At 46.9% G+C, this 143,445-nt stretch overlaps 4 protein-coding genes across 7 annotated transcripts; 3 read left to right on the plus strand and 1 right to left on the minus strand.

Annotated features, from left to right (window-relative positions):
• Positions 1 to 18,097: 18,097 nt before the first annotated feature.
• Positions 18,098 to 23,615, plus strand: AVPR1B (arginine vasopressin receptor 1B). Its single transcript, XM_034769071.1, has 2 exons — positions 18,098 to 19,097; positions 23,271 to 23,615. The coding sequence occupies exons 1-2, from the start codon at positions 18,188 to 18,190 to the stop codon at positions 23,576 to 23,578; spliced, it is 1,218 nt and encodes a 405-aa protein (XP_034624962.1). The 5' UTR covers positions 18,098 to 18,187; the 3' UTR covers positions 23,579 to 23,615.
• A 10,103-nt stretch (positions 23,616 to 33,718) lies between these two features.
• RHEX (regulator of hemoglobinization and erythroid cell expansion) lies at positions 33,719 to 62,371 on the minus strand. Of its 2 annotated transcripts, XM_034767152.1 has the most exons (9): positions 61,979 to 62,371; positions 46,850 to 46,955; positions 45,284 to 45,448; positions 41,637 to 41,704; positions 41,080 to 41,148; positions 40,284 to 40,387; positions 38,079 to 38,192; positions 35,786 to 35,847; positions 33,719 to 34,476 (listed from the first exon to the last, which is right to left on the minus strand). In XM_034767152.1, exons 6-9 carry the CDS (start codon positions 40,384 to 40,386, stop codon positions 34,270 to 34,272), a joined length of 486 nt encoding a protein of 161 aa, XP_034623043.1. In that variant the 5' UTR covers position 40,387; positions 41,080 to 41,148; positions 41,637 to 41,704; positions 45,284 to 45,448; positions 46,850 to 46,955; positions 61,979 to 62,371; the 3' UTR covers positions 33,719 to 34,269. The 2 variants fall into 2 exon arrangements, with proteins under 2 accessions (XP_034623043.1, XP_034623042.1); XM_034767151.1 differs by lacking the exon at positions 41,637 to 41,704.
• A 4,883-nt stretch (positions 62,372 to 67,254) lies between these two features.
• Positions 67,255 to 77,934, plus strand: CTSE (cathepsin E). The gene is made up of 9 exons (XM_034768660.1): positions 67,255 to 67,341; positions 69,542 to 69,698; positions 70,601 to 70,718; positions 72,832 to 72,950; positions 73,747 to 73,946; positions 74,325 to 74,447; positions 75,816 to 75,957; positions 77,055 to 77,153; positions 77,683 to 77,934. Exons 1-9 carry the CDS (start codon positions 67,286 to 67,288, stop codon positions 77,845 to 77,847), a joined length of 1,179 nt encoding a protein of 392 aa, XP_034624551.1. The 5' UTR covers positions 67,255 to 67,285; the 3' UTR covers positions 77,848 to 77,934.
• An 8,127-nt stretch (positions 77,935 to 86,061) lies between these two features.
• Positions 86,062 to 100,534, plus strand: RAB7B (RAB7B, member RAS oncogene family). 3 transcript variants are annotated; one of them, XM_034767154.1, is made up of 7 exons: positions 86,062 to 86,329; positions 90,720 to 90,825; positions 93,481 to 93,542; positions 94,126 to 94,252; positions 95,196 to 95,411; positions 96,502 to 96,627; positions 98,458 to 100,534. In XM_034767154.1, exons 2-7 carry the CDS (start codon positions 90,808 to 90,810, stop codon positions 98,536 to 98,538), a joined length of 630 nt encoding a protein of 209 aa, XP_034623045.1. In that variant the 5' UTR covers positions 86,062 to 86,329; positions 90,720 to 90,807; the 3' UTR covers positions 98,539 to 100,534. The 3 variants fall into 3 exon arrangements, with proteins under 3 accessions (XP_034623045.1, XP_034623046.1, XP_034623047.1); XM_034767156.1 differs by having other exon boundaries at positions 86,302 to 86,329; positions 90,720 to 90,830; XM_034767155.1 differs by lacking the exon at positions 90,720 to 90,825.
• The last annotated feature ends 42,911 nt before the right edge of the window (positions 100,535 to 143,445 follow it).

A 143,445-nucleotide genomic window follows, 5' to 3' on the forward strand; every position in this document is an offset into this window, starting at 1 on the left:
CTTGTGGGCCAGGAACCCAGTACTGCATGCAGTACAAGAATGCAGGTGCTAGAATGTGCGGCATCCCGTACGGGGCTATGCCTTATCCTGCAGTGAGTTCCACGTAGGCAGCCCCTGCACACCTCCAATGGGGCTCTGCATGCTTCCGATTTCAGGACTGGAGCTCAAGTGTTGTTTGTACTGGTTTGATGCAATTTTCCTCACTAGTATTGCAGTACCACCTTGGAGACCTAGTCATGGAGCCGGACCTGTCTGTGCCAAGTACAAACAGAACGAAAAGATGGTCTCCTCTCAAAAAAACCTTACTTCATTCCCACTCAATACATGTCAAACAGGCCCAAAGCTGCTGCCTCAGTCTTATTGCTAAAGCCACCGACTTTCTCCATTATCTGCTGAGTTTAAGACAATACTAACTGTCCATCTGGCTGCTAATGCTTTTCACGCCAGAGCTAGCCCAGCACATATTTCTCGCTCCACCCCGGCAGGAAGAGACGAGACCAAAATGATTTCTTTCCAGTCTTGGAGTGTAATTTTTTTTTTATTGATCGTTAAATTGTAAATGCTCTGGCTGTGTCTGGTTTTAAATCCGAACGGTTCTAGCAGAGCAAGTGAGGAAAAGGGGAGAAAATGAGCTGTTTCATGGATACCAAAACCTCCCAGCGTCATGGGTGATGCAATGAAGAGGCCGTGTAAATAACAGCAAGAGCCTAAGATTGATAGACAAGTAATTTTCTATTTTCCGGATGCCAGTCTGTTCCATTTTTCCTCTGGCAGTTGCTTCTATTATGCAAAAAGTTTTCAAAATATCTGCATCAAGCTAAGCGCTGCCGTAGAACACAGAGAAGGGAAAAAAGTGATGGAGCTATTAGGCTGTAATAATGTCCTGGCGTCAGGTTTATTTTATTCCCCAGGGAAGTGCCTCAATACTATTTATGTGACCGTGGACAGTTATACAATCCCACTTATTGCTGGTTCAGCAGGAATACAAACAGGCCGAAGCCACACAACTGTAATTCAGCTCCTTGTTTTTCCTCCTACGTCACTTCCTCTTTTGCCACTGGCCCCGTTACCCTCTGTCCCATCACACAGGCTTCCAGCCATCCGACCCCACGTTCGTCCTCCCCTCGCCTCCAGGCAGCTTCTTCCTCTGTCACAACATAGAGCAAACCCGAGCCTCTTTAGCAGCACACTTCTCCACCTCCAGCCTCAGATATTACCACAGCCTCCCTGATACGTGTAACCCCCCTTTCTGTATCTCTAAAGCACTGATTTTCGCTCAGCCAGACCCTATCACTCCTTTCGAACCTCTCCGCCCACTCCCCTTTTCCTACTACCTTATCAGAGATAAGCCTCTTCTCTTTGCTCCACAAGTCTGCTCCTACCTCCAGGCCTCATCTCCTCTCTTATAGTCTCACCCTCTCCGTGGCAATAAAGCCTCAATGCCCTGTTCATTTCCTTCTCCAGCCCCATCTTCCTACCTTCCTCCATGCTGCACAGTACAAATGGGATGAGCTACAAGTTCCTGAGCATTAGGTCTTCACCCATTTAAACACCTCCATAAGACAATTCTTCCAGGAAGTCCACTAACACTAGCTCACGCCAGACACCTTCTTCAGCCTGATATTCCACTGCAGGAGAGGAGCTGATTTGATCTGCTTTAAAACAAAACAACAACAACAAAAAACCCTGTTAACTCTCTCCTCTGGCTTTCATCTCTCATCTTGTTTTCTAGGCTGTAGAGTGCAAAGGCAGGGACTGTCCTTAATGTGTGTCTTCCACAGCACATATTGCTCATGTTCAGTGGATAATATTCCACAAGAAGTGGACATTCTAGGCAGGGAGTGGCTGTCAGTGATGATCAGGGGACAACTATTCAGGAGAATTTCAGATTGGAGCTGGGGAAACAGGGACACAGATGGGCCCAGGTCAGCATCATAGCACTGAACATCCCCAAGCATTGGGGCCCTTGGTTCAGACCGGGTCTCTCTCTAAGGGACAGGTAAAGACTTCAAGAGAAAAGGCAGATCAATGTCCGGAGGAGCTGAGGGGTAAACTGAGATCCTGGGCTTGATTCTTTGTTTTCCTGAACCATTTGACTTCATTTACATTACAGCAAAGTGGGGTATAGCAAGTCCCAGATCCAAATTGTGCCAATTTACACACCCACTTTGCACTGGTGTAAGTGACAATCCCAGGTTCAGGGCAATTCCTCCTTAATGCTTAAGTGTTAGCGTAAATCTAGAATTCCAAAGTATTTGTCTTCAACCTTCTGCTAATGAGTCCGACTAACCCTGTGCTAGGCTAGAGGGGTTTGCTGGTCCTTTAAATGGCTGTTCTCAGTCATTCATCTAGGGTTTACAGGGAGTTTGAAGAAGCTGTAAGCTCAAAATAACATCCATGTGTACAATGTAGGGCTGTCAAGCGATTAAAAAAATTAATCGCTATTAATTGCACTGTTAAACAATAGAAGAATACCATTTATTTAAATATTTTTGGATGTTTTCTACATTTTCAAATAAAATGATTTCAATTACAACACAGAATACAGTGTACAGTGCTCACTTTTTTTATTTTTGATCACAAATATTTGTGCTGTAAAAAAAAAGCAACAGTATTTTTCAATTCACCTCCTACAAGCACTGTAATGCAATCTCTTTGTCATGAAAGTTGAACTTACAAATGTAGAATTATGTACAAAAAATAGCTGCATTCAAAAATAAAACACTGTAAAACTTTAGTGCCTACAAGTCCACTCAGTCCTACTTCTTGCTCAGCCAATCGCTCAGACAAACAAGTTTGCTTACATTTGCAGGAGATAATGCTGCCCACTTCTTGTTTACAATGTCACCTGAAAGTGAGAACAGGCGTTCTCATGGCACTGTTGTAGCCGACGTAGCAAGATATTTATGTGCCAGATCGCTAAAGATTCATATGTCCCTTCATGCTTCAACCACCATTCCAAAGGACATGCTTCCATGATGATGAGGGGTTCTGCTCAATAACCATCCAAAGCAGTGCGGATTGATGCATGTTCATTTTCATTATCTGAGTCGGATGCCACCAGCAGAAGGTTGATTTTCTTTTTTGGTGGTTCGGGTTCTGTAGTTTCTACATCGGAGTGTTGCTCTTTTAAGACTTCTGAAAGCATGCTCCACACCTCATCCCTCTCAGATTTTGGAAGGCACTTCAGATTCTTAAACCTTGGGTTGAGTGCTGTAGCTATCTTTAGAAATCTCACATTGGTAACTTCTTTCACTTTAGATTTGACAAAACGCAAAGTGTTCTTAAAACCAACAACATGTGCTGGGTCATCATCCAAGACTGCTATAACCTGAAATATATGGCAGAATGCCAGTAAAACAGAGCAGGAGACATACAATTCTCCCCCAAGGAGTTCAGTCACAAATTTAATTAATGCATTGTTTTTTTAAAGAGTGTCATCAGCATGGAAGCATGTTCTCTGGAATGGTGGCCGAAGCACGACAGGGCATACGAATGTTTAGCATATCTGGAACGTAGATACTTTGCAATGCCGGCTACAGAAGTGCCATGCGAACACCTGTTCTCACTTTCAGATGACATAAATAAGAAGCCAGCAGCATTATCTCCCATAAATGTAAAGAAACGTGTTTCTCTTAGCGATTGGCTGAACAAGAAATAGTGGACTTGTAGGCGCTAACGTTTTACATTGTTTTGTTTTTGGAGTGCAGTTATGTAACAACAACAAAAAATCTACACTTGTATGTTGCACTTTCACGATAAAGAGATTGCATTACGGTACTTGTATGGGGTGAACTGAAAAAACCTATTTCATTTGTTTATCATTTTTACAGTGCAAATATTTGTAATAAGAATACTATAAAGTGAGCACTGTACTCTTCATATTCTGTGTTGTAATTGAAATCAATATATTTGAAAATGTAGAAAAACATCCAAAATATTTAATAAATTTCAATTGGTACTCTATTGTTTAACAATGTGATTCAAACTGCGATTAATCACGCTTAATTTTTTGGAGTTAATCGCGTGAGTTAACTGCAATTAATTGACAGCTCTAGTACAATGCTATTGTAAGTGCTGCAGTATTTTTCTTGGGGGCTAAATGGGATTCCATTAATAGCTGCCGAACAATAGCCCAGACAATTCCAAGGGGCCGTTGCTAATTTTGAGGAACCACAGACAATAAACGTGTCATAGCCTCCTGCCCTCCACCCCTAAAATGACAGGCTAAAAACCCTGTTTGGTTTTTAAGAGCCAGGCACTTTGTGCATTGCCTGCATGTAACTGAAAACCTAACACGAAGTAAAGGTCAGAGAAAGATTGAGGGAATGCTTTTACCACAGCTGCGCTGCAGATCTTCAGCATCCCGATTCAAGTGGCACCGCGCCCTCCTCAGAAGCATCAAATGGCTCCAGACAGCTCCCCTGCGTACAGCAGTTCTGCTTTCAGCCAACACCTCTGTAACTGTTTTGGGACCAGTTTACACCCATGTAAAGGTGGAATTAACTCCATGCAAGTCAGTGGAGTTATTCTGGATTAATGTGGACATGACAGAGCTGCTACAGAGCGTATAGCAAGTGCCACCTTTGCCTAGGGGCTAGTACAAAGGACTGGGGGCCCAGGTTGTTATATACACACACAGCGCCATGACAGCTGGGTTCTATTCCCAGCTCTGTCAGTGACAGATGTGTTTAGCGCCAGTCACTTCCCCTCTGAGCTTCTGTTTTCTCATCTGTAAAAGTGGGGGGAGTTACTTAATTATCGCCCAGGGTAGTAAGGATTGGTGTTTGCAAGGAGCTTCAAGATTCTTGGAGAAGGGCTGTTCTAGAGACGCCAAGTCTATACGAGACCCATACTGGCATCATCAGGAACAACAGTGCGAAGGTCCACATCATCTTCCAGACAAAGTGCTAGAACTGGATTTGTCTTAGGAAAGTAAGAAGTGCCTATCCCAGCCCCAAGGACTGCTCCTGAGAGATGGCCTCTGATACTGGGGTGACTTGGGACAAGTAATTGCCCAGCCATGCCTCAGTTTCACCCTCTAAAATGGGGATAATGATACTGACCTCCTTTATGAAGCACTTCAAGATCTACAGGTGCTGAGTACCACGTAAAAGCGAGGGGGTAGGAGTATTATTCAGCCTCAACGCCAAGACTCATTTAGAGTAAGTCTGTCTACAGAATGACACACCTTGTGCAGCCAGAGAAATGGAAAAGGTGGCTCAAGTTTTCAGCTTCTCAGCCTTCAGGCTCTCTTTAGAAATGTATCAGCTTCTGACATAGATGTGGCAAAAAAGGGTTCTCTTGTTCAAGTGACATACAAGTACTGTTCCGGCCAATCAATGAGCAACAGTGGCAGTTGCGCATCAAATCCCAGCTCTACATCTCACCCTTTTAGCCTCCAATAAGGAAAGGAAGTATCCAAGACCTGCTCTTTGTTGCTCTTGAGAGGCAGCTGTCTCAGCTGGGTGCCTCCCTTGACTTCATAATTTCATCCCATCATAGAAAGCAAATGAAAAACCGGAGACAAAAGTGATCTGATTTCTTACAATATTCCTGCTGTATCAGTAAGCACTGGAATGTATTTTCCTGGAAGCATGTGGCACTGCAGAGAGAGCAGGGAGGAGGAATATGCCATACTCTTGTACGTGGTAGGACCAGATGCACTGAGAATTTACATGTGGCAACTGTTACATTGCCAATTTGTGGGCCGGCTTCATAATAAAGAAGTTACCAGGCAGATAGATGCAATCCCGGGGGTATCAGAATTCTGTGTATATGATCTAAAATGTAGTTAGCTACTGGCAAGTAAATCCAGGCTTTTTCAAAGGGGCCTCTGGTTGTCAGATACCCAAAACCTCCCGCCCAAAATTATCATCCTCTGATGCCTTTCTGAACCAATTTGGGTGGCCTAGATCCAGTTCTTATTAAAGCATCAACAGGAGACAACACCACAGCTGATCATCTTTCGAGATGCCACAAATGGAAGGCCAACTCCTCGCTCAAGGGGAGTCAGGATGCAGCAAGCTTACGCAGCATTGCTGAAATTGCTCTGGGGAGCAAACACTCCTCGATGCTGACTTCCCCCATCGTTCCTGCACAGCGTTCACACACAGCCAAAAGTTTGTCAACGGGACATGAGGTGAAAAATCAAGCCAACAAGTATAGCACCTGTGCCATTTGTCATGCCCATGACTTAATGATTTTATTCCCAAAGCCTAAAATATTTGAAGACAACAGGGGAGATGCAAAGGGAAAGCTGCAGCTGACCGGGCATTCTTTACAGGTTCCTTGCTAAGCTATAATAGATATTGTACAGTTGGCTGGCAAATTAATAGATCATTCCAGATACACTCCAGGGACTCTAGCCAATTTCATTATAGCCATCTTTTCTCAGCACATCATATGCTCTGTAAGTAAAACAAATAAGCTGCAGTTGCGACTGGCAGATGGAAGAATAGCACAGAAACAAATTGGCTCTCACGTAGCAGACCTGGCTAGATCAGCATAAGAACAGTTTGTTAATGGCCTAGGGAATCATCAGAGCAAGTCAGTGTTGCTCTGGGGGACTTGTAGCGGGAGGGACGGTACAGTTGGAAATTCACTAGTGTGCCAATAAATATCAGCCAAGATTTTCCAAGAGCAACTGGTGATTTTGGGTGCCCACATTGACATAGTTGACATACCCCCAATTTTCAGAGAACAGATGCTCAGCATTTTCTGAATAAACTATCCAGCCAACCATCAGGTCTGGTTAAGGTGCCTTAAGTTGGGCATTCACTAGTCCCTTCTGAAAAACTTGGCTATTGTTCTTCTGGTGTTTTGACCCCATGATCACACCAATATTATATAGCATTTTTCCCAGTACAAGTGGAGGGAATATTTCCAAGTCCAATGCCATCAATGGGAGTCTTTTCATGGACTTCAAGGGGCTTTGGATCTGGTCCTTCAAGCATATGCTTTGCAGGTGTATTTTAAGCTCTGATGTTTGAAAGTGTGGTCCTATTCAGCATTGTCAGCTCTTGTGATTTCATCATGAGATTTGTGATACTTGCTGTTTTTATAAAAGTCCCAGCTCCTGGAGACCTGTGATTACAAGAGAATCTTATCATTCATTTAAAAAAAAATACTACAAAACAAAAATATCTGCAAGTTGCTAAGCCTCATGGTTGTGGAGGAAAACTGGAAAGTGTGAACCATGCCCACATGGAGCCAGGCCACGCCCACATGGAGCCAAGCCACGAGAAGACAAATATAAAGCTTGCCGAGATGTATTACTTTGTAATTCTCAGGATTAAGCCCAATCTCATGGTTTTGGCTCATGATTTTTTGATTGCTTGGGGCTGGCAATACCACGGACAAAATCCACCCCAGTCAAGAGGGCCAGCCCAAGGCCTGTGCAGCACTTATTATCAAGACTTAAGTGATACACAGGCATCCTACACAAGTGTGAATTTCACCCTTAAGACCTTAGGAGAAAGGGTTCCAACACCACAAGTCACACCTTCGTAAGCAGATTTTCATGGACTTCTCATTATGCTTGGAGTCACTTGATGTATCTAGAGATATCCCTGAGATGTGTCTCTTTGACGTATTTGCGATGTCTTTAACATTTGCTTAGGCACCTATGTATGCTCTTTAAAATAAAGCAATACCACCATTTTAATTCATTAGAGAAAAACGAGACTGGAAAGGGAAGGAACACAACTGCCATAAAATTCTAGACAGCAGCTTTTGTAACTGAGGATAATTATAAGCCAAAGGTGGCAGTTTATCATAATTGCAGGGATCCTGGTAATGCTGTCCAGAGAGGAGAATAATAATGGTCATAGTAACGCTGTTGCTAATAGCTGTGCCTGAGTAGGCGTCTCCATTTAGGAGACGTTCGGCATTCTGCTCGTTGCACGTTGTCTGGAGTTGGAGCCTGGCTCCCAAGTCATTAGCCTGGGTTTAATTCTCCACGACACCCACATTGAAGGGGAATCTCATTTAAATTCTGTAATTGATCACTACCCTACAAAGCGATTGGTTTGCCTGCTACTGAACATATTACATGGGTGCTCTTCTGAAAGCACTTTACAAACATTAAACTTCACAAACTCACCCCCTCGCCATGTGGTAGCAGGAAAGCGTTAGCCTCACATCAAACTGAATCAGGAGATCAGCAGCCTGACTTTTCAAAGGTGGCGCAGTCATGACATGCCGTGAAAGCTCAGCGTCTTCCTGGCTCAGGTTCCACAGGGAGCGGGCATTAGTACTCACGAATTCCTAGCTCTCGATGCTGCGCTCAGACCCTCTTTCTATGGGTCTGACTCAACGCCCACTGCAGTCAATCAAAACACTCTTATTGACCTTAATAGAAATTGGAGTCGTCACTATGGGCTCAGTCCTGCTCTCATTTAAGTCAATGGCAAAGCTCCTATTAACTCAGTTAGGCAAGGGTAAAGCCATACATACAGTGGGACAAAAGAGAATGTGCCCTGTGCTATCCACTGAAGTGTGATATCACCACATACAGGCTGACTCTCAGTGTTATAAAAAAAGCCATGAAAAGCAAATTGGAAAAAAAATTAAGGTATTAAACCTGTTATGCCTGCCATGAAACAGAGCAATCAATTCTTCGGCCAAATGCATTTTAAACTAATGGTCACAAGAGATCCCAAACTCTGTATTTTGCAGTGGAACGGGCAGGATGTAAATTGGTAATAAAAACACATATTATACTTAATGATTTATTGACAACAAGGGTCAGAAAATGAGTTGTTCTAATAGGGTTTTACCATGACAAGCCATACGTTAAGAGCTTAGAAATTGTGTATATCATTATCAGGCCCATGAAGAAAAAACATGGTCTTTGCAATTACAATTTGTGTTTCCCTAACAGCCTTGGTTTGAACTCATTTTTGGTACATGATTCATCACAATAATCTGATGTGCAAAGGACTAGGTGCAACAACAAGAAGTGGCAATATTTGTTTCTCTGGGCAGTAGGACTTTTTAAGCTCCTTGTGCAAATATTTCTGAAAGTCTGTTTACACGAAGTCCATCCTGAATGTGAGAAGACAGCATCAATGGGGACACAATTCAGCTGGAAACGGAATACATCCCATTACCGCCAGAATACAGAGTGTCCAAGAGTCAAATGAATTGGGCCTCCAAGATGGACAGGATTGTCAGCACACAAGAGGTCTGGGAAATAGATTTGAGTGTAGGCAGAGAGCTGTGTTATAGATTTCTTTAGTTTACCGATGCTTATAATTGCCACCAACGTAGGAAGGCTAATTATGCATAGCGCCGTTAATCCCTGATTTATAGAACACCTTTTTACAAACATCAAACTGCCTTACAACCTACACCCACCACTAAATTGCAGCGCACGACAGCTTTTATAACAGTGCTGTCAACAATGCACAGCTGGCTTAGGATAAGGACAAATATTGTATGCAACTGAAACTGCAGGTGGAATGTAGAGGAGTAGAAGATGGACAGAACCCATATGAGACTTTGCTAGGACACCAGAGCCACGGCCCAGCCCTACCCAACTCTTGCAACAGTGCCATGGGATCTTTAATAACCCCCAGTAGTTTTAGATCTAACCTTAAAGACCACATCCTCCCACACCACTCTGAGACAGCAGCTAAATGAGAGGAGCACTCATTACTGGGGGCTACCCAACAGCCCTTCCTGAATGTCTCCCTCCCATCCAAGTATTGACCTAGCCTAATGATGCTTAACTGAGGAGATCGTAAATGCTCACAACCAAAGGTTTACAGCTGTGGGCTTCCCTTGGGAGCTGGAGATACTGCCCTACACACACTCTCTTCTCTGCCTAAAGGGATCATTTAGCAATGGACGTCAGAGTAGAAAAGTGACACCTCACCATCAGGTTATGCAAGTGCGATATTGCATTAGCTCTTAAGACTCAGGATTTGAACGCTGCAGTTGGGACAATGTGCAGTGAAACTTTATGCCAAGTGATTTCAGACAGGAAAGGTAATAGGAAGTGCTGTTGTGCAAACAGCTGGTAACAGCAGATGCCAGTTCACCTTGAAGGGGTCAGGTCCTTAGAGGTGCTAAATAGATTAGATCCATTGATTTTTCAGCGGAACTACACTCATTTGAACCCAAAAACAACAAGGAGTCTGGTGGCACCTTAAAGACTAACAGATTTATTTGGGCATAAGCTTTCGTGAGTAAAAACCTCATCTGTTAGTCTTTAAGGTGCCACCAGACTCCTTGTTGTTTTTGTAGATACAGACTAACACGGCTACCCCCTGATACTTGATCATTTGAACCCAGGGCATCCAACCCTTTTTAAAATTGTGCTTGCTGAACTGCCTGGAGGGGAGAAGATTGGACTAGGCAGGATGCATCTGCTTATGGGGGCGTGGTAAACCAACAAGAACACTACTCACCAGTCAGCCTCTTCCAGGTAATCAACTCTGTGTGGCACTGTCTGGTTGGCCAGAGCCACTTGCCTATCACTCACCCTAAGCAGGATTAGCAATGCTGTTGTACTAAAAACAAAGGAAAAAGTCAGACTCGGCCTCCAGAGCATTTTTGTGTGAAAGTACATCATTAGTTTCTCCCTCAGCTCCCTGCTCTGGACTAGCGAGCAGCCAGAATACGAAGAGACGGAGGGCTTCACCAAAAACCAGCACTGCTCTCTTTCCCCTATAAAACGTCTAGCTCCCACTACTCATCAATTCAGCCCACTCAGAAGGAGCTGAGGGGAATGGCCTAATTAGCCACCGCCAGCCCAGCCCAGCCCTGCTCCCTTGACAATCCTAACTATGGGCCTTCCTGTTAACCCTCTGCCTGCGAATCCCAGCACGCCATCTACCTACCTCATCACACGGCTGTTTCCTATTTCAGTGAGTTCTGTAAAAAGTACAGCCTGGAGAGCAACAAGGGAGCTAATAAAGTAACAACTCTAGCAATAAGCAGGATCCAGAATGCCACAACTGGGATAAGATTGCTGGGTTAACTAGGAGTGGGGAGAAGGATACAAAAGAGCAGTGCACTTGGCAAGTGATTCTCTCTATTTCCTTTGCTATTAGGAATATATTGTAGCAAATCCAAACACACCCAGCGCTTCATGGTGGTCACTATGCAGCATGGTGGTAACCTAGAACTTTGTGGTGATAGCAGGAACAGAACTCAGATCCTCCAGTGCCAAAACAATGAGCCGCTGATCACTTGTGCAAAAGGAGAATCTCTTTTAGCTGCTTTCATTACAGAGCCAATGACACACAGTTGAGCAGTTCTGCCTCTGTCCACTAGAGAGCGGCAGTTAAGTATTCCATAATTATACTGTAAAGAGCATTGAGGGTCTCAGATGAAGCTGCTATAGATATCTCAAGTATTAATGAATAATAACAAAGGAATATGAGCAGGAAAGGGACCAAGCTCTCATTGAAACACAGCTTTGAAAACACTAGCCAATGTGGTGAACAAAATGATGAGAAACAAGCGATGAGTACACGTGTTTATGTTTTAAGTTCGATCTGTTTGAAAGATTTCCCTGAAGTCAATGTTGTTCTTTAATGACTTCTTTTGATTTCTTCCTTCCAAGGATAATTTGTCCATTATGGATTAGCATCATTCCTTTGCAAAGATCTTTAGAAACACGTTCTTTGCTCAGCCATCCCGGTGTAAATGCAGAATAAGAGCACCAGCTTTGAAAGAATTGCTCCAGGTTTAAACTCGTGTAAGTGAGATCAAAATCTGGCCCTGAAACTATTTCGATGCATCCTTCTCTCTCCAGAATCTTCCCTTCCACCTCTACCTTCAATTGGTTTTTCATTGGTGTGTCCTCTATTACACTTTAAAAAAAATCTGGTAGAAAATCAGCTGTCTGATCCGAAACTGTAAAATATTGCATTAGTCCCTGTAATACATCCCTCTCTCTAACAACTGCAGGACCTCAGATAGGCATTTTATAGGAATGTGCAGTTTCTGTCCATAGGGTCACTGCTGAATATAAATGATCTTTGATTAAATACAAACTGTGCTCCTTGTGCCCTTTAGAGGTGAACTGCAAAATTGCAAACCTTTATTAAGAAAATAATTGGACTCTTACAGGCAAACCAGTTGTAACATTACAAAAACCCTGAGTCATAGCAGTCCAACCACCATCAGGCAACAAATCCTATATCAAGAAATACAATTGACATCAAGGGCCCGGCTTTGTTTTTGTTTTTTCCTGCAAGGAATGGCAGCAGCATTGTTTATTGATGAATAAATTCAATTGTTGTTCACACAAAACAGAAATAATTGGCCAGTGGAAAAAGAAAACATCCACATTGTAAACCACAGGGCAAGATATATACACCCACACACACGCTTATACATACACACACAATAAATAGCATGCAGAGTGAGAAATAAACACCGCTGACTTAGAGCCGATACTTTAATAAAACTGCATATTGTAATAGCATGAACTGCAGTTAATGATCTCAGGATTTTCTTTTTGTTTTTTTCAGTGTAGCTCTCAGAAAAGTAAAGGGCCAATAGCCCTTGTTTCTGACAGGCATAGTGGAAGCAGTTGTTGCTCAAACTTCCAAACTCAAAGCTCTGCCAACATGCTTCAAACTCTGATCTGCGACAACCCCTGCTGTTCTGGTTCTGAACCAACAATTCTGACACATCTAATTTTTATACACTGAGAACTAACCTTAAAAAGAAACAAAACAAAACCCTCTCCCCTGGATCTGAAAAAATCCAGCGAGTTTCTTCAGAACAAGCCGCGCAGCACAATTAAAAATCCCACTGTCCCAGAATGCCCAGGTTCTCTTCTCTTCCTCTACCATGCCCATCACTGTGGTATCTGAACCCGTTGTGATCATGGAGATACAAACTCTACCGGTACCAATCTTTCCGGGATCGAGATAACAACAAATCATAATGTACTTTACATGACCTCCTTGAAGCCCCTTTTTAAGATCAGGGCCCAGCTGGGCTTGGTGGTGTCCATAAACATAGCAAGAAACAGCTCCCGCCCCAAAGAGCTTACAACCTAAACGGTTAAGACAGACAAAAGGTGGGAAGGAACGAAGGATTACTATCTCCATCTTACAGACAGTGAACTGTGTACTAACACTGAAACTAAACCTTTCCCACCACAGCAGGATTTTTAAAATTTCAATTTCCTGCTTATCCTCAAAAATCGCAGCCCAGCAAGGTCCAGGAGACACTGCGCCATATACAACTGCCCGCACATCTACACAAAGCACGGGGGAGGTGTGTAGGGGAGTCTCGTTTTAGGTCTATCTACTCTCTGAGATTGTATCTACACTAGATTCATAGATTCATAGATTCATAGATTATAGGACTGGAAGGGACCTCGAGAGGTCATCGAGTCCAGTCCCCTGCCCGCATGGCAGGACCAAATACTGTCTAGACCATCCCTGATAGACATTTATCTAACCTACTCTTAAATATCTCCAGAGATGGAGATTCCACAACCTCCCTAGGCAATTTATTCCAGTGTTTAACCACCCTGACAGTTAGGAACTTTTTCCTAATGTCCAACCTAGACCTCCCTTGCTGCAGTTTAAACCCATTGTTTCTGGTTCTATCCTTAGAGGCTAAGGTGAACAAGTTCTCTCCCTCCTCCTTATGACACCCTTTTAGATACCTGAAAACTGCTATCATGTCCCCTCTCAGTCTTCTCTTTTCCAAACTAAACAAACCCAGTTCTTTCAGCCTTCCTTCATAGGTCATGTTCTCAAGACCTTTAATCATTCTTGTTGCTCTTCTTTGGACCCTTTCCAATTTCTCGACATCTTTTTTAAAATGCGGCGCCCAGAACTGGACACAATACTCCAGCTGAGGCCTAACCAGAGCAGAGTAGAGCGGAAGAATGACTTCTCGTGTCTTGCTCACAACACACCTGTTAATGCATCCCAGAATCATGTTTCCTTTTTTTGCAACAGCATCACACTGTTGACTCATATTTAGCTTGTGGTCCACTATAACCCCTAGATCCCTTTCTGCCGTACTCCTTCCTAGACAGTCTTTTCCCATTCTGTATGTGTGAAATTGATTTTTCCTTCCTAAGTGGAGCACTTTGCATTTGTCTTTGTTAAACTTCATCCTGTTTACCTCAGCCCATTTCTCCAATTTGTCCAGATCATTTTGAATTATGACCCTGTCCTCCAAAGTAGTTGCAATCCCTCCCAGTTTGGTATCATCCGCAAACTTAATAAGCGTACTTTCTATGCCAATATCTAAGTCGTTGATGAAGATATTGAACAGAGCCGGTCCCAAAACAGACCCCTGCGGAACCCCACTCGTTACGCCTTTCCAGCAGGATTGGGAACCATTAATAACAACTCTCTGAGTACGGTTATCCAGCCAGTTATGCACCCACCTTATAGTAGCCCCATCTAATTTGTATTTGCCTAGTTTATCGATAAGAATATCATGCGAGACCGTATCAAATGCCTTGCTAAAGTCTAGGTATACCACATCCACCGCTTCACCCTTATCCACAAGGCTCGTTATCCTATCAAAGAAAGCTATCAGATTGGTTTGACATGATTTGTTCTTCACAAATCCATGCTGGCTGTTCCCTATCACCTTACCACCTTCCAAGTGTTTGCAGATGATTTCCTTAATTACTTGCTCCATTATCTTCCCTGGCACAGAAGTTAAACTAACTGGTCTGTAGTTACCTGGGTTGTTTTTATTTCCCTTTTTATAGATGGGCACTATATTTGCCCTTTTCCAGTCTTCTGGAATCTCTCCCGTCTCCCATGACTTTCCAAAGATAATAGCTAGAGGCTCAGATACCTCCTCTATTAGCTCCTTGAGTATTCTAGGATGCATTTCATCAGGCCCGGGTGACTTGCAGGCATCTAACTTTTCTAAGTGATTTTTAACTTGTTCTTTTTTTATTTTATCCGCTAAACCTACCCTCTTCCCATTAGCATTCACTATGTTAGGCATTCCTTCAGACTTCTCGGTGAAGACCGAAACAAAGAAGTCATTAAGCATCTCTGCCATTTCCAAGTTTCCTGTTACTGTTTCTCCCTCTTCACTAAGCAGTGGACCTACCCTGTCTTTGGTCTTCCTCTTGCTTCTAATGTATTGATAAAATACTAGGATTTTGTTACTGCTAAAATTTCCCATCCCCAATTGATCTCCACCAATTACAGCAGCGGTTAGCTCCCAAGGGAGAGAGGGCTGCAGGGGACTGCCAGGGTTTTAAATACTATGTCATCTGCCCCTGCTCAGAGCAGGTCTGCACGAAGAAGGAAGATTCTGTTGGGGCTCCTAGTAAGAGAGAACACAGTTGGGAAGTGAGAAAATCAGGGCAGCAGGCGGAAAAGAGGGAGAGAAATAGTTTTTGAAAGAGGGAAAGGGATCTTCAGAATAAAGAAGTGAAAATCCAGGGGAGAGAAGATTATGAGGCGAAGGGGCGTTAAACCCCAAAACTGGGGGAAATCCTCCTAATTATCCCTTCTAATTAATATAAAGCACACATGCAGATAAGGCTCTTTACAAGCATTCATGAATTAAAACTTCACGACACTCCCAAGAGGCAGGAAATATTATCATCCCCATTGTACAGAAGGGGGAAGTGACTGGCCCAAAACCACATTTTGAAGAGCTGGGCACAGAAGCCAACTCTCCTGACACCCAGCCTCAGGGTTTAACCACAAGCCCAAAATTCGCCTCCTGCAGGCAAGAAACACAGTCCCCTTCTTACAGGAGATAAGTACACTATCATCTGTATTTTTGGCACTGTAATTTCTAAGGCACTTGTCTGTTGACAGAAGCTATTGCATTTCTAATTGAATCATCTATTGCATTTTTCTTGGCTCAAACTATCTGTAACATGCTTTGCCTACTGACGGAAATTATTATGTGTTTGCATCCCTTTCCCCTCCCATGAATTTTCATGAGGCTTTTTTAACTGCACAGCACACACCCTAAATCTATGATAAGGGAGACTAGACATTTATTCCAGACTGAAGACTGAAACTGCTCTGCAGACAGATTCACAGAGGATATGTTCTTCTTCGCTGGCTGTGTAGAAGCTGCTGGCATGACCCTTCCACCAACAGTCCAGAGATTGTCTAGGTTGTTCTGAACTAGCCACAGTGGAGTAACCAGTTTTCTGCTCCCTGTCCAACAGGGGACGGCCATCTGTCTGATGAACTGAAATTGCAGTGTTTGGGCTAGGAAGACTAACCAAGCTTGTTAGGATATCAAACATTTGATCAGTTTCACAAAATTCTTGTAATGGAGGTAAGTATCATTATCCCATTATACAGATGGAGGGACAGAGGTGGGGAGGTCATGCAGTGAGTCACAGACAGAGCTGGGTCACTTAGGGCATTGACGTCAATAAGAATCTTTCCACTGACTTTAATGGGAATTGGATCAGGCCCTTCATTTGTACTATTGTACAGAGGAGGAAGCACAAGTCCTCTGTAAAGTATATTGATACCGGAGATTAAAATCAGTGCCTTAGCTATGAAAGTCTTGGGAAGTAGACGGTACCTCGCCCAGTGCACTAAATGCCCTAACAACAACTATGTGGGTGAAATGAGACAATCACTACGCTCTCCAATGAAGTCACACAGAAAAATTATAAGACAAAACACCCTATCACCCGTGGCCGATCATTTTTCACAAAGGGTCACTCCCTATCTGACCTCTCAGTCCTCATCCTCCAAGGAAACCGGCACAACACGTTCAAAAGATGAACCTGGAGTTTAAATTCATAACTTTGCTAGATACTCAAAATCAGGACTCAGTAAAGAGACTGGATTTATGGCTCATTACAATAAGCGGGAACACACTGACCCTCCTTTGCCCGACAACTGCAGAGTTGTCAAGTGCCCACTTCACCCTGAATGGTCTCTTGCAATGTGCTAACTCCTTGTGCTTAATCTGCTCCACCTTGTATATAGCTGTGACTCTTGGAGTACCTTTTCCAGGTCTGAAGAAGAGCTTTGTGTAAGCACCAAAGCTTGTCTCTCTCCCCAACAGAGGTTGGTCCAATAAAAGACATTACCTCACCCACTTTGTCTCTCTCAAATCTCAGAAGAGGTGGGATGGGAAGGTTTGGGAGCTGCAGAAATATGGCTCTGTAGTGTGTTTGAGAGGTGATAGTGCAAACCACTGAGGAAGAGGGTGAGAGAAACGTTCCCTGCCTGGGAGGCTGCTGAGCCTTTAAAAGCACGAAACAGACAATTTAAGGATGGGGGAGTATTTCTGGGGTCCCCCTCCCCCTTCCTACCAATAAATCACTGGTGGTGAAAACGGGTCCGGTGTTGAAGTCCTGGAAATCTCAGCTTTGTAGGAGAGTCAGAGGGAGCAGGGAGATTCAGCAGAAGAGATGCAAGGCATCTTCTTTTATTCCTCAAGGGAGGAAATTGACAGCCACCTGTGTGTGCTGCTTCTCTGACTCCAGCCAGCCGCAGCTCAGCAACAGGGTGGCAGCGGAAGGGAGCAGGAGAGAGCAGGCAGCTCCCAGGCTATAAAACTCAGACCCAAGCCAGACGCTGTTCACACATCGCAGGCTGCATTCAGAAGGCACTACAGCACCTAAACAGAGACCAGACATTTTAACACCAGAAACCTGGCTTCTTTCAAGTTACCCTCTGGATGAAAAATCCAATAGATGGAGCATCTCTAAGGTGCTTCTTATTTATTTTTATTGCATTTTTAAAAAACAAGAAAGTAAGTTTTTTTTTCTTTCTGAAACTTAACGACAGGGGAGAAGGGGGTAGGGGGGATTTGGGAGCTGACCAGCCCGGGCTGAAAGGAGATTTGGAGTTGGCTAGCGCAAGAGGGAGAAGAGGGATTTAGGAGCTTTCCAGGGGGATATTGCATCAAATTACTCAAGAAGAAGGTTTGAAATTGACCTGCCTAACAGGAGAGAAGATTTGCCATCAGTTAGTTGAGGACTTGTCTGAAACCAAGAGAGAGAGAGAGAGAGAAAGAGAGAGGATTCACTCAGGGGTGGGGAAAGCAACAGGGGAAATGCCCAGCTCCAGGATCTGGGGGTGAGGAAATGGAACCGCTCCAGCTCAGCTCGCTAGAGGGTTTCAATTTAAACACGCCACTTTGAAAAAGAAGTTTGCTGGTTCCACGGTTGTCTCCAGCCCCAGCAGCTCTCTTCCCCCCTTGCCAGCCGGCCGCCGCCTCCCACCCAGCTCTCCCAGCAATGGAGCCGGATTGGGAAAGGAACAGCACTCCCTGCAGCGACCCTGGGGACGTCCTGACCCAGGTGGGGGATCTCAACTGGACTCTCTTCCACACCCGGGACGAGGAGCTAGCCCGGGCCGAGATTGGGGTGCTGGCCACCATCCTGGCAGTTGCCGCCGTGGGCAACCTGGGGGTGCTGCTGGCCATGTACCGGCTGAGGAAGAAGATGAGCAGGATGCACCTCTTCATCCTGCACTTGGGGCTGACCGACCTGGGGGTGGCGCTTTTCCAGGTGCTGCCCCAGATGATCTGGGAGGTGACCTACCGCTTCCTGGGGCCCGACCTGCTCTGCAGGGCCGTCAAGTACCTGCAGGTGCTAAGCATGTTCGCCTCCACCTACATGCTCATCATGATGACTCTGGACCGCTACATGGCCGTGTGCCACCCGCTGCGCACCCTGCAACAGCCAGGCAGGCAGGCCTACCTGATGATCGGGGCCACCTGGGTGTTCAGTGGCCTGCTCAGCCTGCCCCAGGTCTTCATCTTCTCATTGCAGGAGGTGCACCAGGGCTCCGGGGTGCTGGACTGCTGGGCTGACTTCAGGTACCCCTGGGGAGCCCGGGCGTACATCACCTGGACCACGTTGTGTGTCTTCGTCCTGCCCGTGGTCATCCTCACCATCTGCTACAGCCTCATCTGCCACGAGATCTGCAAGAACCTCCGGGGCAAGACGCAGAGCGGAGCAGAGATGGGAGCGGGGTGCCCCTGCAGCCAGGCCTCCCGGGTGAGCAGCGTGCGCACCATCTCCAGGGCCAAGATCCGCACGGTGAAGATGACCTTTGTCATCGTGCTGGCCTATGTCGCCTGCTGGGCACCCTTCTTCAGCGTGCAGATGTGGTCGGTGTGGGACGAGAACGCCCCCGATGACGGTGAGTGATGGGGGGCAGGGGGAGAGCCGGGCTGCAGCGCAGGGGCACCGCATACAGCTTGCCAGCTGCAGCCACCCCCAGTCCGGGGTACATGGGCATCCAGGGCAGCTATTGGCTTCTAAAGCGTGACCCCTGGCCCCAACACAGGTACGTACACACACAAAACACGCTCACACCAAACATGCAGCACACACAGAAACAACACACTCATGCAGAATACAACATATACATCCTCAGAACACACAAACAGCACACATATGCATCCAGAATACAATATACACACACAACACACTCACGCAGAACACACAGAGAATACACACACAGCACACCACAACTAAGATACACTCACATACTCAACCCTCCAATATGCAAAAACATTTTGTTCGCACACAAATGATAAACACAGCAAAAAGATAATCCCTCTGTTGGTTTGTGATTATTTACACATTCTACACACACACACACACACACACACACAAAGACACAGTCTATGCGCACACACACACACACACACACACATTAAATGCACACCCAGTCACAAAGATATACTCACATATTCACTCACAAAGCTATATATACTCTTCCATACACAGACACATTCATTCAACAAAGGTACATAGTCACACCCACATAGACAGACCCACACATACTCACAAAGACTGAGCAGCACACATTTTTACAAAATAAAACAGATGTCTGTCTGTCTGTCTCACACACACACAGTAATTATCATTCATCTCCCTTTAGCTTAGAACGAGCAGTATGCAGGTGTGTATTGTGTGTCTCTGAGTGGCTACAGATACCTAGAATAGTGCTTCTCAACCTTTCAGTCTGAGACACAAAAATTGGCTTGAAAATTGTCCCACTGTCGTTAGAGTTGGTATGGCAACACCCATTTTTTCATGTTCTCTGTGTATATATATCTCCCTTCTGTATTTTCTATTACATGCATCCGATGAAGTGGGTTTTAGCCGATGAAAGCTTATGCCCAAATAAATTTGTTTGTCTCTAAGCTTCCACAAGTACTCCTGGTTCATTCCACTATTCACTGTGGTACAGATTATTTCCAAACTGATCAGAGACGCATTTCCAACAAACCACCATTTTTTGTAATCAATAAAAATGCTGGTTTTTTATGTTAAAATGTTACCAATGTCACACCGCAAAATGCATTTAACAGAATCCCGGTGCAAAGTGCTAACATGTTATCCCTGATGCAAAATCGGCTGGCAATACTTTGCTTTCTCTGTTCTTGCTTCAGAGCTTTGCCGCACTTCGGCTCGACTAGTTCTTCAGACATTAGCAGTTTTTCTGTGTTGCTTTCATCACAGTCATGGCAAAGGGTGACATTTTGCAAAGATATATAGATGCCAAAGGCAGCACCATTTTTAGGAGGAGATCATTAGAAGCATGTATGAGATTTTATTTATTTCTTAAAGATTCCGATCCAAGGCTCTAGATGCCCTAACATAATTAATCATACAACAAATACAATTAAATTAAACCCAATGGGACTTGTGCTCCTAAATCCTCTAGGTGCTTTTGCAGATCTCCCCCTTACAGCCTCACACCTTATATCTGGATATTCAGTAAGGGTGAAATGCAGCCCCTGGGCAAAGGGACAGCACAAAACCCCATAACCTACCTCTAAAGGCTGAAGAGGGACTTAAGTAGTGTCTAAGCCTGAGCAGAGAGCCAGCACAAGGGTGAATTTCACCCTTAAGGCATAGAGCCACCGCTGTCACAGTGTCTTGAGTTTGAAATTCAGTTCCCATTGAGCAGTCAGTCCAAACTCCAATCACCATCTCTAGCTATTTAATGTTCAGAGAAATAGAATTAACAACTGCTTCACCGGAAGCAGTTCTCACCTAGTCATACTTATTAAAGTCTTTCATTTCAGACACTGGAGCAGAAGACGAGAATGTAATCTTCCTACATGCCTAACAACAACACTGCCTTTCACAGGGTCATTAGGATTTCAGCCTCTAAATGAAAGCTTTGACAAAGTTCAAATGAGACTATTTACATTGTCTTCTAGTCTACCCTCTTCATCCCAAATTGTGTTTTCTCAGACTTTGTCTATCGTGTGAATCAGATCCCTGTAGTGACAAATAAATCCTATTGAATATATCAACTCTCAGTCGGCAATGCTGGATTACACAGCCACTCAGGGTCAGAAAACAGTGGGTCAGATGCTGATCTTTCCTACAAGGTCATAAATCCAGAATAACTCCACTGGACATTAATGGAATTACTCCAAATTTATTCTGGTGTAAGTGATACCAGAATCCGGTCCAGTTTCTGCACAACGTTCCCTTCAAGAAATAAAAACATCCTGGGCCAGATTCGGATTTACGCGAAGGCCCCTTTACTCCGCTCTGACAGGGGGGTAAAGCTAATCCATGCCCACGTTAAGGCTCCTTTATACTGCTAGAGCGGTGTAAAAGGGACCTTAATGTAAATAAAAGTCAGAGCCTTCGAGTTCAAGCCGCTGTTTAAAACTTTTTATTAGAATAGCCACTGTACAATGATATAGACAAGCCGCCACTAGGTGACTTTAGATAAACCTAGGTAGAAAAGAAGTTGCTGGTGTTCAGCTCCTATCTCCTCACAAAGTCCGTAGGAAAATCTTTGACAAGGCCCTTGAGCTGATAAAATATACCCGTGTCACAGCAGCTGGTAAGTTGCACCTTAGGAGATTTTCCTCTGTGCTGCAAGAGCCTTTCTATGTACGCTGCAACAAGCTCCCTCTATACGCTTGAGCCAAAGCCCATTGAAGTCAGTGGGAGCTTTTCTGCTCACTTCGGGGGTCTTGGAAAGCTTTGATCCTAGCAACATGGTCACTCCCCAGGCCCTGACAATAGCTGCTTGCACCATCAGTCTGGACAGAATAACACCGTTCCCACTGAGCTCCGGACACCCTTACACACGCTGGGTGGCACTTGACTCACGGAGCGGTCCATAGACTTCAACGGGATTGTCTGAAGAGTGGAATACGTCTCATGAGTCAGGGTGCTGGAATCTGGCCCTGCATGTTAAACAAATAATGGAGAAGGCTAAGCATTTGCTCGCCCGGCGTATTTGTAGAGAAAAGTCTGCAGAGCCAAGTCACTGCTGTTATTAGAAATCCAGCCAAGCCCAGGACTTCTGCCCCTCCAGCCGCATGCATAGACGCCTCAAAATGCAGTGCCTTGTGCAATCCCAACTGAGTGGAGAAGATGCACATCAGGAGCAGCTCCATTGTTTTGGCATGTTACAAGGCTGTGGGAGAGCGGGGAGGATTTTAACTGTGTCCACTGTTATGATTTCAGTGACCTCCATAATGGACAGCAGGATAAAGCTTCTTATCTATTTGCTGGGGCTGTGTAGCCCGAGCAGGTCTTTAATATACAGCATTGGATGGCGTTCAGGCTTTTGCCGACACAGGGGCAGACTTTTGAAAAGGGGCCTTCTGATTGCTGAGATCAGATCACCTCCTCAAAGTGTGCGGGGAGGCTCCTGGGAGGGGACGGATGGGGTGTTTGCAGGTGTCTGTGACAATTGTTTAAATGTAGGATGTCATAAGCCACTCTCTGGTTACATAACACACACACAATGGCTTTGGGAAATTGTTTCAGCCAGTAAATGGAAAGCCAGGCACCAGCTAGCTCCTGTCTCAATATTTACAGGCTCCTGATGGTTCCACAGGCATGTCTCTTCCCTCTTCTGACATGGAACGGAGCTCTTTGCACTCACTTGTGTCTGGAAGTTAGGCACCCAAATAGGATGGACACGCCACACACTGCCAGATCACACCACACATGTGGGTTGACTAACAGCCTCAACCCGCACAGGTGCAGGCTATCCCCGCAGAGTCCTGGTGGGGGCAGTGTTCTCCTGTAATGTGGATGGATGTTCTTATTTGTTTGCCAGTCACACCTGCCCAGCTGAGCTTAGAGCCCCACTGTGCAGGGTGCTGCACAAACACACAGTCTCTGCCCCATAGAGCTGATCGTTTAAATAAAAGAGGCAAACAAGACAAAGAGGGGAAGGGACGTGATTTGCCCAACAAATCAGTGTCAGAAGCAGGAATAGAACCTACATCGCAGGCCAATGCCTTGTCCACTTGGCCATGCTGCTTCTGTCAATACACCGCTGGAGAATTAATAGGTGTTTTTAACATGTTCTTTGCAGAGTCCACCAACGTGGCATTCACCATCACCATGCTGCTGGCCAGCCTCAGCAGCTGCTGCAACCCCTGGATTTACATGTTCTTCAGTGGGCACCTCCTGCACGACATCCTGTGGTACGTCTCCTGCTGCGGGAGCTTCCGGCCTGGCCTCAAGAGGCAAAACTCCAACGGGAGCCTCTGCAGCAGGAAAACCACCATCCTGACTCAGAGCCACCAAACCGACACCCCTGGGATCCAGCTGCAGCAGGGCGACTTGAAAGATTTCTACCAGTCCTACGAGGACACGGTGACGGAGTCAGGTGTGCTCTAGAACTGCTGCTCGCGCCAGCCGCCATTGCAGGATGCACAGCTCTGTGCCGTCAGGCGATCTTCGCCGCTTGCCTGTCACTCAGAACTTTGAATGGACGTGGGACTAGAGGACACACATGATGCCTCCTGGGTGGGGTGGAGGACTGGGGAAGGGCAGTCTCTGTGCATCGGGCAGAATTTTATTCTGCAGGAACCTGTGTGTTTAACCCGGCAAGCACCACAGTGTCTCTCTTGTCCTTATGTGCTTTGCTACTGTGCAGAAGCAGCATCTCTTTCACTCTCTTTCCCATGCACAAAGGAAATCAGGTCTGGTCCCCCTTCCACCTGCCCTTGAAACACCAGGAGAAGCAGTCTAGTGAAAAGATATGGTCAGTGTGCCTCTGAAATAACAGGGCTCCCCCTCCCCACCTTCACGGCTGTTCTCCCTAGAAGTGGGTATACAAACAAGCATCACTGAAGCTTTTACAGGGCCTTACTGAAGCAAAGCTTCCATTGAAGTCTTGGGGGCCTGATTCTCACTGACACCGATGTCTGGCAGGAGTCAGCCCACTGATGTCAATGGGGTTCCCCCCGCGGACAGTGAGAGGCGAATCAGGCCTATAGACTACCATGGACGCTTTGTCTGAGTAAAGCAGCATTTGGTGCACTGCTCTGAAGGGTCCCTGACACTGAGATGTACATTCACAGATCAGTGCAGGAACATATTACAAACCAGCCCCCTGCCCTGAGGGCATGGCAGTCCGACGCTGGGAGGGGCCACAGTTCAGATCCACATGGGTGGGCCCATATGCCTGCTGGGTTCTGAGTGCAGGATCAATCCAAGGCAACAAGTCTATTCTTGCGCCATTCAATTCAACAGCCAGACGCCCCTTTGCTATAATAGGAGCAGGAGCAGGCTCTCAGGGCCAAGCCCGGCTGTCAATTACACTACTGTCAATCCAGAGTAACTCGCCAGGTGTCCATGGGATGGTTCCACGTTTCTTTTAAATAAGATGTCAAATAAAGTTGCTGTAAAGTGACCGGCGCTATTAGCAAGAGGCAGCTCAGCTAAGCCTGCCTGAAAGTTCATTAAAAATAATTACGCAGCCTATGGACATGGTTCGCTCAGAGAGAAGAAAATTCAGCTCCTCCAGGTCAAAATGTACCTTTTACAATGTGTTAGCCGCTCACTCTGTTAATAGCTGTGTGCGACGCTGCCCTCTGCTGCAATGCAGGTATAAAGAGTTCCCTCTGCAGACTAACTCCCTTGAGGTCACTGGAGTTTTATTAATTATTGTTATTTATATTATGGTAGCACCCAGGAACCCCAGCCATGGACCAGGACCACTTGGTGCTAGGCGCTGTACAAACACAGAACAAGAAGACAGGCCCTGCCCCACAGCACTTTATCTACTGCTGTAAAAACATTGTAAGCGAGCAGGGAGTCAAGCGAAGCGTTTAGGAGCCTGATTCACTGTTACTTTGCCCCTTGTGCAGCCATTTACCCCCGTGCAAAGGGTGTGTAAAATGCCACCAGATCAGAATGGTGCCATTTCACAGTGACACTGCACTGGTATGAATGACGGCACAAGAGGCAGGATAATAGAGAATCGGGCCTGGTGAGTTCTCTCCCTGTGCACGCTCTTCTGGTGAATTTGTTCTTTGTATGTAATTGATGGCTGCAGAGCTTTATCGCCTGGCACCTAATTTGGCTGGAACCCTGGATGGGTCTATCGGGGTCTGCAAAGCACAGGGGTGTATGTGTGCCATCTATTGACGGGTTGTTTTAGGGCAGATCCCATCGACAGCCCTCCTTGCTTTTTTTTTTTTTTTTTGTACCGTTCCACAAGCTCAAAGCAAATGGCAGTTTTGCTGTGGTCAAGTAGCTGATGCCCAGATCTTAGGTAATCTTCATTATCCCTTTAAATTCTGTAAACCCGTTTCTCCTGGTTTTTAGCAACTTTAGGCACCTATCAGGGATGGTGTAGATAATACTGAGTCCTGCCTTGAGTGCAGGGGACTGGATTAGATGACCTCTCGAAATCCTTTCCAGTCCTATGATTCTATTATTCTATTTCTCAGACTCTCAAAAAACCCAAACAAACCAAACCAAACAAACCACCAACAATCCATCATGTCTTTTCCAAGAGGGGACAACTCAGAATGACAGGGTCATGAAAACAACATCCTGTTCCCTGTGCCACAAGGTGCAAGGTTACCTGATGCACGTGATACCTGTATGTGGCCACAAGTTATTACATAGCCACAGCTGGCCTGTGAAATTATCATCAGTGGGTTTGCAGTGTTGTTGTGGCCATGGTCCCAGGATATGAGAAAAGGGGGATGGGGTAATATCTTCTGTTGGACCAACTTCTGTTGGTGAAAGAGACAAGCTGTCGAGCTCCACAGATCTCGTCTTTGGGATCCCTTGGTGGGAAAGTAGTGGCCCTCCCTGCAGAAAGAAAGGGTTCCCTCTTTCCACCCTGCAAAGGTTAGTTTCGTTTTGAGGTGCAGTTTGCCTTAGTGCTTAGAGTAAACCTGCCTTGTAGAGACCTTTGGCTGAGCTCAATAGTTCACATGCTCATCCTGCGCCTTTGCTGTGTAACTTCCCAAAGGTACTTTGCTGCTGTAGGAAGCACCGGTCATGGTTCCCGAGAGGGACCTCTTTCCTCTGAGTCTGCACAAGCCCCGGCCCATCTGCCACACAGGATGCTGTCCTGTTAAGAGATGTAGTTGTTCATGTTCTGGGGTCCTGAACACTTGTGATCCTTAAAGGGCTAGGTGGAGGAGTCCTGGCTAAATTCCAACTAATCTAGACAGATCCGGCCTCCCTAAATGCATTGTGCCATTTCAGCTGGATTCAGCGTTCTTATTTCTTGGCCTAGGCTGTTGTGCGGTGGTGCTGTGCGCTATTAAACAGCTGCTGCATTTCATCTCAGAGGTGGCTGCATCCCAGTGGCTGATGAAGAGGAAACTGTACTATGCATAGGTTGTACATCAGTTAGTTAAGCTCGCAAAGGGCTTGAAATGGCCCATGCAAAGCTCGTAGAGTGCTCTGGGGTGCTACGGTGGGGACTGTCAAAAGGACAGAAGGACAGTTCAGGGGTTAGGGTGCTAGCCTAGGACTACCTGGGGTCTCTGCCACAGGCTTCGGCAAGTCATTCAGGATCAGACCCTCAGAGGGTACCTAGGCACTCAACTCCCATTGATTTCAGTGAGAGTTAGAACCTTAGCCTCTCTGTAAAAAAATAGGGGACAATAACACTGCCTACTATACAGGGGCATTGTGTGGCTAAATACATTAAAGATTGGGAAGCGCACTGATATTACAGTCCTAGGGGCCATATACAGACCCTAGATAGATATCCCACACCCATTGAGTTAGGCACATCATTCCCTTAGGCTCTGTTGAAAACTCCAGCCTACATATAGAAAATGCCAGATTACATTACGCTTCTGCGGTGACCTCTCCCTGCGTTGCCTTGACTTCAAATCACGTCTCTCCCCTTTTGCCAGCTCTTCTAGAAAGAAAACCAACAAATCCATCTCTCTTTTTGACATCTACCCTTTTAATTCTGTAGCCCCATTTCTCCTTAGCCTTAACATCATTTCCCAGTCTCCAAACCGATCCGTCATGTCTTTTCCTACAGGGGACAACTCAGAACAACAAGATCATGAAGACAAAAAAAACCAAAAACCCTCTGAACTCACAAATTGATAAGTCTCAAAACCCTTCATTTAAAAAAATAAATAAATCCCAAGTTTGACTCTGTTTGAAATGTACTGGGGGCTGCTGGCAGTTCCTTTGCTGTGACTGCAACTGCTGCCAGCCGCTAGGTTAGACAGTGCACATCATCGTAGGAAATAGAACCCTACTGTGTCACAAAGGGACCCACGTCTTCGAAAGCTTTTATTGTTATCGCTTTATTTCTTGCCACATTCTAAGTGGCACAGAATCGAAGAGATGGCAACATGCCGCATTTTCAGCAGTCACTTGCTAACCAATAGGTTTTCCGTGAGCATTTGGTATTTATTCCTTACGTGTTACTCAAGGCAACTGTGTTACGTGGCAGACAGAGCCCTAGTGTGGTGTTATTTAGGCCTCTATTCAGCAGAGCATTTAACTACATTCACACATTCACCAAAGAACAGGTTTATCTTCTGAAGTTAAGCATGTGCTTAGGGGCTTTGCTACTAGGATGCTAGCACCTTCTTAAAGTTAAGGCTCTGCTTAACTGCTGGGCTGAATCAGGGCCTTCCTGCAGAGCATCACCTGGGGAAAAGCAAGTCCTGCCCCTTCCGGGTACATCTCCCAGCCCTGGTGGAGAGAATCAGGCTAGTGGGGTGCACACTAGTTCTCAGTGTAAAGCGGAATAGACAGAGCTTTAAAGGTGCGGCTTGGGTTTGTCTGTATCTTTAATAAACGCGTAAAAGGACTTGTAATGGTGTGTTTGCCATGATACTAAGCAGACTGAGCATATCAGACCCCAAATCTTGTTTGAAACTGTTTAATGCAGGGCAGTGACTGGGTTGTATCAATACCGCTGGCCTTTCTAAATGAATACAAGGCCCCTCTTCAAACTATCAACCACCATCAGCTCAAGCCCTCGCTTAGGGTGACCAGATGTCCCGATTTTATAGGGACAGTCCCAATATTTGGGGCTTTTTCTTATATAGGCTCCTATTACCCCCCACCCTCTGTCCCGATTTTTCACACTCACTCTCTGGTCACCCTACCCTCGCTCAGAATTTCAGAGATCACGAAATACCTCCCCTGGAAGCCTTTGACAGGCAATACTTCCCCACTCGAAAGCCCTGAGTCTGGGAATGAAACAAGGAAAACTTCACTGGGGGAAAGAGAACACAGCATCAATCCAGGAAAACACAGGAGCAATATAGTTCAATGATATATATGCGAAGTCAAACACTCTCCCACAGTGACCTGGGCAGTAGTCTACTAACCCCACCTGCTGGTGTAAATGCCCTACAGGCAGGGCCGGCGTTTTCACTAGCCGACCCTAGACGGTCGCCTAGGGCGGCAGGATTTGGGGGGCGGCATTTTGCCGCCCTTGGCGGAAATTCGGCGGCGGGGGGTCCTTCTGCTCCGGTCTTCGGCGGAAATTCGGCGGCGGGTCCTTCACTCGCTCCGGGACCCGCCGCCGAAGTGCCCCAAAGACGCGGAGCGGAAGGACCCCCACCGCTGAATGCTCAGAGGAGGAGCGCTGCTGCCTAGGGCGGCAAAACCCCTGCGCCGCTCCTGCCTACAGGCCAATAGCCTTTGCTACATCCCAGCAGCTCTCAAACTTTTGTACTGGTGACCCCTTTCACATAGCAAGTCTCTGAGTGCGACCCCCCCCTTATAAATTAAAAACACTTTTTTATATATCTAACACCATTATAAATGCTGGAGGCAAAGCGGGATTTGGGGTGAAGGTTGACAGCTCATGACCCCCCCATGAAATAACCTCGTGACCCTCTGAGGGGTCCCGACCCCCCAGATTGAGAACCCCTGCTATATCCCTTCCCCATCTGTTAAACACAGCTTGGAGTCAGTGAGGTGGGTCACAGTTTCAGAGTCTCAAGGGGACACTTGAGCAGAATTGTTCCAGCCCCCTGGAAAATGTTGCTTGGTTCTGTCCTAAGGCTCTATTACCTAAGATGTAATGACTTCAGCTTTATTTAGCTGTGCTGAGGTCCTCTGCAGCTTCAGAAAAGAGCCCTCGCTGCATTGCACCCCGCAGAAAAGCGAGCCATGGCTCTTGTCTTACCATAAAGTCCTCTCAACAACACATGATCCCCAGGAAAGGAAAATCAAGAGGACACGGAATCCTCAAACAAAGTCCTTGAAACAAATTAAGAACCGTTTTCACCTGGATCTTCTTTTAAGCCAGTTCCATTACCTAACCAGTTCTGAGCTTGCCGCTCCCCAAGTGTCACTGGAGGAATTCTGGCTAGAAAGCTTATGCAAAAGAAGATGTCTGTAGTTCCACTTCCCCCTGTTCACAAATAAACGAGTCAGAGATTTCCTCCCCCTCTGGAGCTTCTCTCCAGCTGGAGTTCTGGATAAATCGCTTATACAAATACAGCAGCTCGCTGGCTGTTCTGCTTGCTGTTTGCCAACAGGTGGGAGTAGAATGCTCCTTACCCTCACCAGCTTCAGGCCACCGGGTTTACATAGACTTTAGATTATCCTTCTTATTGATTTCCTACTTACTCCCGGCATTTCGTGTGCACTCAACATTCCCATGAGCTTCTCTGGTGCATATCCTTACAAAACTGATCCCTTAGTTTCCTGGGCACTGCACCTTTACATTTCTAAGCATGCTGCTTGTCTGCAGGAACCCAGCTGTTTTCTTCTCAGAGCTGCTGCAGCCTGTTACAGCCAAGAGCCCTACATGCTGCGCTCTCTGCTGGGGCCTTTTCTTGGTGTTCTTTCTTGTTGCTTTTTTTCCTTCCTCTAAAACAAAAGCCATTTTCAGCTGAGAGCCAGGTCCTCTGCTGGTATAAATCAGCATAGTTCCATTGAAGTTAATGGAATTATCCCAAATTTTCACCAACAGAGGATCTGGTCCCAGAAGCCTATGGCTGTTCTTGGAGTCTAGAAAAACACAAGGGGTCTGATTCTCCTTGACACAAAGGCCGCTTTGCATCACTCTGTCAGCGTAAAGAGGCTTTAAAATGAGCGTGAATTTACTCACCCTGCAAGACCCCTTTCCTCTGCCTGAACAAGCAGTACTGCCACCCCCAAATGTTCCAAGAGCATGAGTCCGCTCCCCCAAATCATGAGACTTTGAAAATAAATAAAGGATGGAACCTTTTTCTTTGCTGGTTTCTGCATCTTTAGGTTACACTTCGTTCCCATTTTCAAGCGTCCCTCCGCAACCACGAGGGCTAGAAATTTACTTTTTGAAATGAAAGGGTGGCCTAGCGACTAGAGCACTGGTCAGGAATTCAGGAGACTGGGGTTCTAAGCTTGGATATTAGACCTGTTTGGCTGGGTGACCATGGGCAAGTCACACCCTATCCCTGTGCCCCAGCTTCCCCATCTGTAAAATGAGGACAATGAAGGATACTAATGTTCTTTATAAAGCGCTTTGAGATCTCCTGATGAAAAGCACTAGGTATTAATACTAGTCTCAGAAAACACCATGGTTCCAGCAGCTGGAGCTTTAAGAAAAATCACTAAAAATTGTGAGATTTGTGATAAAAATCACAAGAGCTGGCAACACCGTGTAACTGAAGACCAAGACTTTTGGGTGCTAAAGCAATAGAGGATCGATCTAGTGAGTACACAGCCACGGCTCCTTTGCAGTCAGTAGCTCAGATAGGAGGGTGATATGCTTTGAGCGGGGAATAAATGGCAGGTGCAGATGCATCTTGAACAAAACTTCTGCTTTCATATAAAGCAATAGGATGAGGGAGCAGAGCTTCTACTTGGACGTAGCGATGCAGATGCTTCTAAAAGCCACTGATTTCAGAAGTCTCTCATGTGCTTTATGTTTCTAATTTGACTTGACAGAAAAAAGACCTGGGCGACTTTGAATCAAAATACATTTCACATTGCAGCTGTAGACGCCATCATGGCCAGTTCTCATTGCATGCCAAGCGAATGGCACAGCTCCCATGGACTTGAACGGGAACAGGAGGAGGACTTGGGAAATCACTACAAAATCAGCTCATTGGTTTGTGCAGCAGGCAAATGAATATAAGCCACTTGCTGGCAGCCTTGCTCAGTCCCTGGAGAGCTCAGAGATGCTGCTGCAGATACAAGTTCCCTTTGATGAAGCGTGTCTTGATTATTAATGTACTTCTGCAAAATCAATTGGCCGAACAACCACTATGGGCAGGAAGTTAGAGAGAGGCTTAACCTGGGAGGCTCAGTTACAGCCCCACCTAACATGCCAGTGTTCTGGCTTAGGCCCATACGCAATAGGCCTGATCCTGTGAGGTGCTAAGTACCCTGGACTCCTATTCAAGTTAACAGGAGTTGCGGGTGTTTGGCACTTTGTAGGGGAGGTGTAGCCCCACAGGAGCAGGACCGATGTTACCAGCCTGGAACTGCTTTCATTACTTGGCATCATCCCAGTGCAGCACAAAGTCTCTGCACTACTTTAAACTTAAGCGGCACTTAAATCACGCATAGACCTTGCCTCTTGAAGTTCATATATTGACATTGAAATTGACTATAATGCATAGGGAAATCTATTACACACAGAAACCAACAGCCTGATTCTCCACTGCCTTGCACCTGCTGTTGTCACGTATGCTTTGCACTGGTATAAGTGACTACACAATCTATAGGGGAATGGTCATTCAGGCCCCAAGCGTTTGCCATACCAGATCAAAGCATAGGTCCAGCAAATCCCTCACCCTGCATCTGGCAGGGGCCAGCGCCCTACAAAACAGCACACCAAAGCCAGCTGCCTGCAGGGAAGCCGAGTGATAGGATTCTGTGTGTTCAAGTGCATTTTGTGCCCACGGACTGTCAAGCGTGTTATTAAATCCTGGCTCTGATATTACTCCTGACATTTCAGAATCAGGGCCCCTCTGCTCAGAAAGGTAATTGCGAGACAGTCTGGGATCAAAGCTGCAGGCTGGAAATTGCTGTGAAGGCTGAGGTGGTGTTTTGGGACAGGATTAGGAAAGGCTCACAGAAAATGTAGGTGGAATTTCATTTTCATGGAGTGAGAAGGCCAGAACATTATTGCAAGACAAATAGCGCAGGACTGAACCTTAAACCCTTCCATTCTCATACTGCATCTTGAAATTTAAACTGGGGGCAGTGCGTGGAGCTTCCCTGATCATCTCTGATCCTAGGGGCTGCAGGGGTATGCCGGTCTCTTCCAGGAGCTGTGCGGAGTCGACCAGATTTTTAACAGCCTGTGAATCCCAGCTTCCCCCCGCAGCGGGGCAAGCCGGTGCTCGCGGCTCTAGCCCCACGGGGGCGGAGGGGCGAGGCCCGGGGTTTCTGGCCCATAGTGCAGAGACTTGCCATGGCCTGGATGAAATGAAGCAGCGGCCTGCGGGCTGTAGGTTCCCCACCCCTGATCTAGCTGGTTGTTACATGCAAATTAAGTATTGTATAGTTCACAAGGGATCTCTTCTCACCAGTCTGAACTGACTGATAATGAAGGATTGGAAAAACTTCAAAGGGAGAAAAATAACAGCAAGAAGCAAATAAGGGTGTGGGGGGAGAACCCTCTCAAGATGCATATCTAAGGTTTGCTGTAGTACAGCGGGGTAGGGGGAGCCAAAGAAGTAATTGGACAGCAAGTTTGCTTCATGAAAGAGGGGTTGCCCAGGTTTGGCAGAGAATGTTAGGTTAGATAAGCTTCTTTGGACAGGAGAATAATTTGCATGCAGTGTTGTTGTAGCCATGTCGGCCCCAGGATATTAGAGACAAGGTGGGGAAGGAAATAAGAGATATTACCAAGAGGATAGTTTGTTAGTTAAGTTCAGTGTCCAGGAAGTGCGTTATGATTTTGTTTTATACATAACCATTTGTTTCCAACAGTCTGACGCATGGTCATTTGAATGTCTGCTCTTTGATCATCAACTTATTCTTGTTTTCACCACCACAATACCTTGGTGCTCTGGTGTTAACTGAGGATCACCACTTTGCTTAAGGCTTACAAGCTGGTGTGTGCTGTTCCAAAAGGAACAGCAGCCTTCTCCCTGTGGGAGGGCCTTCTCCTTCAGTGGTAAGGGGCTGGACTCTGCAGGGATACGCCGAGGACGCAGGGGCTGGTGTGTGCCTATCACTACCTATACAGAGACTGCGAGGCCTGTGGAGGCCTGGAAGGTAGCACTTGTGCTGCAAGCTAGTGGTTGCAGGGAACTGTTCCACAGCAGACATAGAAAAGACTCTCTCACACACCCGACAAGTGGTGGAGAGGTGCTTCACAACCCCGGGTACCCCTGACGAACATGACTGTCCTCAGCTAAAGAACGTCGCAGGCAAATCATCTTCAGAAAAGCGAGCCCCTGCCTTGTGGCTGGGTCTGATTGCCTGCAGAAGTGCCCAGGGAACTGTCACTCAAACACTATGAAGAGCTTTTAAAAAAATTAAAAAAGAGGAAGGGAGAAAAAAAAAAGTCAGCGTTGGTCAAGGGAAAAGACAAAGGCGATCCAGGAAATATATTTAAACATTTAAAAAGTTGGTTTTTTTAATTAATTGACATCAAGCAAATAAAACACAAGCCCAATCAAAGGGCCAGTTCAGTTGGTGTAGGTTTTATACTAGCTGAGGATTTGGTCCCCTTTTATATTTTCTTAATTACTCTCTCCTCTAACGTGAGAACAAGGGGAAGCCAATGAAATGGAAGGGCACGTTTGTCTCTGAGAAACGGAAATGCTGTTTTTACACAAGCTGTGAATAACCAGTGGAACCCACTGCTGCATTGTATCAACACAGCCAAGAGCTTTGTAGGATTCAGAAAGGAAGAGACCTTTGTATGGATAACAAGAACATGCACAGTTACATTAGGCAGAATAAAATGTTATAAGGAATATAAAGCTTCATGCTTCAGGACATGACAGCCACTAATTGACGAGGATTAGGAGGAACATACCTATATGAACAGGTTGACAGTGATCCATGTGAAATGTGCAGAGACAGGATACAGGATACTGATTAAGGACGGATCACTGATTTGACCTGCTGTGGCAATTCTGACGTTCCTAAGGAAAACTTAGTTAATAGCATCTCAATAATCACAATTTCACTTCAGTATATTCTACGGGGTTGGAAGATACAGGGCTCGAGCAGGTCCAGAAATCCACCTTCCTTTTTTGGGGATCCACGTTGACATAGTCTGCTCCCATCTTCATGTTCTCATAGTCCCCTGCAGTGCTTGCACTGCGACCAGTAGTTTGGAAGACCAGGGATGTGTAGTTGACCCCTTCTTCTGACCGAGGACACTAGGATATGACAAATAGAAACCAGACTAGAATTCAGTCTAGTCTTCACAGCCATGATCAGCTCTGGTTCAATCATAGTGGCATGGCACACTTCAGTGGGTCCTACGATCTCTAAGCTCACTACACAAATCCCACCCGTATGTACATTTATCTATAGTCAGACACATTTGCATGCCATAGAGAACAACTGCCATTCAAATCTTAGTGATTTCACTTACTATTTTAGCAGGAAAATGAAGTAAGTTTGCTTGGGATTTTGCTGCCATGTCTGCCAGCAGTTTGATTTTGGGTCAGCAGCAGGGCCGGCTCCAGGGTTTTGGCCGCCCCAAGCAGCCAAACAAAAAAACAAAAACAAAAAAAACCCCGCGATCGCGATTGCGATCTGCGGCAGCAATTCGGCGGAAGGTCCTTTGCTCCGAGCAGGAGTGAGGGACCGTCCGCCGAATTGCCGCCGAACAGCTGGACGTGCCGCCCCTCTCTGAAGTGGCCGCCCCAAGCACCTGCTTGGTAAGCTGGTGCCTGGAGCCGGCCCTGGTCAGCAGCAACAGCTGTCAATACTGCAGATGGCACTGAGATCATGAACGTTCTCATCTCAGTGTTGCTTTTCAGTGTTTTTCTCACACACACACACACACACACACACTCCCCATCGCACATACACAAGATGGATTCAGGAGTCCTGGATCTGAGTAGCCCTAAAATGCAGGAAATATGCATGCTCTTGTTGGCACCCTCCCCACCCCAGCACCTCAGTCCTCCCCTGCTTGTTTCTCATGTTTCCTCCCCGACCAGGAAGTACTCTGCAGAAAGCACCATCATCTGAGAGCCAATGTTCTAAAGTGTAAACCTGGGGAGGACATCATCAATCAGTAGGACCAGGAAAAATTGCATGTGTGTCATCTAATCCGGCCAGCTGTACCCTCTGCAATATTCCCACTCCCATTTTATCTCTCTTCTCTTTAAGTCCTGATGCCCACACCTTTCCCTTGGCAGTCTGCTGAATGGCGCCGAAGCTGGGAGTTAGGCTGAAGTCCTGTGGGGCAGGGATTGTCTCTTACTATAGGCCAGATTTCCACGAGAGTTCAGCTCCTCTTTGTGCACCCAATAAGTGGGGAGATTTTCAGGGGAGCTCATCATGCTGGGTGCTGCTTTGAGCTCTTGGGAAATCTAGTCTCAAGTGTCTGGACAGCAGCATCTAATAACATGGGGCCTAGACCTGGTTCAGGGTATACCTTATGTCTACATTAAAAGAATAAATAATATAAATAAATAAATTAAATAAAGCACGAGGTTGGTGCAATTCCATTACCTGCCTAATGGAAGGGCTGCTGTCTGAGCTCTCAGAGCTGTCTGAGGAAGTGCCACTGTCACCTTAAAAAAAAAAAAAGTGTAAACATTTGTACCTCTAATAACTATAAGTTAGAAAATGGGCAGGGAGAAGAGATGAACGGGAAAGGGGGTTAGCAGTAGATAGAGGAGATCTCTCTCTCTCTCACATGGCATTTGTCTATGCACATGGCACTATTTCTCAAACAATAATGCACAATTCCATTTTCTTGTCTCTTGGGCGTTCCAGTCATGAGTCCAATCCTGCTATTTTAATTTCTTGGCAAAGCTCCCACTAACTTCCGGGGGGTGGGGGGAAGGGGAGGGCAGTGTTGGGCCCTTTAATTGTCAGGATGTGATTCTCATTTACACTAATGCCTCTTCACACCACCCTGGCACTATAAAGGGGCCTTAAAATGGGCATATGGCCCCTTCATATAGTTTCATAGATTCTGAGGTGAGAGGGGACTGCCTGCATAACACAGGTCATTGAACTTCCTCAAAGTCATTCCTAAACATGTATTTTAGAAAAACATCCAATCTTGATTTAGCAATGGTCAGGGATGGAGAATCCACCACGACCCCTGGTAAACTGTCTCAAGAGTTAATCTCTCTGAACGTTAAACATTCACATCTCATTTCCAGTTTGAACTTGGCTAGCTTCGGCTTCCAGCTGTTGGATCATGTTCTATCTTTCTCTGCTAGATTAAAGAGCCCATTATTAAAAATATTTGTTCTCCATGGAGATACTTATAGACTGTAATCAAACCACACCTTAAGCTTCTCTTTGTGGCGCTAAATAGATTCTGGAGTCCTGGATCTGAGTAGCCCTAAAATGCTATCACTAGAAGGCATATTTGGAGTCTATCACTAGAAGGCATATTTTCCAAACCTTTAATTATTCTCATGGCTCTTCTCTGAACTCTTTCCAATTTATCAACTTTCTTTTTGAATTTTGGGCACCAGAACGGGATACAGTATCCCAGCAGTGGTCACACCAGGGCCAAATACAGCCATAAAATAACCTCTCTACTCATACTCGAGATTTCCCCGTTTATGCATCCCAGGATCACATTAGCTCTTTTGACTGCAGCATCCAAGTGGGAGTTCATGTTCCACTGACTATCTACCACAACCCCCAAATGATTTGCACAGTCATTGCTTTCCAGGATAGAGTCCCTCATCCTTAGGCTGCCAGATGGGGTATAAAGGGGCCTTCAGGCTTGTCTACACATGGAGCTTTTCCTGATTAACTCCATGTGTGGGTGTCTTGTTCCTGTTTAAATTAACCGTATTGCTTAAGGAAGTCCCTGAATAACTCCATGCATAGAAAAGTCCTTAACAGAAATGAGAACCAGGCCCTTAATATATTCCAACTCTGCCGCATTATGGTTGATTTTAAATTGGCAATTTGAAATTTTGTTTTTCATACTGATTTTTTTAATGCCCCCTCCCAATATGTGCAGTGAAACTCCACCCCCCAGCCCTGCAGCCTGACACGAGGCATTATTGTACATCAGCAACATTGATCAGGGAATTCAAATGTTTAGTGTGTTACGGGCGCCCGATGATCATATTCTCTAGTATAAAAATGTAAAACATGAAGAGTGCTGGCGTCACAGGCCCTTATCCACCTGTCTGGAGGACTGAATGGAGAAGGACTCATCTGGCAAATGGAATGGGGAGGGAGGAGGTGATGTGAATTGCTAATGCATATAGTTCACGTGTACAGGTCCTTCATTCCCCGTCCTAAAGCTAGACTGCGTTTGCTGCTGCCCAGTTCTACGGCTAACAAATAAAGAGAGGCTCATCCCTTGCAATGAATCAGGCTGATAGCGAAGTATTTTCATAGCTAGTTAAAGAAGAAATTATTGTGTCACGAATAAACTGTCCCCCCGCCTTCTCAAACACAGAAATATGAATGCAGGACCCACACCTTATGTCACTCATCATTTTCAAAAAGAGTGCAAAACGCGTGTAACACACTACCACAGCTGAGGAGTAACATGTTAGACTCCCTTAGTATGGGTGTAAGTGTCAACCTAAGGTGAAATGCAGCGGTGAATCCGGCCCTGGGTTTCCAAATACCTGTCTGCAGGAACAAGTACCTGAGGTCAGCTATTCAGCCGGCTTCAACTGGCGTTGGGCCACTGAAGTCAATGGAGCTATGCCAATTCCCAACAAGCGAGGAGCTGGTGCAAGCCCAGATTTGAAGATTGCAGGCTGCACCCGCTGAGACGAGACTTGATTATTTGGCCCCAAAGATGCAATCTTACCCCGGAGGCGTGGCCTTTTCAAAGCCTCATTTGCTGCCTGGCAAGTGTTGGGTTGTTCTGGTTTCGTAGAAGGGCTGCTGCTGCTGCTCACCTGATTGCGACAGGAATGATTGTCTGAAATGGAAAGGCAGATTTGCTCATTACTTCTGCTACTGCAGGGAAAACACGACAAGGGCCATCACTTCAGGGCATGAGCTGATCACGAGGCAGGGACAATAAAAAAAATCCCTCCTGCTATGGTATAATGATGCACAAGGGGCTAGGTCGTTTGTGGTTTTCTTGTTTGTTGTCATTTCTGTGCCTCCCACTGGAGCACACAGTACAGGGCATTACAGGAGATGGTGCACTGAGCTACCAGCAAAATTGGTCCCTCCTAGAAGTGCCCAGTGCTTACAAATATGAAAAAATGACAGTATTGTCTCAAGAAAGTTCCCCCCCACACACACTCGTACACCAGCTATTCCAGTCCTGCGCTCCCCACATCCAGATCTGCCAGTGCCCCTCAATCCACATCCCAGCATCCTCTGTTATTCCACTCCTGGGACTTTCACACACGGATCCACCACAGCACTATAACCCAGTCCCAGAACATCTCATGCCAATCCTGTGAGGGCCTCTCCTGAGCAGAAGTAATCATTTGTATCATACAACGTAAGAGTCAGAGTGGGCTATTTCATTTTTGAGGGGAACAAATGAGTGAGAAATTACTGAAACTACCAAATTGTGATCTAAAGCAGATCTGGACTCAGATATCTTGTGATGAAAGGTTCACTGTGCTTCTGAACCTCCATCTATACAAATACAAGATCAGATTAAGCAATAGGGTGGATTGGAACATGTACTATATACAACGCCTGCATGAATATGTTTCTCATTGGAACATGTGGTTTAATCAAAATCAAATGTTGACTTTGATGAAAATTTCCCACATTCCAACCGGGAGATTTGAAACAAAAAATGTTTCAAATCAACTTGGTGAAATGCAGTGGCATTTTTTGTTTTAAAATGTCTATTCAAAAGAAAAAAAAATTGTTTTGAAACAAAAACAATCAAACATCAATCTATTGACTTGTTTTATTTTGATCCAAAGTGTCAGAATTTTCCATTTCGACATTTCTGATGCAAAACTTTTTGGAGTTTTTCATGTCGCAATTTGTGTAAAAATATTTTTGACTTTTCATTCTGACTGGGAACAGAAAATAATTTTGAAGCATTGACATTTCCCGTGAAAGGACAAATTTTCAAACAGCTGTAATTATAGACTAGTATAGACTATTTCGTGTGTAATATGTCCTGTCAGACAGCTGACATTACAGGCCAAATTCTGCTTGTCTCACTCATGCAAGTTGTCCCGTTGACCTCAGTGGGTCTACTCGTGTGAGTAAGGCTGGCAGGATTTCAGCTTACTTAGTATGTATGTGATGACAACACAGGGCACCTCTACATAGCAGCTGGGAGGTAGAATTCTCAGCTTGGGTAGCCAGACACTCAGTAGCTCTGCTTGTGCTAGTACCCAAGGGCTTGCCTACACTACTCAGCTTTTAGCGACAAGGCCTTGTGTCGACACAGCCTTGTCGCTAAAAGTCAGCATGTGTAAACGCTTTTTTCGGTACTTGGCCGGCACGTTTGCCGACAAAATACTTCCAGCCCCACACACACCGGGCCAGAACCTCAGCTAGTGTAAAGCAAAATAGCTCCTTTGGCTTCAGTGTGTGACTTCAATGGCACTACAACTTACACCTGCTAAGGAGCTGATCCATCTGTTTGTCAAATCGCATTGGAACTTGTTAAATGGGGGAGGGATAGCTCAGTGGTTTGAGCATTGGCCTGCTAAACCCAGGGTTGTGAGTTCAATCCTTGAGGGGCCGCTCAGGGCAAAATCAGTACTTGGTCCTGCTAGTGAAGGCAGGGGGCTGGACTCAATGACCTTTCAAGGTCCCTTCCAGTTCTAGGAGATGGGATATCTCCATTAATTTATTTGTTTAAAAAGGACCCCCGTTCATTCTCCTCCCCCATCTCCTGGAGTACTTGGCATTTCATGAACCAGGACTAGCCGTCGCAATTCAGCAGTTTGTGACCCTTAACAAACCAAAGAGTTACTTTTTGTTGGCTCTTGGGCCAAATTCATCCCGTTCACTTAAATGGATTCACACCAGGGATGAATGGGGGAACATTATAAATGAAACCAATAAGAGATGAAATTACCTATTTTCCTGCTGAGCTTGATGTAAAGCACTAGTAGGAGAACAACATAGAAGATAGAGGTCACACCTGAGATGAGAACGTTTATCCACCAATAAAAACACATGCTGAGGGAGAGAAAACAATCAGGTTATGTCAGATCTTCCAAGTGCTGATGGGCTGACATGGTTTCAGATAGGACGTTGTTTTTAAGGTGATTTCCCAAAGACTTTGGGAAAGATTTTCAACAGTGACCAGTGGTTTGAGGTTGCCAAGCTTTTGGGGGTCCAATTCGAGACAAACTAAATCCGATTTTGGGTGCTCTGCACTTTCTGAAAAAAATCTGGCCCCTTTAAGGAATCTCAAGTTAAAAGACATCCAAATAAGACAGTGATGAGCATGGCATAAGAATCTATATAGAATAGGATAGAAATTGGACTCCTAAAAATGGAGACACTCTAAAATCACTAGTCACTTTTGAAAATCTTGGCCTAACTGACTATCAGACCTGGTTGCCCAGCAAGAATATATAGTTGCCCCAGTGACAGCCAAAATGAGATTTTAAAAATAAGCAGAGAGGAGTCCGAAGCCCTTGGGTCTGGACACCCTTGAATTTTAATGCCTTCAAATTCTGGAGCCCATTTCTAGTTCTACAGATCGGGTTACAGGGGAGAAAACCAACCCCCCAACTCCATGGGGAAATCGATCACCAACTCCCTTTCATAGCAGATTTCTCCCTCGAATAAGCAGCACTAATGGCCCCTGCTCCATACCGTGGTTGGGCGCACCGAGAGGAAGAGCTGTTTTATGCAGCGCTTACCTGAGACTAATCCTCCCAGCAGAGAGTCTTCACAGGCACGAAAAAAGCTGAACAAGTTGCTGAGGGTTTCTAAGGAGAGAGAAAGAGACAGGGCAGGGATATCCAGGGACCTAATAGCGAAGAGGCAGCAGTGTCTTCGGGGCCAGATGAACACACAAAGGAACATGGCTGGGTCCCCCAGGCTCCAATAAAACAATAATAATACTATGCACGTGTATATCGCATAACAGTGGGGAAACTCAGGAACAGGGAGGCTGAGCAATTTGCCCAGAGCAACACAAGGGCCCAGTGACTGAGCCAGGAATGGAACCCAGAATGCCTGACTCCCAGTCCCATGCTCTGACCACTAGACTCAGCTCCCTCCTGTGCCCTCTGGGGCTGTCTATTGCACTCCTCTTGGCTTTCATTCCCCTGGAGCTGCCCTGAACCACAGAGGTTAAAACCATGCAATACCTCCTGGAACGCCCTACGGCAGCTACCAATAAGGGGATCAATTCATGCTAGCAATGGCACTGCGCTGTACTGGGCAAACAGCAGCTTCCATAAGTCTTTCTTACCATCCACTGAACCTTATGTGGACTTGAGTGGGTGATGCTTCCCAGCCAACTGCAATAAGGGGACGGAACTGATGGAGAAAAAATGCAACAGTCTAAGCAGAGTGATGCAACAAAGAAAAGAAACCGATGATGCACTAACATAAACGGAGTGGCAAGGGGATAAAAAAAAAATAGCAATGGAATGGACTGTGTGCTGGAAATGAGGGTAGGGCCGCCTGGGCGGGGGGGAGGGGTAAGTGGGGCAATTTGCCCCAGGCCCCGCAGCGGCCCCCACGAGAATATTCTATGGTATTGCAACTTTTTTTATGGAAGGAGCCCCCCGAAATTGCTTTGCCCCAGGCCCCCTGAATCCTCTGGGCGGCCCTGAATGAGGGAAGAAGTAGGGTTAGGAGGAGACATGATCATCATTAGGCCAGACCCCAGCCAGTTCCATTGACTTTAATGCCGATTTCCACCAACCAAGGTTCTGTCCCATTAGGTTTCTACAGGGGCATCAGTCTGGTAGGACTTTTCCAAAGCTGCAAAAATTAGTTGTAGGAAAATAAACAAATAAAGAGCCTTCCTCTTATTTCTAATTCATGGTCTATCTTTTATGAAGTGTTGTTCCTAGGCCTATCTAACAAATTCTCCATTCTGTGACAAACTCATTGGGTTGCCCTGGGGTAACCAAGGGGAGAATACAACTCGCTTTGGCTTGTAGGGGAGGTTTTCCATTGACTTCAGTGGGAGTTAGAGCAAGACCTGGGAGGGGAATCTAGTTGTAGCCATGATAGGAATCCAGATATGCATCACGCCTGTTTTGCATTGTAATGTCCCCTCCTGTTGTTTGTACATGCAATTATTTCCCATATGCTTTGCCTTACCCCAATTTACTTTATATGTATTGCCATAATAAAAATGTTTTAGAGGGAAAAACAAAGGCCTGCAGCAACAGGTGCTTAATAAAAACTTGACACAGTCACAGATAATACAGAACTGTAAATAATAATGTAATTCCCCTGTCCCCCAGCGTCTACCTCCATTAGACCGCCACTATCTCACATTCTCCCCAGGATAGCTGACACGGGAGCAGGATTAGGTTTCTATAAGGGATTCTCTACATAGTATATATTGAGAGGTTCATAAAAAGGACTTGACACCAATGAGAAAACTACTTCTTATCCAATTTTAACATTTGGCTAGATGACACATTTTCAATGCAAAGCTCTGTTGACTGCAAATTGTGGTCCTGCTGCATGACAGACTCTTACTTCAGCGGTACTTCCGATTGCAAAGAACATCAGTGTCATTCCGAAGAGTATGTTTCTCTGTGGGTCCTGAAAGGTGCATAGCAGCGACAATTCAATTGACTTCAGTGGGAATAAAATTGCACTATCAGGATTCAGCATCTCTCCGTGCTTGGTCCAAATGGTGCAATTCAGGCCCTAAATTATTCAGTAACGAATAATAATACCTAGCTCTTATATAGTGCTTTGCAGCCAAAGATCCCAAAGTAAGGCTACTGTAGCCTCAAACATGCAGACTGAGAGTTGCAAAACGAGAGCTCCATTAAGCACCCTCTACTCACATGAGTAGTCTGTACTCACATAAGCAGCCCCATTGACTTTGGTGGGTCAATTATGTGACTAAGGCCCATAATTAGCCATGGCTAATGAGAGAGAGAGGAAATATTCAGTTGCTAATTTTCAGCTGCACGATGTGATAACACACCAAGTGAGCTTTTCTCCGGATGAGGCATGAGAGAATTTGCAGAGCATTATGCAAATTTGGGTTATTTAAAAAAAAAAATGGCGTATTTGGCTTTCTTTGCCAGCGGTTGGGACTTCCATAGAATGCTCCTGCATTGATCCAGTGCCACGTGCCACTGTGGCATTCTTTGGGTTTGTCTATACCGTCTCCAACAGCGAGCCTCCCAGCCCGGGTCAACAGCTTCGAGCTAGGGGGGCTTCATGCCGGCGTTCTAAAAATAGCCGTGTAGACAGCACTTTGAAGATGCAGCCTGAGCCACAACTTCAATGCGCTGTTTATATAGTTATTTTTAGCATGCTCGTGTGAACCCCACTAACCTAAATCTGCCCATCCAGGCTGGGAGGCCCCAGATCAGGAAAACACTTTGTCTCCAATGAGGGCTCCCTGAAGAGGGATGCTTCACCGAATTGGGGCCTTTGGGCCAAGATGTAGCTGACTGTTTTCTATGAGTTTTACCAAAAGACGACAACACGCTCCAGAGCTCTGTGATCCCAGAGGGTGTGGGAAAGCATTAGGGTGTCTCAGCCACCTCTGCTAACCATTCCCAACACTGAAAAACAGGGACATTTTGTGGGGTCTTTCTGGTGTATATGTTACAAAGGCCTGTTCCGCAAGGTTTGCTTCGGTGGAGTTTTATTGACTTTAACCTACAACTGGAAACCGTAATCATTACACTCTGCATAAACCTCACTGGCCATGTTTTAAAGGTTAAAATAGTCATTACATGAGTGGGGCAGAAACACAACTCCGTGTGTGTGCGTGTGTGTCCACTGCCCTTCTCAAGGGGGCCCTGATCCTTGACTGGAACTTCTGAGCACTACCGCAATCCAATAATTCATCACAATTAGTACATACATTAAATAAATAATAATAATAAACCTAAAATGTGTTTTTCATAATTTTATCCTTTTCTTTTAAATGCCCCCAAAAAGCATCTGAAAAATACAATTTAAAAAAAGATGAAGTAACAAATAAAAGCCACAAACCATGAGTGCAGAAAGTTAGGCTCCTAAACCCATTAAAGTCAGGCACCTAAATAAAGGAGGTTGGATTTTCAATGTGCTGAGCACCGGGAGCTCCCAATGGGATTTGTGGGCCCTCAGTACCTCTCAGAAAAAAATCACACCTCTTTTATTTAAAGCCTACTCGTGGACTTAACAGCCTAACGTTAGGTACTAAGACCCAGACCCTCAAAGGTATTTAGGCGCCTTACTCTCATTGATTTCATTGGGGGATAGGCGCCTGTTCTAAATACCTTTGAGGATCTGGCACTCAGGTCCTGATTCAACAAAGCCCTCAGGCACTTTTGAAAATCCTAGTGTAAGCTAATTAGGTGCCCAAATTCCACTGCAAATTAATGGGAATCGGGCACCCACTTCCCTTATACGACTTTGAACTTCACAGACTTAAACATGTGCTTAACTTGAAGATAACGCTTACATCCCATTCAAGTTAGTGGGACTTACGCACACGGATAAAGTTAAACATCCGCTCTGCTGCACTGGGGCCCTCAGCTTGAAACTTTTGGCCATAATATCCAAGAGAATTCAACTTTGTAACTAAGGTTTACAAGCCAGATTTAATTGGCATTGTGTGTTTTCAGTTTTGTAAGGGCATGTTCAGTTTTAGATAAATACTTTAAAATGATCGAATAACTAAAATGAAATAAATGCTTATGTATAATTACTAACAACAAACGTCTCCTATTCAGAGATAGGTTTTAGAGACTACGACGAGAGGAGCCTTAGAAACGAGATAGATAGAGGCTCCGTCTGCACTGCGGATCAGAAAATGATTTTGATCCCAGAACAGAATATCCAAGAGTCGCTCAACAAAACATTTCTCGAGAATCCCATTCAACGTCCCTCTGAATCCATCTTCAATATAATTCTACTTACCGGAAGAGTTAGGCAACTACCAGACTAGAAGTCCATTTCTTGCTTTTTTTCCACTCCCCTATAGAACTGATGCATCCCCCGAAGTATCCTTCTTAGATGGCTGTCATTCTTAAATGGTTCATTTCCTATTGCGGTGCAGGAGATGATGCTGAAGCAGATAGCAATCTGAAAAGTGAGTCGGTGTAAAGGAAATTACAAAGAAAGACACAAATCCAAAATTCACTAGCAGGCATTTTCTTTGCTTACATGGTTATAGTTAGATAGAAGAGATTATTTTCAAAATGTATTTAAATATGTATTTTAAAGATAAAACCTAATGAGATATTGACGGCAGCTGCGCTTGCTTTGCTCATTATGTTCTTTCTGCCCCTCCCCCCCAGCATATTAACACTGCAGATTTTGTGAAGCCTTTATTCTTGTTAGTAGCTCTGGCTCAAGGAAGATGCCCCACTGAAATCAAGGATTTGCAAGGAACTTGTACTACTAATGTCCACTGAATGTAACAATCAAAGGATATGTGCCTGATCCAAAGCCCACTGGAATCACAGGAAAGACTATATTGATGTCAATGAGCTTTGCTGTATGGCCTCAATTCAGCAGAGTGCTTAAGCAAATCCTTAGAGTGAAGCATGCATGTAAGTGCTTCGCTGAACTGGAACTTACATGTACAGCTAGAGTCAAATCTTGCCCTTATTACCGGCCCCTTTGGTTTCAATGCCATGTACACTGCTCCAGGGGCTTGAAGCCAATGGAGTGGTGCAAGCAAACATGCTTGTGTTTTACATTACAGATTCAGGCCTTGATTATGTTCATTTTCCTTCAGCACTCCTGAGCGAGGAGGACGTCCCAGCCTCGTCTAGATTAGGATTTGAAGGGGGTGATGTTAACCCATGCTAACATGGTTAGAGGTCTGGCATAGACAAGACAGTGTAGGCTTCACAATGTGCTAACCTGGCTGAGTTGAAGCATAGGCTTTCTTGAGTTTCTGCACGTTAAAGGCAATGTGCCTTATCCACACTAGGCTTTTAAGGCACATCATTTAGAACCTGTGAATCAACCTGTTCCAACAACACCCCTTTTATCCTGGTCTAGACAAGGCCACACACACACCAAGCAAGTGACCCTAATTAACTGAGTGGGGGAGGAATCATTATTCAGACTGTTTAAAGCGTCTTGGATTGTTGTTAATATCTATTTAATTCAAAGGCTTGAATAAACAATAGGAAGAAAAGCACTTTTGTTAAAGGTTCACCATCCCTGCACCTTCCAATTCAAGTGAGAGGGCCTTACACCATGTACATCCCATCTGAGCTTTGTCTAGACTGGGGTGCTGTTAAGAACATTGCAGCTAACTAAGAGGTGCTAACCAATGCAGTCTAAAAGCCTAGTGTAGAAAAGGCAGTGTAGATTTTAATGGGGATGATGATTCTCACCTCCCTTTGTGAAACACTTTGAGATCTTCTGATGAAGAGTGCCACATAGGAGCTATGTATTACTAATTATTACTAACATGCGTTAAGATGGTGGCGCCCCTGGGGCTGTGAAAGGCTGAAGCGGTACACATACCTAGTGCTGGCCCTGTGTCTAGGGATTCTCATTCCACATGCCGGGGTCCTCCGAGGAAAGTGCTAACAGAAACCAGAAAACACAAGATTGGACCTTCCTGGCATTTCTAGAGGAAAAGATACATTATTAAAATTAAAAAATTCTCAGGACCTTTCCTAACCCATCACAAAGAAGGAACAAACAGGCACAAACTCAGTTATGTAACATATGTTCCTTCCCCTGTGCAGATTCCCTTTAAACACTGGACCTAGCTGCAAGAGGGGGCTCTGAGTTACATGGGGAGGAAACATGCCCTTTGGTATTTATTTTATTTATTTATTTGCTCTAATTTAGAGTTGAGACCATCCCTGCTACTGGCTCAGTTTGTCTGGCTTCCCCCCGGCGTTTCCGCTCATTTGCCTGCTCCCTGCTGGCTTTGTCACAATTATCAAATGATCCAATGTCTGCTCAGCCGAGGCTGCCCACTGTGGGCCTTCTTTCCAGTACTGTGTAGGTCCCCATCTTACTGGGACAGGTGGCTGGGAGGAGGTGGCAGACAAGATGGGAGATGTCAGGGAAGAGAAAAGGGGCCGAGAGCACAAGGTGGACGAGAAGAATTTCAGAAGCAGCGTAAAAGAACAGGTTTGCCTCTGTGGAATAGATGGAAGGCAGGGGGTAGGGTCAGTGGCCGTGAATCTGCTTAATTTGAAAGTCTCCATAGGATTAAATAAACCTCACTGTGCACTTATCTGCAGCATTTTTAGATGCTGAATTCAAACCAAAATTAGGGGCTGGCAGACGATTAGCAATGGAAAGTCCCATACTCCATTTCCAGGTCAGATGCTATAATGAAGAATATTCGTTATTACTACTCATATTCCAGGATCCCCTAAAGGCCCCAACTAAGATCAGGGCCCCATTGTGTTAAGTGCTGTAAATACACATACTAAGGAACAGTCCCTGCTCTGAAAAAACTTACAGTATAAATAGACAAGACAGACAGAGAGGGGGAGAAAGGAAGGATTATTTTGCAGATGGGGAACTGAGTCCCAGGGTGAAATTAAATGATTTGTCCACTGTCTCACCTGGAGTCAGTGGCAGAGCCATGGATGGGCCCCCAATCTCCTAAAGTCCCAGTCTGGTGTCTTAACCACAAGACCAACCTCTCTTTCCTGTCTGAGGAGCATGGTGCAATAATCATAGAATCATAGAATATCAGGGTTGAAAGGGACCTCAGGAGGTCATCTAGTCCAACCCCCTGCTCAAAGCAGGACCAATTCACAACTAAATCCCCAAATGGCCCCCTGCAGGATTGAACTCACAATCCTAGGTTTAGCAGGCCAATGCTCAAACCACTAAGCTATCCCTCCCTCACCCACCCAGCTCGCTAGATTAGGCAGATAAGGGGTTCAAATCCAACCCAGGGCTGGTAGTAGAACTGGTAGGAAAACAGGTTTTCCATCCTATAGGAATTTTTGATAGTCCAGCATTGATTTTCATCCTGAATGAGGATAGGAAAAAAAATCCAAATTTCAAACATTTCACAAAATGAAAAATTCAAGCAAATTCATTCCAGAAACATTTTGATATTTTTGAATGAACAAAACCTTCTGACATTTACATCTAATTTTTTTGCTTTGCACAGTCGATTCAAAACAAAAACATTTTGAGTCGACATTTGGACTTGATATCAATTCAAAATGAACATTTTCATTCAGATGTTTCTGGACAGAAAATTAAAAAATAGAATCAATTGATATTTTCCCACAGAGAATTTTGATCAAAGCCACATTTTCCTAGGAAAAAATTCAGTTTAAACTTTTCAACCAGCTCTAGGGCATAGTGGCCAAAAGCTATTGCTAGTTGCTGAGTGTTTAGTGGCCCATATGAAATGAGTTTTGTGACTCCCAACCAGGTCATATCACAAAACCACTCCAGTAAATGGCTGGCTAAAAACACCAAGGATTGATGAGCCCTGAACTCCCCAGATTAGAATAGAAGACCAGTTCCCCATTGCCTATCACTATACCTGTCCTGTAGATAATGAGGTGGCAATGTCAGCTTTAAATCCACTTACATAAATTGTGTTGGTTCGTGCTTTAGTCCCTCTATTGGCCCTGTGAAGCAATCCCTTTCCCCTGGAGGTGTGAGAGGGGAATTCATGCAGCTGAAGATCAGACCACTGATTAAAAAATACTGTAACAGTGTAACGGTAACAGGAAGTGGCTGCTGATCAGACATCTCCACAGGGCTGCTGGCTTTATACATGTTGCCTAATAGAATAAACAGCCCTTGCGAGACCCTGCACCCCCTGCTTCTCCTTGTCTCACTGCCATCTTCTGAAGCTTGCAGAGAAGAGCTCAAGGCAGCTTGGTTTGGGGTCGGTGGAGTGGTAGCTGTACAGTTAAATGCAATGGACCGACATCTCTTGTTGATTTCAAGCCTATGCTGTGTGTCCATCTTTCTTGCTCTGGGAAATAAATGACTGTTTTATGGGCGGAAATCTGCCAGCTGTATTCCTACACACAGAGATGTTCAGCGAGTGTAAATCAGCCTTTTATTTATTATTAGATGTAGTCCAGTAGCTCCCAGGGGCCTCAGTCAAGATTGGAGTCCTATTATGCACTGCAGCCTGAAAGAGCTTACAATGTGCATAGACAAAACAGATGAAAGGGGAAACGGGCACAGAGTGGGGAAGTGATCCATCCACTAGGGTGACCGGACAGCAAATGTGAAAAATCGAGACAGAGGGTGGAGTGTAGTAGGAGACTATATAAGAAAAAGACCCAAAAATTGGGACTGTCCCTATAAAATCAAGACATCTGGTCACCCTACCATCCACGCTCACACAGCAGAGTTGGGAATACAACCCACATCTGAGACATTTAAAGCCATCTATGAGAGAGTTAGACACACAACTCAGGTGTCCAGAAGCTCAGTCCATTGATCTAATCACTGGACCACACTGCTTGCTGATGCAGCAGAAATATTTTGACTCCATCTGTGGACCTAGACCAGGCCATAGTACCTTACTCCACAAATGGTCCTACTGGCAGGTTTACTCGTGTGAGTAAGTGCTACTTGTTGAAAATAAGGGTTGAAGAATCGGGGGCTCTGTGGTCACGTACGCCTTTATGAGTAGCATGCCAGCATTCGTGCACCATCACTCCCAAATCTCAGCCCCTTACCCATCACAGAATCTAATAGCAGAGCCCTTCTTTCAAACTGCATCCAGTGGGCCTCCAGCCCAAGCCAGCACTGAACCCCTCTGGCCTTGTGAGGGGCCATTAGAGGAGAGTTAGAAGCCTCAGTCCTGCTGAGTGGATACATTAAATATTCACCACCATAGCTGGCACCTTTATTGGCAGTCTCTGCAGGGAGGCTGAAAACTGGCTGGGCCCTAGAGAAAGTGTCTGCAAGGCAGGATGGAGGCATCTTGGCAGGGCCATATGGGGAAGATTGCCCACGCTGCACCTGTTCGGTGAAGAGGGAGAAGGTTTTGCTCTCCAGGGCTGCTGTTAATCTGGAACCTCTCCCCAGCAAATTCACTAAAAGGACCGGATCCTCAGCCAGTGTCAATCAATGCAGCTCCCTTGAAGTCAACAGAATCACACCAATTCTCGCCAGCTACGGATCTGGCTTACCAGGTCTCATAACGACAAAGTGTTCACAACAGAAAATGGTACCAGACTCTGCACATTAGCACACCTGAGAGACAACAGAAATACACTTTTATTCCAAGAAGCTAAAAATGTACAATAGATTTAATGGGTGAAAGGAAAAAATAACTATTCAAACACTGAGATTCCTATTTTTCAATACAAGAAGGTAAATTAAAGTCCCTGTAGGTTTGGCTGTGATTCCTTTTAGGCTCTCCCTTACAGCTGGCATCTTGATATGTGCCATGGCAAAGCTTGTCTTGCTAAGGCTCTGTAGATAAAGGGCCAAAACTCAGCCGGTGTAAAACAGCACTTTAAATGGTGCGATGCTGATTTACACCAGCTGAGTTTTGGCCCACAGCCAACCCAGAGAAGCAGCTGGAAATAATTATTTACTCAACAGCAAAGTTAGGCGCCGCAAAGGATCAATCTGAACCTGCTACGAGTTAACAGTGATAATGCCATTGTAGTCTTTGTAATTCCTATAGAGCATTCATCACTACGATAGCTGAGTACCGTAGTTTTCAGAGATCTCTGTTCCTGGTATTTATTGTATGTCATCTGAACACAATCACTAATCATACTTTGCCATCACCAGTGTGAGGATCTTAAGACACAAACATTGTCGAGCTTGGCTCCTCCGTGAGGTAGTGAAACTGAGGGACAGAGGGGGTGAAGTGTCTCGCCCACAGTCACAGTGTGCACGTGACTGAGCTGCGAGAACAGTTTGGCTCTCCCAACTCCCACTCCTGTGGTTTTACTCCAAGATCATCATTCCCTACTAGGTGGGTATTGCTCTTGGTCGGGTGAGGGCTGCACACAATGGGCATTGGAATGATTCATATATGTGGCAAAATCATCCTCTATCCTGAGTGCAGCAGGGCATATTTTCTCATGTCTGAATATGTTCCATGTGAGTTATTCCTTGGTGCCTTGATAATTAAGAATAAAAATGAAGTGTGTGTGTGTGTGTGCGCGTGTGTGTGTGTGTGTGCGTGTGCGTGCGTGTGTGCGGGTGTTGGAGAAACAATTTAATTATTTTTCTATAGCCAGCTATTTACCCTTGTCAGGAACCTTAATTGTGCACTTGCAATTGGATACTTGAGTGGAACTGCACCTGTTTATACCATTAGGGGATCTGGCCAAGTGAGAGCAAGTGCACGATTAGAACAGGAGGGAGTGTTACATTGTGTGAATCTGATGCATCTGATTGATTTCTAGGCAGCTTTGGGACAGTACCAAGACATATCGCCATCAAGAGTGACATTGGACAAAGAGGGACAGCTTGATGCTGTTGGAATGGGAAATGTCAGTGGACTGTAATGGATTATTGAGTCCTTCTTTGAGGTTCTACATATGTCACTCCTTCGGTGAGGGAAAAGGATGTAGGATGAGCACTGACGGAGTCGGGGCCTATGGTGTCTGGCACCTGCTTTGCACTCATGTAAACACCAGGAGCAAGGTCAGGGAGTCAATCCCATCCTATATTTACTGGCTAGGCCTTTCAAGTACAAAACAACAGGGGTGAATTTGGGAGCTCATGGAGGTGAGGGGATCCCATTTGTGCCAATCAGACTCAGCGTACAGTTCCGAAACTACTGACTCGTGTCCCAAAATACGGGCAGGGTCTGAAGCAGCTTTGTACCTGCTGTCGGTGTTGCACATCTAGACAAGCTGGGATGGCTCAGGAACATCTCCCCGAGAGAGGAAAAGGCCCACACACCTCAGTGCGCCCAGGCTCCAGAGACACCAACGCACTCAGCTAAAATCACTCTGTAGGTCAACAACCCCGGAGAAGCAGTGGCAGGGCTGACTCAGCCTATCTGATCAAATAGGCAGGAAGTGAGCCAGGCAGGGAGTGATCAACTGCCCTCTTTGGTACATCAGGGAAGCAAACACAGACATTCAAGCGGGAGGAGACCTGTTCGATCCCCTCTGGTCCTCTGCAGCCTTTTTCTGGAGCACTGTCAGAGCTGACAAAAAGTTTTTTCTCTCCTGCTGATAATAGCTCGTCTTAATTAATTAGCCTCTTAGCGTTGGTAGGGCAACTCCCACCTTTTCATATTCTCTGTATGTGTATATATATCTCCTCACTGTATGTTCCATTCTATGCATCCGATGAAGTGGACTGTAGCCCACGAAAGCTTATGCTCAAATAAATTTGTTAGTCTCAGATGCCACAAGTGCTCCTGTTCTTTTTGTGGATACAGATTAACACGGCTGCTACTTTGAAACCTGTCAGAGCTGAGGCATTGGTTGGTATCGGCTGATTTTCCAAGAAGACAAGTGTCGTGTCAGTGCTTGAACCACTGCATTTGATGCTGGAGGTGGCAGACAGACAGTTCTGGAGGCTGGAGTCCTTTTTTTAGCCCCTAGTCTGGGACAGTGTGAGCAGCAGCAGGAAAAACTTTCCATACACACTGATTCCTACCAGCGTGGGGGTAATTAGCATCCACCTCTGGGAGCAAACACCCGGCCTTGCTCTCAGTGGCACCACATGCCCGATAAAGCATTCATGGGTTTATTTGTACTACAGTCATGGGCTTCAGCGCAGGCTAGCCACTGAGTAATGACCCAGGGACAAGGTGGGCAAGGTAATATCTTTTATTGCACCAACTTCTGTTGGTAAGAGAGAGACACAAGCTATCAAGATTAAAGCTCGGGCAAGCTGCAATCATGCTTTGTGATTGCAGGATAGACATACACTGTGAATAATGCCACCAGGGACAGAACTGAGCTCTTTAAAGCCCCTTTACACAGACAAAACCTTGTTAAGGGGCCTTAATGCAACAAGAATCAGGCCCAAGATGCAGGGCAACAGAGTATCAGGCCCCACAGATTGCAAATTTCTCCTAAAATGCTTACTCCTGATGGGCAGAAGTAGCATTGAAGAGACTATGGTGATGAGACCCTAAACAGAGAGGCAGATGAGCTCTTTGTCCTGTAGTAGGCTGGAGGGAAGGTATAGCCACTATTTAGCTATCAGCTGAACAATCTTTTACCACTGGAGATGTTTATCATGACATTTAATATCATGTCACTGCTCCTACACCCATAAAACTCTGTGGCATTCTCTAGGTGTCCCGTCATCATGACAGGGAATATTCTATTTTCCCTGCTTTCTCGAAAGGCTGCTCAGCCCTGGTGCTCATTGCTGGCATTCCCCTGACAGCCCATGAGGTTGAGACACTGTATTACTTCATGTCTGCACCACAGCTTCTCCACAGTGTAGTGCTCAGAGTCGTAGGGACACCACAGTGTGACTGATAGTCTCACTTCTCCACTCATCTCCTGCCAGCTGACAGAAAACTGCTGGCTTTTAAATAACAAAGTTCATAATCATCCTTAGCATTTCTGTAGCCGTCCATCGCAGGGTCTCAAAGCACTTTAAAGCATTCAGTGAGTCCCACAATGCCCTGTGAGATGGGGGCAGTAGTATTATACCCATTTTACAGATGGAGAAACAAAGGCACAGAGAGGTGAAGGGCCATATCCTGATGGGTGGGTTCCTTCAGCTCCTATAGCTGCTCAGCAGCTTGTGAGGGGATGCAGCACATGGCAAGATCAGACCCTGAGTCACTTGGAAAGTGTATGGAGACTGGAAAGAACCCAGATATCCTGACTTCCGGTCTTATCCACTAACTTCGCTTTGCATCTAGTCAAGCTATATCATGATCATCATGGTAGTATCTGAACCATCCTTTGCCCGTATATAAGGAAGGAAACTACAGCTGCTCAAAGACTAGCTTTGTCTGCACTAATTACAGTTAATTGGGGCATCATGGATGTTTAATCCCTCTATTTAATTAATAAATATTCAAAACAATTGAATTTCTGCCACCATGCTGTTCAATCCTGGTTCAAAAAATCATGTACTTCTCTGCAAATAATAATGTTAATTAATATCCTTAAATACCCAGAAAGTTACTTAATGACACCAAAGATTTGCTGGCCTGGCACTAGTGTGGGATCTGAGTTCAAGTCACAGGGCTAATAACCTGCCCCCCACCTCCCCCGTCTTTTTGGAACCCTATTCACCTCCGGTGTGATAAGAGACTAGATTGCAAGCTCTCTGGGGGGAAGGACTCTCTTTAACAAATGCTGACCCTCGAGCGGGACTCTAAGACATTTCTGTTTTAAGTCAAGGAGATAAACTTAGAGGCCTCCACCCATTCCATATAAAACATGGGAATAACTGGGTATAAGCCCTGAAAAGCAAATATGTTCTGAGTCAGTGCTCCCCATTCTGTCTAATCATTTCAACATGCAGATTTCCAGATGAAGGATGGTGTTTTCTTTAGCTCCCTGTCTCTGACCCAAATTCCCCTTCATTTCAGCAGCTGGATTCAGCACGGCCACAAGGTTCCTTAAGAGGTTAAGCAAGTTGGTTACAGTGCAAACACAGATCAGTGATTCGAATGGGTTCTGTAGCCAAGTAGCTTGGTAATTATTACATGAAATATTGTTTCTTCCAAAAATGACACAAACTCCACATTACAGACACACTCTGTAATTATTTCAAACCAGCTGTTTGGGACCAGATTCCACTCTCCAGGATATGGTGTAAATTTAGAGAAACCACTGAAGTCAGTAGAATTACTCCAGATTTGTGCAGGAGTAACTAACATCAGAATCTGGCCCTTTGAATCTAGAGTTTGCTTGGCGCCAGGGGCGACTCTATGTTTTTTGCCGCCCCAAGCACGGCAGTCAGGCGGTCTTCGGCATCATGCCTGCGGGAGGTCCACTGGTCACGCGGATTTGGCACCATTTCTGCGGATGATCTGCCGGTCCTGCGCCTTTGGTGTACCTGCCGCCGAATTGCCACCGAACCTGCAGGACCGGCGGACCTTCCGCAGGCATGCCACCGAAGGCTGCCTGACTGCCGCCCTCACGGGAACCGGCACGCCGCCCCTCTGCGGCTTGCCGCCCCAGGCACACGCTTGCTGTGCTGGTGCCTGGAACCGCCCCTGCTTGGAGCGGCCTTAGCTTCAGAATGGAAAGTTCCTACCATTCCAACCAATACATTGGTTGTTTAAATCACGTTGTCCAGGGAACAAACTTACACGTACTAAAAAAAAAAGAAAAAGAAAAAAACAGATACAACCATTATATAGAGCTCTGGCTGTCTTTCTCAGAAATATGCACATAACGGACAATGGACTAGATTTTCATAGGAGCTCAGCACTTATTTAGGTACCTAACTAAAAGCCAGTTTTTCAAAACAACTCAGCACTTTGGGTGCGGAGGTCTTTTGGAAATCCAGCCCCGGTAGTGGGTGCTATTAACACTTGAAAATCTGACTCCAAACTCTTTTGAAAATCTGCCTAATCCATTCAAACTCACAAGCTCAATACCTTTTCTTGTTGTTAATATTAGGTGTTTGCTAACTACACAGTGGTCTCCTTGTATAAGGATATATTTGTTGGATGCATTGGAGCAATTTGCTGGATGCCTGTTGAAACTATGCACTACTACTTAAAGTGTGATTCTGCTCTGGAACGTGACAGTAAAAGGCATCATACGTTCTGTATGAAATGTGCCCAATAAGCGGAAAAAAAAGTCTTGCTTTGTGAACCGTCAGTCCCTGCAGACTTTCAGTCTATGAGAGTAAAGCTGGTCTCTTTCCATTTCACACATCATCACCAGAAATCAACATTCTGCTGCCCAAATGCAACCCCTGGGGACACGTACACGAGCCTGTTCTCTGTTCTTGTACATGTGTAACTGGAACTCAGGCTATGTCTGCACTGGGGAGTCTAGCCACTTGTGTAGCTGCGCCAAGTGCAAACTGTTAGTGTAGGCAGAGTAAGACACTACAACCCATGATTTGTATTCATGCAGCTTTCCTCTGCTTGAAAACGGGATATGCTTCATCCACGCCAATTGCGATTTACACCAGCTTTGCCTGCCTACACCCAGGGCTGTAACCAGGGCAAATCCCTGATGCAGACGGTCTGTTAGTGAACAGATCTGATGATGGTGAGCAAGATGGAACTGAACTCACAGCTCATTGTCCTGGAGCTGCGTTGGTTCTGCAGAGCGAACAGGAGAAAAAGGGCACAACGAAAACCCATTAGATGGAAAGAGTCCCACTGATTTTAGGCCTTAAACCAGTAAAAATTTAGGGCCAGATTCCCTCCTCCCCCACTGGAGTTAATTGGCCTAGCTCCATTCGAGCCAATTAACACCAGCAGAGGATCTGGCTCTTATTTTTTGTTGCACTAAAATCAGCCGATATGACTAAATACACTCATGGGAATCAGAATGCGGGAGTACAAAGATGTCTTCTATTGCACAGTCACATTTCCAAATGAAGCTACACTTTAAATGTATGAAAACTGATTTGTCTGGGGAAAAAATGGCCTCTGCAGTCTATTTAGCCCTAATTACCACGCCAAATTTCAACCGTGTATGACTTTTATTAATTGAGATCTTTCAAGACAAAAGAGGCATTTGGACACCAATGCTAAATTTGGGAATTTTAAAGAATGTTATATATAAAAATCAGTGAGACATTAATCAAGAACATTACTTGGAAAATTCAACTGGCCTCTGAAGAGGAATTGACCCCAACTTGCTGCGAAAACAACAGTATTTAAATTATGTAACAAAAGGAGTTTTAGTCCTTCTTTAAGTGGAAACCAGAACACAACGGAGCTACAACCGGTGCCTCCATTCGTGAAAATTTAACGGCAGAACTGTCCCTACATTAATGAAGAACACATTTTTTTGAAAAGGCTCTGCGGCCATAAAGTCTCCAGTCTTCCTGATCCTTCATGATTTGTAAGCAGTTTAGCAAATTAAAATTATATTGAAAAGTAAAGAAAAAAAGCCTCTTCAGCAAATTCCCCAGCCAGACACAATTTGAATCAGTCAGTACGTGAAAACTCGCAGAGACAGGGTTAATAGTGGCAATGTTGCAAGATCTTAAACTACAGGATACTCACTCAAAGAAAGAACACCGACATTTTTATCAAGTAAAAAGGTTACTGAAAATGAATCAAGTAAAATACCCAGACCCGATGTGGATTACATGAGTATTTCATCTGTATACATACATAATTTAAATCGACACACAAGGCATTGCTTACATAAAATGGAATAAACTAAAATATATTCATAGATATGGTTTACTTCAGGTTAATATATTACTATAAATATATAACTTGTATATTATTTACATCAGCTGGGATTTTCAAACCAGTTAGGTACCCAAATCCCATTGAAATTCAACAGGATTTGGGCACCTAACTACTTTGCATACCTTATTAGCAACACAGATTCATAAGTGCCAATTCTGCAAATACTTGTACATATGTTTAACATTACTATGATGAGCGTCCCATTATCTTTAATGGGACTATTCACATTAGTAAAGATAAATACATGCATAAATGTTCACAGGATTGGGGCCGTAGATTGTAAATCCAGCAAGGACCATTATGAATATTTAGTCTGACCTTCTGCATAGCATAGGCTACAGATTTCATCCACTGATGTATAATGATAACATATCATATATAGTTTTTTCATGGATCATCCCTCTGATAACTGCAATATATTCACAATATTGCACATACAGTATCTGTTTATGCTATATATTTTAGAGAACGAGTGACAGTTGAAAATATATACTAGGATTGGTCAAAAATATAAAAGTGCAACTAATTCCCCCCTTTTATTGTATCAGAATTCAAAATTTTGGTCAAAATTTTGATGAAAATTTTGACCAAAATTTTGAAATTTGAAACACATCAACCCACCCTATTACATATACATTGACAAAAATATATTCTCAGTATGTGTTTGTTCCGCTCCACTGCTAAACTAGTGTGCAAGGCATTTAACTCATTACTTCAGTTAAAAAACAGGGCTGGCCACATTGAAGTCAATGGTGAAGCTCTAATATCAGTTCACTGGTACCAGGATTTCACCCCATAATTTTAAAGAAATCTGTAAGGAAACAGGCTTAAACAGCCGAGGTCATCAACTCCTTCTGTCCCAATGATCCATGCCAGCTCCTGAAGTCCTCACTCAGTTTCATCAAAGGATCTCAAAGCACTTTTAGAAACATTAGTTACTTAATCCTCATAAATACTATCGATGCTACACACTAGTTTCAAATAATTCCATGAACATTTACCAAATGTTTGAGTCATAAGTATGGGAGGGGGCTTCCTAATCCACACTTCCCTAACCTGCAAACACAGTAATTATCACCCAGGATTCAGTGATCCAACCCTGCTGCTCAGCAAAGATTTAACCACACCATGCTGTTGCTAGAACTCCAGAGCTTTTTGAATATTATTTATCAGATTCACCAAATAATGCTGGGTATAATCAAATAAGTTTTTCAGCTAAAAGTGTAGTAGCTAACCATTTGCATTGTTGGTTCAACACTATTCAGTGAATCCATTATTTATGAATAACAATTGAATTAATCAATAAACCAGAGTCATTTGCTCTCCCTGATAAGATTCATTAATTCCCAATATAGTATTTTTATACTGAAAGTAACTAACATTTTCCTGTGGTTGTCGTATAAATGAAAACAGTGATGGAGTATTTGGATTCATTTTATATTCCGTTTGTTCATTCCCTTGCTACCTCCGAAAGCTCAGCAACCCACAGTGGGTCTCCCGATCATTTGTGTGACACGCTGACCAATCTTACATGATCTTGTTTTTACCCTACTGATAAAAGGTCAACAATAATATAAATGAGACAAATAGGTCCATGTCAATTAATTATGAATGGTGTGATAAGGTCATCAGAGCATTTTGGATTCAGAATTATTCAGGCCAGGTTTCTTAAGGGATCACTGGCTAACGGCAAGCATCTGTGGTCTGATTTCAGCAATGCATTTAGGTCCCAGTTCAACAAAGCCCTCAACTCTAAGTACACACTTACTTACACACTTCTGTTAGTCTTAAAGGTGCCACAGGACCCTCCGTTGCTTTTTACACACTTACATTCATCCCTATTCAGCAAAGCATTTAAGCACTAGGGGTTGGATTTTGGAACTTGTGCTCTTAAATCACATAAGCCCAGATCCTCAAAAGTGTTTAGGGTCCTAATTCCCACTTACTTCAATGAGAGCTAGGCACCTAAATATCTTTCAGGCTCTTTTGGAAAATCCCACCTTAACTCCCACTGAAGTCAATGGGATTTAGGCACATGCTTAAAGTTAAGCATGTGCTTATGTGCTTTGCTGATTCAAAGCCCTATATATCCAGACCAAAGCATTGAAAAGTGGAGGTTGGAGTAACAGCAGTTCTGCCTAAAGAGCTGAAGCTAATAAAATTCCTGCCTAAAAATTAAGGTGAAGTTGCATTTGTTAGCACTTAAGAGCCGTTCGAGAGCGTCCTGGAGTTTAAGAGTTAAATAAAACCTTCAAATGTTAGCAGGCCAGGAAATACAGAATTAAAGCTGCACTTCTCAATGAAGAGGAATACGGTAAAGTAAGTTCTCTCTCTCACCTTCCCCCCCTTTCTATTTCTTGGCTACAAAATGGCAAAACAAAAAATAGAAGAATTTTATAACTGTGTTTAACAGCTTTAATTTCAGGATGTCATAATTCAAGATCCCCTTGTTTGGTTCACTCTAAATTTTGCAGGAAAAATTCTACCTCCGCACCAAATTTAACCCATAAATTTTGAGACTGATATGAAGGGTTTTGTGTTGTTTTACATTTTAGGGAGTCATCAAAATCAGGCTTGCAATGGAAACCAAAGTGCAACCTGAATAAAATTTGAATTAAATCCCCCGAATCTGCTCTCACTTCCACAGGTGTAAATCAGGAGTACCTCAGTGAAAATCAGAGTTATGTTGGTATAAAAGTAGCATGAGATCAGAATCAGATCCCATCAGACTAGATTTTTATTATAGGATTTTCAGTTTATAAATTTATGCTTCAACATTCATGGTTGTGGCTATCATGTTTTGGCCACACTGATTTTTCAGCTGCTCTGGCATTTACTGAAATAATGTTGTTCACCTGTTTTAGATCTGATGTGTTGGCCCTTTTTTGAATATCCGTGCCTGGTGGGGGAAACTTGCAGATTATAGGTCAAATTTCAAACATGCCTCAGTCTAAATTCCATTTCTCCGCATATAAATTTGCACATATAATTATTTTTGTGAATTTGTGACTGCAAATGACTGAATTTATGTGCACAAAATCCATTAAAACTTGATCTTCATGTGCCCATGGCACTTGATCATTTTTGTGCAAAAGTGACAGGATACAAACATTTGCAATCACAAATCTGCACATGCAGAAATAGTGGGCACTTCTTGGAAATGTGGTCCTGTGTGTGCTGAAAACAACTATATTTATCATAACAATATTTTGTACTTCTTTGGAGTTTTTCATCTGCGGCGCTCACTGTGCTTTACATCTCAAATATAGGTAGTGTAGAACAAATCTATGAAGTAAATTCTGCCATGTTTACTCGGGGGATCTGAACAGAATGCAACTCACTTACATTAATTCTAATGTAGGAAAGTTGCATGTCCTAAAAGGAGACAATAAGAAGAAGAGACTAACTATGTAAATATGTACTATTATGATAGTGTATAGGGGGCCCAATCAGCATAAGGGCCCCATTTTGCTAGGCACTGCGCATAAACAGAACACAAGCCAGTCTCTTCCCCAAACAGCTTACCGTCTAATTAGCCAAAATGGACAAACAAAAATAGACCAAAAATTGACAAGCAAAATGTCAAAGGTACAAGCCTTTACATACATTTAAAAAATAAGCTATCCCTAAATACCTCCACCCTATTGGGCACTGGAGAAATGCACCCAGCTTTGTGGCATTGCAATGCTATAATATAGGCATCTGGAAAACAACCTATAAACCAGATAAAGGATAATAATAAACTGCTTTAATAATTTAATTGGAATGATCTTGGCATCAAGAAAAAAAACCCTACTTCAATCACATGTGGAGGCTTAGTTGATCATTACCGTTTTTATAATACACTCACTGTGGCTTAATGAGATGGCTATTCTATGCTAAACAAGCATCAGTTGTTTTGGAAGAGTTCATCAATTCCAGCAGGGCAGCACAGAATTGTCTCTCCTGCAAAGCTGCTGATTCTCAAAGAACAGGCTTTAATTACACTGACTGGTATTTGTAGATGTGTACTCTGTAGATTTTCATACAGTTTATCTATGCTAATTGGACATTAACTTTTTTAATCAGTTTAGAGACTGTAAAACACTGAAAATATTTTTCCTTCTCGCAGGTTCCGTTGCATCACTTACTCAGTGAGTCTAATCCTGCCGTTCTGACAGGCACAGAGCTCCCATTGCTCTGTGTCCTTTACCCCATAGTCCTTTACACCAGTGCCTGTGCAAAGTGGGGGGTAAGATGCCAGCACATCAGAATGGTAACAGTTTACACCCACTGGTGTGGATGACTTCTCCATAGAGAATTGGGTATTTTTGTCTGTGTAAAGAATGCAGGATCGCCATCATGTTTACCTGACCCCGGAGCCAGCAGTAGCAGCCGCAGCATTGCAGGGGAATCCATTGACATTGGAAAGGTTGTGCCAAGCATATTCGTGCAGATGATTCTCGCTCGGGCTGTTTGTTATCGCCACAGCTCTTTCTCAAGCCCCCTTTTCCTGCAGAGCCTCCAAGCTTCCTCTGCATTCAGGCTCCGGTGAGGCACAAGCTGAAACTGCCATTTCCAAGCGGCAATGAGAAGGGGCTCCGTCTGCAATACCCCCGCATGGAGCAGCAGCTGGAAAGAACGCTCTTTCGTCCACCTGTCGCATCCTGTCTGACATGTATGTTGAGAGCTCTCTAGGACACGGGCTGTCTTTTTTGTCACTTGTCTGCACAAGAACCTAGCACAGTGGCACCCTGATGCTTGATCGGGCTTCTTATAAGCTTTTGTAATATAAACTACTAATTAGGAGGGGGCTTATTATCTCCTGGAGACAGGCACAAGCATTGCAATGTGGACCAAGATTGCAAATACACCCAAAGTATTGAGGTGTCTAGATCCAGGTTTTTGGTTTAGCTGCATTACAAAGACAGCCGTGAGATTCACACACAGGGTATGTCTACACAGCATACCACTGGGTGGCGGCATGTGTAGTTACATGCCACAGTCAAAAGCGGGCTGTTGTGTCCACACTGAGGTGTGTCGCTACACAAGTCCGTGAAAGGCTCTGGCAGGGGGGAGGCAATGGGGAAAGGCTCTGGAGCTGCTGGAGTCCTTCATGGTGGCAGGGAAAGGCGGTGGGGAGGCAGAGGGACACGATCCTGCTAAAAATAGCTTGTAGACATGGGAGGCACTGCTCGGGCGTGTAGAGAGCCATGTACCAAAAGGATACAGATGTGTGTTTACTCCACTCACCTGAGCAGTGCCTCGCCACCTGCTATTTATGCTCATGCTATGGGGCGTGCAGTGTATGTATGCTACACGCCACTATAAGGAGTGTACAGTGTAGACATATCCCCAGACACAGGCTCAGAGTTCGAATCAGGGTTTAGGCTAACCTCCATTTTCACTTTTACATTTACATGTCTACCCCTGTGCTGAGACACGGAGAATATGAGTTGTTACAATCCCTAGCTCCTGTCAAATGGTAGCAGCTCATGCCTTTAGCCCTGGTTCAATCCCTGGTGTGCCATCAGACTCCAGTGGAAAATTTTCCTAATGTTAATATGTCGTCCTACTGAGTTTCACAATCACTAGTAAAGAATGAGGCACAACGGTTCTTTACTTTCTGTGGCCTCCTGAGAAGCACTTAGGCCTGGTCAAACTAGACCACTGATCCAGATAGTCTGCTATCCCATGCCCACCAGCGACCAGTGCCAGATACATGAGAGAGAGCTGTAAATCCTCATAATATATTGCATGTTGCAATGCAATAAATAAAGTGGGAGGAGAATTTCTCCCTGTCCCCAGCTGGTGATCAGAATGCAAAAGCATCTAGACAACTACATATCAATCAACACCAGAAGAGATGAAAAGCAACAGGAGCCAAAATTTGCTACGTTCCCCTCTGCAGACTGTTTTTCTCCAACTATCAACTTAATTCAAGGAAGTCCAGTGGCCTGTATTACATGGGGGGGAGGAGAGGGGAAGTCAGGCATGATGATCCCAATGGCACCTTTGGGCCTTGAACTCTATGAATCTATACCTCTTCCCATGGCACATCACAGGCTTGGCACAAATTCCCACTTCCTGGGAGACAGCATGAAGTGGAGAGTGGGAAGAGAGGAAGGGAGCACATGGGAGAGGGGACGAGAGCAGTGAGAAGGGGTAGAGATCTGAGATGTAGGCAAGGGGAGAGTCATGTAGTGACACAGGGGTGAGGATGAGGAGCCTGAACGTAATGGGGAACTGAAAAGTTGCAGATACAATGAGATGTGGTCGCCAGCGAGGACTGGGACCGTCAGCACCAAAAGCAAAGGCTCTTCGACGTGAAGCTAAAAAAGCACCTGTTAGCTGTGAGCAAATTACAGGCTATTAGAGTTGGCTACTAGACGGAAACAAATTCACATATGAGATGATTTATTACCTAAGAACCCAGGTATCCTAACTGTTCCTTGCTCTAACCAGTCCCCTGCTGCTACCATTCGACCTCACTATCTCGCTTGCAATTGAATAAAGAACCCCAGTCGATGTATCATAGAGGCAGGAGAGAAACCCAGCCACTAGTAAGTATGTTCCAGAACTTCAGAGTGACTGGGCTGGACTGTGCATAATGGAGAGAGACTAAATCTTTTCCTCCAAAACAAGTACAGTGTAGAGTTAAGTTGATCACAGAGCAACTGCTGAACTGTAGGGGCTGGGTTACTAAATCAAGCTAACTGCAGAAAAATAAAGTTGTTTAGTCTGTGGCTATAATTTCTGGGAGAGTCAAGCTGCTTGTGCAAATCATCTATTCCTGCGTTCAGATGTTCCTCCCTTTCTATTCAGTATGGACAAGTTCAATACAGTGCCATGGTCCCTTTCTCCAGGACAGTCAGATCGGGTGTAATTACAGAAATTCTTTGTCTGTTCCTACCAGGGCAATCCAGGGTGCCGTCCCCCCTCTGCCCTGCCTGGCGTTCCCATGCTAGGACATAGTGCTGTTACTGAATCACACACTTGACTGCCCCTCCTTCCCACGCCAGGAACCTGACTCCAGCTCTTCCACACCTCAGCCTCCTGCAGCATAAAATGGACTGTAGGGCTGGTGTCCTTCCTTGTGTCAGGGCTGCTTGGCTCCACTCCATTGTAGCAAAGCGCCCCAATGCCTGTTTACGTGGCCTGGGAAGATCACCCCTGCGCAGGGGAGCCCTTGGTGGCAGAGCGCCACCGGGGAAGGCTGTTGTGCCACCTTCTGTGTTGTCCCTCCCTGCAACCAGGTTAGGGAGCATGTCTGGGGAATAGGGAAGGTAGCAGCGTCCCCTGTACCATAGTGATTCTGGGGCCCTTAGGTCCATTGGCAGCCAGTGTAACTTTCAGCAGCCCTCAGACTGCTCTAATTTATACTGGTGGGCCAGCCCTGTGCTCAACCTGGCGCCGAATCGGGGAGCGCACAGTTAATGAAAAGCCACCTATTTCCACAAACCCCTTTCCTGAGCTACACTGTGCACCCCTCCACCGCAGCCAAGGATGGGAGCGGAGATTTCCCCAATATTTCATCTTCCTGCGCCAGACGACAGCTCTCAGTGCACAGCAAATCCTGGGTCTGATTTCTAGCGAGTTTCATCTGCCCATCGATTTTCCCTCTCCCTTTCCACTCGTCTTCAGAGGACGCTGAAACAAACCCGGCTGTGCTCAGAGGATTGTCTCCCAATAGGGTATACAGGTACATTAATGTCCTGCAGCAATGCACCAGTGCCTTTGAGAATAAGGAAAGACTTTCTCTCCCCTCTGTGGGTTAATTGCCAGGCATAGCTAGCCAACGGGACATAACACATTGGTGCTACTAAACACTGTCACAGAGCCCTCTCTCTGACCAATACTTTTACACACACAAGCCTGAGCGTGGGTACGGGACACCACTGGTGTCACTGAAATTTGCTGAACAAAACAATCAAAGCCATATGGGAAGCAATACAATCCAGCAGAACACAGCTTTACTTTGCATAGCGGCTTCCATGCAAACTGCATCACAAGGCGCTTTGAGTTCAATGCTACAAGGCAGTAGGTGGTAAATGACTGCTCGACTGCCAATTCTTCAGATTCATGAGCCTCATCTCCCAAGCTAAAGTTTACAGGTCAATACATAAAGGATAACACAAAGCACAGGAAATGTCAGTTACACAAAGCACAGGAAATGTCAGTTACAGAGCTGGTCAACCACCCAACCAACCAACAAAAAAAGTAAAACACTTTCCCCCAAAATGGCTTTTTTATTTAAAAAAAATTCTCATGGGACAAAATTAGTTTCTGCTGAAATGTTTTGGTGTTTTGATAAAAAACAGAAACAAATTTTCCAGTTTTGTTTTTTTCCCTCTTTTTTTTTTTCATTTTGCCACTGGAGAAGGGGAGAGCAAAGGGTTCAGAGAGGATGAAAAAAGGAGAACATTTTTCTTTTCGGGGGGGAGGAGAAACTTTTTTCACAAAAAATAATCACTATTTCTTGACTAGTAATTTCCCCATCTGCTCTGAAGGTGGCAGGCCTGTCCCATCGCTGCACTTTGTGTACCAAGAAGCCCTGAAGTGGGGAAGGGTGGAGGTAACTGACTCTGTGAGGAATCCCCATCAGCCTCTCAGGCCAGATGACTGCAGAGCTAAAGGAAAGGGGGACGGATAGGTGTGTAGGGGGACCAGAGGTCCCAATTTTACAGGGACAGTCCCGATTTTTGGGTCTTTTTCTTATATAGGCACCTATTACCCCCCACTCCCGTCTCGATTTTTCACAATGCTGTCTGGTCACCCTATAGGTGTGCGACAAGCTCCCATCAAGGACGAGAAGGGGGACAGTTTCCCTTCTGGGAAGATTGAGACAGACATCTTCTCTAGCGCCAGAAATGTATGAGTGAAAATCTAGAGCAGGGAGGGGAGTTTCCACCAGGTTAATTCCCTGCCTCAGACACTGCCTCGTCGGAGTTGGCAGAGACATCTGTGGGTGGTGATGGAGAAGGGAAAGTGGGGAGAAAACAGGCGAATGAAGACAGCAACAGCTGGAGGGTGCACAGGGGACCTGCAGTTAAACTCGGGGGGAGGGGGAGGTTAAGGAATGGACTCCCCAGCTAGCAATTTATGGCCGGTATGGGGGCAAATCCCACCATCACTGTTTGTCTGAGAGAAGAGCCTAGAGACTCCAGCTGAGCTCAGGGCCCAATGCGCTCAGTAGTGTATGCACATATAGTAAGAGATAACCCTTGCCTTGAATATCTACAGTTTAATAGACAACGGCTTGGAAAGGAAGGATTACTATCCCCATTTTACAGATGAGGGGACTGAAGCACAGAGAGATTCAGAGCAACATCTTCTGTCCTACCATAAGACCGTGCTACCTCTCCAACACTGATGGAAGGGTTCCAGGGAAACCCCGCAAGTCCAGGCTGGGGGAGATTCCCCTGCTAGTGGGCAAAACTATCCCATCTCAGAGAACAATCTGGCTCGGTGTGTTTCGGCTCCTGTCGCCAGGACTGAGTGTGTGCACAGTGATTCATTTCTGTGGCAAAGGCTCTGTGTTGACATTCAGAGGAGCCTTATCGCAGGGCTCTGGTCCTTTGGGGCCGGGCTGTTCCGGCTGCTATAAGGGCAAAGCTTTTGTTCAGTTCTCACAAGTTAAGAGACGGCTGAGTGCGCATTAGAGCCGAGACTCCGGTATGAAGCGGCTGATCCTTTTGATGCTTTGCCTTTGGCTGGCCAATGGGTTGCAAAGGTAAGCAGGCTTCCTTGGCCTTTCCTCACTTCTCTGGGCACCCAGGCGACAGCAGCTCTAGGGTCAAGGCTCATTCCCAAAGACTCGTGGATTGTGGCAACGGTGAACGTTAAAACAAACAGCAGCCAGAACCGTGTGCCCAGGCTTTAAAGAGCACCAGACACAACGTTGCTGGGTGGGGATGGGTAGGCAGGTTGGGTAACATGATGCTCATGAAACTGACGGGGAGAGCACCAGTCAGACCCAGCTTTGTAGGGACCAAGCGGGGTTTCTGTTCCCATCAGAGTATCTCCTCAATGGCTGGTGAGATGGCTCCAGCGGATGGAGACAAAGCCCGGGGACCTGACTCAGAGGAGATGGTGGGTTAATATGAATTACCTGTTGGTAAATGGGTGTAAGAGTGTCTAAATGGATGTAATTCACTTGTGAAGGGGCCAGCAAAGAAGGACGTACCAATTGCCAGGAGCGGGGACCAAGCATAAACTCTACTACAGTGTTTTAACATTGACTTACACCTGCTTCCAACTCCTCAGCTAGTAAGCGATAACAATTTAGACTCCTTCACCATCGCTTACCTCTGCCTAAATTACAACTCACCTCTGCACTTGGTTCTAAGATTCAGGACTACTGGGCTCTAGTCCTGGCTCTGCCTGTGAATCACCCACGGGGCAAGTCCGCTCACCCCTTTGTATCTCAGATACAGGGCTGGCTCTAGGCACCAGCGTTCCAAGCATGTGCTTGGGGCAGCACTTTTCAAGGGGCAGCACTCTGTTTTGTTTTTTGATTGCTTGGGGCGGCAAAAAGCCTGGAGCCAGCCCTGCTCTGATATAAAGCAGGGATAACACCACCTCCTGGGAGGGCAGGGTTGAGAGTCTACACTGATGAGCATTTTAAAACACACTTTGGAGTTCTCAACTGAGCACTGCCCGGGAAGTGAAAAGAATCATCATTCAGTCGTAGTCGTTAGCGTCAGTGGGCAAAATGGATCTGGATTTCTCAACACTAACAGCCAGTCTCTGTGCTGATCTACTCCCCATGCAAACTCACTGGAGTCAAAGAGACACACCTTGGTGCCACTGAAGTCAATGGGTTTGGAGAGGGTGTAAATCAGAGAATAACTAGCCCCCAGAGCAAAGGACTAATTTACTCTTTGCATTGTGATCACACCTAGGAGCCTCAGTCCTCTCAAAACAGCAGCTCAACGTGCAGTCAAAAAAGCAATCAGAACATTGGGAATCATTAGGAAAGGGATAGATAAGAAAATATAGTGGCATTATGACATTTTCTATAAATCCATGGCACACCTGCACCTTTAATACTGCGTGCAGTTCGAGTTGCTCCCATATCAAAAAAGATATATTAGAACTGGAAAAAAATACAGAGAAGGGCAACGGAAATTATTAGAGTATGAAATAGCTTCCAAATGAGGAGAAATTAGAAAGACTGAGACTATTCAGCTTAGAAAAGAGATGACTAAGAGGGGATCTGATAGAGAGCTATAAAGTCATGCCTGGTATAGAGAAAGTGAATAGGGAAGTGTTATTTACCCCTTCACATAACACATAAACCAAGGGTCACCCAATGAAGTTAATAGGCAGCACTTTTAAAACAAACATAAGGAAGTATTTGTTCATACAATGCCCAGGAACTCGTTGCCAGGGGAAATTGTGAAGGCCAAAAGTATAACTGGGTTTAAAAAAGAATTAGGTAAGTTCACATAGGATAGGTCCATCAATGGCTCTTAGCCGAGATGGTCAGGGATGCAACCCTATGCTCTGGGTGTCCCTGAAAGTCTGACTGCCAGAAGCCGGGACTGGATGACAGTACATGGTTCACTTGATAATTGCCCGGGTCTATTAATTCCCTCTGAAGCATCTGGCACCATCCACGGTTGGAAGACAGGATACGGGGCTACACGGACCATTGGTTTGACCTAGTATGGCCATTCTTATGTAATGTCATAGATCAGGACCCCACTGTGCTGGGTGCAGTACAAAAAAAAGAACAAAAAAAGGTCCCTTCCCCCAAAGGCTTACAATCAAAGTAAATACCACACACCAGTACATGTGTGCCTTCTATCAGATGCCGTTCACTGAGTAGGCCAATCCACCTGTACTTCTGCAAGCCTTCTTTTAATTCGGGTTCCCTAGTTCCTGTTGCTCAGGCCCATGTTTACTGGGCCAATGCCTTCTTTCCCCAGGGTGCCCCTGAGGAGACACAAATCCCTGCGGAAAATCCTGAGGGAGCATGGGCAGCTGTCCAAATTCTGGAAGGCCCAGAAACTGGACATGATCCAGTACACGGAAGACTGCTCCGCCGTCCCAGAAACTAATGAGCCACTCATCAACTACCTGGATGTAAGTTACACAGCAAGGGGTGGGGGGGAGGCAGACTGGGGGCACTGCTTTGCAGAAATCACTGAAAAGCAACACAGGAAGCAGAGAGCGCACATTATTTTGCATGAACAGCCTTGAATGCCCTACATCCTCACCCTTGAGTTCAGCTCCTGTTAAACAGAGTCTGAGCACAGCCAACAATAATACAATAGTGTGCCATAGTTATCTGTCTGCCCGACTTTTTACTGGTCTTTTGTCCTGTAGGTATGTGACTTGTGAATGTAATGTTGATCCCATACAAAGGTCTCCATTCAGTGTATATTATACACACACACACACACAAATCCCACTTTTCTCCTAATCTTCTGGGCATGAAGCTAGTGACAGTAGCCTAGAGCCAAGAACCAAAATCCCCTCCAAAACTAAAATACAATCATACAAGTAGAGCAGGGTCCAAGCCAGAAGGTTTAGACCCAGAGACCAACTTTCCCAGTGGTTGGGGGTATTTCCCGGATCTGAGGTCTTAGTCTGGCCTGTTATAGTGTCAGTGGTTGTGACATTTGGTTCTAAGCATTCCTAAAGTTCAGGACATGTTTGGATCTTTATGGGGATTCTGCTCAGGCCTGTTCCCGTTTCTGCCGATGCCCGTGGGAACTGGGCCACTGAGATTGTCGGGAGCAGGCCGGAGTCCACAATCATTGTCCATTTTCATTCTGGATTTGTTACCATTTTTCTAGGCTCTTGCTATATCTGGCTCCCGCTTTCCCCCTAGCATCATGCTGCAGTATCCCCCGCATGGTGTCAGCCATTCCAGAAACAAAGTCAGCCCATTGCAAACATCCATCCCATAGCTATCCCCCTGGAGCTTGGCTCTGCTGCGGTTTCCCATGGTGCCTATGCCTGTTGCTTTGCTCTTTGTCTAGATGGAGTATTTTGGACAGATTTCTATCGGGACCCCTCCTCAGAATTTCACAGTGTTATTCGACACTGGCTCCTCCAATCTCTGGGTTCCATCCATCTATTGTGTCAGCAAAGCCTGTGGTAAGTAGTGATTCCTTAGCTGTATATTGCTCCTGGACATTGGCTGGGGTAGAGTAGAGAGACTGGGCCTGACTCTCCACTCAGCACCAAAGTAAATCAAGAGAAAATCAAGTGAAGTCCGTGGAGATAGACCACTGTAAATGTGGGGGAAAGGGGCAATCAGCCTTGAGGTGCTTAGAGAAATTCCCCTCTTCATGGGCACCTTACTAGCTTCGCTGAGCCACTGCTTGGCAAATGCAGGCACAATTCAATATGCTCCGAAAGAGCACAAAGTGAATGCACCAGCATGGAACCCAGACCATCTGCACTGAAATCAACCAATAGGAAAAAGGGATGTAACAAAAACGGAACCCCTTTGTCATGCACAACTGTGTGGTAGGTCCTAAAAAAAGAAAAATACATCTGTTTTGTTACAAGCTCATTGCATGTGATTGCAATGGTACTAGGCAGCCATCCTGGAAACTACAGGTTAATCGAGACTGCAGCCTTAGTTCTGGGCAGCAGTCCCAGGAATTCAGCTTCGTCGAACACTTGGTGCTGGTTCTGGGCAGCTGCAGCAGTGGTATTTTCCGGGTAATAGGCTGTGCTCAAGGATCTGGGCCAGTGGCGCTGCAGCTTTCAGGAGTGGGTTGATCAGTAGGCAGGCTCCTAAGGAGACAGATCATTGCACAACACATGTGTATTGTGCCTCAGAATTTCTGTCTGTGCCGGACACCAGATGAGGGAGCGATAGATTATTGGGACATGGATCAGTTAATGTATAATTCCTTAGCAGCCAGGGAAAGGTCAAAGGAGCCTCAAAGGGTTGTGTTGTTGTCGGGGAGAGGGGGTTGTCCGTTTTGTCTAATTATAGATGTTGGCTCCACTCCCAGTTAAGACTCTCAGGTGGGCCTGGGATACTTACAACTGATCTTGCGCAAGTGGCCACTCTGATTCTGAGTGTCTAGCATAAAGGGTATCAGGCTGGACACCCAAAAATGGAGGGACCCCAAATCAATGAACACTTTTCATAGGGTTGGCCCTAATCATGACAACTCGGTGCAACATGAAACATTGAAAATATATTTATAAAGAACTGAGAATTGTGTGGAGAAATCACTTACTGGATTATGTGGAGACCAGGATTCCCTTTTACTCCAACCCACTGCTTAGCACAGGAAAGGAGTTAGGGAGGGAGGAGGAATAGGTGGCTTTATGCCACCCTTTGTTCTCATTGTAGCCCATGATATAAATTAGAGCAGCCAAAGGGCTGTTCTAATCTATACTCTGCTTCCAATAGCCCCCTCCTCCCTGAGGGCTAAGGGAAGCAAAGAATACTCCGGAGTGCAGCTATTCTCTGCCTAAGCCTCCTACGCTGGGGGTGGGATTGGAAGAGGAGCTGGCTTAGTGCTGTTCTGGTAGCAATGCACCACTGCCTGGGTGTATTCACCAGGGCCTGCTTCTACCCTTTCTACTACTCCTTTATGATCTCAGAGTGGAAGAGAGCATCAGGCCTAGGGTTTAAGTAGGCAAGTCACTTTCCCTCTCTTGTGTCTCAATTTCCCCAGCTGTAAAATGGGGATAATAATACTGACTTCCCTGTCTCACAGGAGTGTTGTGAGGATAAATTAGGTAACTATTGCACAGTGATTTGAAAACTTAAAGTGCTATCAAGTTCTTTCAATAATATGTTTACTTGCAGCACTTTATGCAGCCATTAGATGACTCCATATCTAGCATAGAGTTCCATATGGGTAGTGGTGATTGGTGTAAACAGAACACAATGCTGGAACTCAAGCTCTGTGGAAACCTGTTTCTTTATGTCTACAAGTTGTAGCTGTTTTCTTTAATAAACCACTCCTCTTTAAGACAAACTGTAACTGGATATATGACGGTGCTAAGAATTATTATTCTTTGTAATAAAGAAAATACATCTCTAAATGCTCACATTTTGCTAGAGCTCTTTTATTTACAAGTTAACCTGACCATTCCATTGCATAGAGTAATTTCAATTGCCTCGTTTTTTTTTCTGTGTTTGGACAAAACCTAGCACAAGGGGGTCCTAGTTCACAGCTAGAGCTCCTAGGTGCTACAGTTATGCGAGCAATAACAGAGGCATCTTGTTTTACTACAGCTGTGCATTCCAGATTTCACCCATCAGATTCCAGCACCTACAGTGAAGTTGGGACTCCCTTCTCGATTCAGTATGGGACTGGTAGTTTGTCGGGAATCATCGGATCAGATCAAGTCACTGTGAGCAGAGTTCGGTTTTCTTTAGAAAAATTAAAAAGGTTCTACTCCCATTTTCTCTCCTGTCCATGGCACTGTGACTGCAGGACATTATTTGGTCACCATGTGAGCCCATCTCCCATTGTTCTTTCCTGGTAGGGCACCATGACTGCAGAACCTTTCCTGGTTCAGCTCCCAAGGAAGTCAGTGGGAATGGAGGGCATTCTGCACTTTGAGGGAGGTGCTCAGAGCATTGCAGGATTGGGTCCTCCGGCCATGCCTGTTGTAAATGAGTGGATTCCTCACCCCACTCCTGACACCACACACACACACACACACACACACACACTTACAACTGATACAACTAAACCCCACTTATCCACCCCTTCTCCCCAAGGGTGCCTTCATTCTTCATGAAAATAACCAAGACCTAAGGCAGGACTCAGCTTACAAACATGAGCATTAGCCCCCTAACGCCCTTCGGAGTGGGCTGATCAGAATTTCTACCTGCAGGAACTCCTGCCTTTCTCTTTAGCTCGCTGCAGAGTGAACTTTGAACTTTTATGTGCTTGCTTGGAGCCAATGAGACATACCTCATCTAATTACCAAGATGAGTCAGCATAATCGCTTTGCACTTCACAACAAGGTGCTACACGCTGAAAACCTTCCTTTCCTGTTCTCTCCTGTTATGACACCATGACCTGGCCTCCAGAAGACCAACTTCTTCCTATTCTTTCCTGCTGTGGCACCATAAGCGGCCTGTTGCTGCGCCTTCTGATGAAAGGTCAGAAACAATAAGTAGCGTTTCTTTCCCCTCTAGGTTGAAGGCATCACTGTCAGCAACCAGCAGTTCGCAGAGAGCGTCAGCGAGCCAGGAAACACTTTTCTGGATGCTGAGTTTGATGGGATTCTTGGACTGGCCTATCCGTCGCTGGCTGTGGATGGGGTTACCCCTGTGTTTGATAACATGATGGCACAAAATCTAGTGGATCTGCCAATATTCTCAGTCTACATGAACAGGTGTGAACACGATTCTGTACAAAATGGGCTACGGCCTGATGGTCAGGCCTTGTTCTCAAGGGAATTGGGAACAGGCTGGGCCCAAAGAGGGCTGTTAAAACAGGAATGGGTTTTTTACTTAGATTGTAAGCTTTCTGGGGCAGAGACTGCCTCTTTGTTCTGTTTGTACAACGCCTGGTGCAATGGGGTCCTGGCCCATGACTGGGGTTCCCAGGCACTATCCCAATACAAAGAATGAACAACAACATGAAGTATTTTGGGGAGAAAACTAATGGATTACTGTAGTTTAAAGAGCTAAGTGCACAGTAATAGGATTATATAATGTGAAATGCTTCTGCTAATGGAAAACCCAGATGTACCAAATCCTCTTTTCTCCAGGAACCCGGATTCCTCTGTTGGGGGAGAACTATTATTTGGTGGCTTTGATCCTTCTCATTTCAGCGGGACTCTGAACTGGGTACCAGTCACTAAACAGGGATACTGGCAAATCCAATTAGACAAGTAAGTGTCTGTGTGGGGTGGGGATTCCCCGCAATGGCGGCTGGGGTGGGGGTGGCACTGGGTGAGCACAGATTAGAGGTAAACTGTGTAACTGTTAAACCCTGTCAATTCACAACAGCAGCAATCCAAAGCCACTCATCCCCTAAACTACATGCACTCTCCCAGGACCTCGGTGCCATGATCAATCAATGGACAAAGGGATTCACTTAGGAAAAAGGATGCTCCCAAACCTCCTGCCTTCTCTGGCTCTTGAACAGAGAAGAAGGATGGTCCTGTGCTTAGGACACTAGCTTGGGGCATGGAAGAACCAGTTCCCAGCTCTGTCACACACGCCCTGTGTGACCTTGAGCAAATCACGTTGTCTTCCGTACCCCAGTTCCCCATATATAAAGTGAAGATAATAGTCCTTCCCAGGGGTGTTGTGAGGTGCACAGATACTGCAGAGACTGTGTGTTGGGGGTGTCACATGAGCACGTAACAGACAGAATTGCATCTTATGTTTTGAAAACCAGGTCTGTACTGAACTAGGTTTTCCTCCCGTCTAGGGTCAGTTTTCAAAAAATGCTCAGCACCAGATTTCCACAGCACACAGCCTCCAGGATGACACTGGTGGGCAGATTTTCAATAGCTCTCAGCACCCAACATGCCTGGCTCTTGCAAAAAGCTGGCCAACATTGGGGAATGAAAAACAGAAATGTTCTCTCAAAAATAGACTTAAATAGCCCAATATACGTACCTTGTTGATTCTTCATCTCTGCCTAGAAGCAATGTAATGTCCTAGGGTTTGTCCAGAGACCTTAACCATAGAAAATGTAAAATATTTAAGGAAAAGCCTCGCTTATATTTTATGTAAATGATTTAAAGTAGCTAAAATCTCCATTATTGATCAGCAGCCACAAGAATCCAACTTTATTATAACCTGCAAGGCATACACGTAACACACTTGCAAAGGGCAATTTGTCCCCACCTAATGGCTGGGCCAAACAGAGAAACAACAGCCTACTAACTTCTACCAATGAAGAAATAATTCCTTTAGCTGAAGTAATAGAGACCTGTGCTTTGATGCTGCAGGCCCTGAGTTCAGTTCCTGGTGTTGACCAGTTTTTGTTTTATATACACAGAAAGCAATTCTGTGAATTAGTTAATTGTGCTCTCCTATCTGAGCGCCTCGCAGACACCAGAGTAACCATCAAGCAAAGTCTCAGTACTTACTCTCTAACCACATGCACAATCTTATCAGACTATCCCACTGACTCTGGAATGGTCACAGTTCTGATGTGCTCTCAGCCATGCGCTGGGTCAGTGGGGAGAGGAATGCATTTCCCATAGACCCTTTCTCCAATGCTTGTTCCATTTCCTTTTCCCCAGCATACAGGTGGGCGGGACAGTTGCTTTCTGTGCAGAAGGATGCCAGGCGATAGTAGACACCGGGACCTCTCTCATCACAGGTCCTTCCAAAGAAATAAAAGAAATGCAAAATTATATTGGTGCAGTGCCCACGGATGGTGAGGTAAGCCAATGTGAGATGGGCAGATACCACATTTCCTGGATGCAGGAATTCTTGTCTCCCCATGCTAGATTTCCAACCCGGATATAACTCCTCAAACAAAATATTACAGAAATATTTGAAGTTTGGCATCTCTGCTGGAGACAAGTAAAGGCTCTAGGTTTCAAAAGGCCTGATCAGACCCATATAATATGTCAGCATACAGCCCCAGTAAAGAGATAAAGGCACTCGCTATTGAAACCCTGCCTTTATCATTATGCCACTGAATACCACATGCTCATATCCTTACTGCAAGTCCTAAGGCCTCAGAGACACACAGCCTTTCCTATATGTCACCTGGGGTCTCTGTATATAAACACTGCTGTCAAATTTCAATTAAAATCTGGATGTAGCTATCCTTCCCTGTCCCCTTAAAAGCTACAAGTACTCTTGCTGGCCTATTCCCTTTTGTGTAAGACAATTATTAATGTTGCAGGACTGCAGCATTTAGAGATTAACAATATAGATCCATGTGCTCGTATGGGAGACAGCATGGCTTAGAGAACAGAGTCCTGGGTTGAGAACCAAGTAATGTAGTTCTATCCTGATGCTTCTTTGCTGGGCACGTCCCTTACCCTCTCTGGGTCTCATCTGTAAGGGGCATTGGGTGTTGTAACAGCTTCCCACCCAATGCAGCGTTATTCCCTGTTGTACATTTACCACCATCCAGCAGCAACTTAGTACATTTTACATGAAATCAGGACTGTGTTTTTTCCCAGGGTTTGGGGTTGTTTTTTCCAGAAGGCTCCTTCTGATAGAAGGCCACTGACCCATGACATTCACCTCCATTGAGAGTATATTGACATACGGTAGCATCACTGCTAGCTAGAGGAAAGTTGGCTTGGGCACGCCTACATGAGCTGGAATCACACCTCTGAGCTTCATGCCTACCCCTAACCCATACAGCTGCCAGTAACAAGTCAAAGGACTAGCTCCCAGGGTCAGCTGCTTGGGAAGGGGAGAACTGTATTAGGCTTTCTGGCCTTTGGAGTCAGCATGCCAGGTAAGCTGTCCCTGCAACCGGCCCTTGGCCAATCTGTGTCATGTCTGTCACTTTGCAGTACGCCGTGGAATGCAACAACCTGAATGTGATGCCTGATGTTACCTTCACCATCAATGGGATCCCATACACGCTCAGTCCCCAGGCCTACACCCTCATGGTACAAGCATCTTCCTCATTCTAAAACTGGCATGACAGCATGCGTCCCCAGTTTCCCTTGTAGGCTTATGTTCAATCCAGCCTTGAGATGCGGGCTGCGCTAAATGCAGTCCCATTTTTAGCTCAGGCAGGAAGTTGGGAAGCACAAGAGAGCCTCCAGCCTCTAATGTTCACAAGATCAATTGCTGTTCTGTAACAGTTCGGACTCTGAAAGGGGCGATAGGGAGTGTGGTCTAATGGTTAGCGCAGGGTGGTGGGAGTCAGGACACCTGGGTTCTGTTCCCAGCTCTGGGAGAAGCGTTGGAGCATGGGAGTGGGTGCTGTATGTCCTGGAATCTATTCCCAGCATTGAGTTGGTGGGGATCAGGTGGTTATAGCAAAGCGAGTGGGAGGCAGGAGTCTTAGAATCAACTCTCAGAGGGGTGTGTGGTTTGGGTACTGGGCTGGTAGTTAGGATTCCTGCATTTTCTTCCTGGCCTTTCTAGAAAGGTGGAATTTGTTCTCATATTCACAATTCCTCTTCCCCTTAGGATAATAGTGACGGCATGGCATTCTGCACCAGCGGCTTCCAGGGGCTGAACATGCAACCACCGGCTGGGCCACTCTGGATTCTGGGTGATGTTTTCATTGGCCAGTTTTACTCGGTCTTTGACCGTGGAAATAACAGAGTTGGGCTGGCACCAGTTGTCCCTTAAGGCAGTGTTTCCTAATGGTCAGAGTAAGGCAGTGGGAGTCAGTGTAGAGCTTGTTTCTATTCCTGGCTTTGCCACTGTGTGACTTTGGGCAAGTAACATCATGTATCTTTGTGCCTCAATTTCCCCACCTGTAAAACAGGGATGATCATACTGACCTCCTTTGTAAAATGCTTTGGGATCCTTGGCTGACAAGCACTACAGAAATGCAAAGTGTAGCAGGAGGCATTTGTGTAACCAATACAAAAATGTCTTTGGTAACTTTGTTAAAGCCAGTTTACAGATTTTGATTTTGCCCTTGAATCAATGGAGATTTTCATCAAATAAAGAGGATTTCAATTCTCATTTCACATCTAAAGATGCAACAATCAAACTGAATTAGATTTGGAAACTACTGCGGAAAATATGGCTGGCTTCAGTAGGCTGAATTGTGCACGGTGCCATCACCCTTCACCCCCATGAATTAAAAGCTTTGGATATGCCGGAAATAATACCTCATGGGTGTCTCTGTGTTAGCAGCCTCTTCATTGGACTGGGAAGAACCTTGACTGTGCAGGAGGGGGATATGGTGGCCAAAGCTACCACAACTGAGGAGGAAGTCTTTTTGTTATGTTGTCTGATTGTCTTTAGGCTGCAATTTTCAAATGAGCCCAAGAGACTCCCAAGAGAGGAGCATGAGTTCTACTGAAAATCAGTAGGAGTTGGGTTTCTACCTCTCTGAGGTGCTTTTGAAAACCTTTAAAGGTCACATTCTGTGGTAAGGGGCAGAGCTAGATGGAATGTTCCGAATGAAAACCTGATACTTCAGCTAGTTTTGCTGAGGTTGGTGAACACCTGGGCAAAATGCGGAACAAGTCTGAAGTGATCCTGGGGTGTTTATGCTTTGCAAGGTGCCCATTCAACTGGTGCTTTCCAGTGAGTTTTGCTCTGAGTGTCTGGGTTATTTCCCGAGATGTAGGGACGGTGCACGCACTTTCAGAGTGAGAGTGGGTAAAGAAAGCTTTGGGCCAATCTCCGCAAACAGACAGCATTGCGGTTGGCACAGCTGGAAAGATGGGTTCTAAAATGGGCAGCGCTCTGCAAAAACAGGCAACCATTATCAAAATCTGTGTGTGTTAGGGGTCAGCCTGCCACTCACAATGATGTCCGGAGCATGTGACTTGTTAATGGTGAGCATAGGGCTTAGAGAATACATTTAGCACCCACAGCTCACACATGATGTATCTTGAGAAATGCATGTAAGTCAGCAGAAAACAGAAGAGAGGGGAGGGTTATTATTAGCGTGTCTTTTCTGAGATTTTCACTCTTGTGTGGAAACAACTCCCTTTAACTAATAGCCAGCACAAACTGACACAGCAAATAGACCCTGTGTCAGCACATCCTAAAAATGGAGGATATCCAAGAGCAGAATTAGACATGGTGGATATTAGACATGAGCCTGAACCAACCCCCTGGATCCAGACACCTGTGAAACCAATCTGGAAGGGTATGCCTATCTTGTTCAAATACAGTGACTGTGTTGCTATCAAACTCATTTGTCATTGTGTCTGTCAACCACAATTCATTCCTGCACTCACTCCACTGCTAGTGGCACTTTGTCCAGGCACATTGCTAAATACGGTACCATAAAATGCCGTGCAACCATGTCTTCTAACATTGCCAGCTACGAATCCTGATTAGTATACAGAGATATTTGTTTCCCTGCCAAACATGAGTTACCAGGCATAACTCCACCACAAATGACAAGAGGCAGCAGTTGAAAGTTGCTTCGTATTGAAGCTCTCAAGCTCGATAGTGTACAGTGGGATTGATTGCCCAATACCATACTTAGCCACCCAGTACTGTGGCTGAAGAAACACTAGCCAGATAAGCATCCAGCAAGAACCAAGAGATGGGATGCCCTAAACCCATTAATTAGAACCTTTTGGAGCATTGAGGTTTGTCTCCTATTCCAGTAGGGGGGAAGAGAGAGAGAGAGAGAGATACACAGACAGACAGACAGACAGACAGACACTCTCATAGGCATCCCTATTTTTCCTTTGAAAGGTTCACAGAAATATAGATGTTAATGCTGCTATGGCCCTGGGTGCCCTAGAAACACAGAGGAGGAGACCCATGTAGTCCTACCCAGTCCCTCTTACCCAGTAATGCAAGATTGTTCCCCATAGCTCATTTCTCAGTGTTTTGCCCCAGTAAGCTTTAGCTAGTCCAAGCAATGGCGCTTCCACCTTTTCCCCTAGGAGTACTGCTGATTGAATAATGAGTTGTGAAAAATATGAATGGCGATTGTACACCTTTTTCTCCTGCAGTTCTCCATGAGGAAGGGTTTCTTTTATTCCACCAGCTCCATTGAGAGGTCGTGGAAGCACTTGGGACAAATCACTGTCAGGAAACTTTCCCTGATTCTTAGCAAAAAAAAATAAAATAAAAGTTCCTTTTCTTATCCCTAATTGACCTGTGCACACTACACTAAATAATTCCCTTCCTGTCTATGCCTTTTCTTCACCACTGTAGTTCTACTGATGGGAACTGTATGGGAGACAGGGTTCAGGCAGCTGCCAACTTTTCAACCATCGTGTCTCCTGGCCCTGCTCTGAGCAGGGTCAGATGGTCTGGGGTGGTGGGACTTCTCCAAAGCCCTGAGTGCTGGCCTAATCTTGGTCCCATTGAACTCAATGGTGACGCTTCCATTGATTTCAATAGAAGCAGAAAGAGGCCAATGAGTATTTGAGACATTCCCACCCCGTGGTGGTTAAAACACCATCTACCCATGTACACCAGAGCTACCGTGATTGCTACCACTGCCAGAGCGGCAGTGGTGGAAAATTTTAAGAACAGACTAGAATGGAGATAGCCCTCGGGTGAGAGCTCACCTGATGGTGGTGGGCACGGATCAGCATTCACTTCGCACTCCCCGCCAGTACCCAGCCCAAGCTGGGGAAGCTAATGATGCAACCAGCGGACCAGATTCAGTGATGAATCCTGGCCATGTGCCACCTGAGCACGTTGTGTGTACACTAAGAGGACAGTCTAACAGTGCTAGGTGTCTCGTGAAAAAATCTCTCTTTGGGATTTCTGTGGCCCCCACTGTATCTCAGCATCTCACAAGCTTTCCTGTGTTTATTCTCACAACACCCCTGTGAAGTAGGGCGGTGCTATTATCCCCAATGTACAGATGGAAAGCAATGGAAGTTAGGAGCCTAAATATCTTTGTTGGTCTGGGCCTGTGTAACTCCAAGGTCACACAGGGAGTCTGTGGCAGAACAGAAAGTTCCCTGAGTTGTAGCCTTACACCCTAACCACTGAACCAGCCTTCCTCACTAGCTCCCTAGAAACGCCCGTCATGTTTTAGAGATGTTGTTCTCCACCATCCTGCGACTGACTTAGTTATTTAACCACACCCACAAAGACTGTCATAATCAGCTGAAGATGTCCTTCAAATGAGTCACATTGCGGGATACTCAGAGAAAGGATGGGGAAGGCAGCAGAGTCTGGTAGGACACCACTGGTAGGAGTTAGACCAGGCAGGAGGATGTTGAGAAGCAGAAGTGAGAGCTGGAGCCACAACTGTTCAGCGCTCCCTGAGTCACTTCAGATTAGTACATAGTGAACATCTCAACATTTGAAAGGAGAAGTAACTGGAGGGTGAATTGCTACTGGGTCCTAGGCTTGAGGCAATCCCAGTCACGAGGCATGTTGCAGTGATTGACCTCAGAGCCTGGGATGGAAATGGATCCATCAGCTGACTCAGTCTAGGCAAAACATGTCCATTCAGCTCAGCATGGCTGAGCATGTGAACTGCAAAGAGGCCAGAAGTAGCCACAGAAAGGGTCAAAGAGAGCCTGGCCAGGCCAGGCTTATGGATAGATTACTACTGGAATATCTAGCTGCCAGGTTTTTGCTGGTGAAATGGTGATGGTCAGAGAGCAATCCTTTGAACAAGGCCTGAGGAGGAGGAAGGTCAGCACTGAAAAGGTAGACTTGGGAAAGGAAGACTCCAGAGCTTTGGGAAAGGATGTGGTGAAATTCTAGGGCCTGGCAAGGCAACTGTAGGGATTTAGAACCTAATCCAAAGGCCACAGTATTTCCATTGGTAGTAATGGGTTTTGGATCAGGACTTTAGGGCACAACCTAAGGCCAGGGCAACTTTGGGAGCAGATGAGAGAGAAGATCACCACCACCTGCCAGAGGAGAGTTCTCCAGAGTGCAGGAGGGTGCCTGCTAAATCCTGCCTCGGGTGCCATGGGCCCATAACATGCTGCATCATCTGCTGCGTGCGCATGCCACGCTCTGGGCTGGCATCGTTTTGAAAGCATGCGTTGTGTCCTTTGCTGTTTACAGAACAAGAACAATGTGACGAGCCCACAGGGGCACAGTTAGGCCCCACATCACCATACACAAGCGTGCCAGGCCTAGCGATAGGCATATTGCCTTTCTGATTGGTTTTTGTTCGCTTCTAAACGATAGAATACAGTGCGCTCCAGTAGACAGCTCACAAACTATTTAAGGAGTTGCTACCCGGTTCCTATACAGCATAGCATGGCCGTGTAACAAGGAGCAAGGACACGCCTTCGATCTGCATGGACAAGGGGTAAACTCCAGGTAAGCTGCCCCGCTACCCTTGTTGCCCAGTGCTCAGGGCTATACGAGCGTTTGATTGGGAGGGTGCCAGACTCTGCAGGACTGGATTGAATCCCACACAGAGTCGTTTCCCTGTTCTATCTAATCTTTAATGTATTTTATTTACCCTTGTAATGCCTGGGAGGTGGGACGGTGCTATCACCCCATTGCACAGATGTGGAACGGAGGCACAGAGAAACTTTGCAAGTTCCCCAAGGTCACACAGAGAGTCTGAGGGACAGCCTGGAATTGAACCAAAGTCCCAGCCTAGCACCCTAGCCCTTGAAACACCCTTCCTCTCTATCGTTGCCCGGGCTCTCCTCAGTCCTTCTTGGTTTATTTTAACTCTTTTCGATTTCTTGTTGTTCGAGGGGGGAAAAAAAATCACCTATCTGAGTCTGTTTCTTTTTTTCTGTTGAGTCATACGACAGTCACGCTGGCTGTGAAATTGCTGAACTGCCTGGGCCAAGTAGTAGTACCCCTTTATGGGGAACTGATCTGTGTGTGTAAAAAAGCAGAGCACGTGCTTTTCGGTAGAGTCAGTGCTTGTAAAAGAGACTTTCAGCTTGGTTTGCAGCATGGTTAGGCCAGTGCTAGGCTAGGAAAAACTAGACCGGTAATTCCCCACTTCTGGGAGCGGTAGAACAGGCAAGATCCGGTGTTTTATCGCTGTGCTGTCTGCCCCAACCTTGACTCCATTCCTCAGGATGAAGAGAAGGATTTCCAGTCAGACAGGCCCCAAAACTGTGCTTTTTGAGGCGGGAAAACCCTTCACGAGGAGCCTGTCTCTTCCTTTGAAGCACCGGGGGCTGGCTACATGCTGGGTAATAACATGAGAACAATCCAGGTTTCTAAAACTAAACTGGCTCTTCGTTAAGAGAACGAGTTACAGAGATGGTGCAACTACAGCTAGCATTCCAGCCATGTGCACACAGACTGGCTTCCTGGTAACTCTTCCCTCCAGGTTCCATGCAGGTTGCTCAAGCCACTGTCAGAGGCACAATACTGGACTAGATGGGCCACAGGCCTGATCCAGTCTGGGAATGCCCAAAGTATCTGCAAGAGTCACTTGCAATCAGTGAACTTCTCCTGCCACACACCTGTGCTTTCCCCAAATTTAACAAAGAGTATAGGGTGCCCTCCCCCGGCCTGTGCATGACTCATTGTGCTGCTGCTATAGCCAGGAGACAGCTCCCACACCCGCCCACATAGCACAAGACGGCTAGAAAACCAAATCCAAACACTGGTTTCAACAAGGAAGTGTCAAGAGTCAGCAGAAATAGAAAAAGGCAGTATGTACAGAAGTGGCTCCAGGTTACAGGGCCCCTGCATGAATTCAGATCGGAGGGCCCGTAGGCAGACCTCAGTAGCAAAGCTAGACCATGTGGGGAAATGCTGGTCCTTAAGGGACATAAGCGATCAATTGCCAGCCAGGTAGGGCATAAGGGAGACCTGGGGAGAGTGGTTTCCCTAGGTTCATCTTCCTGGATGTGGGAGGCTGGGATAGGTAGTTGCTCAGAGACAGGACTCCCCATAGCCAGTACCCTTGTCTGACACACCTGGCAAATGCCACAGGCTTGTCCCAGCATGCAGAATGATAAAGAACAAACACCTTTAGTATTACATACCTTAGGCACTCCCTCCTCCAGGAAACACCCATCTCTTGGTGGAACCTGTGTTGGCCACCTCAGTGTTTGCTCTCAGATTGGATCAGACATGCCCTGAAGAAGTTCTCTAGTGTACAGCTCACCCAGCAAGGCGTTCTCCAGGAGCAGCCACTTGTAGTTCAGATCAGAATCACCGTCCGTCCTTATGCACACTCGGATTGTAGCTGGGCTCAGGGAGAGATTCCACCCATGCAGCAGTGTGGCATACAGTTAGGTGCCCCAAGAGGGAAGGGGCTTGCATCTCTGGGAAGCATCATTCTTTAGCCAGGAGATACTGAACTAGATAGATCATTGGTCTGTTCCACCATAACGGCTCCTGTTTGCCGACATCAGAAGTCATGCCGATGGGATACTCATATTTTCCTCTTGACGTGACTATAGTTCAGGTTACTGGGAGTATCACACAATTGGAGGCTGAATTCTCTCCTTTTTAACCCTTTGTGCCAATGTAAATAGCTTGACATCCCTAGTGACTGACTCCTCTATTGGAGGCAGGATTTCTAGTGGACAGGAGTACTGGATGTGGAGTCCGGAGAGCTGAGTTCTATTCCCTGCTGTGTGACTTCCCTTCTCTGTGCCTCAATTTCCCCATCTGCAAAAAGGAGATAATGCAGGTTGCTTTGCGATCCAGAGAGCCGGGACAGCACAGCACAGACAGCCCTACACCTTGACTTACCAATATGCCTCAAACCTGCTCTGAAGAGCAGTGCAGTCTCTGCACCTGTTCAACCCTTGGCCTCTCTGCTGAGGTTGCCAGCAGAGTGGAAAGAGGTGGAAAGAGTGAGGTTGACAGCAGTGCACCAGGAAATGGACTGAGGCCAGGTCCACACTACAAACTTCTGCCAGAATAGCTATGTCACGTCGCGGTGTGACCTCTGACCAGGAGCAGCGCCAGGGTTTTTGCTGCCTTAGGCGGCAGTGCTCCTCCTCCGAGCATTCGGTGGTGGGGGTCCTTCCGCTCCACGTCTTCGAGGCACTTCGGCGGCAGGTCCCGGAGCAAGTGAAGGACCCGCTGCCGAATTTCCGCTGAAGACCCAGAGCAGAAGGACCCCCCGCCGCCAAATTTCTGCTGAGGGCGGCAAAATGCCGCCCCCCAAATCCTGCCACCCTAGCTAACCGCCTAGGGTCGCCTAGTGGAAGCACCGGCCCTGCCTCTGACCGACACAGGTGTGCCGACAAGGGTCACTACTATAGATGGGGTTATACCAGCGAAAGCGCAGTTTTGCTGGTATGAGCTGCATCAACACTAGGAGTGCTTTGCTGGTGTAATAGATCAGTACAACTCTACCAGCAAAATGTTCCTAGTGTAGACACAGCCTCAGACTCACCTGATAGCCATCAGTTGGTAACAGCTCTCTTACCAACCTGGGCTGGCTCACTTGGCCTTATCGGTACAGGCGAAGCCCAGGCCAGGGAGTTGACTCTGCAGGACTCAGGTGACAATGGCAACGTAATCTGATGTTTTGTTTTGTTTTCAGCACTGAATAATCTCACAACAAACCTGGCAAGGGCAGCAGAGAAGATGCGCTGGGTGTCCCTGAGCAGCAGGATGAGTTAGAAAACAATTAGGAAAAGTCCAACCTTATTTCCTCCCTCAAACTCCCAGTGTTCAGAGCACCATGCCCCGTGAGTACAGAGGCAATGGGGAGAGGGTTTGCGTCCACAAAGACAGCAAGGTTTTAAAAATGAAGTACCCGTCAAAATGGAGCTAAAATAGGAGGTTTGTCTGCAGATACGGTAGCAGGGATTCATCCAGGGCTGTAAAGTGCTGGACAGTTAATTGCTTCCTAACTCTTTCAGTGGCCAGGCAATTCACTTTAAACTTTAGTTCCTCCTTCACGCAGATGTACCCTGTTCAAATCTCTGCGTGCAGGAAATTCCTTCAGAGGCACAAAATCTGATTATCTCAACCCCTTTTCGCTGATGTCATTTCTGGACTGCCTCTTTAGCAACCTTCCCCCTGACTCTGACTGCTGGCAAAAAAGCAGGGGAGAGAAAGGGAAAGAGAAATATACGCTCAGACAATCTGAGAGTTCTCGGAGACTCCTCTCACTTGACTCTTTCCTCCTCAGGAAGCTAAGTAAAGGGAAGAAAGCAAGAGCTTGTGCAAGCACCGAGGGCTAGAGCCGATGGCCTCCGGTTGCCACTAGAATCCTTTCAGGCTGGAGGAGGAGATCACAGGATGAATGCCACAGTCAGTAAGTGTCTTTTGTTTGCCCCCTTTGTTTGCTGTTGTGAAATTCCCACAAGTGGTGGTTTGGATTGAACTTGTAGGAAAGCCGGTGGGATCTGATAAGTAACAGCCTGCTCTCTTGAACAGGCAAATCAGGTTTTGCAAACTCCTTTTTGAGTTAATAGACAAACAAAGGTTTCCAGATATGGCAAAACAACTGGTGACTTTTGGATTTCTAGACACGGGCCAGCACCAAGAGACTGCAGTGATGGGTGGGTGCTCCCTGAATGATTAGAGAGATTGAGAGATAGTGGCTCTCTCGACAGAAGGCTCAGCAGTATACAGATCCCTGCATAGAGGTCAGGCTACACTGTATAGAAGGGTCTGGGCAGAGTCAAACCTATGCCCTTTTCAGAAATCAGAGCAGCTTTAGACCTCACATCACGGAAAAAGAAAGTATGGGTTGGACGCTGTCATTAAACCTTAAGCACTGCACAGCCTGAGAAACAGATGGTAATGTCTCCGGGCAACTAGTTTGTCCCATATCGAGAAATGGACTTGGCTGACCCAGGGGCAATTCTTGGCATCAGACACAGAGGTGGCTACCTAATTAGGCACTGCCTTTCAGGGCAGCACCCAAACTGTGGGAGGAGTGTGGCTGCAAGAAGAGGCCGGCCAGTCAGAAGGAATCCACAGTCCAGAGAGTGGACTGCCAGCTGGCTAGAGGACAAGAGGCTCGCTGGAGCAAGGAATGAGGAGAATAGAGGGGAAGCCCAGCGGAGGCAGGGTGGAGAGATGGGAAGTGATCTGGGCAAAGGATAGCTCAGACAGACTTTCATTGGTGGCAGGTGCTTGGTGCTGCGGGATCTTTCGCAATGTGTCCTAACCCTTGTGCGGAGCAAAAGATTGTGGCTGCCTCACAGCATGGAAGCTGGGCATGCTCCTAATTACCTCAGGCATTGCTTAAGGAAGGCAGTCCTGGATGAGGCTCCCTCGCTAGAGCCCTGTCTCAATGGGCAAAAAAGGAGTAGCATGTTCCTAGCCATATTAGTTGGCCATGTTGGAGCCTTGTTTCCCTGTAGGCTACAGCATGGCCAGCTCACAAGTCTTTCAGACATACTGGCTTGCATCTCTTCAAGCCTGTTAGGCTAACTCAATTGAGCTAATACATTGAGACAGATCTTAGGGACAGGGGGAGGAGGCTAGCTCCATCTTTGACTATCTCAGACTAGAGAGAGGGGTGAAAGCCTCCTTCGGTAGCTTACCCCGCCCTGGACTGTGATCTGAGCTCAACACGAGTAAGAGCACTACAGCAGTTTGCAAGTGTAGCGGTAGGGTGGGTTGGAGACAGGAGGAGGGAATGACATGTCCGGATCGGGATCAGAGCAATCCTAGTTAATCCCAGTTAAATCAGGGGACCTGATTCTGCTTCTCAGTCCAGCAAGTGTCAACAGGAGTAGCTCCAATAAGGTCACTGGTGTTACACAGAGGTGAACCCAAGATCAGATAGGAGACCTCCGCAGTCTGGGCTTGTAGCCATCTGAAGGGTTAATGGAGACCTCGATTTCTGAAAGACTCATTCATATGGCAGCTGTGCTGCATGAATCCTGCTGCTCCCTTGTGTAAGTGCAGCTGCCGTGGACTGAACATTGCTCATCTCAGACTTATTTGTGGTGCTACCTAGCGCATGCAGACTAGTGCAGCTCTGGGACTGTTTGCGAGCCCAGCCATTCCCGCATCCAGCCTGAGCCATAGGCGCAGGAAACAGCGGTACTGGGGGTGCTGCAGCACCCCCAGGTTTTGTGCCCGGCATCCCGGCTGCTGGCCCCATGTCCCCGCTGCCCAGGGTACCTGACACTGGCCCCATGCCCCTGCTGCCCAGGGTACCTGACACTGGCCCCATGCCCCTGCCGCCCAGGGTCCTGGCCGCCAGGCCCGCTGCTGCCTGGGGACTCTGCTGTTGGACCCGGATCCCGCTCAGCTGCCAGCCCCAGGTGCTTGGCTGCTGGCCCCCGCATGCAGGATCCTGGCCAGCTGCCGGACCCAGGATCCCAGCCACTGGGTCCACATGTGGGGTCCCGGCTGCCAGCCCCAGCCCTAGGGGAAGGTGTGGGGTGCGGACAGGGCAAAGGGGGGGGGGGTGCAGCTCAGCACCTCCACTCCAAAAACTGTTCCAGCGCCACTGGCCTGAGCCTCTCCATGGAAAACATAAAGGGCCTCCTTTACAAAGCATGGCCTTGATTTGTGCCCAGGCAGTTCTGCGTGCTCCCAAACACAGACACCCATCAGCCCCACAGGAAACCCTATCACCTGCCTGTGGAAGTGATAACATTGGGGGATTAGTGCTGAAGAGTGTGCACCAATGTGTTCCTCCCCACAGACACACTAGATTATCAGAAATGCTCTGCGCCCAGCAGCTCCCTTCCGGGTCCTGAGCTCGCTTGAAAATCTGATCAAAGGAGGCAAGGTACAGGCCCCTCTGAACATTAAACCCCAAAGGGAAACTGCTAATGAGAGGAGGGGAAAATGCGGAGTGTTCATTCCTGCTACTTTGGGATGCACAAGGCCATCATCACGTGTATTTATACTTTCTCCAACAAATTATTTTTTCTGATTAGATTTTCATGACATTAGTTACTATCAGGTCCCTGTTTTCTGCTGGAGGACTCTTTGGAAGGCTGGAGTGGGACAGCAACATCACACTACGCTGAAACCTGAGAGCGGATTGCCCAACCTTTAGCTGCAGGGGAGGGGAGTCTGGGGATGCATCCACACCTACCTTATTGTAAAATACCTCATTCTGATTTTGAGTTGATCTGCTTCCAAAGCGAATTAGTTGATGCAGAATGAGATGCCAGATAATTTGTCAAAAAAAAAAAAAAAACTTGTGTATGGATGCAAGGCAGTTTATCAGAAAACACCAAGTTAAATCCAAAATAACTTTCAAGAAGCCCTAAATCTTCGATGGTGCCATTATGGCAGGTAGACATGCCAGCTGGAAACATGCCACCACCAGAAGATACCTGATGTGATCTACCTGTTCATTTTACACACACTCCACTCTAGCCACCCCTTGATCCAATACACAACAGGTTTGGGGAGTGGTTAGTTTAGCGGGTGCATTTAGAGTCAACAAAGCCAAATAAAACCATGCTAGTGCAAGAGGACATCCTATCAAATACACAGGTTATTTGCAGATGCCAGAACCGTGCTGTCTGAAAGCTGTAACCTACCCACAGGGACTCTGTCACTGATGGCCATAACTTGATAGGGATGCTAGCAGCAAGATTTTGAGTGATTTCACTTTCTCACACCGGGATGGCTGAGTGTATTGTATGGGACTGGGTTTGTACTGGTGATGGCAGACTCTTTCAGGGGTAGTGAGATCAGCAGTTCAAAAGTTTTATACCCATCCGCCACACTTCCTAATAAGGGTTAGTCCAGGCTGCTGGGCAGTGATTTTCATCAGGTCTTATTTTTATCCAAGCCAGCTCAGCTGTCTCTCTCCACGATCCGTGCTGATCCTTTCCCAGATGCCTGTTATCCAGGAATTAATCTCTGCCTTACTCTCACACTTCCTGGCCCAAAACCAATTATCAGCTGTCGAGGAGAAAATCCCCACCCCCTCACCCCCTCTTATGCACCTGGTCAACTGTGCAATACCAGGAAATGGGTGAGGGGAGATTAGCCTTCAATGGGAAGGCAAAAAAAAAAAAAAAAAAAACTAGTGCCCGATGTAGCAAAAGATGCTAGACCATCGGTGTGTCCCAGTCTGATCAGTCACAGGTATCTACATATGCCTTTCTTATACTTGGCTCAAGCTCTAACTCTCCTTTGTATAGCTTCACTCCCAAGCCTCTCTTTTCCTTTCCAAGCTGCCTGGTTTGTTGCTTGTCCCAAGCTATTGCAGAGCAGTGCAGAATAGGGTTGCCAGCCCTCCCATGATTTCCTGGAGTCTCCAGGAATTAAAGATTAATCTTTAATGAAAGATTGTCATGTTATGAAGCCTCCAGGAACACAGCCAACCAAAATCGGCAACCCTAATGCAGAACGAGGGCAGAAGTTGCTTCTAGGGGACTGGGCTAGTAAGTTCTGTAGTTTTGCAGCAGTAGCTGTAGAGTGAAGATATTAAGGTGCATCATTCCAAACACTTGGCACAGGAGATGGGCCTGACCAAGGACCTATCAGAACCCTTCAACTCTGAAGGTTTGGAATCTGAAACCCAATCCAAAATGTGCAGATAGCCCCTATCTCTGAAACAGGCTGAATCCTGTGTCTGAGAACTCTTGTGCTTTGGAGAAGGTGAAAGCTGAACCAGAGCCCAGGTCTGCGTGACAGTAATACTTTGGTATCTAGCTCTGCTAACGGAAGTGTGAACGGAGATGTTTCTCAAACAATGTTTTTCTCCGCTTCAGTACTGCTCCCTGATGCCCTTCTCTGCACTGTGTAATGGTGAATCCTTCTGCTGGCCAAGAATAGAATGAGTCACCCCGGAATGGAAGAATGATGAATCACCGCACGGTTAGGTTTGTGGACTGGGTTCTCTCCCGCTGACTTGCTCTCAGGAATAGCAGGAGTCTCAAATGGAACTTAGGGCTGGTCTCCCAAGTCAGTGCTTCATGCAGTCTCAGTTGAAAATCAGCCAGGAAAGATTAGCTAGCAGTGATACGTGCCCTTTTAAAAAATACTTTGTGGCCCAGCCTCCTCTGATGTTTGGCTCAGCTGTGTGGGAGGGACCCAGGTTTCAGGGTGGTAATGAAAGCCACAGCCAGGGAAGTTTCATGTAAGTTTCTTACAGCCATTTTATTATGATGATTATTAAACTACTATTGGAGTAGAACCTAAGGACCTCACACAGGGAGCAGGGCCTCATTGCGCGAGGTGCTGTACAAGCAAACAGTAAGACAGTCCCGGCCCTTGACAGCTCACGCTCTAGCATTAGACAATATTCAGCAGAAGAATGAGCAGACAAGAGAGAAGGGGTAGAGGTCAGAAGAGGGCGAGGTAACAAGGTAGCAGCGAAGATAGGGTGTAGTCGCGGTGGTCTCAGTGGTGTCAGTCTCCAGGCTGTGACATCAGGTGTAAAACAGTCTCTCAGCCTTGGCCTCAGAGGCCTCTCTTTATAGGATCAGTCTAAATTGCACCTGACATCACCAGCGCCATAAGGATAAAATAGCGCCCAGAGCTCCAGGCAACACCCATTTGGGATGTGGAAACAGAAGCGCAGTTTGGACAGTGGCAGCGATAAAGTCAGTGAGGGAAACACTAGCTGAGTAACGCTGGCTCCTGCACACAACACAAACACTGACAGGTTTGTTGGATGCCGGGCCCACTCACAATAGGCTCCTTGTGGCAGGCACTGTCAGTCTGTGAGGGCTTGTGCACTGCCTGCCTCCAGCCCCTTCTCCTTTTGTTGCAGTGGAAAGCACAGCACAATTGGGGGGGGGGGGTTGCTAGTGAGGGGGACAAGAGACAAATGCAGACGCTCAGCGTTTCAGGGGCCTAGAAGTGGAGCCCATTTAACGAAGCTACAAACAGTGATGGTTAAAGCTCTAAGGTTCCTGAGCACCCAGGGCCGGCTCTGGCTTTTTTGCCTGCCCAGCGTGGCAGGGGAGGGCGCCGAGCCCGGCCACGGGCCCGCAATCCCCGACTGGCCGGAGCGCCGAGGGAAGGGCGGCGAGCCCGGCCGGGGCTCTCCACTCTCCCCGGAGACCAGAGCGCCTGGGGGAGGGCGGCGAGCCCCCGCGGCCCCGCTCTCCCCGACCGGCCGGAGCACCGCGGGGAGGTCGGCGAGCCCAGTCGCAGCCCCGCTCTTGGGCCGGAGCGCCCCGCCGCGCCACCCCCCTCCAGGCGCCGCCCCAAGCACATGCTTGGTGGGCTGGTGCCTGGAGCCGGCCCTGTGAGCACCCATAACAAATGCAAAGCCCCATTCCAAGCTCTCCTGACACGCCAGGCAGCCTCTGAGGAGAAGCTGAATCTGGCGCAGGTAGGGATAGCAATGGGGAAATTTCCCAATGGGCAAAATTCAGCTCCGTGCCGAAGCCCAGCACAAGGCCTTAGCTGCCATTTATGCAAAGCAGCTGTCACAGAGAGTCTCACTTGTTATCTGAGCAAGAAGCAGTTCCCGAAGGGCGGGGGAGTTGGTTGCACTGGGCAGACCAATTGTAATAAACATGCCACAACATCATGGGCATAGTTGCGGGGGGGAAGGGGCGCAACAGGGGGGTGTTGTGCCCCCTTCCCCCAAACCGCAGGCAGGCATGGAATTCCCCCCCCCTCATTGGCCTGACTAGTGCTGCCCCCCAAAATCACACCTATGCACAACATTACGGGGTACCTTCCCGCCATCCTGGAGGTGCTGGCAGAAAAGGATTCAGGCAGTGGAGGGCACTGTCATTCCCGGGTCAGTATCCAGCCAGAGTGCCCAGAGTTGCTGGATGCTGGCCAGTGGCCGCTGTAGCCGGATACAGCACAGCGAGTGACATGTGACAGCAGGAAGGCAGTGCAAATATGCCCCACTGAGATCATAGACAAAAGGCTTCAGGCTGGGGGCAGTCTGCAGGATAGGGTTCCTGGCCCCTGGGAGAGGGGTGGGTGGAATATCCCTGGCATGAGAGCCCCATGGGATGCAGTGCCCCTGCCCTGAACTGGCCCCTAGGGGCTGAGTTAGGAATTGCTGGGTTGATCTTTTATTGTAATTGTTAAAGTCCTTGTGGTGAGGGTATTTGCACCTTTAAGCAGCCCTGGAAAAAGAATGTGCTGTTATTCAAGGTGTATGAGTGCTACAGGGCCCCACCAAGGGCTGGAGCTTGGCCAGCCCAGCGCTTGGAGCACCTGCTCTGCCTGCCTTTGAGCACGTGGTATGCACAACAGGCTACCAGATGTGATTTCCAAAAATACATCACTTCCCAGTCAGGTGTCTAAATAAAGGCCAGATAGTCACAGATAGACTCTGGCCCCCACTGTGGGCGCTGACCTCTTTTGAAAATTTCCATCCTGGAGGTGGCTCTGTAACCACAGCACTCTCAGTGACACGCAGCAATAGGGCTGGTTACCATACGGCCTTGGCTTAAGTGGCGCCGAGGGCTGGTGGTGAATTTCCCTCCTCTGCATGTGTCTCATGGTAGCTGGGATGTGAAGTCTAGTCTAGTCATTGTCTCTCGTTCCATCCTCTAGGTCCCCTTCATGAATTCCAGCAAGAACGTGGATTTGAAGATAATTATCATAGGCGCACTGGGGTAAGCAGAATCCTTCCTACTGGAGTCCAACAGCCCTGAGGGTTTGTTCTCATGAAGGCTAAATGAGTCCCACTCCAAGCCCCCTTTACACTGCTAGAATGATGTCAGTTGGCCTTAATGTAAGTAAGAAAATGGGACTTTATCTTCAACGGCTAAGGTTCTCCTATTTACTTTTCATGTATTTATAATCATCTCTAAGCTGCTGTGAAACACAGGGGAACTTAACAGCATTCAAAATAATCCATTAAAACATTAAGCCCTTAAATGGAGAGGTTCAAACTCCAATCTTCCTGTACTTACAGTATGGCACCCACCCACAAAACAAACTAGTTCACAGATCAGTTTGAAGCCTGGCTACATACAGGTTTCACACATCTAAGATGCATCCAAGACCAAGGCAGATGAAAATGGCAAGGCTGAGTGGTTGGAGTTTGGTTCCCATCATGGAGTCATTATCCCATTAATAACAGGGTGTGGGAATCTGTGACTCTCCAGTCTTATTCTGTGCACCTGATTCTATAGTGCGACTCAGAAGTCCTGAGGCTAATGTATGTCCCTTTGTGTGTCTCTTCCTTTGTCCCAGGGTGGGGAAAACCTCCCTCCTGCACCAGTTTGTGCACAAGACATTCCATGAAGATTATCGGACTACTCTGGGAGCCAGTATCCTATCTAAGCACATCATGGTGGACAACACCCCTCTAAAACTGCAGGTGAGGCACTTCCCTGTTTGGTCTCTGGCATCTATCCACTCAGAAGAAGCCTGTCTTTTGACCTGGTGTGTGTGCACAGCGCCAGGCGATGTCCATGTAACAGAGGTTGGTGCACAAATAAGGGATCATTCAGGACCTGCTCCTGCTCCCTTTGAAATCAACGGTAACATTTTAACTGTTGCAGGCTTGTGCCTGATGTTCAGTGGTCCTAAGCACCTGTGGATTCTGCTGAAGTCAAGAGGAGCTGCAGGTGCTCAACACCTGTGGAAACCAGGCCCTTGATAGCTAAATGGTGTACAGAGCAGCAGATAGTCTAAGGTCACAGTCAGCAAGTCACCACCTCCAGAGCATGGGGGGATGGGAGGGAAGGGCTCTGCAGCAGCCCTGCCTCAGTTTCCCCTTCTCAGGACTCCTCAGTAAACGCCACAGCCTGGTTTGGCCACTGCAGTGCCTCGGCCCTTCACAAAAGCCCACCCCTTCTGGGGAAACAGAACTTAAAAACAAACAGAACACAAAGTCTTTACCCTAATCTTAAACTGGGCCCAGCCTTTCTTTCCCAAGGGATTGGTCTTCTCCCCTCTCATTCTTCTGCCCACCCCTTTTCAGCCCTTCCCGGGCTCCTTTCCATCTCGTCCCCACGCTGCTCTTCCCCAGACAGGCACCCTCAGTCCTTCCTGCCTGGAATCTTCCCAGGCCTCTGCCTATCTTATGCTCTAGCTCCTTGCAGCCTTTCTGCAGCCATCTGCACTTCCCTTTTCTCCTCAGGCCTCTGAGGTAAATAAGGTAGAAGCCTGATTGAGTCACATGACCTGCTTCATTTCTCCCACCTGGGGAGGAGAGTTGGCTGTGTCACAGGTGGGGCTGAAGCCCATCCCCCTTTAAAGGGCCAGTCACCCCCTAACAGTCATTAATGTTGTGCGTTACTGCCCTTCTATCCCATTAGATCTGGGACACCGGGGGTCAGGAGCGGTTCCGGTCCATGGTGTCGACCTTCTATAAGGGCTCGGATGGCTGTATGCTGGCCTTCGACGTTACAGATCTGGAGTCCTTCGAGTCCTTGGATGATTGGAGAGAGGACTTCCTGGAGAAGATAATCCCCACAGAGCAGGGCTTCCCCATGGTGGTGCTGGGAAATAAAATCGACTTAAATGAACGGCAGGTAAGGAGGGAGCTTGGTCCCAGTTAAGGGCTCAGAAGAATCAGCCATGGAGGGTGGGAGGGGTAGGGCTAGATTTCTATGACTAAATTTCATAGCGTTCTGGTGGTGCCTCCGGGTCAGGGTTGGAGCACACTGGGGAAACTCGCCCTCCTTCTGCCTGTCCAGCTTCTGGGAATGACACAGGACTCCAGCCTCCTGTCAATCACCCACCTTTCACCATCACCAAATTCAATTAAAAATGTATAACCCACCACAAGCCCCACTTGAAGCCTAAATTCCCAGAAGTGGCTAATGCTTTTGGGTGCCCAACTGTAGATGCCTTAAAGGAGTCAGATCTCCAAAAAGGGCTGAGCTCCCACCCTCTGAAAATCAGGCCCCTTCTGTGTGTTTCCGGTTGGGCTTCCCAAAATTAAGGCACCTGGAACAAGTGGTTTCCTTTAGAAGCTATAGGGTTTACTTACTATAGCTGGAGTATTTAGTCTGGCACAGGCCGGGTTTACAATTCACCAACAAACCAGAAATTCCTGTCTGGAAGCGAGGGAAGGGAAATCATTATTAATAATTAATAAAACCCCTCAGCGGTAGCTCAACAGTTAGATTCCAGAAGATTCCCTCCCCAGAAGGCTGAAAGAAATCTCCTTCACTTAATGCCCCACCAAGCCCTCCTGTGACCTTGCTGAAGGAGGGACATGCTCCAGCCTGGCTCTTTAAGAAGATCGGTGTCCTCAAAGAGCAATGAGCCAAATGTTCTGCTACCGAGCATTGTGTGCCTGATGGTACAATGCTCCGCACCTGCCAGCACTTGGCCCTGTAGTCAAGAGACCACGCTGAGTTGCCAGCATGCACTGAGAGCCTCATTCTGAAACCACGCTGGAGGCTCCCGTTGGCTTCAATGGGCATTGAGTGCGCTCCACACCATCCCAACATTTGCTCTCAGTGGCTGTAGAATGAAAAGCCCATGGAGAAGCCCAGGGGGTCTCTGAGCATATGGCTACCATCAGGACCGGCGAATACCCCACGCACTGGACTTGGTCACCTCCTTAAGGGCTGCAAATGAATAACATGACCACATCCCCTTCTCTTCTCCCAGGTGTCCAAGGAGACAGCTTCATTCTGGTGCAAAGAAAAGGACATCCCGTATTTTGAAGTCAGTGCCAAGAACGATATCAACGTAGTGCAGGCCTTTGAGACGCTCGCAAGGCAGGCCCTGTCGAGAGTGAGTAGCGGTGCTGGCCATGTGCCCTTGTGAGCTTTAGAGCCCTGATGTGGGACTTGAGAGACCTGGGTTCTGTTCCTGGCTCTGCTGCTAGTCTGCCGGGTGACCTTGAGCAAGTCATGTCCCTGCCCTGTGCCTCTGTTTCCCCACCTGTAAAATGAAGATAATGATACTGGTTTCCTTTGTAAAGTGCTTTGAGATTCACTGATGAAAAGTACCATTTAGGAGCTAGAATGATTATTATTATTTTTATCATTTGGGCCAGAAGTCTCATGGAAACAGCTGGTGAAAATCTGGTGCCATTTAAGCTAAAACCCAAACCTTGGCCTGAATTTGCCCTTGGATTTAAATCCTAAACTTCACCTTATACCTAAGTGAGGATTCAGACTGGACGTTGACCAGTTCTCATGATTTTTTTTATCTTTTCCAATAATTTTAGTCAAAAATGCAAATTTATCATTCATCATTTATTTCTGAAATATTTTCAGGACTTAATTTTAATTATTTTCAGCACTTAATTTTAATTTTAAATAATGTTTTAAAAATCCATCTTACAACCACTCGGATGAAAAAATTCAGTGTTGAATATTTCTCATGTAAAAAAATATTGGGCAATAAACAAGGAGATAAATGTTTTCATAAATAACATTGATAAAAATAATTCTAAAAAGCTAATGAAACAAGAAATATTTTGCTGTTTTGAAAATTCTTTGCCAAAGTGTTGTTTTAATTTTTCGACCAATCATAAGGGATTCCAGAAAGTGTAGCCAATATAGCTATGTAAACTGTGCCCTCTACTGGTCATCTCAATGAAATCAATAGGGTAGGGAAAGCATTGGGCTTGAAGGCCAGTCATTTAGAAGCCGTCCTCCATTTTAAGACAGCAATTTTGCATCTGCAAGTATTTGCTGGTACAACTGAGGTCAGTTACATGTTTAACCAAAGTACCCAGACGGTGCCCAGAAATCAAACAGCTTGACATGAAAATGGCACACATTGTGTCTGAATTTATTTAAATCTACAAAACTGCAGGTAACAAATGTGATGGGCCCTTTCAAAATATGGCCCTTTTCCTAGGTCGGAATTAGTATTTAAATAAGGGGAGGAGTCATGATTAAAGTAAATGGTCTGCTCAGAAGAGAGGACTGGTATCAAACTAAACTCTACCGTCTTAAAATGGAGTTAACTTAAACCTGCAACATTTGCAGTGAAATGTTGCTAAGTCATCTCCATTGGAAAGGTGTGGTGTCTATTGCCTGTGGATGTATGTACGATACTACGATAGGTAGAGCATATTAGTCTCCCTAACCACAAGGGTCACTGTCCCATCTGTGCAGAAGGTTCAGTAGAGTGATGTAAATGAGAGTGTTTTCATTCCACATGGGGTCGTGCAAACGTTTTTGTGATTTTGGTCCCATATTCTTAGTGAACCAATATTGTAACTGAGACTGAATCTCAGATGAAGCTGCCAGGCTTTCTGCAATTCTGTTCTGTTCAGAATCCTATACCTTGCCCATCACTGTGGTGCCTGAAAGCATTAAGCAGCCTGACTAGCATCTGTTGTGTGTGGTTCTTTCTTTTTGCCTAATTTTCATCCCAAATCATGAATCAGTCTGAGATCACTCAAATTTCAGCCCAAAACTCAGTCCCAGGTTCCTGGAGATTTATCCCCAGCGCTTCAAAAAGTTTGTGAACCTCAGGGAAACTCAGGTTGGTAAGAAACCTGAAATCGGGTGATTTCCCTTGGGGAAGTTCAGGGATTGTAGTAAAGCAAGTCCTTTTCTAAAAGCAAACCCAAGCCACTTTTATTTCCTCTTGTCTTTTTTCCAGTACCAAGAGATGCTCGAGAACTATTTAACAGACTCCATCAAGCTCACTCCTGACGACCAGCCCAAGAAGAAATGCTGCTGAATGAGACATTTGGAGTCACCTGACATCTGAGTCCTCGCTCGGCACTGAAATCGCTGAACCGACTCCATTCACTTCCGGTTTTGTGTTCAGCCACAGGAGATGACCACAGTGATCCGGTTCCACATTGCACAGCCAAGCTGACAAATCTCGTGACATTTACCGAGTGCAGAGAAGAGACCGGCCTTCTCTCTACATGCCTAGATTGGACTAACCCAGCCAGACCACACCTGGCTGCTCCTATGCATCGGGACCCTTACTGCTTCATTAACCTTCTAACCACCCATTTCAAAGCCTTGCACCGGCTTTCTAAACCTGGCTCTGTGCAGTCAGTGCTGAGTCCAGGTGGCCCAGCTACCTTCCCAGAGCTGTGGCTGGCTCAGTGACCTCACTCACCTGCTATCTCTCTGCTCTAGTTACACCTGTTGACACTCAGGCAGGTCACAGTGGATTAGTGGCTCACCCTCTGGCACTTGACCAGGCATTCCCAACACACACCTGAATTGACAGTGCTAGGCAAGGCAGGGCTGTGCTGTCACTCCCCTGCAGGCTGGGCCTCCCTAGAGAATGTAATCTCAGTCCCCGCTGTTTGAACGCAAAACAGAGACATTTGTTCGCCAGATACCCAGTGTTTAAACTAACACCCTCACAGTCTGCACTTGATATTAAACAGGCGTAAGCTACTTATCCCCAAGGGAGGGAAGGGTGGATGGTCTAGTGGTCAAAGCACAGGCCTGAGAGCCAGGAGCGTCTACATTCGAATCCCAGCACTGACACACATTGCCCTAGGCATAACTTTTCTGTGCCTTAGTTTCTCCCCACCTGTAAAATGGTAGGGGGGCGTGATAACTCTCTCTCACCCAGTGATGAGGTTGTTTGTAAAGCACTTTGACAATGAGCTGGGCTGTATTGTTTTATTGGCAGGGTATTTTTTAAAGGAATACTTTTAAAGGGAGGCAGTGGGGCCTACTGGCTAGAGCACTAGACTGGGTCACAGGAGACCGGGGTCCTATTTCCAGCTCATCTGCTAGTCTGCTGGGTGACCTTTGGTAAGTCACTTCACCTCCCCGTGCCGCAGTAGCCCCATCTGTAAAATGGGGATAATGATGAAACGTGCTAGATAAGAGCTAGGCATGATTACTATTTTATTAATCACTTAAAAAGGGGAGGCATGGATCAGATTTTGACACAAGCAAGGGGATTGAGCAGAACTCAAAAAGGGAAAGTGACGGAAAGCGAAATTTTGGGATCTGTGCAGATCTGTGACTGTCCTGAAGGGTCTCCCTCCTCAAGTGCCTGGATTTCTATCTCCACCTGGGAATGATGCCCAATTTTCTGCTTTTATTGCCCTGTGGGGTTCGGATTCATCTTTGGGTGTTAAAGACACAAGGGCTGGACTAAGCCCGTAATGTGAAACTGACACATGAATTTAGGATTTTCAGTGATCCCAGGACAGGAGTAGGGGGAGGGAAAGCAGCACATTCCTACCTCTCGAAGGTGGTTCGTGGCACTTTTAGTTGGTGGCTGTGAGCAGCAGAAGCAGCTGCCACGTGGAACTTGGCCAACGCTTGCGGAATTGGTGAAACCTGGGTTAACACAGCAGTGAGGCTCACCGGAAGCCAAGCTGCAGGCTGGGGCCAGAGGGCAGAGCGGTGTATCAATGCTGTTTCCATGCAGTTTGGCTTTGACTGTGGAAATCTCATCCAGCCATGAAGCCCAGAGGAGCGGTGGACCCCTTCCTGTACACCCTGCCGTGGGCTGTGATCTCTTCGCATACACCCGGATATGGGCAGAGCCATGGGCCAGGACCCCTTCGCGTACACCCTGGCATGGGCCGCGATCCCTTTGCAAACACCCTGACATGGGTCGCGCTGCTGAAGGTCTTTGGCCCAGTGTGCTCAAAGCTACTTTAGAGAAATGTTTCTGGGTTCAGAGATGACCACAAAACCCCTGTTCATTTAAAATCATTCCCAGCAAAAGTAAAAAGTTTACTCTGAAATGCTGGGCATGTGCATCTTTTTTGTGTGTGGCTCTAAATGAGAGGATGTCCTGGGTCGGTTCCCTGGGAGAAGCAAATTTCACAGCGGTCCTGTGCAGGGGAATAAGGCAAGCTGGACTGGGACTTCCTTGGAGCGTTTAGTCCAGCTCTGAAGTGTCAGTGTTGGTGGAGAAGTAGATCCTATTGGAGGGGTGGGGAATCCCCTTCTTCCACCCCCAGGAGCTGCAAGGATCCGTTTCTGAAGCCCCTCAATCTTTGCTGCAGAACTTCTTTTGGTTTCACATTTCAAACTTGTCTAGCTCCTGCCTCTCTCTCTGAGCCGGGAGTCACATAAGCCATAGGACTGGAAGAACTTCCTGGGTCCTGGAGTCCAGTCTCGGGCTATCTCAGGCCACCATGATGCACAATCCTATTGTGGTTATTATTTGTATTCCAGCAGTCCCTAGAGACCAGGTCCCAGAAGGCGCTGCGCCAGGCGCTGTACAAACATCTAACAGAGTCCCTGCACCGGAAAGCTTATGATCTAAATGAGTTCTGAGCCCCTTCTGCAGATCACAATGACATTCCTGAGAAATTCCAGGATTTTTCTCTGGGACCATCGCTATTTTCCCAGCAGAAATTTCTTTGACCAAACACCAGTTTTGCAAAGCACAGACAACAACAAATGGGGATGGAAGGAGTGTGGAATGGATGTAACTGATAACTGATCACCATATTTGGGGTCAGGAAGGAATTTTCCCTCAGGTCAGATTGTCAGCCAGAGATCCAGGGTCGTCCCCCCCGCTCCTCCCCCTCCCGGTCATCTGCAGCCTGAGGCATGGGTCACTTGCTAGTTTGAACTAGAGTAAATGGTGGAATCTCTATAGCTTGAAATCTTAAAATGTATGAAAGATCTGTATATGGGCCTGTCATTCTGCCTTTGGGCACAAGAGGTCGTCAGTACAGTGTGAAGAAAACTTCTATTGTATAGCCTCCATACCAGCTTCGTAGAATCACAGAAATGTAGGACTGGAAGGGACCTCGACAGGTCATCTACCATTGTCCTGCACTGAGCAAGGCTAAGTATTCCCTAGACCAGGGATCTGCAACCTTTCAGAAGTGGCGCGCCGAGTCTTCATTTATTCATTCTGATTTAAGGTTTCGCGTGCCAGTAATACATGCTAACATTTTTTAGAAGGTCTCTTTCTATGTCTTAAATATATAACTAAACTATCGTTGTATGTAAAGTAAATAAGGTTTTAAAACTGTTTAAGAAGCTTCATTTAAAATTAAATTAAAATGCAGAGGCCCTCGGACCGGTGGCCAGGACCTGGGCAGTGTGAGTGCCACTGAAAATCAGCTCACGTGCTGCCTTTGGTACGCATGCCATAGGTTGCCTACCCCTGCCCTAGACGGTCCCAGACATGTGTTTGTGCAACCTGTTGTTAAAAACTTCTAATGCAGAGGTAGCCAACCTGAGCCTGAGAAGGAGCCAGAATTTATCAATGTACATTGCCAAAGAGCCACAGTAATACGTCAGCAGCCCCCCATCAGCTCCCCCACCCACTGGCAGCCCCGCTGATCAGCACCTCCCCCTCCCTGCCCACACCTCCCAATCAGCTGTTTCGTGGCATGCAGGAGGCTCTGGGGGGAGGAGGAGGACCGAGGGCATTGCAGGCTCAGGGGAGGGGCGGGAAGGGGTGGAGTGGGGGCAGGGCCTGTGGCAGAGCCAGGCGTTGAGCAGTGAGCACCTCCTGGCACATTGGAAAGTTGGCACCTGTAGCTCCAGCCCCGGAGTCGGTGCCTATACAAGGAGCCGCATATTAACTTCTGAAGAGCTGCATGTGGCTCCGGAGCCATAGGTTGGCCATCCCTGTTCTAATGATAGAGATTCCACAACTTCCCAAGACCTTCATACCTTATACTTTTTCATAAACGTCCTTAATTGCAAATTCATTCCTACCCAATACATACTTTCTTTGGCTCACCTTAAGCAACCTTCAATTCCCAGAATTGTGACAAAGGAACTCTGTGCATAATCTCATTCCTAAAACCTGCCTGAATAACTGCTCTTTCTCCCTGAAATGTAATGCCATTCTGTACACACAAACTGTCTCTTTTCTGAAAGAATGGTGTTATCTTGTTAGGTAACTGGTACTTTGTCACTGGCCATTGTTGTAGAATTATGCATTTCAATGTCTACAGCATTCTGTCTTGCTCTGTACCTCTCTGTATTTCTCTCAGCCTTTCTTCTGAGATAGGTAAGTCCTGTACCATATTTATTGTCTCCACCTCTGGCCCTTCCTTGTTGGGTTCTGGCAGGTATCCACGGCTTAAGATGTCCACCAACACCTAATCTTTCCCTGGGCAATACTTGATCTATACGGTGTACCTCTGCAGTCAGATCATCATCTGCTCTAAGTGCTTTGGTGCACTGAGTAATGGCTTTCTCCAAATGCCTTTGAGAGGTTTAGGGTTAGATTGTATGTCCATGGTGAGACCATAGCTGGATTGGTGAATTTTTTCCATTCCAAAGAGTATTGCTAATACTTCTTTTTCAATTTGAACATGGCCCTTCTCTGTCACGAACAATGCTTTGGTTGCAAAGGAAACAGGTAATCCCCCTTGCAACATGGTAGCCCCCAGGCCCTAATCAGCTATATCGCATTGCAGTATTAGAAGCTCCTCTGTGTTGCAATATTTCAAAACAGGAGCCTTACCAGTCATCTCTTTTACTTTCCTGAATGTTTGCTCATGTTGGTCCTTCCACGCCCATAAGATGTCTCGATGTATCAGCTATCTCAAGATCTCTCATTTCTCAGACAGATTGTTGCAAAACTGTGCTAAATAATTGATCATTCCCATGAATATCTGGACTCCTTTAACATCACTGGGTCTTGGCATTTCTCTGTCCTCACTTTCTCTGGATCTACTTTCAGTCCTTTGGAGATCAACATATATCCACCGTATGGCACCTTGGTTACTTTCAACCTGAGCTTGTCTAAGTTCAATTTAATATTCTTCTTTCTGCATCTCTGAAAAAACTGTAGTAATTTGTAGTCACGATCTTGTTGTGCTTGTTCTGTTTTATCACCCTCTCACACTATCAGCACATCATCTGCTATTATCCGCATTCCCGTCAGGCCCTTTAACCCTTGGTCAATCGGCTCTGGAATAGCTCTGATTCCAGATTGATTCCCACTGCATCCTTACTCATCAGTATCTCCCAAGTAGAGTCGTGATGGCTGTCAAGTAACTGGAATCTTCATCCAATCCGACAAGCCAGAATTAATTTTTTCCATTGAACACTGTCATGACTCTTGCTTTAGACAGATCTGGTAATATGTCCTCAATTGTAGGCAGAGGGAAATGGTTCCATTTCAAAGCTTTCTCTAAAGCAGAGGGGGGCAAACTACCGCCCGCAGGCCACATCCGGCCCGCAGGACCTTCCCTCTGGTCCCCGAGCTCCTGCCAGGGAATGGGGTCTGGACAGACTTGCGGAGGAGCCAGCCCAACTCCCCGGCAGCACGGTGAGCGGGGCAGAGGCTAGCCCCTGCCCCCCCCCCCCCCGCCCTGCCTCCCTCGCTGTCACAGTGCCTGGGCAGTGTGGCTGCAACTCCGGCCAGGCGGCACGCTATAGTGCCACCAGACCTGGTGCTCCAGGGCGGTGCGGTCAGGGGGTGGGGATCTGGGGGAGTTCCGGGGGGGATTGCAGGGTGGCGGTCAAGGGGCCTGGGCCATGCTGCTGGGGACAGGGGAAGAGCAAGCCAGGGCCCCCCTCCACCCCCAGCATGCTTGGCCCCTGTCCCCAGCAGCCGAGCCCAGACAGGGAGCGAGCCCTGCCCGACTGCCAGGGAAAGCAGCCAAACGAGCAGGGGAAACGCACAGGGAAAGTACTGAGCCCCTCTTTCCCCCACCCCATAGATAGCATGGGGCAGGGAAAGCAGGGAGGGTTGGATAGGGGGCGGGGGCCCTAGGGGGCGGTCAGGGGGTGGGGAGCAGGGGAGATTGGATGGGGCGGGGGTCCCTGGGGGATCGTCATGGGGAAGAGAGCCAGAGGTGTTTGGATAGGATGCGGGAGTCGCGGGGGGCAGTCAGGGGTGGGGAGCGGGGGGGGGTGGGGGGGGGGGGAGGGTCTGGGGGGCTAGATGGGGGCGGGGGCCAGGCCACGCCTCGCTGTTTGGGGAGGCATAGCCTCCCCCAGCCTTTCCTACCCGGCCCTCCATACAATTTCTGTACCCGATGTGACCCTAGGGCCAAAAAGTTTGCCCACCCCTGCTCTAAAGGCTTTGAATCTATGCATAGTCTCAGTTTTCCGGACAGCTTTTTTACCACCACAAGACAGTTCATTCAGTCTGAGCTCTTCTCTACAGGTTGTATAATTCCATGATTGTGCAGTTCACTTTTCAGTGGCTGTAGTCACAGGCGCCGGCTTCCTCCGGGCCCCAGGGGTTCTCAACCCCCCGCTCTGCCCCAGGCCCCGCCCCCACACCGCTTCTTCCTGCCCCCCACTCCATCCCACCCTGCCTCTTCCCGCCCAGTTCTGCCCCCTCCCCCAAAAGCACCTTGGCGGGCAGGAGGTGCTGGGCGAGAGAGGGGGAACTGGTGGCTGGTGAGTGCTAAACAGCCACTAATTTTTTTCTGTGGGTGCTCCAGCCCTAGGGTCTCCTTGCTCTGGGTTTACCATCTGTTTGGTCACTTGTATAAAGTCCTTCTACCCACTGTTGCTCTCTTCAGTTACTGTGTGTACCTTGGATTTGTTTTTCTTCTCTCTGGACAAACACTTGGCTGCAAAATGATTAAATTTGTCACAGATCTGGCCTTTCCCCCCCATATTCCAGATACTTTTCTTTCTGACTTACATGTTTTCTCCCACAGTATTTGCAGGTGTCTATGCCATTGTCATCTACTGATGTATCTGGTTTTGATTTCTCTTTCTTACAGTCTGCTGACTGCCCTGCCAGGGTTCTGATCCTCTCTTTGGATAGCTCCGACGCCCTGACTATCACCAAGCTTTTCCCCAAAGTTAAGTCAACTTCCCTCTGCAACCGCTCTCACTTGCGAGTCTCGTGTCCCATACACTATCTGGTCTCTTATCAGTGAATCTTTAATATTTCCAAAATTGCAACTGACTGGTAGCACTTTTAAATGCTGTCCTCATCTACATCCTCCCCGGCTGCTTGATCCCAAGTAAAGAAATTATATCGTTCCACCATTTCTGTCTTCCTGGGATTACAGTGAGTATCAAAACAGACCATTATTGCTTCTAAAGTGCATTGAGCTTGGGGAATTTCTGCGCACAGGGTCTTACTTATCTCTTTTCTCCAATCAGGTGACAAAGGAGTTTTATTTTCACAGCATCCACTTTATCTGCCATAGCCCGTTCTACACAGAGGTTAAATTCCTCTTTCCAACTCTTCCAGGCCTGTGCTAACTTCTTAGCTTCCAGGTTTAATGTCCCTGAAGGCTTCAGCCCCTCCATTTTTCTGTTATCAGCCTTGTCTTGCAAACAAGCTGAGCACTCACAGACGCATTCTGTTTGCTGCAGTGCAGCTCTGAACGGTCTCAACTGCTCTCTAGGACTTGATTATTACCACGTTTTATGCTTCATTGTGTCTGGCTCTTCTGACATGTAACATCTCACTCTGACACAGGGTTAATTAACAAATTCCAGCTTTGGTGTGGCTGCCTACAACATGGCTTTTTCGCTTCTCAGACAGTTCCCCCGGAGGCATGGCTTCCAAACAGTTCCCCCCAGGCAATGGTATGCTGCCTGACAGTGTCCACTAGCTCTTTCCTAGTGTTACCCTGGCTGTGAAACGCTCACAGAGCACTTGGGCCAGGGTGTTGCCAGAGTTCTGGCTTATAGGGCAACTAGAGTCACAACTCTGTAAAAATCCCCTGATGGGATCAATGGTTGGCCTCTCGCTGTGACAACTGCAGATTTTATGGGCTCAGCTTACAAGCCAAATGGAGGGAGAGTGGGAATTGCCTCCTACTATGGAAAAACTCACAGGGGGGGCCTGGCGCTTCCCCCAGAATAGCGAGGGGTGAGGAAGTAGGTGCAGGGACTTGCTTCCTGCAGATCATCTTGGGGATTCTGCCCCCAGGGCTGGTGGATACCCTGAGATCAGGTGGGATGGATGCACAGTGTGAAGACCCTGTACCTCTGCACTGCTCCTGCTTCTCTCCCTGCCCTGCACCACCCCAGCTTCAGTTCTGTTGGTGACACATAACCAAAATAGACTCCAACGTGCTCTCCCATTGCTGCATGGGCTGATGGGAGGAAAGGCTTGGGCGGGTATCGTTTGAGGAAGCAGATGGAGGGGGCAAGGTGTCATACAAGCAGTGGGCTGAGTGCATACTGACCCCTAGGCAGCAGGAGTGTGGACGGTATGTCCATGATTCTCCAGACGGACATAGCAGCTGCCACACCCGGGCCTGTGTGGGGAGGATTCCCACCCCTGACAACTGTGCTTGAACTCAGCCTGTTTACTAGGGGGCTGAGCCAGCGAGAGGAGTTGCAGGCAGATGAGAGGGGAAGCCCATTTTGGCTAATATTTCTTCTCTGAGCTTTGATTTTACCTTTTCCCTCTGTCCTAAAACCGCAGGGACAGTGAATGGCACCTGTCCAGCTGTTTCCGAGCAGCGTGTGTGTCACCTCAGCCCTACATGGCTAACGGGAGGCAGGGCTTCACGTAATGGGGCCAGAGGCTACAATCTCTCCCTTAGTTCATTGCAAGTTGCACCTGGGCCAGTTATCTCCTCCTTATAATAACCCTGCGATAGGCTGCATGGTATGATACAGCCAAGTCACCGTGTTTCTAAATATATCACTCCAGTGCATTAGGGTTGGCAAGTTTACAGTATGGAGGTTAAGTGCTGCTGCGAGTGTCAATATTGTGTCGAACTGCACCTCTGCGCTGGCTGCTCCTAATGCAGGCAGCGGATGGGAACCCGATCTGGTTTGTGCCGACTAGCTGTCATTTGGACACTAAAAACCGTACCAAATCAAACAAACCAAACCAATTAAACGGCCACTCCTTGCTTCCTTCTGTGCTTCAGGGAAAACTGCTGGCCACACCTAGATCTCACAAGAGAACAAACCCCGATTAGATGCTGTGATCAGAGACCAGCCCGAGCCGTAAACTTGGCTCTGGCTCAGAATCTGGATCAATCCTTTCCCAACGGGAACGGGCATTCTGAGGAATGTGTCATGCCACCTGATGGCCCTCAAAAGTTGCTGCTTTCTCAGCCAGACTGATTGAAGCAGCCAGAATCAAAACTGAGCAGAGCATATAGAATCTAGACCCCTTGTGTGGTGATGAGGACTAATTTGTGGGTGCAGAATGCATTGGTTGCCAGTTGGTAACTGACTCAGAAAGAAAGACAGAAAGAAAGAACATCTATAAATGTGGGATTTCTTGCCCTTCCTCTGAAGCAGTTAGTGCTGGCCACTGGCAGAGAGGATACTGTACTAGACTGACCTCAGATCCTCAGTTCCTGTGAGAAGCAAAGGCTAAAGTACACATAATGGTCCAAATTCATCCATGATGTAGGTCCATTTAAATCAATGGGTTTATGCCAGGGATGAATCTGACTCTCCTTGCCTTGCGTAGTAAGTTCTCGGGCTGGAGAAACATAAGTAGCATCTTATCACTTTAACACTAGGGCTGGGCAGATCACACCAGCTTTTCCACGGCAAATCTCCCAGCACGGGGTTGGAATTGAGCTCACCCTGGTTTGTGGGAGGAGGTTCTGAATGACCATTTTCTCATTTAAATCCACAGAGGCTTTCTAGCTGTCTCCCTGATGTTCTTTGTTTTGTGCTTAAAATTCTTCTCCCTCCCTGTCCCCACCCCCAACTGGGCTCCTGAGACCCGGAGGAGCAGGAGATGGGAATGAGGAAAGGAATTCTGGATTTCCCAAGAAGGGAACTTGGGTTTGTTGTTTGTTTGGTGTTGTTCCTCCTTTGCTTTATTCCATGTGAATTTCCTGCTGGTGGTAGGCACCGGCCTAACACCCCTGGAGACTAGAGTCCTCTGTTTCTGTACAGGATGGGTATGGCATGGGCAAGATTTTCCTCCACACTGCCCCATCCTACCAGAGTGCCTCGCCCGTGCCCTAGAGGGATCTCGTCTAGAGTCATGCACCTAGAAGTAGAGAAAAACGGCTGCAAACAAATCATTGACCCAGGGCGACAGGCAGACAGAAGCAATGCCTTGCTGCTGCTGCTGTTAAATGGAAGAAACAATGGGGCAGATCCGCAGCTAGTGTAACTTGGGGCAGGTCCATTGACTGGAGTGAAGCTAGGCCAACTAACACCGGATGAAGATCTGGCCCACAGAGAGTCCCAGGACCAACTCCTGATCCCACAATGGGCAAAATGCCTATATTAGTTTGACAGGAGCAGGAATTGGCTTTTAGTGACCAGGTGCCTGATTTGCAGAAAGATATTGGGGGCCAGTATGTGTGCGGGAGGGGAATAAACACAAAATAACTCCAAACAATTCAGGATGGTCTAATACAGAATCATTACATTAGAGTCAAAGGTGACCGGTAGAGTCAAATCTAGTCTATTCACCACTGGAGCCAGGAATAGATGGACCCCTGCCGTGATCCAACCTGACATGTCCCGTGTTCCTATGTTAATTCTGCAGAGTTTTGTCCAGTCCAATTTCAAATGACTCAAGTGACCAGCCTCCTACCTCTTCCCTTGGGAAACTATTCCCTAGTCGAACTGCTCTTCCCGTTCATACACACTTCCCTGCTATTCAGCCCAGATTCCTCTTTCTTTCATTTCATCCCATCACCCCTAGTTCCATCCACTTGGACCACCTTCCTTGCTGCTTACCTTTCCCTTCCAATAGCTGAAGATGTTTATCATAAACTTGCTTAGTCACTGTTTGGCCAGTGAAGCCGATCTTAAGGAGAAGTATTTGACTCTGTTGCAGAATTTGTTGAGCCAGGGCTTCACGATCGCTCTGAGCTGTGGCACTGTTTGCCCAGCGAGGTGAGCTGTTGCTAACAGGACTCTCTGAGAGTCTTTGTCCGTAGGAAACGCCGTTCTTTTCAAGTGCACCGTGAATTTCAGGGAGGAGCTCTAGACCCGAGCTCTAGACCCACGTACTCTGCAGTAGCTATGTGCACTGTTAAGTGAGAAAGCAGAGTGGAAAACACGGCTTTTCACGAGTTCACACTATTGTGTCCTACCTGAGGGGGAGCCTTCAATTAATAAACAACCGGCCTGATTCTCTTTTAGAGCAAGGCCATTTAAAATCATTTCGGCAACGTAACAGGCCTTGGAGAGTTTATGTCCACTTGAAGGCTCCTTTACGCTGCCACAGTGCTGGTATAAAGTGCGGCTAAGTGTAAAAGAGACTCAGGCCCAATGGATCGGACTCTCCATTGCACCAGTAAAATGCTTACCAAAGCACGTGTAAAATGCTGCCAGGGCAGAATGGGAGGGTTTTATACCCACTTTGCCCTGGTGTAAGTGATTAGGCCTGGTGCAGAGCAATGCAGAATTAGCATCTGTGATTTAGCATTAAGGCAGCTTTAGTCAATGCATCGGGCCCAGACAAATATATGTGTGGGACACAGTACACATTCCCCAGCTGGCCTGTCCCTACATGCTGTGGGTTTTGTGTAAAACCACGGTATGGCAAAGTTGCTGCCTCAGTACACACACTCCCACCCCCACCTGGCTGGCAGTGGCATTACAGTACCCTTGCCTCAGTTTCCCCCACTGTCCTTTGGCCATGAGAATGTCCTGGTCCTCCAGCCAGACCAATATGCAGAACCAGAGAGTCCTTTATCAAAGCCCAACAGAAATCCATAAGTCAACTGAGTCTTCAGCCCCAGCTGGGCAGGCCAAGTCTTCCTCACCACTATAGTCTTTCCCCACACCTCCGGCACCTGGGCCTCACACAGCCCCTCTGTCCAGGGGCCGGCACATTCTTCCCTTGACTTGGTTCCTTATGGCCAGGGTTCACTCGAACACTAACATCAGCCCGCACTGCTCCAGTCTCCAGCTAAACTCAACCTGTCTCACACAGCAGCCCACTGCTCCCAAAACACAAGCCTCCACCACACGTGCTAACTGAAGTCAATGGTGCTGAAATGGTTTACAGCAGCTGCAGATCTGGCCCTACTATATTGCACACCGGGATGTAAGTTTGCTGGTAACATTGCTAGGCCAGGTGTCCAGGTCTCTCTCTCCAGGTGTCCACACTCCCTCCCACCTCCAGCGCCTGCTTTGGATACTCAGACCATCTCTGACATTTTCCTTCATTCATTCTTGGCCCTGTTCATGTATTTTCAAACAAGAAACAAACGTCTGTGTGGTTCCCTGCTAGTTTATTAACTCTGTTCTGGCTCGATCAATTCTACCTGTCCGCCACTATCACCCCAGGAAAGGGTCTCTCCAGGAAGACACGGACTCTAAGCTAAGGCAGACATTGTGCCAAGTAGGATGCTGGCATATCAGGCCAAGAGGGTCCTAAACTGAAATGTACTAGAGGACGAGGCAAGAGTCTTGAAATGCCCAAGATTAACAAGAGCAACAAGTGAGTGAGGTAGTATCACCCACCTTGCTTCTCTAATATCCACGGCTACAACACCACTGCATATAAGATTAACACAGTCAGCTGTCGGTTCCATCCATCGAAAGGATACCCGTGGGTTGAAAATCATGGAAAGATGCTCAGTGGGTGTAAAACAGTGCAGCTCCCTTGAAATCAATGGATCTGTGCTGCTTCACCCGGTTGAAGATCTGTCCCATCTAGATATTTAAAAACAAAATAAACAATCCACTCCCTGTGTTATCCCCCGAGATTGATATGTTTTAAAATTCAAATGTGTTCTTCAGTACAGATGTTACTTCTTTTCATTCGGCTTGGACATTGGAATTAGCCTGATCAGATTAACATCAGGTTCTTGTTCACTAGTTAATGCATGCGGCATTGTGTGGGTTGAATTAATATGAATTAAAATTACAAAAAACAAACAAACAAACACACTGCCTAAAAACCACATAACACCAAATCCACGAAAACATTTCTATCAATATTAGGAGAATTTCTTTCTTTCTTTCTTTCTTTCTTACATACATTTTGAGTCTAGATGTGTCTAGGTGATGGTCTGTCTAGTCCTGGATATTGGTTTAGCAGTTTAGGTGAAATAAAGTCCCAGGAAATATTCGTTTATTCCTTACTACATTGCTGAAACTAGCAAGACCTCTTAAATACACCTCCGGTACTTGCAGAAATAGAGGCCATTTGGGACAGGAGTCTTTTAGCAATGGACCCTGAACTAACACGTGAGAACGTTGGGTGAGCCTGGGAAGAAGTTCAGTTCAGCAGATCACTAGGGCACTGGAGTGGCAATCAGGAGACCTCCCTGCTGTGTGACCTTGGGATAGTCATGCTCTCTGTATAGACAGTAAGCACTTTGGGGCAGGGAGTGTTTCCTGTTATGTGTGTATACAGCATCTAGCCCCATGGGGGTCTCATTTGTGGCCTCTGTGGGCCACCATATTATGATAATAATTGGGGACGTTCAGGCCTAAATGTAGATTCATGGCCAAAAATTGTGACTAAGGGCCAACTCTAGACATGCTGCTTAATGTCTATAATCCTGACACTGAAAAAAACCCCAAACTTTTAACTCACTGCTGCAATCTCTTTCCAATGCACCTGAGTCTTAATTCCTTAACACCCCTCTTTCCCTCTAGTACCTCGAAGCACTCTAATGCCAAGTGCATCAAGTTTTATCTCACACAGATGCACCCATCTTACTGGACTGGTTCAGATTTGACTGGTTCCAGGTTTATCAATCTAGGTGGCGCCACTGCTTTGCATTGCAAATTGCCTTTTTGAATGTCACACAGATTGTGGTTTATCTTTAATTGTTTGGCTGTAAACACGTCCTTCAAACAATCCCAGGAATCCTTTAGGAGTTTAATGTACAGCCATGGGAATGTCATTCAAACCCAGCACTCAGGGTACTTATCACCAGAGTATCTGAGCGCCTTCCAGCAGTCTATTAAGGAATATGCAGTATTGTTACAGCCATGCTGGTCCCAGGGTATTAGAGAGACAAGATGGGTGAGATAATATCTTTTATTAGACCAACTTCTGTTGGTGACCTGAAGCAGAGCTCTGTGTAAGCTCGAAAGCTCGTCTCTCTCACCAACAGAAGTTGGTCCAATAAAAGATATTCTCTCCCACACCTTGTCTTTCCATTAAGCAATATGACGAATATCTGTCATGTGTTGTTTGGTCTCTTGTCCTCTCCTCAGGGAGAGAAGCATCTGCAGTGAAATCTCTTGTCTTGGTAGGGTTTTAGGTTTGATTTAATATAAATTGTACAACTGGCACTAAATTAACTTACATAAGATACGTTAAAGGAACCCTATCTGGTAGCTTAAACCCAAGGTATAGGTTTTAAAAAAACCCAACATTTTCATTATTTATATTCCAAGACAGCTGTGTTAAACTGAATTTATAGTTGAGAGCACATATCAGTTTATCCATGGTATAAAACATTATAAGAATGTTGTCATTAACCTAAAAACAAACATTCTAAACCCAGAAAATTCAACATTAAGTTTAAACTTTGAAGAAATCCAAGCCTGTTAAGATATGGAAATATACAGTTGCGGCCCCCAAACCACCTCAACTCTGCCCTTTAGTGACATCAAGCAATAGCCATAAAATGAGGAGTTAAAGGTTTGAGTGTCCGTGCTCCCAGATTAGATAAAAGTAATATTTATAGAGAGATTAGTTCATCCTTTTGCCCCATTCAGGGATGGCATCATTACAATATACACAGCAAACACACTCCAACAGATGCTTCTATGCAGTATCAAGGGAGCCACAATGGAAACACAATAGTGAAGCGCATGGACACAATGAGGTCTTTAATTAGAGCTGTTTGATTTTGCTGTGAAGTGTCTGAGCAGAAGGAGGATGAGTTTCAGAGAGGGTCCTGCTGCTTATCTGCATCTCCAAACAGGTGCTCCCACTTCACCAGGTGGAGTGTCACAGTCAGTATTGTTGGTATTATTGTTTGTGTTACCGTTCTTTACTCAGCCACTGCTCTATTATTCCACCCCAACTGGCCATCAATAAAGTAGGTTGCCCAGGGCATTAATGGGAGTTTGTGTCACTCCACTCCAGCATCCTCCCTAGAGACTGTCTGGAGATACAGAATTAGCCCTTCTTTGGAATACAATTCAGAGCACAGCCAAGACTATACATAGGCCCTCAACTTTATTTGCCCTCCTATTTACAGTAACTATTTATGTTCCCTCTTCACCATTCACCGCAATGGCTTTTATATTATTTTTTATCTGAGCACTCAGCTGACATGACGACTATCCTGCCTTATTAGGCCTGGCTTGTCCTTAGCTTGAGGGTAATGATCTCACCACCTGGAAGATTAATGGAGGATCAATGGGTTACAGCCCATGTACTGTAAATTACCAGGGCACAGCAGGTCATTGATTTCGAATAAGCAGAGGCTAAGCATGAAGAGAAAATACTTCAGAGCCATGTTTTACCTTTCACCGCACAGGAAATCCATCGAGGCTCCTGGAAGCCTCAGGAATTCTATTAATTATTTTTTTATTCTTATATCACCTAGAGACCCCAGTCAGGGATTGAGTTTCATTGTCCGAGGTGTGATACGCACAGTCAATCAAAGGACAGTCCCGTCCCCAGATGGCTTACAATTGTATATGATGATGAGCCAAGAGGTGGCTACAACAAAGTGGTGGGGTGAGCACAAAGGTCTCAGCATTAGGGTCTGTATCTCAGAGCCATGGGAAAATGGGATGGCTTTTGGTTTTCTTTTAAAACAGGGATGGCAATGTTTACCTAGAGGGCCTATGCAAAATCAATGGCCCTGACTCGCCTCTCAGATCAGTTTGATACCAGTGTATCTCCGTTCATTTTAAAGGAATCACTCTGGATTTGCCTCAGTGTGAATGAGAGGAGGATCAGACCCCCCATGTGGCACCCAGACTCTATGATGATGGGTGCCCTAGAAAAGCAGATAGAGGCGTATGGGGATGGATGAAAACAGGATGGATGAATAGATGGATGGATGGATAGATATTTCTCCCAGTGCTGGCTCTACATCATATTACATGCCAAAGAAATGCATAAATAATTGTGATAACAAATATATTTATGAATACTACACTTTAGTATTAGAAATGGTATTACCATTGGTATTGATATTATTGTAGTGATACTTAGCAGAAACAGAGTAGGAAATGGTTTTCCTGTACCAGAAGAATTTTTGCAACTTCAAAAAATGTTCCATTCTCAAATTGTGATGAAAAGTTGAAAACTTGAAAATCTGGGGGAACCTGATAATCTGAAAACAACTTTGGATTGGGTCAATCAAAACATTTTTTTGTTTTGTGTTTGGTAAGTTTGAGACATTTTGTTTTGATTTTGATCTTTTACATTTTTTGACCGTTTTTAGTATAAATTAAAAATTTCAAAACAAAAAGTCATTTTGAACTGAAAAATGAAAGTTTTCCTTTAGAAAATGTTGAATTAGGACATTTTGACAATTCCCAAACTTCTTTTTTCAAAGTTTTTCCCCTAAATCGGGAGATTTGTCAGAACCAACCCTTTCCCTGAAACAGGTTTGGTTTCGACGAATCAGCATTTTCCCAAGAAAAAATGTTGAGGTGGAAAATTTCTGACCAGCTCTAGATGTCAGCTCAGATCGGGGAACCACTAGTTTGTGCTAGGCCCTGCACAAACACACAGCAAGGATAGTTCCTGACCCAAACAGGCAGATAATTCATGAGCAGGAAAAGATGGACAGAAAAATGACTCAGATTGTTTGCCAAACTTTAAGAGCTAATAAAGTGCCAAGGGCTGGAGATGTGTCCCCCCTCCTCCAGGAGAAAACTAAATCATTTTGGCTTGACTATGTTCTCCCAAAGGGCACTTGCCTACATGCCTGTTGGTTTATCTAGTACCAGGGGTTAGGCGTGTTAGTCTGTATCCACAAAAACAACAAGGAGTCCGGTGGCACCTTAAAGACTAACAGATTTATTTGGGCATAAACTTTCACTCCATGCATCTGAAGAAGTGAGGTTTTTTACCCACGAAAGTTTATACCCAAATAAATCTGTTAGTCTTTAAGGTGCCACCGGACTCGTTCTTGTTTTTGGTTTATCTATTTATTCAGTGGGGTTTTCTTTTTCCCTTTGGTGGAGTGAAGATACTATTGTTGTTTGAGCAGGAAACACCTCTGTAGCCTGACTGTTCTTTCACCAGTGCACTCAATCCCCTGGGCACGTTGGGCAGACAAAGCCCTTTCCCCTCCGGAGAGGGGAGAAAGGAGATATCTGTGCAGAGTATAGATGAGCTTTGCTCAGGTGGTGTGCTAAGGGCAACAGGGCAGAGGGCTCTTTCGCTCTCTCTCCAAGCAATAGGGCTTGACCTCTCTGTAGCCAAGGAAAGTGCAAACAGCTGTGCTGCACTTACACAGCACTTTATACACCACATCTGCAAGTCAGCACGTATTGAGGATTGGGGTTGTGGGCAGTCCCCCTTAGCCAGCTAAAATATATGCTGAAGTCAGCAGTAAGTGCTGGCCTCCGGCACACTTCCTTGCTGCTCAGAGAAGCAGCAAAGTGCTCTCTTCAACTAGTTGCCTACCTGTCCTCCTGGAACCAGGTTCTAGTCAACCAGAGTCTTCTGCACAAGATGAATTGGGCAGCGTCTCTGCTCCCCCTTGCAGCCCTGGCCAGGGCAGTACGCAGCCCTACATGTGTGGATGTGAGTGTCGTCTACCCTTCTCCAGTCAGCTCCCATTTGCAAAGCCTCAATGCTAAGTATTATTGCACGGCTGAATCGTGGAGTGTTTTGTCCTCAAAACTGAGGCTAACGGAGTCATAGGAATGCTACATTGCAATTAATGCCCGCAACTGGCCTGTGCCAGATGACTGGGGCTCGCGGGGCTTGGACTAAAGGGCTGTTTAATTGCGGTGTAGACATTCGGGCTCAGGCTGAACATACACCTCCATCTATCTCTGGGACCCTCCCACCTAGCCTGGGCTCCAGCCTGCGTACTGAATGTCTACACTGCAATTAAACAGTCCCTGAGCCCAAGCCCCACGAGTCTGAGTCAGCTGGCAAGGGGCCAGCCGCGGGTTTTTAATGCAGCATAGACATATCCAGGCAGTCTGAGGGCTCATCCTCACAGCACTGGCAAAGTGCACTAGAGGCAGGGGCGGCTCCAGGCACCAGCGCAGCAAGCGTGTGCCTGGGGCGGCAAGCCGTGAGGGGCGGCCTGCCGGTTGCTGTGAGGGCGGCAGTCTGGCTGCGTTCGGCAGCATGCCTGCGGGAGATCTGCCGGTCCTGCGGCTTCAGCGCCAATTTGGCAGCGGGCACACCGAAGGTGCCGGACCGGCAGATCACCCGCAGACACGCCACCGAATCCGCGTGACCACGGACCACCCACAGGCGCGCCGCCGAAGGCTGCCTGACTGCCGTGCGTGGGGCGGCAAAAAACATAGAGCCACCCCTGACTAGAGACGGGTGATTTGTAAGGCGCTCTAATGTGTTGTGCTCTAACTGTCCAGTGTAGACCCTGCTGGCCCACTCTAAAAGGTACCTAGTTCGAGTTAGCATCATCCTAAGGATACATTAACACCCTTCCGGCATGCGTTGCTGCTCTGTGCAGACAAGCCCTGAGGCAGAACAGAGTCCGGACTAGCTTCGGCTAGGGTGAAATTCACCCTTGTTCATATGTGATGGTTGCCAGCTTCGCCAGCACACCAGGGATTGAATAGGGTTGTCCAGAGCTAAAAGCATGAGCTGCTACCACGCCGTAGCTCCCTAGGTGTGGCTGTAACTGACTCAGGCTGGATCAGTCACAGATGGGGACATGTCGCACACTCAAATTACTCTGGTCCTTGGCACAGGGGGGCATTTCACCCAGTGAGCTTTGCCTCAGAAGGAACTTCAGTTCCGCAATTATTATTACATTTGGACCTCTCTCTTGCATTCTTTCTCTGGGCCTGTCTTTTGGTATGGGGCCATATGTAAGAAAGGTTTTATCCTGTAATATAATAGTCATGTGTGAGAAAAGGATTTCTGAAACTACCTGCTCCACAACCCAGTTTCAGGAGATTTCCTCACCTCTGCAGTATCGGGTCTCTTTTCATTCAAATAATCCTTATCTTATCTCAAGTGCATTTTAATCTACACCCTACAAAAAAGGTAGCTAGCAATGGCTTGTAAAAGTGACATCATCAAATATCTCCTGTGCTATATAATTATATCATTAAATATCCTAGGACCAAAATAAACCAGGGAAACTCACTTCACAAACTCTGCTACAAATAATTGTGAATTAAGGCCTCAAAAAGTGTCCTCTAGTTCACATTCAGTGTTAGGACTAAGCCCCCGCACCTCCACCCCCTCACCAGTTGCATTCACTTCCTGGAGAGAATACTTTAAATTCAGAGTCTAAAATATGCAACTCAAATGTTGTAACTCCAACAATCCTGTTCCTGTATGTTACCAACTTAATCAAACAAGCATCCATGCTGGGAAGTAGCTCCCCAGATGACTGCATTTCAGTAGTAGGTGAAATAGATTCACAGATTCCAAGGCCAGAAGGGATCATCTAGTCCAGTGGTTCTCAAAGCCAGTCCGCCACTTGTTCAGGGAAAGCCCCTGGAGGGCTGGGCCGGTTTGTTTACCTGCCGCGTCCGCAGGTTCGGCCGATCGCGGCTCCCACTGGCCGCGGTTCGCCGCTCCAGGCCAATGCGGGCAGTGGGAAGTGGCGCAAGCCGAGGGATGTGCTGGCTGCCGCTTCCCGCAGTCCCCATTGGCCTGGAGCAGCGAACCATGGGGCAGTGGGAACCGCGATCTGCCGAACCTGCGGACGCGGCAGGTAAACAAACCAGCCTGGCCCGCCAGGGGCTTTCCCTACACAAGCGGCAGACCGGCTTTGAGAACCACTGATCTAGTCTGACCTCCTGTAGAGCCCAGGCCGCAGAACTTCCTCACCGTAATTCCTAGCGCAGAACTGTTTGGAAAATATCCAATTTTGACTTAAAAATTGTCAATGATCAAAAATTCGCCATGAGCTTTGGTAAATCATTCCAATGGTTAATCACTACCATCGTTAAACATTTACGCCTTATTTCCAGACTGAATTTGGCTAGTTTCAACTTCCAGCCATAGGATCATGTTCTAGCTTTCTCTGCTAGATTGAAGAGCCCATTGTCAAATATTTATTCCCTATATAGACACTTACAGACTGTAATCAAGTCACCCCTGTAACCTTCTCATTGGTAAACTAAATAGATTGAGCCCTTTAAGGCCTGGTCTATACTGGGAACGGGGGGGAGGTAAATCGGTCTAAATTACGCAACTTCAGCTACGAAAATAGCGTAGCTGAAGTCGACATACTTAGAGCTACTTACCGCAGTGTCTTCACTGCGGTAGGTTGACTGCTGATGATCCCCCGTCGACTCCGCCTATGATCCTCGCTCCGGTGGAGTATCTGAGTTGACGGGAGAGCGCTCGGCGGTCGATTTATCGCGTCTTCACTAGGTGCGATAAATCGACCCCCACTGGATCGATCGCTCCGGAGGTAAGTGTAGACATGCCCTACGTCTATTACTATAAGGCATGTTATCTAATCCTTTAACATTCTCATAGCTCTTTTTTGAACCCTCTCCAATTTGTCAATATCCTCCTTAAATTGTGGGCACCAGAACTGGACACAGTATTCCAGCCAAATAGTGAGGTAAAATAACTGCTCTACTCTTACTTGAGATTCCCATGTTTATGCATCCCAGAATCACATTGGCTCTTTTGGCCACAGCGTAATACTGGGAGCTCATGTTCAGGTGCTTATCCACCACAACCCCCAAATCTTTTTCAGCCTCTGGTTCCGACAATAGAGTCCCACATCCTATAAGTATGGCCTACATTCTTTGATATTGATATTTATCAGTATTAAAACGCATATTGCTTGCTTGCGCCCAGTTTGCCAAGCAATCCAGATGGCTCTGTATCAGTGACCTGTCCTCTTCATTATTTACTACTCCCCAATTTTTGTGTCACCTGCAAACTTATTCAGTGATGATTCTGTATTTTCTTCCAGGTCACTGATAAAAATGTTAAATAGTGTAAGGGCCAAGAACCAATTCCTGCGGGATGCCATTGGAAACACCTGCCCGTTTACAGTTACATTTGGAGACCTATCAGTTAGCCAGTTTTTAATCCATTTAATGTGTGCCGTGTTAATTTTAAATTGTTCTAATTTTTTTAATCAAAATGGCAGGCATATCCAGTCAAATGCCTTACAGAAGTCTTAGCATATTATATCAACACTATTACCTTTACCAATCAAACTTGTCATCTCAGCAAACAAATATATCAAGTTTGTGTGGCAGGATGTATTTTCCATAAAGCCATGTTGATTTGCATGAATTCCTTTACACTCCTTTCATTCTTTATTAATTGAGTCCCACTTCATTCTCTTGCCTGGGATCAATGTCTGGCTGACTGGCCTATAACTACTTGGGTCATCCCATTTATCTTTTTAAAAAATTGGCCCACCATTAGATTTCTTCCAGCCTTCTGGAACTTCCTCTGGGTTCTAAGACTTATTGAAAAGCAACATTAATGGTCCAGTGAGCTCTTCAGCCAGTTTTTTTTTAATTTTGGATGCAAGCTATCTGGTCCTGCTTAGATATGCACAGGGATACACATATATACACATTACACAACTCATGTAGATGCATGTATATGTATATGTGGAGGTGAGAGCCATGTGATCAGTTGCAGAACCATGTGATGAGGTGCCATGCCATATTATGAATGAATTTATTGTGCACCTTTAACCAGTTCACCCGCCCTCTACCCACCAACTCTGCTCCTGTCGATCTTATTCTGACATTCCAACCCTATGAGCACTTTCTCCTCGCCATGGGGATGTATCTACTTTCAGATGCAGAATTATTTTCAACATGTAGAATTTTACTCCCCAGAATTCTCCTGCCTTTGACCCAGGACAGACAAGATTCAGTCCTGTGCCAGGGACAGCTGTTCTACAGATAAAATGATCACAAAGGTAAAGCTTAATGTCTCATAGCCTGTTGGCAGTACCAGGTCAGCCACACCGCTGCTGAAAAATAGGTATGAAAATCCCTCCTTGTGACTTCTATGTTAAATGCCAACAGGCCTTTTAAGGGTTGATCTACACACAGTCTTTGTACCCATAATTATATCTCCTGGTGTCCATGCATTTACACCCATATGAAAGTATTCATGCCGGTGTAACTTTACTTACAGCTTTATACCAGTGTAGCCATGTCCACACTAGAGTAGTGGGTTGCACCAATTTAACTAAACTGATATAATTATATTGGTACCAATAAAAAGTCTGCATAGGCCAGTGCTAAACTCGTCAATATTTTCTTTAGAACTGCGGATGAGGCACAGGTGTGCAGATGTTCAAGATTTGTATGCCCTGGCATGACAAAAGGGCCAGATTTCCCAGCTAGACAATATACTGTGCTTGTCTAGTGGTTTTACTGAGCTCTAAACTCATGTTGCCTGCAAACTCTTTCTAGGGTAAATGACATATACCCAGGGCCTGATTCTGGGCACACTTACATTGGTATAAACGAGAAGTAACGCCATTCACTACAATGGAGTCAGAGCCTGCCTAGAACTGGTATAAGTGAGAACAGAATCAGGCTCTCAGTTCTTTATTTACGAGTGATAGTGGGCTGGATTCTGCTCTCAGTTATTCCAGGACACATCTGCCGTGGTGGGAGCTCAGGCTGTTTAGTTAGGTGCCTAACATCAGTCACTCATGTTTGAACATTTTGGCTTTAATGACCTCTCCAAGCAGTAGGACAGTAGTCAGGAGTAGAATACAAAAAGCCAGACTCGTGCAGCGCTGCTATAAACACACTCAGTTATTGGTCTACCCAGGCTGCAAGTTCTTCATTCCTTATTCCAGACTCTCCTCTCTTTCTCTCTCCTCCACTTTCAACAAGTATGTCAGGCTATGCAATAGCTCTCAGAACCACCGACAGGACTAGACGGAGCTTAGCGAGCTGCTGAGATTCTCTCAGTGTTTCTTGCCCGATGTCCACAGCAATGCAATGTGTGTCGGTTCATTGAAGGTTCCACCTCTATTGGCTTCAACGATATCTCTCTGTTTATGCTCACTGTCAGGCAAGGGTATTTTCAGGTCCAGAGTTCTTAGGCCTGTCAGCCTTTCGCAGTTAGGAAAGTAGGAGGGGAAGGAGCTGGAAAGAGATCTTCAAGGGAAGAGAAATGAACCATGGTGAACGTTCAGGAAAATCAAAGAAAATCTGAAGTAGGCTCAGCTGCAAAGCAAAGATTCCAGGTAAGCCCCTTTTCCCAAACTTCTGCAACCTCCAGACCTGCCAGGTGACACTCATCTTGTGTGACGCTCATGTAATGCAATGTGTGGAGGAATTGCATGCACAGAGTCTGCTGCGAGTTGGAGTGGAGTCGACTCTCAAGAGGAGTCAGATCACCAGGGATCACATGGGCCAGTTACTATATCAGTTGGTGCAGTCAGAAAAGCTAAGCAAACAGGACTTCTTCAAGGGGTTGGTATTCTGCCATATGAACACTTTAATTAGATCTCTAATTTCTGGTTGTGTTAATTTCAAAAACAGACTCCTTGTGTTGGGGGATACCCCCTTCCCAGCTTCCTGTGAGAGCAACAGTATCCTACAAGTATCCTTTCTGCAAGAGGATTTATGGTTGCCCATTGAGGAGGCTCGTATAACTGGGGTAAGGGGTGTGTTAAATCAATATCTGAGTGAAATTAATGTTTGCGAAAGGTGCCATATTGGCAGTTCTTTAAACTAAAGTCCTCCGTCTATCCCCAGAATGGGGATCGTTCTTGCAATGACAAGACAGGCTTCACTCATGCAGCACCCGCTGCCAGTGACTCTGATTTATGGGGACCAACACTGGAGATAAGGGTAGTATGGTGCCAAATGCAGTTATGCTGCTGGTTATGTGCACACCTGTCCTCTAGGAATTGAAGATAGACCACCTCATTGGCCATTGAACAGGTGTTAGATTGTCATCTGGTAACTGCATCCAGACCACACTGACCTAGCCTAGATTGGAATCTGTTGCACAAAAGTAAAACGAACCACGTATCCCAATAAGAGTCCCTTAAGCCAGCCAGTACACCCCAGGGATCATAATGCAATGATTAAACCAGGAATAACTAAGAAAGTAATGCTCTAACTATGACAGAAGAAATTAATGTTTTCACATATTCAATTTTAGTGTCTGTAGCCACTTCATGGTGCTTTTATTTGAAAGGTTGCCATATTCCTGGCTGGGATGATTTAGTTGGGGATTGGTCCTGCTTTGAGCAGGGGGTTGGACTAGATGACCTCCTGAGGTCCCTTCCAACCCTGAGATTCTATGATTCTATTCTTCCGAGCTATCATTCATTCCTGCTGACGAACTCACTAAATGTAATGCATTTTCTTTGAGAGAGACAGCAGCCTTACCCCACATTATAACCTAGCCCCCTCGAGAACAGTGTACTAAGCTACAAGCCTGGCTCGCATGACTTCCAATCCCAACTCTACTGCTGAGTGCTGTTAATATTTCTGTGCCTTCACAAACCTTATTCAGCATTCACACACTGCTACCTTAGGGGAGGCAATTATCTTGCACCTATTTTACAGATAAGATAACTGAGAGAATGCACAAGGTCAATTCAGGGGCAGCTGGGAATAGAACATTGGTCACTAATACAACAAATTCAGGTCCCGTCCACTTTGCAGTGTTGCCTTTTGGAACAGACAGCCCAAATTTTGCACTTGTATAACCCATGCTAACACGGTGAGGATCTTTGAGGACATCTACACTGCATTTAAACATCCGGGGCTGGCAGGGGTCAGCTGACTCGGGCTCACGAGGCTTGGGCTGTGGGGCAGTACACCGTGGAGACATTTGGGCTTGGGCTGCAGCCCGAGCTCTGGGACCCTACGACGGGGAGGATCCTGTAATAATGGGCGTGGTCCTTTAGCTGAAATGTTAGACCATGTCTGTGCGTACAGCGCTGCAGTGCCACGGCTGTACCAATCAAGTTTCTGGTGAAAACGATCCATGCCGATGTGAGAGAGGTCTCTCCTTGGTGTAAGCGGGGGAATGGTCCCGCTATTGTGGGGAACTTTCCTGGCTTCTGCACTACCCCNAAACACCCCACTGAATGTTAGTAAGGGGGCAACAGTCCCCTTACATTGGCATAAAAACCCACCTCTGCGAGCAGCATAAGCATAAGCTTCTCCTGCCGACATAGCGCTGTGCACATGAACACTTATGTCGGTGTAATTTATGTCGCTCAGGGAGGTGGAATATTCACACCCCTGAGCGACATAAGTTCTGCCAACATAGCCATAGAGACTGATGGTTTTAGATCTAGACATCCCACAACCTCTCCCTGCAGACATTCCCCACAAGGAGCAAACTATATTTGGCAATGGTGTCTCTAACCGCGAGCCCACACTCTGCTCCCAGACCCAGGAAAAGAACCCAGGAATCCTGAGCCCCAGAATGCTAATGTGAGTTTGCAAATAGTTGGGTAAGACACTGGAAGCCTGCGTGTCCTGTCGACCCTCATGGAGCATAATGGCGTGTGTTCCCACCAATTGCCCCCCCCAGCTGAAGCGGATGAGGACTATCCTCTGGGACCAAAGTCCTGTGTTCGAATGCTGCCGCTGACCTGTGCGGGAGATGTATACATAGGATAACGTGACGACCCTGCAATAATGGATGAAATTATTTTATATTGCAAAACAATGTATTTGGAGGCACATGTGGAGGATGTGTTCATAGCAGTCTGATTGTTGTATTTTTAGTGTTTTAGTTTGGGGAGCTGTCCCTTTAAAGAGCAGGGTGGAGCACCAGTAATTATAGGGTTTGTCTGAAGGAGACGTGTGGGAAATTTTGCCTGTGTATGCAGAGAGTGGCAGACCCTGCCTGTAAGCTCCAAAGAGGTCAGAGCTTGATTTAATAAACATACCTTTCCAGAAAGCAAGGCTCATTCTCAAAAGGGTATCGTTGGTGAAGCTAGATGCCTCGGGACATTGTTAAGGAGCAGCAGACCCTCACACCTGTATGCATCCAGCCTAGCTCATTAGGGCTTAAAAGTTGTTCCCATCTACTAAATGTTTGGTGGCACTGATGCGATGAGTTTGGCAGGTCTCACCACCACGCTTTGCATTAATTGACAGACTCAGTGGACAGGCCGGGAACTGCCCTTGTCAACAACAGAGAAAGTGCCCCTATGCATCAGGGCTGAGCCAGGCTGATAGTATGTGTGTGGGAACTCGGAAACCTACCCTGTAGATAAACAGAGGGCTCCCTATACAAGGAATGCCTTTCACCAGCACTAAATCCAGTCCCTTAAGTAATTTTGCATCAAGAGTCCTGCTGGAGCTGCATGAAACTGGAAAGCTGGGAGCCTCTTTGTATGCTGTCCTTTATTCTGGTGCTGTAAATAATCCAGCTGTTTCCTCCCAGGACTTTCCGTTCCTCATTCCTACATGGGTAAAGCTTTTGACCCTTGTGCCAGTTTGCAAAACCAGACCTCGCAGCATTGCAGTGAAGACAAGGTTATCTAGGCCACCTTCAGCTTAAAGATTTGGGGTTCTTTGTTTGCTGGGGAAGAGAGAAAGGGCTTGATTCTCCAGTTCCCTCCATCCTTGTGCCATCATTTACTCGACTGTGAAGTGAATGGCCAATGCACCTCAAAGCTACCAGATCAGAATGGCCGTCTCATTGCTCTGGCGTATGTGATGATGCAAAGGTGTAGGATGAGTTCCCAAGGTGAGGGATGGGGGATGGCGGATAGGGGTATTTGGCTGTTGTTTTTCAAACCAAGATGGTCAAAGCGGGAAAACGGCTAGAGGATCAAGAAGGATTAAATGAAATAAAAGGATAAGAGAAATAAAAGAAAGAAAGGACTTTCCCTGAAACAATGGGTCTTCTGTGGAGACCTGGAACCTTCAGCCACGCTCTTGGGAGGTCTCATGTAATTGAGTCACAGGCAGGCCAGTCGTTTTATAGGAGGCAGAGTATGGCCGCATGCCCCTGCCCTGCAGGAAGCCGGTGTGGGGAGAGAGAATACAGTGCTAGCTGCTTAACTCTTCTCTGCACGAGAACACGTCACGTACAAATTGTCCACGGGCGTCGGCAACAAATGCAGCTACGCGGGGGACAAACGTGGTTTGTTTGCAATTGGAGGCAAGGCCTAAATGGGTCAGATTCTCAGCCAGTGTCAATCAGGGGAGTTCCATTGAAGCCTATGGAGCGATGCTGAGTTTCTGGCCCAATGTGTTCAGTCCTGTTTCATGAAGGCTTCATTGGCAGGTTCATCCCTCTTTTCTTTTCTCTGCAAAGGTCTGCATCGGCACATGCAATGTGACCAGGAGCTGAAAACTCACCCACCTAGTTACACCTACGGCAGTGTATATAACCAGTGCTCAAATGTACCCCCTCCTCCCAAACCCATCAATGTCCAGGGTGTGGGGCCTTGACTGGAATGTCTCCTAATCACCGGCATGAAATCACCCCATCTTCAGACTTACAAATGTTAATGCTGAAGCATCAAAATGCCTTTGTGCGTTTGTGTAGAGCACGTCAGATCCCAGAGCCCCTGCTGCATGAAGGAGATAATAGCAGATACTTTGAAAGGGAGCAGCTTTGCTAAGAAAAGAGTTTTCACAAACACTTTGGGGTCACTTTGTTTTCCTGGTTCCTGTCCAAGAAGTACAACTCCTGGGTTAAAAGGAGACTACGATAAGCAGGTGGCTCACTGCAGGGTGGCTCAGAACATCAGGTGGGCAGTGGCTAGGAGAAGCTAGTTAGCCTCCAGTCACCATCTTACATTTTCACCTATTCCACTGGAAAATCCTTGGCACTTCTGGCTTGTTCACGCCCAACCCACATAGACAGAGAGTGGGGAGGCTGCCGTGACCCATGGGGAGAAACAACCGCAGGATGAAAAAGAGAAAATGGTCTGATAATGAAAATGATCATCAGTGCCTAGGGGCCCCAGTCCCGGAACAGGAGCCCATTGTGCTAGGTGCAGCACAAACACAGAGCAAAAATACGGTCCCTGCCCCGAGGAGCTTCCAATCTCAGGAAATGGTGGAAGAAGAGATAGAAAGGACACGTGAACGGGAAGAAGAAATAGAAACAGAAAAAGGAAAAGAGGAAACTCAGCTCTGAGGCTAGAAAATGTTGTTTTGTTTCTTCTTAACCCTTTTAGTTTATTTTATGCCACTGGCAGCAAAGGGGGAGCAGAAAGGAAGGAAATGCAAGGAGGGAGGGGGCAAAATGTTGATGCTGATTGTAGCATGGATTGCGGGAGGTAGAGTTATCAGGCTAATGGTAGCCTGGACTACAGGGCATCAGATAACTTTTCTGTACCATTTTGAGCAAAAGGAATGTTGTTTACTGAATCGTATATAAGCCCAGGGGTGTTTGGAATAAGAGTTACAGAGTCCAGAGGCAGGTTAGGAAAAAACAACAACTGAATGTAATCAGAGCTGCACACACAGAAGAGGTTCTGAGCTTCTAGAGGTCTCTGCCCCCATCATCCTCCAGCAGGACAATGAGGGACCAGTCAATAAATTAGGAGCATCCTCAAGACAAGCTGTCACAGGCTCATCATTGATGGTATGAAGTGATATTCTACTTATAATTCAGGACAAGGGTTGGGTCTGAACTGATTCCCCAGGACCGGACCCCTCGCCATGCAAGTTTCAGAAACCCGGTATGGAACCCAGTTTGCCCCCTTCTCTTTATAACGGGGGGATTATTATAATCTTTGATCGGAGCACCCCTGCTATTTGGGGTGTCAACTACCCCCTCCAGGCATGGATTGAATTTTGCTTTGTAATGGGTCTGACCCACACCCAAATCCCCACGCTCATGAGCTTTGGCATGTTTGGAATCCAGATGTTCGTTTTGCCTGGAGGACTCATCTCTGCACAACAAACCGAAATGAAACCCCAGAAGCAAAACTAGAGCCGCAGAAAGGGGAAGCAACTAGGATCCCTGGAGACTGCAGGACACCTGCCAGGATCAGCAACTCCATATGAGTAACCCCACCATGCATCCCTGTGTGCTCCTGTCCCCTCCATCCCAAGGCAGCCGGTCTCCCTCCCTCCTGTAAGTCATAGCCATGAACTCCAGGGCAGGTTTCCCAGGGTTCTTAGCAATAAATTAGTACTGAATTATTACTGCAGAGAGTGCAATCCATCCACTAATATTAATCACTTGTAAACAAACCCACACAGCCCCGGCTTGGTATTGTTATCACGGCAGGCGATAAAGAGCTGCACGGCATGCACAATCAGGGTCGTGAGGTTCGAGCCAGAGCAGCCCCATTTCCTCTTTCCCATCTTTTCAGTGTTCACTGACACCTCGCAAAGCTTCCTGCCCACTGATTGCTCTCTCTGTCTCTCACGTACACACACACGGGCGCACACCCTCTCTCTCCATCCCAGCCAGCCCGGAATGGGGTGGAATATGGCAGCTGTTTCACAGCCCTGCCATTTAGGACAGGAAGTACAGGCAAATGCAGCCTCCAGCTGGGGCTGGGGAGACGGGGAACTGAAGGCAGAATCATAGTTACTGGAGCCAGAGGTCGGCAGTGTGGTGCCGACTCTTGCAAGAATTGGCAAAAGATCTTCAATAGCCCTATGGGGCCTGATCCAGTAGGGGGCTGAGCTAGGGGGCTGAGCACCTCACAGGATCACGCCCACCAGGAATTCGGTGGAATGCCTCGTGCAGGGGGAAACTGCCATACTTCCGGAACAGAAGTTCCAATCGCTTGGAGGATTGCCTCTGCCTTTGGATTGCCTCCCTTTGAGCTGGGATCTCCACTAGCTATTGCCTCCTGGGTTCTTTCTGTGGAGGCGAAGCCCCAGTTTGCAGCTTTCTACGGATGCTCTCAATAACCTGGGTGTTGTCCTTGACACCACCACTCTCCTGCCACAAAGGCTAGTGACTTTGCCTCTGTTTAGAGAGGCTGCTCTATTCCACACCCTGCTGGGGAGATCTTGGAGAAAGCAAATGTTCTATCTACAGAGCACATCTGAGATTGCCCCCAAAGCTGGTGTTCTGCAAAGCACCTAGCACCAGGAGCAGCCATGGGTAGGTTTTACAGGGCTTTGCATCCCGTATCCTGTGTGCTGTCCTCATTCAGGTTGTTCTGCACCCAGAATGAGGCCAAGGGGATTGTGGCTCTGTGCATACGGGACCCCTGAACTAGTGGCTCTCTAGGAAGTTACACAGGTAGCATAGGGCTGAGGGTGTCACTGCAAAACTCCCCTAGGGGCAGGTTATTCCACACTTGTCTGCTACAAGGTTCCTTATATCTTCCTCCAAGGTACGTAGGACTGGTCATTGTTGGAGGCAGGATAACAGGCGGCTAGAGGGGTTGGATCTGCACATGTGCCAATAGCTCAGAGCCTGGTAGCTTTGCTGCGGGGTCACTAAAACGGTTCAGATTTTGGATCTGAATATAATTAATCTTTAAAAACTCTTATTCCATCTGCCAGAGCTCAGCAAATAGGCCTCTGGGCCCACCGTCCCGTGCCTGCCGGGAGCCTGTGCGAGCTTACGCGGCACCACGGCCTGACACAAACAGCACACCGTGCAAAGGGGCAGAAGTGACGGCAGATTCCTTGTCTGGAATCGATTATGTTTCACTTGCTGCTGCCATTGCTTTAGACTGCGGCTGTGCCCTCAATTTTGCAATGAGCCGACACTGGCTATCGGGTTCCACTTTTTGGGTACGTTGCAAACCGGTTGGATTTTTTTGCCAAGTCTAAACCAAGGGCAGGGACTCCTCCCTGAGCTCAGTGTCTGGGTTGGCCCCATGCATGACGCCTATACTCTGCTGTGGCACACACACTGCTCAGTGCATTCAGGGGGATCCATGGTGCCCCATTCCCTGCTGGGGAAGTAGCAGGGGCTTTACAGGGCAGAGAGAGCAACCTAGGGTTGCCTGCTTTGGTTGGATGTATTCCTGGAGGTGTCAGCCCACGACATGCTCTTTAATTAAAGATTAATCTTTCATTCCGGGAGACTCCAGGACAATCCTGGAGGGTTGGCAACCCTAATGCATCCAGTTTTGCCAACTGTCAGTGTGCCTGCACTGCATCGCGTGTAGACGTAGCTGAGCTAGCTCCGATCGCGCTAGCTCCAGTGACAATAGCAATGAAAACCTGGTAGCACAGCAGCATGGGTTGTACAGACCTGCCTGGGACACTGGATATATACCTGAGTGGCTAACCCATGCTGCCATGGATGGCTTCACTGCCATTGTTATAGGAGCTGGCTAGATCCAAGCTTGCTCAGGTAGGTCTCCACAGGCTGCAGTCACACCTCTAGTAGACCTACTCTGCGAATGCTGTGGCTAAAAGGTTTACAAAATCATGATTAGAAGGGAGGCATGGGACGGCCAGGACTCCTGGGTCCTATTTCCAACTTGGTCACTGACCTTGGGCAAGTCATTGCCCCTCTCTGAGCCTCCGGTTCCCCTCCCACTCTTTTGTCTGTCTAGATGGCAAGTTCTCCAGGGCAGCGACTGTCTGTACAGAGCCAAGCACAGTCTCAGTGGGGATCTTTAGGTGCCATCGTCACGCAAATGATACTAATAATGGAGGTCAGGAGGCAAATCACCATCCCTGCTGCTGAAGGGAGCTGGGCTAGAACCACATTGAGCTGTTGAGCCTGGAATGGTTTTGCCCATGGCCCTCACGGGGTTCCTGTTTCTGAGGGTGCCCTATGATCATTAATATCAAGCTGTCCTTTTACAAGAAAGTGATACAGGTAATTAATGATATTTACAGAACCACTGGGCAATTATTGCCTCTGTCTCTCAGAAGGCAATGAATCAACCCCCGGCTCCCACTTATCGGCTGGACTGGCAGGACATTTCTTTTGCTCACTTTGGACACTGTGATTAGCTTCCTGAATTAATGATGGTTAATGGTGAGAAATTGATGGTGTCTATGGGGCCTGTGATTTGGAATAAACAGGGCATCAGAGTTCTTTCCCCAGGGAATCTCAGGGCAAGTTAATTGCTGGGAACTTGGCATAAAGTGTCATATCTCTGCCTTGTCTACCCATCCCCATCCCTCTCTCTGCCCTCTGTCACCCCAACCCAGCTCTCTCCATCCCCCCCTCATCCTCCTTGCCCCCTCTGCCCCCCTCTCTTTCCTCTCACTCTCAGTTTGCCCCCTTACCAGTTCTCTGTGAGCACCTGGGGAAACATGAGTCTTGAGCGCTATTGAGCTCACAAGTGGGCAGCACATGTCGGAATGGCAATGCTGGGTCCGTCCCCATCTTCTGGCACCGAGTGTCCGTGCTCTGTGGGTCACACACGCAGAGAGCTGGGTGTGGCCAAGCACCAAAAAGCTGGGCATTGACTGCGCCAGAGTTATTTCTTGAAAAGCCCCTCAAGCCCTCATCCTGAGAGTGGGTTTTAAGAACACTAGTAAGGCTGAACCCCTCCTTGAAACCTTCCTCCAGCCATGATGCCTACAGGCCTTGGGCACTGGTGAGGCAGATGGCCAGCCAGAATGTCTATTTTCCTGCTTAACTCTGTTCATTTGGTTACCTCACCCTCCGACCCTCCCCATCCCATCCGTCTCTTTCATCGACCTGTCACGTCCTGCCTGACACCAGAAGGGACCATTGTGATCATCTAGTCTGACCTCCCGTGTAACAGAGGCCAGAGACCTGCCCCACAATAATTCCTAGAGCAGAGCATTTAGAAAAACATCCCGTCTGGATTTTAAACATCTTCCCACCCTGCCCTGTACTGTGGGCTGTCCCAGTTTTTCATTCACAAAGGGAGAAGGGCTTGCTTATGTCCCTCCTTCGTCCCACCACCAAAACACTTCCCTGTCATGCCCCTCCACCAACAGCCTTGTCTCAGATGTTCATTTTGAATAAATAATCCACAGAGGGGAGGGAATGTCTCTCCTCTTGGTGCCCAAATGCCTGAGCCTACAGGGCCTCGTTTCTATGCCAACAACCACTATTGCCCCTCCCTCCCCTCTCCCCAGGAGAATCTCCATTTGCCATCAGGAGTGGGGGGGAGATGGGCACCCCATCTCCACTGGAACAAGTCTATCAATTCCTTTAGCCTCAGAGACACTGAGATGTCCCCACAAAGGCACCTCCTGCTGCTCCCTCCCTTGGCCTGGACAGGCTGGTGTCCCTGGGGCCGAACAGGGCTGGGGCCAGCACAATCTCTGCTCTCCTTGTTGCTGGGGGAGGATCTGGTACTTGTCTGTACAGTACCTCACACAACGGGGCCCTGAGCTTGGACTGGGTGTTGCCAGGGGCTATCGTAATACAAAGAAATAATAATGCTCCTCATCCACTCGTCCCGCAACCCATCCTGAGGAAGTGCAGAGGCTGAAAGGCAAGGGAATTGCAACCACGTATCTCGTCTGGAGAAGAGAACTCCATGAACATGCCCCAATCCTAGCTGGAGTCCTCCCCAGCAACACACACTCCACACTGGTATCTTTCTTCTGGCTTTTCAAACTTGACAACAACTCGGCTGCAGATGTACAGAGACCACTGCCTGTCATGATGACCATTGCTTCCTTGTGCTCCCGCATCTGACTATGCCCGTATGTTGCCTCTTGTCTTATACTTAGATTTTATGCTCCTGGAGGCAGACTGCCTCGGTGTTCTGTGTTTCTACAGCAGCTAGCACGATGGGCTCCTGGGCCAGGACTGAGGGCCTAGGTGCTACGATAATATAAATAAGTAATAAATAATAATAATACATATTTTTTAAATCTTAAGGGCTGGATCTTCTGAGGTGCTGGTCACCTTCAAAGAGACTTGGATGCTCAGCACCTTACAAGATTGGACCCAACCTCTGGACCATATGGAAAGAGACCAATGGATTACAGCTTGATCACTACTCTCCATCAGTATCCCATGGTGGGTGCACTTGAGGATGTTGTAAAACTCTCCTTTTGCACTCGCATGTGCAGTTCTGTACAACGGGAGAGTGGATGAACATTCCCTCCTGACCCTCCCTGGAGGCAATGAGGATTGATGGCCCTGGCCAACTTTACTCTCACTATAACATCACTGCCAATGTGATTCTTATTCACATGACAGTCTCTCAATCTCTTCTCCAGGCAGAGCCCCATCGGTGTGGGGAATCTCAGTGCTCGCCGCCTAACAGACCAACCGTGGCTTCCTCTGTCCTTTCCACCCCTCTCATCCCTTTGAATGTGGAAATAAGAAAGCAACTGCTTTCCCTTGCCAATCCTCAGTTCAAAGCCCAACCTCTGGGAGTCCAGGACCTGGCACAATGCACTCCATTGTCCTTGTCCGATGCTGAGAGGCAGCCAGAACACAAAGACAGGCTGGAGTCACTGTCCAATGCACCAGGAAACCGTAGCCCAGGTCAACAAAAGCATCTTCTCCCCACAATGGGAGTCCGAATGCTGGGGGGACCCGTGGGGACACTCAATATCGTCTATTGTCTCCGAGGGCCTGGGTGTATTGAGGGAATTGTACAATGGGATCAAACAGCCTAATTCTGAAAGGGGGGGGGCTAAAAAAGCTGTCCTTCTTCAGATCTCTCCTTATCTCTCTTCCTATCTCCTGGGCTTAGCCTGGGTGTACTTGCTTGCAATCACTTCGTAACAAGCCCAGCAAACCAATCAGGAGCCAAGCACAGCCCTCAGTCCCCTTGACTGAGGTGATTTATAAATGACTCACTGGTTTATATTTGAGCACAGTCCTCTGCACACCTCTACCTGGGGAGCAACTCTCTGCCTGGGCTTTCTTGACACATTTGCAGCTCACCTGGCAGAATTAGCCCTTTCTTCCCTCCAGCAAAGGTGAAGGTAAGTCCCTGCTCCCAACAATGGTGCTCTTTGTCTGGGTGGGCGTGGGGGATTCGCACTGTGGTTGCACAGCCACAGGGTGTGAATTTCAATATTTGGAGACCTGGTTGTTGAATGATTTTTTTTTCCCCCAAAGGGGATTTGCAGCAGCAGATATGCCAAGGAATTAGCAACAGCAAAGATCAAGGGGCCTGAGTTATGAAGGAAGGCTACAAGAGCCAAATATGGGAATTAATTATTATGGGATCAAACCCTGCAGTCCTTACTCACACAAACTCCCGCTGAGATTGGTGGCAATTTGCCTGAGCATGGAGAATTACTAGTAATTACAGAGCCTGTGGGTCTGGTCTATTACTCGGGTTTGTGCTGCACCCATTCAGTCCATGGTGCTTTGCAGGCAAGTCCCTGCCCCAAGGAGTTTGCAACCAAAATCAGACTTTGCGATGCTCCCCTCTTCTCCCCCCACAGTTTGCAAGGTGGCGTTTGCATAGTTTGGCTAAGGAATAAATAGCAGGAGCTTGGGGGGGCGGGATATAAAAGTCTGTCCCAGCCTAATATACCAAGGAGGAGGGGGGGAATTATTTAAGGTGGGATGAAATTAAGAAGAAATTCTAGGCTAGAAATCTGAAGGTGCTTCCTATCAGAGATGTAGGGACAGTGTCCAAAGGGAAGCAGTGGGATTTCCATTGTTTGGGAGTTTTAAATCTAGCCTAGACCAAGCTTTAGGATTGGTATGATAAGAAACAGTCCTGCCCAACATGGACCCTAATTAGAGGCTCCAATTCTCTATACTCTGATCAGTGGAACTATGTTGTGGTGATTCTGCCTCTCTGTGCTGCTAAAATCCATCCACTTCTGCCTTGTGCATAAGCTGAGAACCTTGGGACAGGTTCTCCCCTGGCACGATCCTTGAAGAGGCTCTTACCTACATTGTTATTTGCTGGTCAGCAGAAAGTGCTTTCAAGAGCTTGCTGGTATGGGCGGAGATGATTTTTTGCCTAGGTTCAAACCCTGGATGCTCTCCTCTGCCCTTACTGTTGGGGACGATGGACTAGGTGACCCGCACAGTGTTTTTCCTTCTCTTAGATCAGATTCCCTGGGGGAGGGAGTGTGTCTGTGTACATGAGAGAGCACTAAGCAGGCAACTTGGATAAGAGTGTTCTCAGGTGCTTCAGGAATGCTGCAGTCTGCAAACTTCCTAATTCCTGAGACTTTCCATTGCCCATGTGCTCTTCAAAGGGCAGTAGCAATCTCAGTGTTCCGGGAACACCTAGCCAGAGGGATCTATTGGGGGGCAGATTTCTCCCCTTACCCCTCTAGTCTCTTTAAGTCAGTTCTCAGTCCTTTCCCGCAGAGCTGTGGAGATGCTGCCTCCATAAGGGGACAGGGAGCTGTGATGGAAAACTTTCCAAGGGCCAAACGCTGATGTTATTGAGATCAGGGGCAAGACTCCCATTGACTCCAGCAACACTGGGATTTGCCCCTAAGACTGTTCCTAAACTGGGTGATTTTGTAGAATCCAGCAGCCACCCACCTGACAGCACTTGAGAGAAGAGAGCCCCCCAGGGGTTCTTATGGCTTTTAAACCCTGTAGCCTGCCAAGGGGCTGCTGACCTTGCTCCAGATCAGCTCTGACTGCACTAAGTCAATGGACTGGCCTGGCCCTTGGAAGCCAGGCTGCTGCTGCTGGTGGTGGTGTTATTTTTGGTGGTCTGGAGGAAGGAGTGCATGGGCTTCCCACTGGAGACATATCAGCCTCACCACTGTTACTGACCCCCTGGCTGGCAGTCTCAGCAGAGAGGCTAAGGATTGTAGAGGACCTGGAGACTTAGCTCCTCTCCAAGCCCTAGAGATGCCTCCTGGGGGATCAGGACTGACGCTCCGTGGGATGGGGAAAGCAGCATTCTGCTGCATCTGTGTGGTGCCCATGGACAGAGGGTGTCAGTCTCCAGCACTGTCACCCTGGCACCTGCACTGAATTGTTCTGACGCAAGAAGTGTATTGTTCTTCTGCACTGGAGCAGCGCTGCATTGGAGCAGACAGAGCTGCTCATTTTTTATTCCATGAGACTAGTGCAGGGAGTGGGTCCTTCCCACACTTGCTACCCTGATGTCTACTCCTGCTTGGCAAGCACGTGGCTCCAAGCCTCCTTGCACCCCCAAATCTGTTCCTTCGTAACATGCCTACCAGCCTCCCCTTCTTCCCATAATTAAACTGGGACTAGATGCAGCTGAAAAGTTGTGCATATGAAACGTTGGGGCAGGGCTGAGAGCAAGTGGGTTATTTAAACAAATCACAGAAAGACTGGGCTAAATTCTGGTCTCATTTATAAGATAGTCAATCCAGAGTAACTCCACCGACTCTAAAGGAGTTACTCCAGATTTACACCAGAGACCAGAATGTGGCCCAGGGAGTGGAAGCATTTTCTTTCATAAACCCCCTTTTCAACCAAATGCTTTGGCTTCACCTGCAGTAACTGGCAGATGTCTGCAGCTCTTATTATGATGGTTACCAAGTGCACAGCTAGTTTGGTTTGAAACGCCTGTGAAGTGGTACAACAAATATTGGCACTGGCCCAACGGTAGCAGCGAGAGTGCAGAGCCTGAGCTCCTGCCCGGTACTGCTCAGGTTTGTTCCTACCTCCCCCCCCACCCCCCAAGGACCATCTGTCTATGGAAATCATCTATTAACACTCCCAAATATTTAAGCCAAAAGAAACCATTGTTTCAAAACCTAGCTGCTGTGAAGCAAAGGGGCCAGACGATGGCCACTGGACTCCTCACTTTGGACTGTAGGGGCTGAGAGTAAGAATGTGAGAAAATACGGGCTATGGAAGGGTGAGGTGCGGAACAGGGCATAGATGCTCCACCTCTGCCACAGCGACCTAATCACCATAGGGTTTTGTACCCACCGCCACAGAAAATAAAACCCAGGGACTTCAGGGAGTGTCTGGCACCTCTTCTTTTTGGGGGGGTCAAATCTCTTGCTTGGGATCAAGCTTTGGGTTTTTTATTCTTCCTTACGGCACTTATTATATGGCCAGATGTGTGTGTGTGTGTGTGTGTAGGGCTAGTAGTATACCATAAAACAAAGCCCCTAATACCAGGACATCTAGCAGCCCCCAACCACTCCCACTGGGCACTTTAAAAAGTGGCCACTCATGTCTCAGTTCTGGTCTACATGTAAGAAGTTTTCCCAGCAGAATTATGTTAGTTAAGGGTGTGGATTTTGTTTTTTACCAGTATAGCTATTCCAGTAAAAGTCCTAGCAGAGGTGCAGTTTTACCAGTATAAGGTGCTGTATCCTGGGATGACTGATTTTGCATCGCCAAATCAAAATCAGCTCTATTGTTATAAGCACTTTTATACTGGTAAGACTATGTCTGCACTTGGGGGGGTGGAGATGGGAGTTGTGGTTCTGCTTTGACCATGCTGGCATAATAAAAGCAGCAAAACTTTTAAGTGCCTAAGCACTGAAATCTCTGGGTTTCAAAAGGACTGGAGATGGAAGTGGACAAACCTGTGGATTTTAGAACATTTCCTAGGTAAACTCATTGGGGTTGGGAGGACATGATCAGGAGAGGCTGGGGAAGTGGTCATGGTAGGGGATGCTGGGATACAAAGATGAGTGCAGTAGAAATAGAAAAAGTTTTCTGAGGCAGGGACTTTTCACAATATGTATGTACAGCCCCTAGCATCATGGGGCCCTCATCTTGACTGAGTCCTCTAGGTGGTACTAGAATGCAGATAGTGAACACCAGCACGAGCAGGAAGGTGGAGTGAGTTTGAGCAGCATTCCTTGGCGGGAGTGAACTACATGACATTCTGAAACAACTTGCATTGGTTTAGAAAAGACCCCTTTTTCTCCTGGATCCTGTGTGATCGGCTAACCAGAGGAGAGGCTAAATGAAGTGAACTTGCCACTATGGGAGTGTCATAGAAATACACTTAGCATTGAATCCTCAGCTTCGGTAAACCTACATAACCCTGTTGACTTCCGGGGAGCTGCACCAGTTTAAACCAGCTGAGGATCTGGCCCTTAATCGTCTCAAAAAATTCCCTGCCGTTTCAATGGTTTCTATTTAATTTCCACAGGGGGACAGCAGGAAGTGACCCGACATGATTTTAGCAGGTTTGGTTTGTTTAAAGTTTCTTCAGCACAGTCACATTCCCCTCTCCCGAGTCACACCCACAGCATGTTGAGAAAACATCACAGGGATCCCAACTGCGTGACATGGTTGGTTCCCTTGTCCATCCCTGCGGCCTCCAGGGCATCCCTACAGCGCTGCTGGCTCTGACAGAGGCATTGAGGCTCATCCACTCCCACACTCCACTTGCAGCTGTGTTTGTAGCATTGCTTGCTGGGCCTCTTGAGGTATCTATGTAGGAGTGACCAGAACGGCTAGAGGCAGCACTGCAAGGTGGGACAGAGAAGGCTCCCGGGAGCTAGTGCAGTTGCAGTGCTTGTGGTTTCCCATGCGCACTGGGAACCAACATGGTTAGACAGCACTGGTTCACGTGGACTAAACCAATAGGCCCAATTCTGGGTATTGCACCCAGAGCTTTACACCTGTGGTGGGCATTTTATGGGTACATGAGGTTTTGCAGACATTGCTTGGACAGCCTTGAATGTGCAATGGTTTGTTGTAAAACTTCCTCATCTAGTGTAGACCCAGAGGCAAAAGACATTTTTAATGAAGCTTAATCTAAGGTTTGGAGACCCTGAACTTATTGAGACATTAAGAAATCAGGGAGAAAACCACAGGAGGCGGGAGTGAGACACATCATGTGTAAAAAAAGTCACATATAAATGATTTGCATTTTCTCCCTAAACATAATGGGCCAAATTCCTCCTTTGTGGTGCTCCACTGAAGACCCTTCACTTACTCCAGGGGTGAATTTGGCCCTATTTTAAACAAGATACAGTCCAACTGCTCTCAGAGAAAGTCAAGTTCCCACCCAGTTTTGCTAGTTTTAACTCATGCACCCTGGATCTGAAGTTCCCCTCTTGCTCCAACTCTGTCAGCACCAAACAGTTGTTTTGTGCTGTCGGATCCTATCAACACTGAGCAGAAACTTCAATGTGACTTTCTCTCCCCAGACACAGCTATCAACAGTGCCGGGACAAGTGATAAGGGGTTGCCATTCGTGGCAGCGAGGCGGGTGCTAGGAGAAAAACCTGTGCTTGGCACACCTGGAGTGGTTTGAAACTGGCAGGACATGAGTTAACTGGTCAGGAGCTCACAGGGCACCATGCAACGTTGCAACTCAGCTGATACTTTGTGCTTGTCTGACCTTATGGAACAATTTATTTTGCCTGTTCCATATCCTTGCTGTGAAACAGTTCTGCCTCAATTCTGTGTGTGCTCAGAATTGTATGCCCTGGTTTAAGGATTTGGAGCATTCCTTTACTTTTCACTCTCTAGGCCCAGATTACCATGTGCTCGTCACTTATAATCAAGGCCATATTTCCCACTGCACTGCACTTAGCACCCTGCAACGCCCACTGAAACACTGATGGGCCTGGCTTCTCAAAACAGCTCCGCACGCAAGGTGTTTCCACCATGCAGAGATTCCTGAGAATCTGGCCACTTGTTTTGGTGCCTAAACTTTTAGGGTTACCATATTTTGAGCCTCCAAAAGGAGGACACTCCACGGGGCCCCGGCCCCGCCCCAACTCCGCCCCTTCCCCAAAGTCCCTGCCCCAACTCCGCCCCCTCCCCTGCTTCCCGCAAACATTTGATTCACGGGACGCCTGAAGCAGGTAAGAGGGGTGTGGGGGGAGGAGGCGCGGCCCAGTCTAGCTCCCCCGGCGTCTCCAGCCTGGGTCGGCTTGGGCCCTGGGGTGCCAGCCCGGGGCCCAGCCCCCGGCCGAGCACCCCCGGCCCGCCCAGCACTGCCGGTCCCCAGCCCAGCCCCCGGCACTGCACCGCCGGCCCGGCCCCCGGCTTGGCATCGCACCGCCGGCCCGGTCCCCGAGCCCCTGGCTCGGCACCGCCGGCCCCCGAGCCCCCGGCTCGGCACCGCCGACCGCCGGCCCGGCCCCCAGCGCAGCACCGCCGGCCCCGCATGTCCCGATTTTCCCGGACATGTCCGGCTTTTTGGGATTTCCCCCCGGACGGGGATTTGGAGCCCAAAAAGCCGGACATGTCCGGGAAAATCCGGACATATGGTAACCCTAAACAGAAACTGAGTTCTCCAGAGAATCTGGCCCCTAGTTAACAAAATGATGGTTGGCAGCACAGCATTTTACTGGCTTTGGGATCCCATCCCCGTAGATAACTTGCATTGTCCCTGGTCAGCATTTTGCTGCTGTGACGAAGGCAAAACGCTATCTTGGGTATGTCTCCACCTGCTCACCTCCGTGTTACTCCTTCACCACCACGACAGCTGGCTTACCCTTTCGTTCACTGCACAATCAGGTGACTCCTGCTCTTTATTTCTGAAATCTCAAAGGTTTAGCCTGCTGTTTGATCTAGGGCAAGGCCATTGATAAGCCAACTCAAGAACTTGACTCTCTCCGAGAGGCTGACATCATCAGCCTGTTTGTTCAAGATGAATTTAATCATGAGAATATTTCCCTCCCCTCCACACTTGCTGTGTTTATTATTTTTTTCACATTTACCAGCACTTTTGCTCAGCGGCGAGACTTCAGTCCCTCTGATGGCATGGCAGGCACACTGCTCAGAGAGCAACGGGATTGAGAAATAAAGCTTCACACACCTGAAACTTAGGCCAGGGTCACTGGAGTTTGTGATCTTTTGCTGAGACTTGATTTGGGTTTTAGAATGAGCCATGGGGGACTGAGAATCTGGAGTAAGCCCGGATGGGGATGACTTACAGAATCTGGAGTGAAGCCAGGAGTAACTCTGTATCCAGAACAAGCGGTAGGGGACTGAGAATTTTGGAGTGAACCTGGGGTGGGAGGGAGAACTGGAAATCTGGAGGGATGGGGCTCCTGGGGTGAGCCTAGGTGAGCTGGCAATCTGGACCAAGTCCAGCGGGGAGTGACTGAGAATCTCAAGTGAGTCTGGAGTGACTGGGCTTCCAGAATGAGCTATGGGGAGCTGGGAATCTGGAGCAAGCCCAGGAGTGCGGGGATTAAAGAATCTAGAATGAGCCTGGAGGGAATGAACTTGAAATCTGGGTCCAGCCCGAGGTGTGTTTAGGGTGAGCCTGAGCCAAGTCTCAAATGACCCTGTCTTCATAATGGAAAAAACAAGAAAGGGGATGCCAGTCGAAGTGCTGACACCTGGAGGGTTCTGAACCCAGTGACCAATGATGCAGGAAGGGAAGGTCTCCTTGCACATGGTCAGACCACGGCTGCCTCACTCCTTTCCCTGTCATGTAAGCCAGGCAGGGTCAGTATGGATAGAGACCTACCTAGTGACAGGGGGAAATGGTCTTGGTCATGCAGTAAGTGACACTCCTCTGAGTCAGCACTGACCCACGCCCAAGACTGGTATTAGAGAGCCCAGCGCTGTTGGAGGTGCTGTATTTTGGATGATGGGTGCAACCTAGGTCTGGCTCCATGTGATCATTAGAGTTTTTGTAGCACATGTCACCGTATGAGGGTTGTCAACCTCGGGTTCCTGGCCAAATTTCCATTAGCACCATCATACTGCTGACCTATATTCCCCCAGCCATTTCAGCTGCCTGCATTATCCTTTGCTTCCTGCCCCAAACTTCAGTGCTATGTTACTGCATGTTGTTCAAATCTTCCAGACTCCACCTCTCAGCTAACAGTGACATCATTCCTCTGGGCATAATTTATGGGTGTAATCCTGGCTCCAACAGGGCCAGGATTTCACCCAGTATGTTTAGGGCCTGATCCTGAGCAGAGTCAAGCCTGAGGGGCAAAAGCTATAGGTGCTGAGCATGCTTGGCACCTCTCTGGCTCAGTCCTCTGGTGTGTAACACACTTGGCATGATATTTTTGGGCTTGACTAGACAGGTATGTAGAAGGCGCATCTGCACAAAGTAGCCCTGTTGCTGTGGTGTCAGCCATTGGTCTCCATTAACGTCCCTCTCTATTAGAATGGAAAATGCTTTGGGAGCTAGTATAGATGGGAGCAACCCATGGTCTCTACTCATTCCAGGCAATCTGTTAGGCTCCTGGTTTTACCAAGTGCTTGTTCCACAATAGTCCATATGGGTAGGGCCAGAAGTGTCCAGAGAAAGAAAGAGTTAAACCATTGCAAAAAACCCCAACTGCACTCAATAATCTTCCTGCCTGGAGTGAAAGGTGGGCTGCCTGGAAGCCGCTGTCTGACTGAGATTGTCTAGTCCCATCTGCACCTCCAGCTCTGTTCTTATCAGCGTGAACCTTTGTCTTTGGAGAAAGCCTGGAAGGAAAGCACAGTTTAGGAGGCTGGGACAGCAGACTCCCATAGGGGTGTGTGACTGCTCTGTACAAAGTTATAGCCTGCAGCCATATGACCTTGGGCTAAGATCTCATCAGCTCTCAGGGTTTATTCATAGATTCATAGATTCTAGGACTGGAAGGGACCTCGAGAGGTCATCGAGTCCAGTCCCCTGCCCGCATGGCAGGACCAAATACTGTCTAGACCATCCCTGATAGACATTTATCTAACCTACTCTTAAATATCTCCAGAGACGGAGATTCCACAACCTCCCTAGGCAATTTGTTCCAGTGTTTAACCACCCTGACAGTTAGGAACTTTTTCCTAATGTCCAACCTAGACCTCCCTTGCTGCAGTTTAAACCCATTGTTTCTGGTTCTATCCTTAGAGGCTAAGGTGAACAAGTTCTCTCCCTCCTCCTTATGACACCCTTTTAGATACCTGAAAACTGCTATCATGTCCCCTCTCAGTCTTCTCTTTTCCAAACTAAACAAACCCAATTCTTTCAGCCTTCCTTCATAGGTCATGTTCTCAAGACCTTTAATCATTCTTGTTGCTCTTCTTTGGTTGGACTTGGAGACCTCTAAAGATATATCTATGCTGCAATCAGAGGTGTGATTGCAGCACATGGAGACATACCTGAGTGTCAGGATCCCAACAAGGGCAGTCAGGCCAAGGATCAGAGTAGGATCAAACCTGAGGCTGGAAGTAGCAGAGGACTTTCATAGTCAGGTTCCAGGCCAGGGCAGATACCAAGGATCAGAGTCCAAGTCAGAAGGCAAAGTGAAAATCGAACCAAGGTCAAAGCCAGGATTTGCACAGGGAGAAAAAATGGTCATGGCAGCCACAAATGTCCTTTGGGTTTATATCGAGTGGGGAGCCAATGATGAGTCCTGGGGCTGCTGCCGGTCAGACCCCTTGATGCAGGACTTTCCATGGGCTGTGTCCACATGGGGAGTGGAGTGCAAGCTAATTACAGCTGCTACTGGGTGCCAGCCTGCTGCTGTCTGCGGCCTAGTAGTTCTATAGGGCCTGGGTTCTGGATCTGTGGAGTCCTACCCTGAGCTAGCTTTAAACTAGCTAGTTCGGGTACCACTAGCAGTGAAACCCTCCCCGTTTAGGCTAGGAAGCCTGCCTATGTGCTCAAGCATCTAAGTTAGATGCTTGAGCACATATGTAGGCTCTCCTAGCTTAAACTGGGAGGGCTTCACTCCCACGTTGCCATGGCTTTCCTACGATAGTTATTCCAGCTAGCTAGATCAAAGCTTTCTTGGGTATGTCTCCACATGCTGCAATCTCGCCTCTGATTACAGGGTAGACACACACGCCAAAGGGAAACCACTCTTTCCCCTGAGTCACTACTAAGCCAGGGCCTGGGAATGGGGCTATGCTGCTGGGATTCCATCTTTCGAATAATGGAAGACCACAGTCCTAGCCTCACGTAGGCCCAGTCTATGCTAGACATGTTTGCTCGTAGTAATAGCAGATGCGGCGTGATTTCTTTTATGACATTCTGATACCAGCAAACGCCCTGGTGTAGAGGCAGTTGCCAGTATAGCTGATTTCATTTGACAACTGTTATAAGTTATACAGGCA

Source organism: Trachemys scripta, chromosome 4 (assembly GCF_013100865.1).
Source record: "Trachemys scripta elegans isolate TJP31775 chromosome 4, CAS_Tse_1.0, whole genome shotgun sequence".
In the NCBI taxonomy this organism is placed as follows: Eukaryota; Metazoa; Chordata; order Testudines; family Emydidae; genus Trachemys; species Trachemys scripta.

Excerpts from the sequence above, each read along its gene's own strand:
- AVPR1B (XM_034769071.1), top strand. The coding sequence starts at position 18,188 with ATGGAGCCGGATTGGGAAAGGAACAGCACTCCCTGCAGCGACCCTGGG. Across the intron at positions 19,098-23,270 it reads CGAGAACGCCCCCGATGACG|AGTCCACCAACGTGGCATTC; the intron begins GTGAGTGATGGG and ends TGTTCTTTGCAG.
- RHEX (XM_034767151.1), bottom strand. The coding sequence starts at position 40,386 with ATGTGTTTTTATTGGTGGATAAACGTTCTCATCTCAGGTGTGACCTCT. Across the intron at positions 35,848-38,078 it reads GAAAAGGCCACGCCTCCGGG|GTGACAGTGGCACTTCCTCA; the intron begins GTAAGATTGCAT and ends TTTTTTTTTAAG. Across the intron at positions 34,477-35,785 it reads GCAGCCCTTCCATTAGGCAG|TGTCCTCGGTCAGAAGAAGG; the intron begins GTAATGGAATTG and ends GTCATATCCTAG.
- CTSE (XM_034768660.1), top strand. The coding sequence starts at position 67,286 with ATGAAGCGGCTGATCCTTTTGATGCTTTGCCTTTGGCTGGCCAATGGG. Across the intron at positions 70,719-72,831 it reads TTGTGTCAGCAAAGCCTGTG|CTGTGCATTCCAGATTTCAC; the intron begins GTAAGTAGTGAT and ends GTTTTACTACAG. Across the intron at positions 74,448-75,815 it reads TGGCAAATCCAATTAGACAA|CATACAGGTGGGCGGGACAG; the intron begins GTAAGTGTCTGT and ends CCTTTTCCCCAG.
- RAB7B (XM_034767154.1), top strand. Across the intron at positions 94,253-95,195 it reads ACACCCCTCTAAAACTGCAG|ATCTGGGACACCGGGGGTCA; the intron begins GTGAGGCACTTC and ends CTATCCCATTAG. Across the intron at positions 96,628-98,457 it reads CAAGGCAGGCCCTGTCGAGA|TACCAAGAGATGCTCGAGAA; the intron begins GTGAGTAGCGGT and ends TCTTTTTTCCAG.